This window comes from Prorops nasuta, unplaced genomic scaffold (assembly GCF_024137725.1).
Source record: "Prorops nasuta isolate Cenicafe-Biocafe unplaced genomic scaffold, Cenicafe_Pnas_1.2 PNAS00007, whole genome shotgun sequence".
Lineage (NCBI taxonomy): Eukaryota > Metazoa > Arthropoda > Insecta > Hymenoptera > Bethylidae > Prorops > Prorops nasuta.
In genome coordinates this window covers 2250300-2380994 of record NW_027116804.1, presented here as the reverse complement: position 1 = coordinate 2380994, position 130695 = coordinate 2250300, and the positions used below count along the sequence as shown (strand labels likewise).

Here is a 130695-nt window from a genome sequence, read left to right as displayed (position 1 = left end):
TCGGTATTCGGAGGGTTGTCGACGGCGGCTAGTCGCACCCCGGCTTATTCCCGGCGAATCTCTACTAATTTCGCGGGGTTGTGGCATCTCCGGTGCCCTTTCGACCGGTGCAGACCCTTGCGCTCCTGCCGACTGATACGCAATTACTAACTGCACGATGCTAGCTAGTAATTCGGGCGGAACCGCTCCTAATGCGGAGTTTCCCGCTCCTATCGGCGCATTTCTTTCCCTCGAATACTCCGGGTTCGCTGGGGTTTGGTCAGGTGGTCCCGAAGACCGCTCATCAAGGTCACGCCTCCGGGAGCCCGACCTGTCTGAATCTGATTCAAACGTAACCCCTCGCTTCGGTTTCGGCGTTAGTTTGCGATTCTTGTCAATACATGTCAAATTTGAGTCGCTACTCTCTTCTGACATGTTTATCTGTCGCGACGTTTCCCCTCCACGCGGGGTCTCAAATAACTCGCGAAGCGCATCTCCCGATTGCCGACTTAATTTCGGGTTCGTTTTCGGTGTCGCTAATTCGTCATCGTTGGTTTTTATCACCGAAGGTGTCGGAAGCGGCTGAGGTGGGACGGCGGGGTGGAATGGTTCCAATTCATCCACTCGCGGATTCCACTGAGCTGCTTCCGGTCCGAAACTCTCACGTAACCTATGACGCACAAATCGATCGCGTAGTTGATCTTCCGAACTATCGCGTGTGTTTAGCAGCGTTGCCAAGTGTAGTGTAATTACACTACGTAGTGTCCATATCCTATAGCGTAGTGTCCTTTCGGACACTACGCTATAAGATGTGTAGCCTTTGGGATACTACGCTATAAGATATGTAGCATTTGAGATACTACGCTATAGGATGTGCAGTATTTCGGATACTACGCTATAAGATGTGTAGTACGACACTATAATTTCTGTTAGTATATTAGTTTTCTATAGTGTAGTAATAGTCTTACGAACAATACTTCGTAATACTTCTATCTTCCTCGTGTATTTTGACAGTTTATCTAGAATTGTTTGTTATTATTGAACTTTGTAAAGAATATTGAAGTGAAAATTGTTCTGATAATGCATTTATATGCATATATAATTACCTAGTAAATTGAAAATTAAATAAATTTTTAAATATCGTGTTGGTCATTATTAAATAAATAATTTTATTCTTTTATTTTATCCCGAGGATGAATGATCCCTTATAATAATGTTGTAAAAAGTTTATCCTTTTTATAATTTTTAAGAATTTTAAAAAGTATGAAAATTTATTACTCTTGTATAATAAATAGTTGTTTTTCTTGTTTATATGAATTTTATTGAAATTAAATGTCTTTATTTATGTGAAAATGATCGTTGTGGAGATTATAAATTTATGTAAATGTCAACTGAGTTCTTTTTCCTGTAAATTATTATTAAGGGGTGATACTCCTGTAAAACGTTGTTTTTTAAAGAATTTTTATTACAAGAAGAGTAAAATATTTATTGATTCGCCGTAAAGTGCATGTTAATTAATATTAAAGTTAAACGTTGCTGATTCACCCAATGCTGATGCCAATGAATAATCCATCGTTATGGATATTTACAACTCCGCATAAAGAAATTCTATAAGTAATTTGTAAAAACAAACCTAAGTTCAGCATAGAATTAGTGGGCTCCGGAACGATTTATTTACATAATAATTGTTTGTTAACAGCTACTGATTTTATGTTGGAAACAGTACAAACATATAAAATAAGCAAGTGAAGGAATTATATTCCAAGCCATAAATTTTCTCTTAATACAATTGACCCCAAAAACAGCATAAATGCAGCGGACACCAACAAGATACCTCGATTCCACACTATACTAAGTAAACTCAACGAACAGATAATACCCTCAGCGCCCAGCTCAAGGACCTCGAGAAGGACCTAGATAAAAAGGTCAAGGGAGAGGTCACTACCTGTTTCCTATCAATTTATTTTATACTATTCAACATTGTAAAATAACTCTACGAGGACAGAATAAATTTAGTTGTACCAATGTGATTGAATTTGCTTATCGCAGTGTAAACCCATAACAATATAGTGAAATTTAACAAAAAAAAAGCCTAAAAATTAAAATTTGAGGTTGTTTTGAACAGAAATGTCGTTTTTTTTATAAACAAAAGGAGAAAAAATTTATTTATAATGGTTTTTTTAATGAAGTTTGAGATATACTTTGCTTATTGCTGAGGCCAATAAGTTAAAAAATGTATTTGCAAAATTTCCAGTAAATTAGACAAATAATTTTTTATTTGCATTTCACGACGCGAAAAATTAAACGTTTTGAGAAAAACGCGTTTAAAGTTTTTGGACTTAAAAGTTCTGTTTACTAACACTTTTATGAATTTCATCCTTATCAAAGTTTAATCTGTTTGCCGTACATGTACATATATGTATTGAATAATATTCAAATAGCAAATTATGTATAAAGCTTATTAGGCCAAACAAGGCATAAGACAAAACTGCGAACTCGTTTTCTTATTTCATCTCATATATGCGTTTTGAGAGTATAGCTTCGATAGATTTGTAAAGATTCTTAAATTATTTTTTTTCACTTGAAACTTGGGGAATATATTCTTCACATGTTAAAGAATCTTTTTACAATAAAAAATTGTTAACAAACAATTTGTAAATTACTCTTCCACCTTAATAATTGTCATACTTCTTTAAATAAAGTATCTATATATACAGGAATAACGAAAAGTGTGGAATGTTACATGCTGCCTCACTCTCCAGTATCACCATATATGAGCTAGACGAAATAAAAAATAAAGCAATGATATTTGAATATCAGGTAGACATTGAACTTAACTTATTGATATAACTATATTAAAACATAGATTTTAAATAGAATATACATTGGAGTAAACATTCCTATCCTGGGTGCAAAGAGAGCATCCCTATACCTTCTCTACCTGAATTATCGCTTATAGAGCAATAAACCAAGAACTATCTATGCAATTTACCCTTTTCAGACATCTTTTTTTACATACGAGGAAATCCATCTGCGGTGCAAATAAGCCACCCGGGAGTTTCTCTTTTTTTATGACTATCTACGAAAACCCATCCTGCGATGCAAACATCCTGCTATCGCCAACTTTGTTTTTGGGAAAAATCTTCCTGTGACGTAAAAGAAGTACTTCCCGTCCAGAAAAAATATCCTTAGCCTTCCCTACTCGGTGTACCAAAAATTTCCTCAGCAAAGGAACAACATTCGCTAAACTGAAGATCTGATTGGTCCACAGGGTGGACGATGGACCCCTTCATTTTCTTCTCAAGGAGGGATAATTCATTAAAAGCCCTCGTTAGCCATTAGGCAATGTCTTTTTGTCTGTTTCGTCTTTGATCTTGTTTTTTAAGTTTTTGCTCTAAGCATATCAGCGAAAATCGATAATTATTTTAAATTAATTTCTTCATTTACTGATTTCTTTGGTGAAGTTTAGTGTAATTGTGTGAAAACATTTCTAAAAATAGTAAAAGTGATAAATAAAGCAAAATATAAGCTTTAAATTAAACTACATCATTCAACTACCATCTTCATTCCAATTACGTTTAGTGACACAGACGGTATCTCGAATATACAAATCATCAATAATAAAAATCTCTTTGTAATCCAAAGAAATACGGTTTATGGTTTAATCCCCAGATTAAAACGAGCTGTAGCGGTAAAGCAAAGTATCGTAAAACCGTCCTTTGTTCGAATTAAATAAGTGTTCGATTAGTGGATTATCAATAACATCTGTGAAATACATTTGAAGCATATATCAGTAAAATAGGGGTAAGTTTGTTACATAAAATCTCTCTTCGTCGCTTCTACTAACATTCTTTAATTTTTAAATTTGTAACAATTTCGTTGATATTTCTTTAAAGTATTTTGATAATGGAAGCTGAGCAAGAATTTTCAGTAAATGCCCTGTCTGAAAGCAGGGGTCAAACGTATTGAAAGATTTGGGAAACGGATCCTGCTTTGAAAGATTGGCTTCAGCCTCACGCTTCCAACAAGAAAGCATTATGCTCTATGTGCGAATCTTCCATTTCGGCGCACTATCATACATTACGAAAACACACTCGAAGTAAGAAACATTTGGCTTTGATGAGGCGTACAAGTAGCACAAATAGTTTGGACACCGTGGAAACTGCTTTAGAAATTCAAAAAAAAGTAACAAGAATTGAATTAATTTTGACAGGATTCTTTGCAGAACATAACATAGCGTATCGTATAGTAGATAATCTAATACCTCTATTAAAACATTGTTTTCAGGATGTAGATGTTTGCAAAATGTTACGTTTGGGAAGAACAAAATTAACCGCGATGACAGGTGTAATAGCATCTTCGTATAATAATAAATTATGTATTACTTTACAAAAACGCAAATTCAGTATAATGACAGACGAAAGTACAGACGTCTCCAATGTTAAAGTAATTTGCATTATTGTTAGATTTTTCGATGCAGAAATACAACGTATTCGTTGCGCCTTATGGGATTTAATTGAAATTTATAGAGATGAAGATAGCAATGAAACAGCAGAAAATTTATATAACAATATTATTAATTCATTCACTGTTTGCAACATTCCTTTAGAAAATATAACCGGATTTGGTTGAGATGGATGCAATAGTATGATGGGTTCACATAATTCAGTAGCGTCTAGATTTAGAAATGATTGTCCTAATATTACTATTTTGAAGTGCATATGTCATACTGCACATTGATGTGCGAATTATGCTTGTAAAACATTACCACGTGAATGTGAAGATTTAGGGCGCAATATTTATAATTTTTTTAAACTTAGTAGTAAGCGGCAACACCAATTTAAGGAATTTCACATTTTGTTGGATGCTGAAGTGCATAAAATGTTATATAGTGCTCAAACGCGATGGCTTTCATTAAAAGCAGTTGTAGATCGAATTTTAGAGCAATGGGAGCCTCTTCAAATGTATTTCACACAGTTGTGGGAAGAACAGCATTTACCAGCAGCAGAGATAATTTACTCATCCATAACTCATCCATTCGTGAAATGTTATTATTTGTTCTTAAAATGGGTATTACCAAAATTTACAAAATTTAATTGATTATTTCAGTCTGAAAAAGTTATTATTCCATTACTTTACAATCAAGCAGCAGCATTATTTAAAGATATTCTAATTTGTTATATGGACAATAGCTATGTTCTCAGCACGAATGTGAAGGACATAGATCCTGATAACGAGCTTCATTTTCTACCAATAAATGAAATTTATTTAGGTTTAAAGGTAAATACCGAATTGCAGAAACCCGAGATAATACAACAAGCGGAACATGTACAGAATTTTCGTCTGAATACGTTTAATTTTTTAAAAGAAGCAAGCAAAGAGTTATAAAAACGTTTTGATTTTAATGATTTACGTTTGAGAGATTTGGAATGTTTTATTCCTCACAAATCTATTGATCCCCAATTTCATGTAACGGTACCAACATTAACTTCTATTTTTGAAATGTTTCCTCGTAATTTAGATTCTTCCTGTTTCACCAGGCAATCAGTAGATGATGAATGGCGTCTACTACCTTTCGCACAGCTACCACTCGACATTACAAATGAAAAGTTAATAGATGTTTTTTGGGTTAAATTATTAAATTATGATGATATTATGGACCTACAAAAGTACACGAATTTATCTCAATTTGTTTTAAACTTGCTTTGCTTACCTCATTCAAACGCTGAGTGCGAACGACTTTTTAGTAAAGTTAATTTAACGAAAACGAAAAACAGGAACAAAATGAAGACAACTACATTAAAAAATAATTTGACTGCGTGGGAATGTGTTAAGAATAGTGGTACTTGTAAATTATTTGAACCATCCGCAGATATGATAGATCATTGCAATCAAAGCATGTACATTTTAATACATCAAATACAGATAATGAAAATGAAGGTGTTTCCGATGAAGATTCAGAATACTTTATGCTGATATAACGCCCGTTTCTCAAAATTGCGTAATTTACTGATATTTCAATTATTATCTTAAATTTAAAAAGAATATATAAATTTGTAACTTAATCTATAGTTTTTATTTGAATCTTCGATATTTGAAAATTCTTTAAATTTGTAAAAAAGTTATATGCTTTTAAATAAATAATGTTTATTCTTACAATGTTTTTCTTCATCTCATTTTCATTGCATAAAAATAATATTTTATTTATAAATATATAAAAACAAATAGCTAGATTTCATACAAAAATTATTAATATTATGAAGCACTGTTGAAAATTTAATCAAGATCGGTTGAATAATTTTTAAATGAGAGCTTATGTTACTTCCTAAACTTTGAAAAACTATACATCATATTATTATTTTATTGAGTTTCTGTTATATGCATCATCATATTAATGACGAAAATAGCAGCTAATACAGCCAACGAAGCTAGCCAAGACGCCAAAGACCGATCCTGTTAAAATGGAATTTCAGCTTATCAAAGTCTTAACAAAGATAAATTTTTCTCGATTGAAACTTCCATAAAAGACATTACTCTTCATCCTAAGTAATTAATAATATGATTTTATGTGTACTCAGTTAATTGGCATACGATTTTCGGCACAAATCATCAGTTTTGCAGGTACGGTAATCGAAATCTTTTAATTTGCAAGTGACTTTTCATGATTGGTCAACGTCCTTCCAAATTGACCAATCATATTTAGTCATTCATTCTCGAACGCATCTTAGGTATACTTCCAGTTGAAACTACAGTTTGTAGTCTAGACACTTGCTATACCACGTAGAGTAGTATATTTTGTTCTGGTCACTTACTATGCAGCGTAGTGTAATTCAAAATGGCGGACTTGGCAACGCTGGTGTTTAGCTCCGCGTCTTTCAAAGCAATGATTAATTTACTACGCGGCATATTTTTCGCGTACCGTCGTAATTCGTTCCGTTCCGTTAATATTTCCCGATCGCGTACTGACATTCCACTCGATTTGTCGGAATCCGACATAATTTTCAATTTCCGATACTAATCGCTTAAACAACACAAAAAAAAATTCCTAATCCCGCAAAAAAAATTCTATTCTCGGTAGGGGTGCGAGAAAAAAAAATTTTTCCGCCACTCGACCTACCAGAACAGCAAAAAAAAAATTTTCTCAATCCCCAAAAAAAAATTCCTAAAAAAAACTATTCTCAAATCCAAAAAAAAATTAGCACTCTACCCCGCGTACGAGACCTCACTCCGTCGGGCCCCACGTTGGGCGCCAAATTGTGACGCTACTGGCTATCCTCGGGGATAGTATAGAAGGGGAGGGAGGAGTGATCCCTCACCGATCGCGTTCGCGTCCCAATAGGCGACTTCCTACTAGACCCGGGCGCCTTCGATGTATTTCTGATAATACCCGAATATTTATTTATGCAGAGGGGGTTCTAACCCTCGTACGCGACTATCGGGGATGGGGTGCTAATACAATAAACGCTAGTTTCAGTTAGACTCTCTTTATTACGATATCAATGATCAATACAATATCCGGTTCGTGTTACCCGGTATTGGGGAAGTTACCTTAGGTCCTACGTGTGGGCGCGGCCTAAGGGGTGCGGACGCGGCTGAAGTCCCGATGACGTACTAGCTAGCCTCGCGCTCGAGCCACTAGTTGGCGTTCGCGGCGGCCCCACCGAGTCGCGCGGTCCTCGCGCGCCACCGGCGGATCCCTAGACTAACTACTCCTCAGCGCTACGCGGATAAGTCCCCCTTTCCGCGCGTGCGCGTCCCGCGACGGTTACCCGCACTCGCTCCGTTCCCGCGTACTTAAACACAACAACGACCCGGAGTGTTTACTTCTATAAGCCTAAGGTCGCGAGTCCTCACGATCACTACAATAAGCCCGCGGCCTTGAACCGACTGAAGGGAACGTCCCTGTCAACGGTCGAACTCACAACGGTCACGGTAATCGCGAACAATCTGGATAATTCGCGATTCTCTACACTATGACACGCGTTATCGGTCCGACGGAATGACCACTCCGCTAAGTTGCCCGCTTACCCGTGACAGGTGAGCAGGGCCAGCGGTTCCCTATAAAACCGTTCGGTGCTACGAGCCCTGAAGCCCTAGCACACCCCGGGACGTCACAGGACTTTCTTACAAAACGAATAATCACCCTAAATTCGGCTTACTATGGCTGGCTTTCTTCGCTCTCTCTCTCGCTCTCTCTCTCGCTCTCTCTCGCCTCAGTCTCTCCTTCTCTCTCTCTTTCGCTCTCGCCCTTAATTCTGGCCCTTGGGGCAGTAGGTTTCCTCTGGCCGGTATGGGTTCGTGGCGGTGGCAGTCGCTGCACTTTCCGTGCCTCCCAAATTTCCGTCCTGTAGCGGCTGTCACTCCTGGGCTCGTACCGGCTAGGGGAACTTCTCTCGGCTCGATCTGTCACTTATGACTTCTAAACTACGTGTGTCGGGGCAGTCCGCGGGAGCAGGTCAGGCCCTGCGCCTGTCCCGCCGCTGCCCCGCTACACCCATCGCGCGGCACTAGGGAGCCGACAAGTTATCGATCCTAGATCAATACTTATCGGTTGATGACTCCCTAGTTCGTACGCGACCCGCCTATCTAGCGCTTGAGATTAGCAAAGCGCTAGATGGCAGCTATAGTAACGTTGCGAGAACGCAACGTTACAACACTTATTAGCATAGTCCGCATATACCTCAACTAACTTCCTTTTCTTAGCTGCAATGTTATTCAGAATAATTAATGTATTTTAATTGTTTTTGCATTCACTTTATCTAAAGCTAATATTTTTAAATACTAATTTACTTGGTGGGTTTTTAGTTTTATTTTCCTCCTCATCACTCTCAACATTAGTTCCAGCAATTGCTAGAGGACTCATAAAAGGTTTATTGCCCAATATTTCGTGCATCTTCTGAAAATTGAATATAACGAATTTGTAACAAATGATTACGTCGGTCTTATGTACGAAGAAGGTATAATTACGTAAAGAGTTATGAATTCATTTACATCATAATATTCCCATTTTGGTGCTGGATTATTACCCGATTTACTATTATGATCAGTCACTTTTTTATATTGCCTTTTTAATGCTTGGAATTTCACAGAACATTTATACCCTGGCACTAAAAAATTGCGATATTTCATTTTTGCAGATACCATTTCCCAAAAACGTTTGATCGGAATTTTACCGTCATTGTATATGCTTTCCAATTGGTTGAATATTTCTATTAGTTCTAATGTTTCTGCACGTGACCAAATATGTTGTTCTACAAAAATATTTAAAATTTAGATATATATATATATACATACTTAATATCTTGTTATTTAAGTTTAGTAACTATTTCAAAATTGCTTTATCATACTTGTCGAAGCATCTATTACATTATCAATTGGTAAAACATCATCCATTGGTGTTGGGTCATCAACGTCTTCTTCATTACTGTTGTCATAGGAAACTAAAAACGATTTCATAATAATATATATAAGGGTCAGTAAATAAACTTTTATACTAAATTTCCTTACCGTTGAAAGAAGTGCTTTCACTTGCAGGTAATGTTTGATTTTCTTCTGAAAATCAATATACATACTTAAACATAAAATATTTCACAGTTTTTTAATCAATACATACTAGTTGTTTCTTCTGCTTGACTATCTTTTTTAGCCTGCTTTAGCAAAAGATATGCATAATTTGTATCTGTAAAAGGAAAGTAAATTTTATAATATATCAAACAAACTAAACATGAAAAATCAAATAATTAGTGCAAACATCATAATTAAAAAAAAAAAATATTCGAAGAAAGAAATGTACATACCGTTCCTCGCCTTATCAGCATCTTTACTTGTAACAATTATGTTATACGATTTGTTAGTTTCTGAATCCACTAACTGCAAACTTTCATATATAATTTGATCCATCATATTTTGTTTTTTTTATATATTAGAAAATATACTTGACAATTTGTGTGATAACCTATAATCCCAATTGCAATTTCACACCTCGTCAGTGGTTTCATTCCAACCTCGATTCACTTTTTCAAATTTGAACGTAGTTACGTCATTTACTAGCTTTACACTACCTCTTTAGCTGTAGTAGCGAAAGTAGGAAGTGACGTAAAAATATATGACGAAATATGACGTCATAAGCATTTCAAAATTCTGAGAAATCTTACTGCGGCGAATAACCGAACGCCTTTCTTGTACTGCCAGTACTGCCAGTACATTCCCGAACGCAGCCATAGTGGGTTGTGCAGGGGCGTAGTTAGCCCGTTGGAATGTGTCCCGGTGCCCTCCGTAATCCCATAGGCTTGCGCTATGGCTGGACGGGCCGTGAACATTGCCTCCGTGGTGGTCCGCCCCTGGCAAAACTCTATGCTTTGGCAATTGATACCGCATGTTCCCGCACTCCTCACCACCACCTGTGTGTGGGTGGTGAGGAAGAAATGTATGCCCCTCAGCAGGCAGATCTGCGAGGCTCGGACTTCCGTAAGGAACCCTCCCCTCTCTCCACGACCTAGCATACTGAGCGACCCTGGCTACCGCTAGTCGCTACCGTCCATATGCATGGCCGCAGGGCCGTATGAGATGCAAAAAGAATGGGGTCGAAGGACCCAACTGATAACGTAGGGTTGTTGGCCACCCAACTGACCAACTGGCGCCCTGATACCGATAGAAAAGGACGGGCGAAGGTAATGGGAAAACCCGTAGTGTGAGTGGCCCCTCACACTGACGGGAATACCGTTACAATTTCTTCAATGTAAATGATATTTTAAACTGAAGGATATTGAGATATATTATTATCAATGTGTAACGATTATAAAAATATTTCTCTAATAATAATTAGATAAGTGTGCGCGCTTAGGATATTATTCTATACATGTTAAAATTTAAAAGAAATAACTCTTCTTAGTCTGATTAATAAACGAGTGAATTTTATTAATTAAAATTATGTTATATTTACAAGAAAAGTTACATAAGTGGAAACCAGTATATTCTTATATTTAAATGAGTTTCTTCTATAATGCCAATAACTTATTGGTTTAAAAAATTAAAAGTAAATTAACATATGTATATATATATGTGCATTACAGAATATCACATAATAATCCAGACTTTTAATGTTAATTGCACCAAACGCTGTAAGCGACAATAATTTTTCATACTGACGTTTGACAGTGACAGGTGCACAGTATTTTAAAATCCCCGCTGTAATCGCAGTCTTCAATGGTGTCGCCTGAGAAAATCTTCTTTAGAGAGTATCCATTGGCGTAGAACTGACCTAAACAAGGACGGACGAATGATTCTTACCGAGCGAGAGAGATAGCTATAGGCAATGGCACAGAGAAATAAGCCTCGGGACGCCTGGCTTGCCCTGCTATGCCGTATAAAGCTCTCTCTCTCGCACTCACGCATTTAGAGCGAGATAAACTAACTACTATAGTTATCGCGTTCCATTCCCCTATCTCCGCCTAGCAGAATAGAGTATACAGTGAAGGATCCTAAAATGCGGTTCCTAAACGCATCAAGGGACGCCATTTCTGCCGGTCATTGACAGTAATCGCGCCATTTGACAGCTACGGACAAACTCCCTAGAAATCCCTTCGCCCCTCAGATTCCTACTTCCCCTCGCCTGACGCAAGATTTTTGCACCCAACACGGTAGTACCGACCGAAAGTACTACACTTGGCAACCTTGCTCAAGTCGCTCAACTAGCAGTTCATGGCGTTCATGCGTTGGAAGTGAAACAAAAAAGATTTTCTCAAATGTTAGTACAATCTAGGGAAATTCTAGCGCTGCCAAAGCGCTTTCAATGGTACATAGCATTCAGCAGAGGTAGCAGCTCAGTAACGTTACCAGATTTCTTTTTAAACTTCTACTTCTATTGGATAAAATTATAGGATTTAAGAGTAATAGCCAATAACATACACCGCTCCCTCAACATTTGTCTCTGCTGAATGCTACAAACTAATGCGCGCTTTGATTAATTAGGAACTATTTTCTAAGGGTGACTGTAACGTGAAGAACCAAGCATACCATTTGAAAGAGCAAAATCTGAAAACAGCAGATTTAGGTTGGCAACGTTGAAAAAAAATGACGTCATTACGTAGATCAGACTGAGTCAAGAAATTGTGAAATGGTAGTACATCCACGTGGTTTTGACAGCTGTCAACTGGTGCAACTTGTGCTGTCAGAGTGATTTTGCGTGAATATATACGAGTGCAAAAATTACGGCTGGTAGTGAATGGATATTGGAATATATGATACATTCGAAGAACCTTCATTTACCTCGAATACAAGTGGACCAGCACTTGGATTTGGGCTATTTATACGAGAGTAAATTACTACAAAAGGAACAAGGACACACAAGTATTACAGATGCTTAGCTCGAGGACGTAAGGCCACCAAGAAATGGGAAAATGGAGAAGATACAAAGTCAAATGCCGGTAGGTTAATGAGATGATTCATGTTTTTTCCAAAATATTTATTGTAATTGAAGAATTCAGATTAGTAAATGGTAAATTTGATTTTAGGTTCACTTGCAGTGCCATCGGTTAGAAGTCTTACAGAAAACAGTGATGCCTGTCCTTTGACAGAAAAACGTGTGGTACTAGTGGAAGCTGTCACATGGTGGACACGTGGGCGAGTCGTCGCGGTGATGTTTCCCTCGCAGCAGATACATAAGTCCTCGCCTTGCAAGCTTCTACTGTCGTAAACGCATTACTTTCATATTTACATATTTACAGGGTTTATTTATGTACATTTAGACGAAATCTCTGAAAGAGGTATAATTTTAATTTCAGCGTTCACAACGAAATATTTTAAAAATTATTTAGTATTATTCACGTGCACGATTTACCTCTCTTCCCTATCCATAAGTTCCTACCGCTTACTGTTCAGCAATCCTGCGTAATAAATTGGAAATTAAATATTGCTTCGTAGGTGTTATTGGCATGTGAGTGCATAATTACATTAGCAATTACCTTGAAAAATAGTTTTCAAGTAAAAACTGGCGATCATTGTCTGTTGGAGGGGAAAAGACCTCAGGAATATTTAAATAATTTTGCATGCCAGGTTTTTTATGCAATTGGTCCCGTCGAATGATGTTATGAAGAATGGCTGTTGCCATTATCATATTCATTGTTCGCTCTGGTTTTCTGAAGCGAGACCCAATTGTGAGCACTGGGAATATTTTCCCCCAGACTCCAAAGCACCTTTCAACCTAATTAATAAAATAAAAAGATTTAAATAAAATTGAAATTGATTTATTACTTAATTATACCTACCATGCACCTTGTTCTTATGTGAGACTCATTATATAAAACTTCCTGAGGGGTTTGCGGGTTGGCCAGCGGGGTTATTAGGTATCTTTGATTTCTGTAACCGCGGTCGCCCAAAATAATACCATTTTCGAATTCAAAGTTGTCGAACCGAAATTTTAATCGACTATTTTCGAAAATGGTATTATCATGGGCAGACCCCGGCCATCGAACAACGATATCTAGAAATTGCAGTCGACTGTTCACCAGGCACTGGACATTCAGACTGAAAAACCCTTTCCTATTTCTAAACAGTTCAGCGTCTTCACCTCCTAAGTACAAATTGAAATATTAAATTAAAATTATGAAACATTAAAAATTACATTTTTTTAAAATAAATATTAAAAGATTTACCATATGATTTCACCCGAACGTGTATGCAATCTATTGCGCCTATGACACGTATCATTCCCGACAGATGAAAATTGTCGTTCATGGTACGCATCATTTCTCCTTTCGTTTGGGGCAATTTAATATAATGTGGTCGCAGTTCGGAAATGGCAGCTGATACCTCGTGTACGATCTTTTGGGCACTCTTTTCACAAATTCCATTAAAATCTGCTACCACAAGTAGAAAGCAGCCAGTGGCATAAAACCGCAGCGCAACTAACAATCTTATAGTTGGTGAAATGGTTTTATTCCTAAAAAACAATTTTTGTAATTAAATGATGAGTGTCTTCCACACACGTGTGCACCCCTTTCAAAATATAAAATTTCCTATAATAATAAAATAATTTACCACTGTCTCATATGCAACTTTGGCTCAATTCGGTTAAGCACTTCTATAAATTGAATTTTATTCAATTTAAAGCGGCGACGAAAATTTTCTTCATTTAAAATTTCAAAATAATTTTGTCTCGTCAAATACGTGTGCCTTCTGCGTTGTCGTGGAGGATTTTCTTCAATTTCTTCTTCAAATTCAGCCCTATCAATTTCCATTTCTTGCTCCATGTCGAGGCAATCGTAATTAAAAAATGATAGTGTCAATTATAGACCGATCTTCGCAATTGTTTATAAAAAACAAAGGACGGAAGATATCATGCCAGATTGCTTTCGTATTCGCTATATGCACACCAATACAGTTGCATTACGTTAAGAATGTAGTAGTGATGCCATGCATAATATCCTGCCAACTATCGGCAAATTTCTTGACTTTTGCCGGCATTGTGTAGGATTGCACACCAACAAATACAACATTATAAGTTCAATGCTCTATTGTTTTTTCTGGGAAACAGCTGTACTCGGTCAGTTCTCTGTGAAAAACGACGATTATTACAGCATATTACCAGTGCATAAATTATAAAAAAGGTACGTTACACATTTTTAAACGAATAAATAGAAATATTTATTATAAGAATTTCATTTTTGATAGATGGACAAGGAACATCGTTTAAAATTGCTGGATATAATCAAAAAATATTTTGATATCGTCGAAAACAAAAAAACGGATGGTACTACCAAAGGCGAGAAGGAAAAGGCGTGGAAGGAAATAAAGAAAGAGATGATAGCGGCAACCAACGGCGATTGGACAAATATGTGTCCAAAAACAACGTGGACTAATATAAAGCTTCAAGCCCGAAAGTACCGAGCGAAAATGACAAAGGAGCTTTATAAAACAGGTATAATATATATTATTAATGAATGACATTCATTTTTCTATTAAAAATATAATTTATTTTATTTCAGGCGGTGGGAGATCTATGGCTCCGGTCCGGGACGAGTTTTTGGACATGGTTGTTTCCTTAATAGGAAAATCGGCTGTTGGAATAAATTATCCTGGAGACTCAGATAATTTACCACCAACAATCTGTGCTTTACGGCCTTCCACAAATTCTTCTCTGCAGCCTTTCACCAGCTCATCCTCCTTCCCATGCAAAATTCGAACAATTGATGATCTCATTCAATCTGATGAATCCGACGACATTGACGATCCAGCGCCAATTTTTAAAGTAAATTATTTTTTAATTTAACATATTTATCTCTTATAACGTTTTAATTTACATTCTCTTTAGTCTTTAATAACTGAAAGAGATATTGTTTCTTGGGGTAACGACGGAGGACCCAGTAACCTGAGAAAACCCATGAGTGAACCCCTAAGAAAGATCCTTACAAATAACGCAGCCGGAAAATCAAAAAATTCCAATAATTCTGATGTTGCCGAGAAATATAGGGAATTATTGGATGAGAAAATCAAAGCGCAAATTGCTAAACGCAAATATTATGAGAGCCTTACAGAGCTGGCTGACGAGAAGATCAAGCGGCTTAGGGAAGAGAGGTAAATCGTGCACGTGAATAATACTAAATAATTTTTAAAATATTTCGTTGTGAACGCTGAAATTAAAATTATTCCTCTTTCAGAGATTTCGTCTAAATGTACATAAATAAACCCTGTAAATATGTAAATATGAAAGTAATGCGTTTACGACAGTAGAAGCTTGCAAGGCGAGGACTTATGTATCTGCTGCGAGGGAAACATCACCGCGACGACTCGCCCACGTGTCCACCATGTGACAGCTTCCACTAGTACCACACGTTTTTCTGTCAAAGGACAGGCATCACTGTTTTCTGTAAGACTTCTAACCGATGGCACTGCGAGTGAACCTAAAATCAAATTTACCATTTACCAATCTGAATTCTTCAATTACAATAAATATTTTGGAAAAAACATGAATCATCTCATTAACCTACCGGCATTTGACTTTGTATCTTCTCCATTTTCCCATTTCTTGGTGGCCTTACGTCCTCGAGCTAAGCATCTGTAATACTTGTGTGTCCTTGTTCCTTTTGTAGTAATTTACTCTCGTATAAATAGCCCAAATCCAAGTGCTGGTCCACTTGTATTCGAGGTAAATGAAGGTTCTTCGAATGTATCATATATTCCAATATCCATTCACTACCAGCCGTAATTTTTGCACTCGTATATATTCACGCAAAATCACTCTGACAGCACAAGTTGCACCAGTTGACAGCTGTCAAAACCACGTGGATGTACTACCATTTCACAATTTCTTGACTCAGTCTGATCTACGTAATGACGTCATTTTTTTTCAACGTTGCCAACCTAAATCTGCTGTTTTCAGATTTTGCTCTTTCAAATGGTATGCTTGGTTTTTCACGTTACAGTCACCCTAAGCGCTTCAAGCACTTGATGCGTAACCTGGAACCAAGGTTGCCAAGTGTAGTACTTTCGGTACTACCGTAGTACCCAAAAGCGACATATCCTATAGCGTAGTACTATTTTGGGTACTACGCTATAGTCGCTGCTGATACTACTGGTCGGCGGAAATACGTCAGAGGGTAGAGACTGTAGAGGGACCGCAATATAGATATTTCTAATTACTAATTTCAAAATACATAATGCATGGTCCGTGAGCCAAGACAAATGTTAGTATTATTGTATCGTACATACAATATACATACCGCAAGTTATAAAGTAATATAAAGAAATAAAGTGACAGTTTTAATCTTACTGACAGCTGATATACTGATGGTATAAGTGAATAAATAAAGTGACGAAATTTGTAAAATGTACAAAAAAATAATTTTTAAAAGTATATAAAGGACTGAACATTTTAGATAAGTATAACAATAAAGTTTATAATATAAAATGTAAGATATAAATATTTTGTGGTACTTTGTGGGATTTTATTTCAGATTAAATTATAGTAATGTGTTTACTATGTCACTGTGCTGAGGATGGAGCTGTGCGGATTTTCAAAATTAAAATAAAGGAATAGACTAAACATAATGTGGTTATTGTGTCATCGTTGAGATTCAAACTATGTTAATTGAGACGGATAATAAAATAAATGAGTGAAAAAACTGGGTAAATACAATAATAAATAAAGAAGCTGACAAATTAGATATATAATATAAATGTAAGATATTTTATAGTACTTTCTGGGATTTTATTTCAGATTAAATTATAGTAATGTGTTTACTATGTCACTACTGAGGATGGAGCTATGTGGATTGAACATTAAAATGAAAGGAATAGATTCACCATATTATGGTTACTGTGTCATCGCTGAGGATCAAACTGTGTTAATTGAGATGAATATTAAAATAAACAAGTCAACACATTGGGTAAATACGATACAAATAAAGAAGCTGACAGATTACATTTGTAATTTCAAATGTAAGATTTTATATAGTACTTTTTGGGATTTTGTTTCAGATTAAATTATTGTAAAGTGTTTACTATGTCAATGCTGAGAATGGAGCTATGTGGATTGAACATTAAAACAAAAAGAATAGATTCACCATAATGTTATTTCTGTGTCATCGCTGATGAGGATCAAACTGTGTTAATTGAGACAGATATTAAAATAAATGAGTCAGCAATTTAGGTAAATGCAATAATAAATAAAGAAAATGACAGAATAGATATATAATATAAAATGTAAGATGTTTTATAGTACTTTGTGGGATTTTGTTTCAGATTAAATTATAGTAATGTACGTGTGTTTACTGTATCACTGCTGAGGATGAAGCTATGTGGATCGAACATTAAAAAAAAAGAATAGATTCACCATAATGTGGTTACTGTGTCATCGCTGAGGATCAAACTGTGATAATTGAGATGAATATTAAAATAAAGAAGCTGACAGATTAGATATATAATATAACATGTTAGATATTTTACAGTACTTTGTGGGATTTTATTTAAAGTTAATATATGTAAAATAAAATTTTTGTTTTCTTTTTACAATTGTATCTATATTAATTACTATATGTTGCAATCTCTTAAAATTAAGCCTCTGCTTTTATTATCAAACTAATAGTTCCACACGGCAGTGATGCCAGAATCAAGCTTTTAGCAACAAAAATGAAGATAAGCGCTAGCCAGCAGCAGTATAGAAAATTTAAAGGGAAGCGGTACAAACACAACTATGCCTGGAGAGCATAGGTGTGATTTGGACTTCAGGCAACATTGGCGTCAGAAGAAGAGCGACTACCGGTAACCGTGACATTTTTACGTGTCATCCGAGTGAAGTGGTGCTGCGTTTACCTAAAAACTCAAAACAAATAAAAATGCTTTTCCTAAATTGATTTTTAATATCGATAAAATGGTCAAATGTAGCCATTAATTAATTAGATTTGGTAATAAATACAGAAAATGCGTTTTATTATAACAAATGAGTTGAGGTAAAATAAACTCAATGTTTTTATATTAATCTGTTAACAAATGCATTTTTTTATTTATTATTGAGTCCAATAAATTAATGGTTATTAAAAAAAAAATTACTTGTATTGAAAAAAAAATGAAAAAATTTTAAACTTCACCAAGACTCGAACACGAGCCCACCGAATGACAAACGGCAACCTTACCGCCTGCGCTACAGCGCTCACCTGATGTACCAAGAGCAAAACAGCCTTTTAAAGACTGACTACAATTCTTTCACTAACTCGTCATAAACGATCAAAAATTAGCTGCAATAATAAATACATTTATCTCCACAGCATTATTGCACTAAATTTATTATGTTTTTAATTTGAAGCATACATTTTACATGAAGATACGATACTTTAAGGGTGTTCATGCAATACTCTAAATACAAAACTATTCATATGCTGGTTTATCATAGTTATTCGACTACATATAACAAATATTATAATATTAATTAATTTATGATAGTTGAGCATATGAATAGTTTTGTATATAGAGTACTGAATGGTTACCCTTAAATTATCATATCTTCATGCAAAATGTATGCTTCAAATTAAAAACAATAAATTTAGTACAATAATGCTATGTAGATAAATGTATTTATTATTACAGCTAATTCTTGATCGTTTATGACGAGTTAGTGAAAGAATTGTAGTCAGTCTTTAAAAGGCTGTTTTGCTCTTGGTACATCAGGTGAGCGCTGTAGCGCAGGCGGTAAGGTTGCCGTTTGTCATGCGGTGGCCTCGGGTTCGAGTCTTGGTGAAGTTTAAAATATTTTCATTTTTTTTTTCATTACAAGGAATTTTTTTTTTAATAACCATTAATTTATTGGACTCAATAATAAATAAAAAAATGCATTTGTTAACAGATTAATATAAAAACATTGAGTTTATTTTACCTCAACTCATTTGTTATAATAAAACGCATTTTTTGTATTTATTACCAAATCTAATTAATTAATGGCTACATTTGACCATTTTATCAAAATTAAAAATCAATTTAGGAAAAGCATTTTTATTTTATTTATTCACTTATACCATAAGTACATCAGCTGTCAGATAGATCAAAGCTGTCACTACTCCTTATTTCTTTATTACACTTTATTTTTCCGTATACTAACATTTGTCTTCGTTCACGCCGTTCACGGTGACAGGCTGTGAATATACTATATATAATTTTTGATATATTACGTTCTGCATTTAAGATGGCTACTGATGTATTTCCGCTGGCAGTATACTTTGTGCAGTCTGCATTCCTTATATCAAAATTCACTTACTATAGAGCGTAGTACTATTCAAGATGGCGGACTTGGCAACCTTGCCTGGAACGCACCCTGAATAATTGCTCACTGTAGCAAAGTTCATAAAGATAGAAGAAGAAGAAGAAGCACTGACCTGTGAGAAAATTGTTTCTTTTATTTAAAATGTCTAAGGATTTACTACATATTGAAGGAATTACCAAGAAAATTCAAAAAGAAATTTTAACGCCGTATAAGATTGCTGTAGTACTTTTAATAAAAGAATATTGTCATGAAACAAGCAAAACAGTTGTTGAAAAGCGAGATTTTTGCCTGGCTTCTCTAAAACTAATTCAGGTAAGATATATCTTGCATTAGATTAAATTTCAAATTGTATATTATTTATGATAACTTTTTCAGTCCCCTGACATGGAGCTAAATGGTTTGCTAAATGTATTATATTCTCATGAATTTGTTTTGCATAGATATGCGCATCAGTTAGAACTAGAATTAAATGAAATATGTGCTAAAGGTGTAGAAGAATTTCTAGATTTATTCGACGGTTTAGGCTGGCTAATGAAACCTAGCTTAGATCATTCTCTCAGTGCACCTATTCTTAATAAAACTTCTGTACTTGGCTTGTATGTTAGAAGAATCATAATTTTTTTTGAGAAGCTTGTTTTTGATCAAGTGGTTATACTGTATAGTGCTCTTCAGAAATATGTTGATAAAAATTATAGTGCACCTGAAACATCTAAAAATTTGATCAAAGTAAAAAAGCCAGATAATTACAGTTACAAGTAAGTATTATATCAGAAGTTCCTATGATAAAGAATTAAATAAAAATTTAACTGTCAGGTCTATCAGTATTTGGGGTGGAAGACAAGCAGAGCTACTTATTGCACAACAAGCACATGCATTACAAACAGATGAGCATAAGGCCATGTCACCTGTTAAATTGCAGACTTTAATCCATGGTTTCATAAGTAGTAGCCCATACTATGCAGAAGCAGTAAGTATAAATAAGAATACTAAATATAGAAGTTAATATATTTTCAGTGATAAAGTTTGTTTTAGCATTATTTAAGCTATCTGAACTGTTTAAGAGTGAATGAGTATTGTGGTGCTCTTGACAGTTTATATCACTGTTTTGATACATTAATACCTTTAGAAAATCGGAATGGATCAGAGGACAGAACAAGAACCTTTAGATATGCAGCTTTAAATCTTGCAGTTCTTCATGCACAATTCAATCATAAGTGTGTTTTTAATAAAAACTTAATTAAAGCAGAAGGTGACAGTGAAAATTGAATCGTTTTAGGGTAGTAGCTATGGCAGCTTTAAAAGAAGCAATTATGATGGCCCAGGAAGCTGGAGATAATGTTTGTCTGCAGCTCGCCCATGCTTGGATGTTTTACTTGACAAATAAACAAAAGTAAGCAAGATAACCTAATTATTTTATCTGGCTTCTCTAATTAAAGCTATTATATATTAGAGGACCATTAATAGAAAGATCAGTAGGAAAGTCAAGTGTACTAGGTATAACTCATACAACTGGATTAGCCCTTATAGCATTTGCTCATCATTGTGCCTTGGAAGGAAAAAGTCCTTCAACAGTATTCGAAGTAAATAATACTGACCAAAGTTAAGGAATTTAACTAGTTAGTAAATTAATAATAATTATTGCAGGCACTATTGAAATCTGATGTTTTAAATTGTGAGCATTCTATGATTGATTTAGTATCAATGACATATGCAGAAAAATCTGCATTATGGGCATATTACGGTAAAACTGAATTATCATCCATCAGTGCTCAGTTATTACTTCTCTACAATACAGGAGACAAGAAACAGCACATGTTTAATGGTCCATCTACATGTCAAGCACTTATAAATATCGCTGATATATTGGTCGATTTTGGTGAATATGATTTGGTTGATGTAGTGTTAGGACATGCTAAGGAGAGATTTCCAAATGAGCCATGCAATAAGGTTAGATATTCTATTAATATTTGTTAATAGAAACTCTCCTACTTAATTGTAGCTACATGTACTTTCTAGATCTGGATGCTTAGTGAACAACTATACATTTTTAATCAAATGATGATGCATGAAGATTGGAGTCAAGCCGAAGCAATAGCACTCAATATTTCCAGTCTAGATCCACTTGAGTGTAAATTCAGGTTCAAAAGAACATGAATTTATATGTACTGTATTTCATATTTTTTAGAAATAACATAATATTAATTGTAGGCAGGCAGAAGTTTTGTTGGATAAAGGAGACTATTTAAAAAGCCAAAAATTAGTGAATGATTTTGAAAAAACTATAAATTTAACTCCACGAAATAGAGTACGAGCTATGATCCTTTCCAGTGAAATAATGTATATGTCATTATTACCTGAAAAAGGTGTGATAGGAAATAATTGTATTATTCTCCTAAATTCAGCTTTAGAATTGGCTTCAAGATTTTACTTATCATATTATTCAGCACTAATAAAAATGCATCTGGCAAATGTTCAGGTAGAGTAATTAATTAATTATCTTCTTTTAAAATATTAATATTAGAAGAATACTATATATTTGTTTTTAGTTAATAATGGGCTTACCCGTATTAGCTATGAACTTAATTGAAGAATCTATTGTACATATATTGGCTCACGGCGGATGTTACGATCAAGGGAGAGCACTTGTATTATATGCCAAATGCCTAGTTGTCACAGCACCTAAAGATAATTGTGAAGAACGAAAGGATATTATTTTAGATGCAATTAAAGCACTAAAAAAAGCTAAATCTCACTTTGTTAAAATTGAAGCTTATGGGAAACTGAGAAGCATTTTATGTTTAGAAGCTGTGTTTTATAATGAAATAGATTTTAAGACTGAAAGAAATCAATGTGCTTTTGAATTTCGTCAAATTGATGAACAATTTACTACAAAACTATGTAGCTTATCATTATGTTAAATAAAAATTGCATTTCAAACTTTTTACGACAATATGCAAAACAATTGATAATTATAAGTCAATTTAATATTTTTTGACAGACATGGATCCGCGTAACTTAAAATTAAATTGGTGGGAAGAAGAACACGTAAAATATGCGTATGTACACAATAAATAATTTTAAACAAAAATCAATAACATATTTATATATTTAGCATTAGCTATTTACCCGTTCGTTCGAAATTGTTAAGACTTTTGGGGAACAATATTATTTGTCTGACATGTTGGGAATACATGAGAACGCTTGCCTTCAATTTAGATTTGGATTACGGAAGTCAGCAGCTTATTAAGATTGAAGAAAAAAAAGCATGATTAATTTTTAAGTTAAAACAGAAAGTAATTAAATGAATATTTCTCCTAAACAATTAATATATTTCAGAAAATGGAGCTTATGAGGCTTAGATATTTATTAGGTCATTTAATGTCAGCTCAAGATGCTCCTTCTGAATTACGTGACTATCCTCTTATACAACTTTCTCTTTATTGCGATGCAATTATGAAAGATAAGGAAAGGAAAAGAAAATTTAGTACAAAGCAAAATTCATTTATTAAAAACTTGTATAATTTACTACATGCTTCTGAAGAAGACAAAGAAGAAGACCAAATTGAGGAAGAAGATATTTTAATGAAAAAAGTGACTGTTGAAGGCAAAGATAAACTGGTAGTTCTGCTATTTTGATTGAATGGAATTTAGAGTAAAATATTTTGTTTTAATTACATATAAATTTTATAACAAAACCCTTAGGTACCTATAACACCAGAGGAGTTTGACGAAATAAAACGAAAGTTAGACTTTGCAAAAGATATTGATGCTGGTTACATGTTAAATGAAGAAGATTTTAAAAATGCAATCAGAAGAGAAAAAACAAAATTAATGATTTGATCGAAGAACTTTATAATGAATATAATCTTTTATGGACTATTTAAAAGTAACACTTAATTTTATAAATTATTGTGGTACATATTCATTCGGAAACTTAATAATTCTTGGGAATTGCTCAATCTCATTTTTGTAAATATGATCCAATCTTAGTGGAACATGTCTGAGCTGTCTAATTTGGTTGCTAACATTTTTCATAAGATCCTTAGGCACTTTTTCATCTGGAAATATGTGAAGTCTCTCCATTGTATGCCGCCTTTGTAAATTTCCTTTCATTGAAGAATATGTTGCTCTATTAAAAATCTGTTATAATTTAAATTATAAATTAAATCAAAATACATTAATATTTTTTAATAAACCTGATATAAAACTTTGTTTTACCATTGTTGGATCTATATTATGTAATTCAAACGCAAGTGTCCATGAAGCACCACCATGATAAGTTGTGTGATGAAAGTAAACTCGTTTTCTCCATTCATCACCCCGTAATGCTATCTGTTTACTATTAATAACAATTACATGATCTCCACAATCATCTACAAAAATTAAAGGTTAATTTAAAGAAAATTATATGTAGAATATTCTTCATACTTACTCATGGGGTGATAAATTGGTTTATACAATCCCATCAGATACTTTGTTATTAATTGAGCACTTAGATATGGATCTTGCCAAGTAGCATCATATAAATGCCACATACGAGCAAACGTACCCCATTGCTGCAAAAACATTAGTAATCATATTTCAATCCCTTTCATTCTTCATTTTTTTTAAAACTAATTAGTAAAATTTCTAACCTGGGATCTCCGAGCAATGGACATGTTGAAAGATACTCATACAAATTATCTTGTAATATTTATACAATGTATATGTACAATTCAGAAAATATTTATTCATAAGTTTCCAACAAATGAGTTAATTTAACGAAAGGCCTCAAAGGTAGTAGAAGCAGAGATGAAACGGGAGATTGCTCATGCGAATTGCGAGGTCCCGAGGCAATCCCTACCGGTAGGCGGCGCTGGTGTTGGCAAACGCGTGTCTCCAAGACAAATGTTAGTATTTATTGTATCGTACATACATACCACAAGTTATAAAGTAATATAAAGAAATAAAGTGACAGTTTTAATCTTACTGACAGCTGATATACTGATGGTATAAGTGAATAAATAAAGTGACGAAATTTGTAAAATGTACATAAAAATAATTTTTAAAAGTATATAAAGGACTGAACATTTTAGATAAGTATAACAATAAATTTTATAATATAAAATGTAAGATATAAATATTTTGTGGTACTTTGTGGGATTTTATTTCAGATTAAATTATAGTAATGTGTTTACTATGTCACTGTGCTGAGGATGGAGCTATGCTGATTTTCAAAATTAAAATAAAGGAATAGACTAAACATAATGTGGTTATTGTGTCATCGTTGAGATTCAAACTATGTTAATTGAGACGGATAATAAAATAAACGAGTGAAAAAACTGGGTAAATACAATAATAAATAAAGAAGCTGACAAATTAGATATATAATATAAAATGTAAGATATTTTATAGTACTTTCTGGGATTTTATTTCAGATTAAATTATAGTAATGTGTTTACTATGTCACTACTGAGGATGGAGCTATGTGGATTGAACATTAAAATGAAAGGAATAGATTCACCATATTATGGTTACTGTGTCATCGCTGAGGATCAAACTGTGTTAATTGAGATGAATATTAAAATAAACAAGTCAACACATTGGGTAAATACGATACAAATAAAGAAGCTGACAGATTACATTTGTAATTTCAAATGTAAGATTTTATATAGTACTTTTTGGGATTTTGTTTCAGATTAAATTATTGTAAAGTGTTTACTATGTCAATGCTGAGAATGGAGCTATGTGGATTGAACATTAAAATAAAAGGAATAGATTCACCATAATGTTGTTTCTGTGTCATCGCTGATGAGGATCAAACTGTGTTAATTGAGACAGACATTAAAATAAATGAGTCAGCAATTTGGGTAAATACAATAATAAATAAAGAAAATGACAGAATAGATATATAATATAAAATGTAAGATGTTTTATAGTACTTTGTGGGATTTTGTTTCAGATTAAATTATAGTAATGTACGTGTGTTTACTGTATCACTGCTGAGGATGAAGCTATGTGGATCGAACATTAAAAAAAAAGAATAGATTCACCATAATGTGGTTACTGTGTCATCGCTGAGGATCAAACTGTGATAATTGAGATGAATATTAAAATATAGAAGCTGACAGATTAGATATATAATATAACATGTAAGATATTTTACAGTACTTTGTGGGATTTTATTTAAAGTTAATATATGTAAAATAAAATTTTTGTTTTCTTTTTACAATTGTATCTATATTAATTACTATATGTTGCAATCTCTTAAAATTAAGCCTCTGCTTTTATTAGCAAACTATAGTTCCACACGGCAGTGATGCCAGTGTTGCGTCCTAAAATCCGCAATTAAGAAGATACTCTATATGAGACCTGTGGTGTCGTCTGTCGCCGCTCCCGCTTCCTAGAGTCGTTATTATATATTCGTATATATTGTGGATTTATTCCTACGGCTCTAGGTAAGCGTGGGGTGTGTGCAGATGACCCACACCGTCATTACACACAGTTGTAGTAACGGCCCGACGTCTCATAAACACTAAGTACTAGAGTACGATTTATCTCGTAAACAAAGCACGAGATAAATCTATATAAAAGAACTATTGACGTCAGGAGGCAAGGGAGAAGTTCTCCCTACCATCGAGAAATTAAGCCAGGGTGATCGACACACCTGCGAATTTTAGACACTCTATATATAACTTCCGTCCGGATAGTCGCGTACCGATTAAATTCTGATTATCAAGGGATAAGACCCACATCTGATTTCTGTTCCTTTTTCCCCTTCGAATTTTGTTAAGTAAACGCTCTGCCCCCGAAAGTCGCCTGTGCGCTGGGTGTCGTGTGCGCGCGAAAGTGCATCTTCCAAGGAGACGAGAGAACGGGAGTTAAGGTGCTGACGACCTGCGTTAAGTCGAATCGCGAGATAAATCAGAGGTGCAAGTCGCGTAAGGCGCTATCTCGATATTCTCAAGTAAGTCAGGTTCCCTTATACTGTGGTGTCCGAAGAGGGTCTCTCCCTGATAAATCTGATAGATCTTTTAAATAAATAAATAATTTGAATAATAAATAATTATATAAAGTTATCGATACATGCACGGATATGATAAATCTCTTGAATAAATAGAATAAATAAACAGATAGTAAAATATAGCTTGATTAATAAATAAATCTATTTACAAAGATAAAGACATGCGCGGATAGAAAATGAATAAATAAGCGATTGAATAAATAAATAAAAAGATCAATAAATAGTTAATTAAATAGATAAAAGGACAATAAATAGAATTATAAACATATATATATATATATAGTATAATAAATAATAAAGAGATAAGAAAGAGAGAAAACGACATTTGATTATAGTTTCACGCGTACATGCCTAAATGTGTGAAAAGTACAACATGAGTAATAATGCTCTGAATGATTAGAGAAAGTGATATTTAAGTTAAATGAAAATCTCATGGAATGAATAAATGTATAAATGTAAATAATTGATGAATGAAATAGAATAGGGAGAGATTTTTTATATGTATTAGATTATAAGCTATTACTAAAATTGAACGCTTCGCTCACGATATTGGACAAGCGTGTCGCATACGTGTGTATAAGAAGGACGAATCCCTCGCTTGCGATGTTCAACGGGCATTGTATAAATATATACGTGTCTCTTAATCCCGCTACTATTTAGCCGCAGATACATCTAAATGCCGATAAAGATAAATCATGCGAATCTTTATTAAATCACTTGTGATTGTGGATTAATTCCTAATAATGATTCATATTTGTTTTTCATCGGGAGTTAACGTTAAAACTTTATTGGTTTAAATACAGAAAGGTTCCATCGTACCCTAATGCGAATAAACGTGATAACTTCATACACTACATATTCCAGTTAATTTCAGATATTAAAGTCAGCTCAGTGCAGAATCAATAGCAGAAGGTTCCCATGCGTTCAAGTTAGATTTGAGTACAAATATTTCTTGGCGCTTTAAATATAAAGCACGGTGCGTATGCATTGCATTGTGCCATGTCTTTGGATTGTTGCGTGCGCGCCATAACGTACTCAACACTTATTAACTCTATATATTGGCCATCCCTGAATTGTAAAATTTTGTAAAATGAATCAATTGAACTCCAGCACGCAACAACCGAAGTGGTGTCAGAAGTGGGATTGCTTCTATTGTCACTTAGATAATAGAGGTTTTATGTTGATTGATTCATCGACTTTAGTATGGTACATACTAGATTGTCCGAAAACTTTTGTAGAAGTGAGTCGACTACCTATATGACTAGTGAATATGGCCGAAATCTAGTAATATATTGCTATAATGTCGTAAGGCATTTATTGTAGTATTCATTTAGATATCAAGAATCAAGATGAGAAAAAGATAATTGAATAATCTTCAAGATAACGTCAATTTAAAGAAGCAGAAGAAAAAACTGCAAAATAAATGTAATTAAGAAAAACTATGGATCTTAGATAAGTAAAAACGTTTGAATAATTTAAAGTATTTATATATTGAATTTACTAGTGTTACTTTGTGGAAATATATTTTGTACAAATATGATTTAGGTGTTTGTGGCTTTCGCAAAGGATTAAAGAAATGCAGCATAAATGTTTATCAGAATAATAATGAGAGACGAGACAAAAATGACTGATAAGTGTAATTAAAATATTCATGCGTACTTTATTGACATATATGTCATCTGGTATAACTTTTACTGCTACGATGTTCATATTAATTATGATTTTATGATGAGAAACGCATGGGTCAAAGAAGGCAATACTTCTTACAAGGTAAATGTAAACAATTTGCAAATGTATTATACTTTCAATTTCAAATATAAAACTGTGTCTTAACTGTTTAGTTGATTAATTATTTAGATATTACTTTTATCGCTGGAATGATATCTTGCTCATATCTACGATGAGCAGAAATAAGAAGATATGAAGGACTTTCGACTAATCCCATCCATGTAAATTGCTTCCTTTGGCACAGAGTTTATGGTTAGTAATCGCAAGGTATATGTAATTTTTATTACAGTGTTTATTAATTCAAAGTTACTTTTAATTTGCTTAGCTTAATGAGTTTATATATTAAATATGGTCTGCTTTGGTTTTTCAGATATTACTGAGCGACTGAAGTGGAACTTTTATCAAATAACCTATTCAAGGATTATAATAAATATATAGAGTATGGATATATATATAATTATTAATAATCATACGCTGCAAGATTTGTACAGATGACAAGTGTCTTTATAACAGTGATTTTGCAATACTTAATTAGAACAAGTTCAAGCAGAGTTAAATTATACAAGTTAATATTGAAATTTTATCATTTTCACTATTATTAAATATATTTAATAGATATACAATATGCAGGGCGTACCACTTAAATGCCCCAGAGCATGGATACAAAAAGCGTGTATTGCGGCGTTAATTATAAGAGATATTCAATTTTTTCATATGACCCTTTTGGAAGCAAATAACAAAAGGTTTCGAAAAAGTCCTGTGCAAACATTGAATATCTCTTATAGTTGAAGAGGTACGCGTCTTTTTGTATCTATGTTCTGGAGCATTTTAAGTGGTACGCCCTGCATATTGTATATCTATTAAATATATTTAATAATAGTGAAAATGATAAAATTTCAATATTAACTTGTATAATTTAACTTTGCTTGAACTTGTTCTAATTAAGTATTGCAAAATCACTGTTATAAAGACACTTGTCATCTGTACAAATCTTGCAGCGTATGATTATTAATAATTATATATATATCCATACTCTATATATTTATTATAATCCTTGAATAGGTTATTTGATAAAAGTTCCACTTCAGTCGCTCAGTAATATCTGAAAAACCAAAGCAGACCATATTTAATATATAAACTCATTAAGCTAAGCAAATTAAAAGTAACTTTGAATTAATAAACACTGTAATAAAAATTACATATACCTTGCGATTACTAACCATAAACTCTGTGCCAAAGGAAGCAATTTACATGGATGGGATTAGTCGAAAGTCCTTCATATCTTCTTATTTCTGCTCATCGTAGATATGAGCAAGATATCATTCCAGCGATAAAAGTAATATCTAAATAATTAATCAACTAAACAGTTAAGACACAGTTTTATATTTGAAATTGAAAGTATAATACATTTGCAAATTGTTTACATTTACCTTGTAAGAAGTATTGCCTTCTTTGACCCATGCGTTTCTCATCATAAAATCATAATTAATATGAACATTGTAGCAGTAAAAGTTATACCAGATGACATATATGTCAATAAAGTACGCATGAATATTTTAATTACACTTATCAGTCATTTTTGTCTCGTCTCTCATTATTATTCTGATAAACATTTATGCTGCATTTCTTTAATCCTTTGCGAAAGCCACAAACACCTAAATCATATTTGTACAAAATATATTTCCACAAAGTAACACTAGTAAATTCAATATATAAATACTTTAAATTATTCAAACGTTTTTACTTATCTAAGATCCATAGTTTTTCTTAATTACATTTATTTTGCAGTTTTTTCTTCTGCTTCTTTAAATTGACGTTATCTTGAAGATTATTCAATTATCTTTTTCTCATCTTGATATCTAAATGAATACTACAATAAATGCCTTACGACATTATAGCAATATATTACTAGATTTCGGCCATATTCACTAGTCATATAGGTAGTCGACTCACTTCTACAAAAGTTTTCGGACAATCTAGTATGTACCGTTTTTGGGTACTACGGTAGTACACAGTGGGAAATTGAATCGTGTGTGGTTCGGCTAGTTTCACTCTGTAATTTAACATGGAAAATGATATACTACACTATAGTTAAAAGCACACACGATTCAATTTCCCACTGTGTACCGAAAGTACTACACTTGGCAACCTTGCCCCTACTGCGCAGTAGCGTTGGCAGCAGTTGGCAGTGCTAAATGGCAACGCTGAACAGCATTACAGCCAGTGATGCCAGAAATGACTATTTTTGCCAAAAAAACAGTTGAACAGGGAGGGCATGCACACAACGATAAATACCCCTATGCGTGTGATTAGCCACTTTTATGCCGATTCGGGCAACTTCGGCTTTAGAGAAGGACAGCGACATTTACTACGTCACTTTACATACACTAGTCTACAGCATATGCGTGTGAGCTGCTTGCGTCATCGAATACCGGGAGACTAACACATGTGTATGATCCATCCGTGAGAGCTCTCCCAAAGTATAGCAAGTGTCAAATTCTCGTGTTTATAACCTATATTAACCTGTTCGAATGTTTTATGTGAGTAAAGTGTAGTGAAGTGAAATGTCAAGTGTGGATAATAAAGAAGATTGTGGGGAATCTTCACCGAGTATGACATTCACAGGTAAATTATGAATTATTCTGTAAAGTTTTTGATGTTTGTTTCAACGTTTTCGTTTTTGTAGGTTATTTTAATGGAAGGGTTTTGGTGGGTAGGTGCGGAATAGCCGTAAATCCTGTTGAGTGTCGAGTTTGGATTTAATATTCCAAATAACTTGACCTCTCCAGGTCGGCAGCAAGTCCCACACTACCCGTGCAAAGGATCCTGGTATCGTTTGCGCGGATGAACATGAGTTTTCCCTGCCATTCTAATTAAAATAAAATAAAAAAAAAATCTTATAACTGGAATAAAGCTTATGGATACTGAACACCAATTAAAGTGGACGTTCATAAGGACTCGACCAAAAGAAGAGATGGTTCAACTGGCAACAAGGATTCTTCGAAGGATGAATTGCTGAATGGTGGATTCTTCCAATTTGCTGTCAAAGTGTCCAGAGCATTATTCTGCAAACAATGTACAATACTCATTGATTTGCCATCGGCCTGGAAATAGAGATAATGGAGAGAGGTTGCCTTGTTATAATCCATTAATCCAAGGATATGGAAACATTCTTATGGTATTGATGGATTTAACAATATAAGCATCAGTGACAACAGTAGATGGAAAAATCATTTTAAGGTAATCCAGTCATACGTTTGTACATCCAATCTTATTTCAACAGGAACACGCGCTGAATCTACTCCAATTGTGGCATCTGGTAGTATGATTCCAATAATGATTGGTAGTTTGCTGACTAAATCATTTTCCTTGCATTCAGGCCACCAGATGCATCGTTTGGAAGAGTTTCAATGTGTACCTGATAAAGTAAGTTTGCCTTTAAAAAAGTGTCATTTGGATCCATTGAAAATGATTTTCCAATATTTGCAAATTTAAGTAGTTGTTAGTAAAATCCATAAATACCATAGAAAATGTTTTCAGATCCTTGCACTAATGAATTGCAACTAATTTTCTTATATGCATTTTCTCCATTTCCAGGTCGTTGATTTATCCGAGAGCATTGGCAATTGGTTGCAGAATAATGCTCTGGACACTTTGACAGCAAATTGGAAGAATCCACCATTCAGCAATTCATCCTTCGAAGAATCCTTGTTGCCAGTTGAACCATCTCTTCTTTTGGTCGAGTCCTTATGAACGTCCACTTTAATTGGTGTTCAGTATCCATAAGCTTTATTCCAGTTATAAGATTTTTTTTTATTTTATTTTAATTAGAATGGCAGGGAAAACTCATGTTCATCCGCGCAAACGATACCAGGATCCTTTGCACGGGTAGTGTGGGACTTGCTGCCGACCTGGAGAGGTCAAGTTATTTGGAATATTAAATCCAAACTCGACACTCAACAGGATTTACGGCTATTCCGCACCTACCCACCAAAACCCTTCCATTAAAATAACCTACAAAAACGAAAACGTTGAAACAAACATCAAAAACTTTACAGAATAATTCATAATTTACCTGTGAATGTCATACTCGGTGAAGATTCCCCACAATCTTCTTTATTATCCACACTTGACATTTCACTTCACTACACTTTACTCACATAAAACATTCGAACAGGTTAATATAGGTTATAAACACGAGAATTTGACACTTGCTATACTTTGGGAGAGCTCTCACGGATGGATCATACACATGTGTTAGTCTCCCGGTATTCGATGACGCAAGCAGCTCACACGCATATGCTGTAGACTAGTGTATGTAGAGTGACGTAGTAAATGTCGCTGTCCTTCTCTAAAGCCGAAGTTGCCCGAATCGGCATAAAAGTGAGCTCCATGAAGTTAGCCCCTTGAGTTTATATTTATTTAATTCTGTTGATACAAATCATTTGACAATCGTTTGACGGTCATTGACAGTTCATTTTCAGCGTTTGACGGTAATTATTTAAAGAGATATAATCAATACAAATTTAAGCACAAAGTTAGCCCCCAAAATTTAAATTTCTTTATTAAAATCTAAAGAACGATTAATATATCGATAGATAATCGTTTGACGGTTACAAATAATGAGATTGGAATTTTTGACGGAGTTAGGTTTTACAAAATAATAGGTTTTAATATTTTATGTCTAATGCGCATTAAGTTTGCGTTGCGTTCGTGAACATATAAATTGAACGCTACTGCGCACCTTATTAATGCCGCTCTAAGGGTTATGTTCATCCTAAGACTGTGAAAATGTCATTGGTTGCATTCAGTAGAGACAACAGTTGCGGAATTGTTGAGTAATTCTTTTTAAACTCCTACTTCTATTGGATAAAATTATAGGATCAAGAGTAATAGCCAATAATATACACCGCTCCCTCAACATTTGTCTCTACTGAATGCAACCATTGGGTGCATTCAGAAGCACAATCGCTCAGTGAGCGCTCACTAAGCAATCGCATCTGATTGGCCGTAAGTTTGGTTTTCTTTGGGTTTTGCCAATCAAATGAAAATGCTCAATGAGCGCTCACTGAGCGATTAAAATGTATATAACGAATAAGCAAATAAAATATTCTATGTTACGAAAATATATAATGTTTTAATGTTTTTTTTTGGCTATATAATGATCGAAAAAAAGCGAATTAAGTCGGCGTTTGGGATTTAAGTGGTTGATACATTGCCGGCGCTCAGGCTTTAAATGTCTCTTAGGTTGCCGGCCGTCAATGTGTTAAGTTCTCTTTTTAGTCATTTTAATATAACGTTACACAATTTCAATTCTCATAACAGTACTTTGAAAAATGATACCATTAATTTAAATCTATTAACAAAATGATAACGTGATGTTATTTTATGAAAAGTTATCATATACAAGATTTCATAATATTAAAACTTATAAAAATGATTACCTTCATAAAGTTTTCACTTGTTGTATAAGTGTACGTTAATCTTACTTTATCATTTTTCAATGTATTATTTTTCTAGACAGTGCTGACCAGGCACCCATAATAATAAGAAAAATCTTCAATGCTCCAATCAAAACAATATTGACTGTTAAGAGTTACAAATTCTTAGTAGTACAGCTGTTAGTCTAAAGTAACCAGAACTAATATGCGAGACGTGGATCATTCGCTGGTATAGGATAAGGTAAAAACAGATTAATTTTTTCATAAGTAAATTTATAATAGGTATACAAACGTTAATTTTTTATATAAACAGCTACATGAGGCTCGATTTCTGTTTGATTAGAACATACATTTATTTCTGTTTTCAGATCATCATAATGCTCCCATTTGCCATTTGCTCGTAAACAGAAACTGCTAAAATGTCCAGGAAAATAGGAAATAACGCCAATCAACCTAATGTGAAAAACTTATAATTATATCTAATGTCAATATAATTAAACAATTTTATAGTAATTTATACAATTTCATACCTGTAATTATAGACATTGTTTTCATCGTTTACTTTAAATGCCATTAATGTTGGCAGCTGTTTTAATTTACACTTTAAGCCTCTTTCTGTTTTAAGATCAGTACGAATATCAAGCTCAATAAATAAATGTATATACAGTTTTTTTTCTAATGTAACTTTTCCTCCACATTTACATTTAATATTATATGTATGAGATCGATATTGGAGCGACTTTTCTAAAGAAGAAAAACCTTCCTTGCCTATTATTTTGTGATTCACTGTTAATAATGGAAAAGCTTGTTCACTCTTACCGCAAACATGACAGTTTCGTATAGTATAATAAGTAGGTTCCTGATTATTTAATAATTTACTTATCAAGTTACATACGTTATCCCATGCATCAATTGTATAGTCTAAATTACGAACTTTAGTTTTTAACTCTATCTTAGGTTTATAAATTTCTTTTAGTAAAATAACTCTAGAATTAATAATATCTTTAGTACAACATGTGTTAAGCAATCGATAAACGAACTGTAATGTTGCATTTGAAGACAGATTTATGTGAGTAGCATACTGTACATTTTCAATTGCTCCACACATTAAAATATGAATTATTGAGTCGAAAGCGCAAGTTGATCTGATAAAGTATGCATTACCTTTAAGTATTACTGGCTTATTGCATAAACTTCCATTTGGTAAAAGAAATACTTTTTTCCGCTTATTTGTTAGTATAAAATTATTTACTTGTTTAATCTCTGGTACAGATTGAAAATATTTACTAGGATTTTTTTTTTCTACTTTCGAAAAAGTATTGTTTTTAATTGATTTTTTTTCTATCAAAGTATCATGATCTTTTGATTCATTACAATAAGAGTGTTCTAACAAAGAATCATTGCTTATAAATAGTTGATTATTATTATTAATATCATTTTCACTATCGCTTGAATAAATTATCAATTGTTTTTCTTCACCCTTATTTCTCCAATTTTCAAATGATTTTAAATCAGAATCATCAAAAAAATTATCATTAGCATTGAGTGTATTTTCTTGAGAGTCATTTATTGTCGATACTTCCACATAAGATGAAGTTAGTACTTCATTACATACATTTTCTATTGGTATTCTAGCATCTTTATTGCTCTTATTAGTACAGACCGAAATAAATTCTTCAGTACCTTCATTTCTTCTTTTCAGTTTAGCAACAAAGAGTAAAGCTTCTCCTGTTATATCCCGTAGATGCTCAATTAAAAAAGCATCGGCTCGATATATCTTTTTTTTTAAAATTATAGTTTTTAGTTGATTAAAATATGCTTCTACATAACTAGAAGAAGCATGTGTATTTTTATAAGGTATACAAACTGAAGTCCATAATGGAAATTCTTTCACTAATCTTAAAAGAGATATAGCAAAATTGGGCAAATAAAAAACATTCAAGTTTTTACCTTCGCATGAAACATTTTTGGCTTTTAACATTAATTCTTCTGCAAACTGCTGAATATCATTGAAATTATTTTTTTCATCACAATTTAAAATGTATACATCTTTTTCTGTTTCATCTTCTGATCTGGCATAATCATATAAAGTATCTTCGAGAAATTCAGAAATTACTATTTTATTGCTAATCAGGGATTCCAAAGACTCTTTTGCTTCTTGTATATTTTTAACAAAGGCAGATTCAATTATGCTATCTATATACTGATTTTGTGACAAAATAAGAATGAGGGATAATATTTTCTCAAAACTTTCAAAGGATGTACTGTCAATTAATAATGAAATACATCTAAGATAGAATTCCTTAATAGCTACATGGTTTAAATGTTTAAAAACCTTCCACTTAGCTACAAGATGCATTAAATGAGCTACATCTACTCTAATGAAAGTTCTTACTGGCTTGTTTTTTAATCCAGACTTTAGCTCTAAAAAACAATCATTAATGTACCATTTTAACGATGTATAATTAAAAGCTAAGCATAATGCTGATAATAAAGCTCTGGAGTAATCAGACACAGCTTCAATTGGTGGTTTGGCTCCCTGTCTTAACCAGTGATTAAGCCACATATAAATGAATTCAGTATCGTTTCGTTCTGTTATCATTTGAATAACAGGAAGTGTTGTATGCTCAAAATTTACAACTATTTGATATAAAAAAATATGTTTACTTTTTCTATTATTTGGTCTTTTTAGTTTACGAATTAAACTGCCAGTGGCATCAACACCTATACTGCTTATACTGTCTTTAATTTTGCAATACTGTTTGTATGCATAAAGCTGAGCAGGAGTATTATAAAATACATAAAAAGGCATTGAACCTATATCCTTAATCATCCCAATAAATTCTGGTTTTGTAGACAAATTTTCTATGGTCCTTATTATATCATGACCATCATGTAAACCTATGCCAAGCTCTTCATAAATATGTTCTTTTTTAGCTTGACGTAAAACAGGTAAATTAGGTAGAAAGTTTGGTTCACCATCACCGATATTCATATTTTCTCTAGCTATACGTTTCCTCCAACGAGATGGATTTTCTGTCATTAATTCTTTTTTCACTGTTTTGCGTCTTTCACCATTCAAAGGACGTTTAACTATGTCGTGTTTCTTTAATCTCGTATCACGTGTTTTCACTTGAATCTTTATTTCATTGTTATTGCTAGGTTCGTTTTCCATGTAACCAAAGAAAGAATTACCACAACTACGCAATTTACATTTGCCAAAAATTTGTAGGTAATATCTGGCTGATGTTCCTGTAGATATCTTTGAGCGCTTAAATATAAAAGCACATGGAATTTTAGTCACTTTAGCAAATTTGATTGCTATTATATTAGTCCAAATGGTAGGTTTGAGAAATTTTTCGTAATCTGAAAGTATCAGGGATCTTTGCATTCAATTATATAAATTTTATGGCAGGTTAATCAAGGAATATGTAAAGTGTACATAACAGATAAAATGGTCAATTGTTATCTCTCCTACATTTATATATTCAATATATTAAGATTCGATATCATAACAATATTATTGTAAGCTATACTTATTATTTAATAACTAAACCTTCGTAATATTATATATTGAAATGCTTATATATTTAATAATTAACCATAAATAATGTAAAGGAGACATAACATTAAACCATTTTACTTGCTATTTCACTTTTAAATCATTCTCCTATATAATGTTAATAAATAAAAATATACAGAATATTTCTATAACAAAAATATAAATTACCTTAAAAATATACATACCATTTGGCCTTATTTTGTTCCATTCATCCTGAGTAAAAATTATGGTAAATATTTGAGTATTTTCATCATCTGAATTACCTGTATCATGTAGACTGTTTGAAGATGAGCTCGATGAATTATTACTTACAACGCAGCTTAATGTATTTATTTGTTTATGTTTATCATTTGAATATAATCCTAGTTCTTCTCTGGCCATTGTCAAAATGTTTCGTCTATTTTGTCGTACATTTGTATATACAACGTCAAATGACCATTTGCGATCTAATTCATTACTTAAAGTTTTCCATATACTTGAACTATATGGAGGCAATTCATTTTTAAAATGAATTATGTATTTTTTTAAAACAGCGACAGCCTCATCCACCGTAACGAATGCTTTACGCGGCATTTTTTTAACCTAAGGAAATAAGAAAACACATGCATATTATTTATAAATAGCCTCTTCTTATTATAGACCATGATTATCTAATCAATAATTAATTTCATACGTACATTGTAAGTTGAAAGAATCACAGAAGATGAAAATACAGTGCAGACTAATATAGTTTTTATGGGCATACAGAAGAAACACAATCAAAATTTAAGAACCCCTACCTAGGCTACTTATACAATCTAACGGCCGTATGCATAGTCGTTCCTTAAGGACGTCCTTAGATTAAGGACTCCTTACTCCCTAGACAAGGAATGAGCCAATCACAATGGAAATAGCGACGGCCATATTAAAATCTCTCATTGTGATTGGTTGGTTGTTAATGCTGCAGTCTGCTCACTACTACTTTAATATACTTTATTGTACATATATATATAATTTTTTACTTCCTTATCTTAAGGAAGGTCTCGAGCTTCCTTAAGGGCCAGTCTTAGGCCGGGATTCATAAACAGAACTTGAGTTCAAGCTCACCTTGAAACCTATAAGGTGTGTTACGTAGACTATAGATTTTACCCGTCTTAAGCTTGAACTTGAGCTTAAGTTTCATTTATGAATCCCGGGGTTACAGTGCTGGGATTCTGTAACTTCCTAGCGACGAATGTCGGTATCGCTAACTACCGACAGTTATCGCTTGCGCTAACGAATGAGCGTTTGTGCTTCTGAATCTGAATGCACCCAATGGTTGCATTCAGTAGAGACAAATGTTGAGGGAGCGGTGTATATTATTGGCTATTACTCTTGATCCTATAATTTTATCCAATAGAAGTAGGAGTTTAAAAAGAATTACTCAACAATTCCGCAACTGTTGTCTCTACTGAATGCAACCAATGACATTTTCACAGTCTTAGGACGAACATAACCCTTAGAGCGGCATTAATAAGGTGCGCAGTAGCGTTCAATTTATATGTTCACGAACGCAACGCAAACTTAATGCGCATTAGACATAAAATATTAAAACCTATTATTTTGTAAAACCTAACTCCGTCAAACATTCCAATCTCATTATTTGTAACCGTCAAACGATTATCTATCGGTATATTAATCGTTCTTTAGATTTTAATAAAGAAATTTAAATTTTGGGGGCTAACTTTGTGCTTAAATTTGTATTGATTATATCTCTTTAAATAATTACCGTCAAACGCTGAAAATGAACTGTCAATGACCGTCAAACGATTGTCAAATGATTTGTATCAACAGAATTAAATAAATATAAACTCAAGGGGCTAACTTCATGGAGCTATAAAAGTGGCTAATCACACGCATAGGGGTATTTATCGTTGTGTGCATGCCCTCCCTGTTCAACTGTTTTTTTGGCAAAAATAGTCATTTCTGGCATCACTGATTACAGCCTAGCATAATTCAAAATGGCGGAGTTGGCAACGCTGACAATGACAGTATGTTGCACTTGTGTTGCACTCATATCAAAAATAAATAGATGTATATTTAATTGTAAAAAATACTATTATTTTTATACAGAAATTGTGATCAATTTCGTCGATAAAGCCTAAAAGGTATTATCTTTTTGTATAAGATTTATAAATTATTTTTCTATTCAGTATGTTTCTAACCTATATAGTTTTATTGATTATACCTTTGCTATATTAATATATATATATATATATATATATATATGTATTAATCTGTTTGATTCCAATAAAACTGATTTCTTCCTATTCAAAATAATAATAATTTTCTTAAAGTAACCTATATTTTCTATATGTTCAGATAATATAAATACTGATATCTATTTGTATATACATCTATATCAAGTCTTTATGTATTTATGAAATTCTTCACATTATGTGTGTCTAGAGCAGTACATTCTTCTTTTAGAATAAAAAATGTCTACCTCGTTGTCAAATGAAGTGCAATTGCGATATATGGTAGAATGGTTTCAAGAGTGGTCAGAAATGCAAAGAGGGGATTTTTTGGATATTTTGGTAGAACGGTATAGTTTTCCAGGTCTTGCAAATGGAATAGTATCAGGAATGGAAAATTTAGCCTGTAAAGAGCAGTCTAACAGACCACCCACACTTTTTCAGTGCCGTGTGAAACTTTTCCAAGAATGGAGCCACAATTGGTCTCAGCAAGAAAAAGACTTTTTATTACATTCTATAAAGAATATAGATCCAGAATTTGGAGTAAAATATGAACAAAGACTATCAGCACTATTAGAAGAAGAAAAAGTATCATGAATGCTAAAAACTACATGAAAGTCATTATTAATAAACTAATTTACTTTATATATATATATATTACTATTCGATATTTTCAATGTTCTGTAAATCAAATGTTCCTGAAAAAAAATATTTCACAGAAATGATTATTCATTTTCAATGGAGTCTGAAGTGATATTTAAGTTATCACTGTTAATTTTAATTTAATTCTGTTCCTAATTGGTTTTTACCTTAATTATATATAATTGTCTTTTGATCTCTGTGAAAGGTTAAAAGATTGAAAACTATTTTAGAACATTAAAATATTGAAAATTAAAATTACTTTTTTCCAAAACATCAACTATTACAATAATTATAAAAAAATTGTAACTATGTTTTCATTGATATTTTGAGAAAACGATCGTTTACATGAAAAGAAATACTAAATGGATCTTGAATATAAACTAATTTTAATTTATTTAGTATTTAGTATGTAATGTATCCCGACAATTATCATTCCACTTTTTGGTTCTATTTTCACAAATATTTCATTAATATCAGTCTTGTAATGCAGCATTAAGTATAATAATTGCAATATATGTACATCATACAAATAAATTTAATAAAATATTTTATTTTTGCTACATTAAATCACATATCTACAATAGATTGTAATTTTATTTAGATATTTAAAAGCTTTACTGTCGTTGAAATATAGAGCATACTGATTTTATGTTATGTGGAAAACCAAGAGAGTGCAGTGAATGTATTAATTTTTTGACGATTGCTCTAACCATTTGGTACATATAGTTTTTATAGCATTCTGACCTAGCCTATCAGACTCCTTCAGAATCTTTCGAATATCATGGGCTCTTGAATGTTTCACAGCAAGAAGATATGCAGCTTTTAGCTGCTTACTTTCTATATATGCACTTATCTAAAATTGGAATAATCATTTGAATATATTACAATACTCTTAAATAAATTATTCACTTACTTTTAATTCTATGTCTATGATTAATCTGACAAGAATATCTATGTTGTCTTTTGAATTGCTGCACGATTCTTGTAAACGTTGGAGTATCAGTTTCACACAGTGAATTAAAACATGATCTGATATTACATGAGAGTTAGGTGCTCCAGAACTGCGACAGCACTTTATTAATTGCTCTATCTCTGTAATATTATTTTTTAAAGCTAGAATATGTCCAGCTAAAGAGTAAACTTTCTGCACTCGTAGATTATAATCTTGAAATAGATAATTGGTTTATTTTCCACCTTCTTTTCACAATTGTATTACGCTAAAAAAATATATTACTTACCTTGCATTATTCTAAATGCTATTCCAAAGCCTTCTTCGACGTTGCGACCACATAAAATGGCTAAAACAGCAAGATGCGTTTTTTCCCTTTGATTTCCAAATAAGCTAGGCATAACTGAATCAACATTGCCGTCGTAATCCATCGAAGGGAATAAATTGAGTAATTGTTTTGGATCCCTGCCCTCTATTTCGGCATTCATTAAAAATTTAGCAACTTCCATTTGCCTGCATATCGTATTGATATGCTTATCGATCTCTGATGGTTCCATCTCCATTTTAAACGAAACTTGACTCCCGGAAGTAGAAACTACGCTTTTTCTCCTTTTTCTGCTCAAGTGTTCAATGTGTAGCTCCGACTCCAGATGCTTCTGTGCATTTATCAAAAAGTCTGCTCTAGAACACAAATCTGCATAAGAGTTTGCATTATTAATGTAAAAACGAATACATGTCATGGCTGCCCTTATATAATCTTGCATAAAGATTTGCAGTTGATATAGGCAATGAAAGTATTCCTTCTTCTCTAAATTATGACAAATGTACACCAAATACTTCTTCCATGCAATTAAACTTGGGTATTTGATTTTCATGATGTCATTTAATTTTTCCACTTTTCCATGCTTTAAACAATTCATATAAACACTATTGAAAAATATCTCAGGCTCAACATCGTTATCTAAAACATAAGTTAAGCACTTTTCGAATTCGTTGTGTTTCACGAAAAATTCCAAGACCGAGTTATAACTTCCAAACATTAATAAATAATATAGACTTTCTTGATAATAAATATTATTCCCTGATCCATTCGAACTCCTCACGAGCTCATTTATACTCAGGTTTTCAAGAATCTGCAAAATTTCAGTTAACAGAGGTGGATCTTTTACAGGACGATTTCTCAGAAGATCAGTCTTTTTCTGACTCGACATATCAACAGTTTGCTCTAATGCTTTCTTTGGTGAATTGGGTTCTTTGTTGCTTTCTTTGACACCAGATTCTTTAGGATAAGAGAGAATTACCCAGTCATCGGCACAATCGTATAGGACTTTATCAAGGCAAAACATAAATTTATTCCTAGCATGTTCCAAGTATCCAGCTTTTAAACAAGCATTGCCCCAAGCAGCCCAAACACCTTCTTGAGTGTCCAGACCAGATTTCGTGCTAACATTCAAAGCCAAAGACCATTGCTCTTTTTCAGTGAGAAGATCCCTTAATTTTCTCAGAACACGATCCTTCAAGTCGTTCTTTGGTATCAGAGTTAAACAATCGGAATGGACGAGGGTCATTATAAGATCTACTTGCGAAAGAAAACGATCGCAATGAGCGAGACCACTATTTAAACCTAATTTTGCACATTTTACTTTTGCTGCCACCAGTAAGGATCTAATCATCTTAATTATTAGTGCATGATCTATTTCTGGATTTATTACACCGTTATTTGGCTCCAAAAGAATTTTCATCTCGTCGCATCGGTCGTGCAGGAAACTGCAAGGAAAAACCATTAATAATTGTTATTACAAAAGAAGCTTTGCTGGAACGAAAATTATCACCTGGTATAAGCCTGGTGATCGGAGTGTAGATTCAAAATAGCCAAGCACAAGGATATGCTTGGCGCATATTCAAAAGAAAATTCATCACGAATTGTACGATTATGCGTTTGATCGTTTGTAAGCTTCCAATACTCAAAGTAATCGCTGGTCTGCGTCGTAGAAGTCTCTTGGCGTGATTGCGTTTGTCTTTTACAATCATCGCATACGCGTACAAGAACTGAGTCAGGGTAAGCAGATACTTGCATCCTGTGTTGTGAGCAAACTGCGCAAACTACGCGGCCACATCTTCGACAATGATGCCTTCTATTGAACATTGAAAATATCACCACGTTGCAGCAAGGACACTGGCGAACCTGCAAGAAATATTACATAATGATATTGTCCATCTGTATATACAAAAAAGGCATTATTAATTTGAAAAGTACTCTGTCATTGGGAATCCATTCATCTCGTGTGGGTGCTATTGCAGGCATTACAAATTCTCTGCCCTCATCCTCCAAAAATGATGGATGAGAGTCCCTTGAAATATTTTCGGAATCATCGCGTTTGACGGATACACGAAAATCTAAAGCTTTTTTAGCATAGAATCTAATTATTTTATCAAAACTCTCAATTAAGATATTCGTTTGCTGCAGTTTCTCACTATTGGTAGCTAAAATTTTTTGAATGCATTCAAACTTGCAATTCATCAACAGTTGTTCCAGCATCAGTAAAGGGAATTTTATCAAATGGATATACAAGCCTCTTTCTTTGTTCTCCAAGTGTCGCAGTATATCTATTCCTATTAAGGTTCTTCGATATTTCAAAGTGTGCACAGCTTTACCATGCTCCAATAAAAAATTGGTTACAAATTGCAAAGCATCGACGCACTCGATCTCATTTAAAATAGCTTTACAGAGTTTTATTGACTGATTTACAGGAAGTACTTGCAAAAGCTTTAACGATTCTTTGAAATCTTTGGATTTATTGTTTTTCAGTAGGCCAGTTAACAAATCTTGGGTATGGAGCGATTGCATTTCTAATGAAAATGTTTGACATTCGAGCCACTCCAAACATAATTTATATTGGTCAGCATTGATTAACGTTTTAATTACTTTAAGTGGCTCGCTGCTATCTGTGCAATATATAACGTCGTACCAAGTAGTGTCAACTTTGTTCGTATAATAAGGAAGTATTTTACGAAAAATGGTTATCTTGTGCAAAATCTCGCACATGCGAAGTTTGCAGTGAGCTGGAAGTTGATTGCTATTTTCGTGATGCAGCACATGCTGAAGAATATTTTCAGAGATATCCACTGGCCAATTATTAATATTATACAAGATAGTCCGTGCCAAAGTATGAATATTTTTAATTCCAAAAATATATTTCAAGATTAAAGCGGAAGGTTGATTTGGCTCGTCGGAAATCAAATGGACCAAGACTTGATCTCCGAGACACTGAATCTCGATATTTTTCAAAATAGCGTTATCTGACACTGCTTGTAATATTTCAAGGCAATAATGCCATTTCTTCTCTTTCACCAAATCGTTTAAATGATTCCATAGTTTGTCAATCTGCCCATTTTCTTGAGTCGCAGTGAGAGTTTTGTTATTGTTATAAAATATCTCAAGGGTTTCTATCCATTTTGAATTTAAAAGATTTTTGATGCAAGTGACACGTTCCAAATCATTGCAATTGTTATCCAATATTGTTGGATTTTCATTGTAAAATTTTTGTATTAAATAAGAAAATATCCAGCAGTGTCGTTCTAAATATTGCAATAAGTTTGGTCCTATTTCCTTAGGCTGAACAATTTGGAGTTGCTTTTCTAGCGTTGGTGTTACTTGCAAGTGTTTCACAATTTTGTTATTATACTTTAATTTTATCTCATACGAATATGTTGGAGACACATATTTTACAGCCTTCAAATGATCCTTTAAATAATCACTAATGGAAAATGCATTTTTGTCATTGGAATAAAATTCCTGATAATCTTTTACTACTGTGGGAAAATATATTATACCATCATCCACATTATTCGATAAATAATAATCCAGATAACTAGTCACAGATTTATTTAAATCATCATTCAATGTTTTAGGGTCATAAATAGAAATTACAGGCGTTTCACGAAATTCATTGATCATAGAAAATACGACTCTAGAATCGTGTATAAGATCTAAATCTTGCCAAGCTGGCTCATTTAACTCTTCAAATAGAGAAAACCATTTCGATTCCCAGGAAAGATCCCCCAGTAGTTTTCTTCTTAAAGAACTGAGTGTTACTAAACCCAAATCACCGACTACGTAACCGACCGTCATTGAGGAAATGGTATGCCTTAAATCATTCATTTCTTCAACATATACCCAAACAGCTAAAATGGTGTGTAAAAACATAACATTCCAAAGATTTAAGAAAAATGTTAGAGTCTCGTCCCCAACGGATAAAACGCTTAGATCTAAACTTGTTAAATGATAAGTTTTTTCTAATATTATCCGAACTTCCGTATTTTTCGCTATTTCTTTTACAAACGCAGTATTTAAAAGGGATCTTCCAGAGCTTGCGTGAGACAAAACTTGTAAAAGGTCTCTTAATATTTCCGCAATACACTGATTTGGCTCTGAACTAATATTTGCATTACTTGCTACAATATCAACATTATTTGTTTTATTAAGAATGACACAGGCTTCAATTTTATCATTGATAATTTTTCTACTGTCATGTGGACACTCGATATTCATGCAAACTGTTCTCAATACGCTGTAAGCCAAATTTATACCCAATTTCGCAGCTATATCTTCAAGTTCCTCAGGCTGAATGTGTAATTCAAATATTTGATATCCAAAATATATATGGAGAGGTACTTTTAGTAAAGAACACACTGTCGTATTTTTACCTGTAGTTGTTGGAACAATATCGTGCAACAATTGTAACTGAGTGATGATACTGTGCAAATAAAACTCTTCATAGCTTACGAATTTACTCATTTTTATTAATGATGCCAGCCCTAAACTGTATCCGTCAGATTCATCGTTAAACGACTTCTTTTCGCTGTATTTAAATTCTTTCAAACTGCTTAACATATCTGACCAAAAAACATTTTTTTCTTTAAACTCTTTCGGCTGTAATGGGGTTCTAGCATCACATAATATTCTAGCCATAGTTTCTTCTTTATTTTCGTGTAACAATAAATAGATTTTCGAGAAAAAATTGTCATGCTCGGTATCGTTAAAATGTTCGCATGACTTCAAGTAGTTCATAGCAACATCGCACAAATTACTGGAGGTCTCATAAGCTTGGCTTACAGTCATTGCCAAATCTAGTGCGCTTAGAGTCAAGAGTCCATTGTTATCTGTATTTAAGCCCAGAGATCGTAGTTGTGCTTCCTGAGTGGCAAGGAATGTTTCTAATTTACCCGTTTGTTTAATGGTTTGAAACCCTTCTTGTGCCACTAGCCTTATATTCTAAATCATAAAGATAGTTTATTAAATAACTTTATATTAAGTTTTAATAAAATTGTAAATCACACTAAAACTAGTAGCCGGAGCTAGCAGCCGCGCGCTCAAATTCAGAGCCGAATCAATGATGTGGCCTGGGTTCTTGCGGTACCGAAAACCGGCGAATTTGGTTTCGAAACGAAACCAAGATTTTCTAACAATCATTTTTTTGAAAAATAAGTATTAAACACTTTTGGTTTCCCTCGCCCCCTCCCCCTAGAAAAATCTTGATTAAGCATTTATTGGGGAAATCGTTAGATTTTTAACATTAACCTGCAGCTGAGAGGGAAAACCTATTAATTTTGTATTGAAACTTTTGATATATCTTTTCATAGGTCTTAATTTACAAAAAAAAAATATTTAAATTTTTCTAGGAGGTGGTACCAAAATTTCAATGTTTCTTTTTTAAATCAAGACCTTTGAAAAGATATATCTAAAGTTTCAATACAAAATTGATGGGCTTTCTCTCTTAGCTGCTAGTTAATATTAAAAATCGAATGTTTCCCTAATAAAAACTTAATAACAAATTTTCTAGGATAAGGAACCAAAATTTCAATATTTATTTCTCCAAACAATGATTGTTAGAAAACCCCTGTTTCGTTTCAAAACCAAATTTGCCGGTTTCAGTACCGAAAGAACCCAGGCTCCACCATCGATTCGGCCCTGGGTACCGATTCTTGAAACCATGACCCTAGATTTCGTATGCTTAACTCTACAGTTTCAAGAATCGGGCCCCTGATTATGAGTGTGAGGCTTCTAGTTCTGGCTACTAGTTTCAGTGTAATAAATCATAAAAATGAATTACCTCCAGCGTGGAATTAAAGGGCTTTTTAGAGTTTTTTACATTTTCTGAATTTAGAGGATTCCTTTTGATACTTCTACGATATATCTGTAATGCTTCAGATAGCTGCACTTCTTTAGCCAATTGCATACTTATTGCATCTGATCTCTGCAAAACAAAAAGTAAATATTCAATGGCTTTGTATTTTGTATTGGTTTTGTTAGCTGTAACCATCTTTACTGCAGCCTTCTCACAATATGCAGTTAAGTAAATTGATTCTAATTATGGAAAAACAAAATAATGTATGATAAGAATCTTTTAAGTAGGTAAATTTCCAAAATGACAATATATTTGAAATTATCTCTGATGATGATAATGTGGACAATGATGATAACGAAAATGAGATCATTCGGATGGAGGATTTAAAAGATTTGTCTATTTTTGTACAAAATGAAATAAAATACCAGCCACTGCATTCATATGTAAAAAGTTATAATCGACAAGCACAAGAGCACATCAATGAACCTCCTGTTGCTTACACACCTTTACCAGCTTTAAAAGAAAAGTTCCATTTTGAGGAAGATGTAAAACCTTATTTTACTGGATTTAAAAGAGACTTGGAAAAAGTACCTTGAATATGGTTCAAAGCTTATATCATATATATTATTAACTAATATTATCCTTAAAAATAATATTTTGAAATGTTATTAGTTTTTTAAGAAAAAGAAGAGAGGAGCTGCTAATAAAAACAAAAAAATCAGTAAATCGAAACGAGAAGACGACAAAGAGCCTTTTGTCACAAAGTCACCTACTAATTCAGACTTTTTTCAATTGATGAGACATGGAGACAGGCAAATTGACACAACTATAATATATATTAGCACTGAGATATCTGAAGAAAAAACAACATTTGTGATTGAGCAAAATACCATGAACGAATTTTATGATTATGAAGCTTTAAAAGCAGAATATGAGGAGCAGATTAAAAAAATAGTACAGCATAACAATACATTCAATTATACTGATAAAGATAAGCCAGAAGAGTCTCCAAAAGATGCTATTGCAAAATTAATCAACTTTACCAAACCCAAAAATTGCACGAAAGAGGAAATGACCCAGATTGGACTCCAAGCAATGCAGTGCTTAGTACAGGGTTATCAACATGTAAAAGATAAGACTACACTAAACAGAATGCTTTCTAGAACATGGGTAGTGCTACGAGTTTGGATATATATTTATTTGTCAATTGCCATACCCTGTTGGTGCCAGAAAGGTTTATCTGCTTATATATTTTAGGATTATAAGAAGATTACGTGAATATATATATATATTTTATTTTATTTACAGGGTGGTGCTGTTGCTGTTTTCGGTGTGATATATGCTTTCCCAAAAAAAGAATCAACTTTGCGAAAAAATATTATACTAGCAATACTCCTGGCACATTAATTAAACAAAAAATTAATCAATTACCACAAAAAGTTAACTATAAGCCTACAGAATTCGAATATAAGGCTTATGAAAACTTAGAGACTGCTATAAGGAATCTATAATTAAGAGAATTCAATTAAATAACATACCTCTATTATTTCTCGAGCTTGCTTATAGTCACTTTTCCACAAACATTGTAAAACCAGATTCTCACCAGTTGCCAACATATAATTAATAAGGCACTCCTTTTCATTTATTAACTTTGAAACTCCTCCTACAGGGGATGAAGGATTTTTTACACGTTTTTTACGCTTGCCATAATTAACTACCATATCTTTTTCAGAATTATTTTCAGATTCTGTTTCTGTTTCTCTCAAGGCATTAATAATTTCTCGATAAAAAAACGAGTTATCCATAGACCGAGGAGAAAGCACAGATTTCTCGTGAACAAAAAATTGTGATTTCTCCTGTTCTGCATCACAAATGTTATCAGGAATACCAATTTTTGCAACAAAATTTACATTTGTAAATAATTCTAATCTTTTTTTAGCATCTCTTAATACTTCTTTAAGAAACAAAATACTTTCTTTAATTTCATTTGATTCACAACAATTAGTTTCCAAATTTTCATTTTCAGCTATTAGCAAAGACGTATATAAATAATACAGTGTTTCCCTTATAGCATATTTATTACAAACAAAGCCTGTACTTGATTTTCCTCTAGGCTTTTTTTCCAATTTCATCTTTTCCTTACAAATTGTTAATTCTGGATACTCTTCCTCTTCGGATATACTACCTGCATTGGTAAAGTCTTCATGTTGAATAAATAATAAAGAGAAGATATTTTTTATTGTGTCTAATCTCAAATTTAGAGGAAATAGTTTATTTAAAATAGACAGCATTTCGGAATAGAAGTTAGTAATAACTTTATGCTCAATATTATAAGAAACAGATAATTGAATTCCTTTTAAAGCACACAATATACAATAATATGCCTGAAAAATTAATTTAGAGTCTCTAAATTCTTCCAATAAATTAACTATTATATTGTAATCTTGATTATGCAGATTAATCGTCATACTCAACACCATTAATGGAGTAGAATGTTGTAGAGCAGATAAGATAGAGCTAACAGACATTTTTGAGCTACTGTTGGTATCCATATTTCTATTAGTATCTTCTTCCAAATGATTTGTTCTAACCCAGTCAATAATTTTAATATAATTAATCAAAAGATTTTTTAATCTTCTCAATACAGTATCTTTGCTCCCATTTATATTCTGCAATAAAAATTGAAGACACTGACAAATGGAGAAATCAGATAGAGATGTATTTGAATTATTTTCTTGGTTAGAACACTGATTAAAAACTTGAAGCAACAAAACTGGCCAAAAATACTTTAATGTAGAACACATCATTATATGCAACACTTTTTCATATTCCACATTTCTTGTAAATGTACTGCATAGGTCCTATAAAAATATTTATCCTTATTTTACTATGCATTACCAATTGCATTACTATAAGTGATTAATATCTACATACCAAGATATCTATTATCCAGTGAGATTTTTGTGTAATCATTCTTGTTATTAATTCCTTTCCACACAAAGAAAATTTATTCTCTTCAAATTTAAATAATACTTTGCTGATTTGATCAGCTTTTTGTAGAGTATTAGTGGATGTGTTTCTAATAATTAGATTATCCAAAAATTTATACCATTTATGCAAAAATTCCAAACTTTTTCTAGAATATAATGCTAATTCAATATCTTCATGATTATATGTGTTTGCTAATATAGGAAATAACCAATTAAAAAATCTAATTTCTTCTGTATCCGCAATATCCATTTTTGATAAAATGCTTAAAGTAACTCCTAAGTAATTTGTATTAAATCGCTCTAATAATTGTTCATATTTTACTAGATATTCTTGCAATATACAAAAATATATATTTGGTAATTTACAATTTATTTTATTTAAAGAATGAAGTCTGTTTATAATCCAACAAATTAATGCTGGATCTGTTTGTAAATTATTATGTAGAAGCATAAAAGTTGGTTGTGATATAGCATCATAACGATATTCTTTAAGGGCATTCGAATATAAATTAATTAACTCCTAAAAATCAATTATATTAAGCAATCAATTATATTTAGAAGAATTAAAATACCAAAGATGTGAATTACCTGTTTATCTTCATTCAAATCATATATTTCCAGCAATTGTATTGCATTTGTAAATAAAATATGATCTAGCATAGTATTAACATTATTGGTCATCTCTTGAAATTCTTTAGGAAATATGTTTGAGAATAATTGATAAGCAAGAAATGTATGCGGATTCTCATTTTTCACATCACTGCTAGAGCATTGGTTGATGATGTGGTCAATGGGTATTTATAATGATAAAGAATGATATTTAGATTGGTATAATTACTTACATTGTTGACTTTATTTTTGTTTCCAGTTCACTAAAATTCTTTTTTATTTCTTTGTTAAAGGAGGTTGCTTTATTAAAATTTCGATAAATAATTAAAGCTGTATACCATAACCTTGAAGAAATATATTTTTCCAAATCCAAAACATTATCCATCTGTTGTGACATTTTTCGAGCACTACTTAATAAACCATAAACAACCACTTGTTCTCCTGTTGTAAATATCTGAGTTTAAATTAGTCACTTTTATCTACTATTAGCGATCTCTCTATTATTGTATTTACATACTTTTATAAAACTACAGGAGTTGAGTTCGGAATTAAACTCTTTTCACTCCGACGGAGCTTTCCCTAGAATTCCCTATTCACTCCGTCTAGTAATTCTGTGTCCGGGAGCAAGTTAGAGAGTGAATAGGGAATATGGAAGAGCTGTGATGTGATAGCAGAGATGAAACGGGAGATTGCTCATGCGAGGTCCCGAGGCAATCCCTACCGGTAGGCGGCGCTGGTGTTGGCAAACGCGTGTCTCAGGTCCATCTAACCCCTAACGCCATCTATCGGAAGAGACCACGAAGCACGAGCGTTAAGCTTAGAATAGGGTAAAACATATATGCATTGTTGCCAGAAAGCGGAATAAAGAGAGAGCGGAGATATTTTCTCGGACCTCTCTGTCTTTCTCGCTGTTAGCTTCTAGCAGAAGAGTCGAGGCAAAATCTTTCCGTTTCGCTTTGCCGAAAATCTACCAATATTCGATGTCATTTATATTTGCAGGCCAATGCCTTTATACATGATTTTTTCAGCATATTTATTTATCAGCATTGACTTATTTAAATCAATAATAAATTAAGGAAATGCGTATTTGATATATAATAATTATTTTAACTATAATTTCATCGTTATATTTCGCCTATTTCCGTAAAATCTGCATTTCTTTAGTTTATTATTGATTATTGTAAGTCAATGGCAATTTAAAAAAATTTAATCTTAAAAAAAAAAGAAAAGTACCGATCAGGAATCGAACCCGGACCCACGAATCGCCACGCGATTACCTTACCTCTTAGACCACGAGGCTTCTTCAGTGCACCGTAAACAGATAGTCTTTTTAAGGGCTTGAAATCTTCTATTGAACCATATAAATAAACGAAGAACCGACATCTTTATTCATTATTATTCTATCATAATGGTACACAAATTAAAGAATAATTATATAATGTAGATTTTCAAAAGCTTTTCCAATAACCAAGAACGGAAACTGCGAGCGTTGATTATTTATCTTCGTTCTTGGCTATTGGAAAAGCTTTTGAAAACTATTCAAAATATAATTATTCCTTAATTTGTGTACCATTATGACAGAATAATAATGAATAAAGCTGTCGGTTGCTCGTTTATTTATATGGTTTAAAAGAAGATTTCAAGCCCTTAAAAAGACTATCTGTTTACGGTGCACTGAAGAAGCCTCGTGGTCTAGGCGGTAAGGTAATAGCGTGGCGATTTGTGGGTCCGGGTTCGATTCCTGAACGGTACTTTTCTTTTTTTTTTTAAGATTAAATTTTTTTTAATGGCCATTGACTTACAATAATCAATAATAAACTAAAGAAATTCAGATTTTACGGAAATAAGCGAAATATAACGATGAAATTATAGTTAAAATAATTATTATATATCAAATACGCATTTCCTTAATTTATTATTGATTTAAATAAATCAATGCTGATAAATAAATATGCTGAAAAAATCATGTATAAAGGCATTGGCCTGCAAATATAAATGACATCGAATATTGGTAGATTTTCGGCAAAGCGAAACGGAAAGATTTTGCCTCGACTCTTCTGCTAGAAGCTAACAGCGAGAAAGACAGAGAGGTCCGAGAAAATATCTCCGCTCTCTCTTTATTCCGCTTTCTGGCAACAATGCATATATGTTTTACCCTATTCTAAGCTTAACGCTCGTGCTTCGTGGTCTCTTCCGATAGATGGCGTTAGGGGTTAGATGGACCTGAGACACGCGTTTGCCAACACCAGCGCCGCCTACCGGTAGGGATTGCCTCGGGACCTCGCATGAGCAATCTCCCGTTTCATCTCTGGTGATAGCTAATTGCTATTCTATCCCCACTTCTAAAAGGAAAATAGGAGTAAGGATAAATAAGAAATATTGGCACTAATTGGGAGCTCCGTCTGACTAGTTTAAGCGGGAAAGAAGCAAAATTGACAAATGTTGTTTTCATTATTTTGGAATTAAATTTCAAACGTTTGTTTATATAAATCTAAGGGCCTGATAAAGTAAGTGAAATAAAATTTAAAATAATACAATATCGTGTATAGTTAAAAAATTAATCTTTTATTTCTTTTTAACAATTGTTATGAATAATGAATATAGTTCGTGTAGACTCTACCAATTTTAATTTAATTTATTTTGATAACTGTCTTCTTTCAATTAATTGCAATAATTTAGTAGTACAGCAAAAATGAAAAATTCCAGTAGCAACTTTATCTCTCCATATATTTTTAATATAATTTTATAAACTACTCACTACTTTTTTCTTGCAGTAGGACATCCATTTTTATTTTATCAAAATAAATTAAATTAAAATTGGTAGAGTCTACACGAACTAAATTCATTATTCATAACAACTGTTAAAAAGAAATAAAAGATTAATTTTTTAACTATACACGATATTGTATTATTTTAAATTTTATTTCACTTACTTTATCAGGCCCTTAGATTTATATAAACAAACGTTTGAAATTTAATTCCAAAATAATGAAAACAACATTTGTCAATTTTGCTTCTTTCCCGCTTAAACTAGTCAGACGGAGCTCCCAATTAGTGCCAATATTTCTTATTTATCCTTACTCCTATTTTCCTTTTAGAAGTGGGGATAGAATAGCAATTAGCTATCACAGCTCTTCCATATTCCCTATTCACTCTCTGGATGTTTACGTTCAGTGATCTGATCCGGGTTAGGGTTTACTACAGTCGCAGTAATACAACTTTCGAAAAAAACCCTAGATTAACCCGGATTAGGTGAGGAGGCTTCCGCGTGTGGATCTGATCGGGTCTGGGTTAAAGGGGTTAAGGTAGGACGTATTCCGACGTGATTGAAGTGTCAAAAACGGACAAGTGACCAATAGCAATAGGTTTTACCAACAAGTTAAAGGATTTCCATTTATTTGAACACTGCTTGCCATTAACTAAATATCCTTTTTTACCTAATTCTGCAGCAATTACCTCCCATAATTTTTTTTGACCAATATTTTTATTTTGTATTATATTTTTATTTTTCCTTATATGTTCCAACAACAATTTTGTGCTTCCAATTGTCCAGGAATATTTATTCAGATCTGTCAAAAAAAAGAAAGTATTAATTAAAATATTTCCTTTTAATAAAGTCTAATGAAATTAAGATTTAATAATTAATGCAAATACACTTTTTCACTCCAATGTTTTGGGTTGTGCAGGAATTTAAAGTATAATTAATAAAACTGAATACTTTACTATTTTAGTATTCTGTACTACATTTAAACTTTACATACCTACATATCTATTGTGAGCGTAGTACTGATCCATCTTTATTTCTGAAAAAATTTAGTAATTAATTGCAAATATACAGAAAATTTATTGCCATTTAAATACAATAAAAATAAGATTAAGGTTATCATTTTAAATATAATTTAATTCTTCTTAATTTTTTATTTTTACCTGATGAAATTAAAAAACTACGTGATAAAATGTTAATAATAAAAGTTTATAACTAAGTTTACCTTTATTTGCTTATTGAAATTTTACCAATGCTGTTTTGAATTTCGATCACGTCTGAGTACGTCCTACCTTAATTCCCTTTAACCCGGATCCGATCAGATCCACTCGCGGAAGCCTCCTCACTAGACTCGGATCCATCTAGAGTTTTTTCAAAAGTTGCAGCTCTGAAACTGGGTCTAACCCTAACCCGCATCAGATCAGTGAACGTAAGCATCCTCTAACTTGCTCCCGGACACAGAATTACTAGACGGAGTGAATAGGGAATTCTAGGGAAAGCTCCGTTGGAGTGAAAAGAGTTTAATTCCGAACTCAACTCCTGGAGGTTCTCTAACGGCGGCATATAGGAGATTCGTGTTAGTTGACTATAGCGCTCAGGATGATGGCTTCTGAGAACGCTGATTGGTCAATATTATGTAGTGCCAACATGAAATGGTCCGTTACCAATAGATGAATAAGAAAAATGAGACCCATCTGCCATTTTGGAGTGGAGAAGTTTTTACATGCTAGTTGTAGCAGAAAGAGGTGTGAAATGGAAAAATGTCAAATAGTGAAATTACTAAAGTAAAAATGGAAAATAATGAATGGAAAGTAAGAATATTCGAACTTTCCATTCATTATTTTCCATTTTTACTTTAGTAATCTCACTATTTGACATTTTTCCATTTCACACCTCTTTCTGCTACAACTAGCATTAAAAACTTCTCCACTCCAAAATGGCGGATGGGTCTCATTTTTCTTATTCATCTATTGGTAACGGACCATTTCATGTTGGCACTACATGATATTGACCAATCAGCGCTCTCAGATACCATCATCCTGAGCGCTATAGTCAACTAACACGAATCTCCTATACAGGGTGTAACGAAACGACCGCCTTTTCTCGTAACTGGAGGTTCGGGGTGACCATCCAAATGCACGTGTAAAATTTGGTTCGAATCGTTCAAGGGGTTTAAAAGTTATTTCCATTTAAAACTCACCCTTTTTCGGTCCTTTTCGAACGACTTTAACTGTGCATAATAAAGTGGAGAAAGTGAAAAAACAATTGACGAACACGTCACTAGAATGTAAAAATTATCGATCGCGCGCGATAATACATTTGCTATTTATTTCATTAATTTGGCTATTAGATTAATTTTAAAAATAGCAAAATCCTTTTCATTACAATTCCAAATCAATTCAATACAAGTATCATTGACTGAATTGATGGAAAGAGGGAGAAGATAGAATGAAAAGGAAAGTATCAAAAGCTAAGATGTCACGCGACTGCACTGATAATTTAATAGGAAACACATCAAGGCATTTTCTTTCTTCAAACGAAGGTAAAAAGAATTATTTAAAATCAATTCATTGATGATAGAAAAAATTAAACTTACCCATTATTGTTCTCCAAGTTCCTTTACACCGAAGTTTTTGAAAAAGCTTCAAACTGGCTCCTCGATGATTTCCAGAATGCACACTTTCATTGATTTTGCATTTAAGAACTCGCGAATTTAAGCAAATTAGGTGTTAACCTACGTTTCTTCAAAACACCGGTTAATTTGACACTTTTTGAACTGTTTGAAGTAGGCTGAAAAGAGAGACACAGAGAGATAGAATAATCAATAATTCGTTTCGACCACTCTTAATCACCCTACTTCAAACAGTTCAAAAGTGTCAAATTCTCCAGTGTTTTGAAGAAACGTAGGTTAATACCTAATTTGTTTAAATTCACAAGTGTTTAAATGCAAAATCAGTGATAGTGTGCTTTCTGGAAATCATCGAGGAGCCAGTTTGAAGCTTTTTCAAAAACTTCGATTTAAAGGAACTTGCAGAACATTTAATGGGTGAGTTTAGTTTTCTCCTTCATCAATGTATTGATTTTGAATCATTCCCTTTAGCTTCGTTAGTAGAAAGAGAATGCCCTCATGCATTATCTATTAAGTTATCATTGCGCTCGCGCGATATCTTAGCTTTTGATACTTTCCTTTACATTGCGTCAACTCGCTCTTTCCATCAAATCAGTCAATGATGCTTGTACTGAATTGAATTGGAATTGTAATGTAAAGGATTTTGTTATTTTTAAAATTAATCTAATAGCCAGATTAAAGAAATAAATAGCAAAAGTATTACCACACGCGATCGATAATTTTTACATTCTAGCTGGGTGCTCATCAATTGTTTTTCACTTTCTCCACTTTCCATTATGCAGTTAAAGTCGTTCGAAAAGGACTGAAAAAGGGTGATTTTTAAATAGAAATAACTTTTAAACCTCTTGAACGATTCGAACGAAATTTTACACGTGCACTCAGTTTGTCACCCCGAACCTCCAATTACGAGAAAAGGCGGTCGTTTCGTTACACCCTGTATGCCGCCGTTAGAAAAACGCCCTGTATATACAGCTTACTCTTTACAATTTTACAAAGTATATTAACTTTGGCAGAAATAATATCATTGCACTGACTTCAAACTTGATACGATCATTTTTTTGCAGTGGACACATTCCTATAGAGCACTAAGCAGAACTTGACTGCCAGTTTGCAACACCTTGCGATACCTATAAAACACAGACTATTACACTTTCTCAATGGAAATCTGAAGAAGTAATAGCATAAAGTTAAATATAATCTGCATCTTTTCATAGAACTGATAGAAATGTATATTGATAATAAGCTGTCACATATGTCCTTGATTTGGTAATAAAATGGTTTGACAAAAATTTTGTACCTTTTTCTTTTTACAAGACGATATATTTCTGGAACATAAAATAGTCTTCTAAAAAGTTTTTGAACTCCTCAAGTCACCTCAAATAAATTTATCCTCGTCAATCGATAGGTGAACAAAGTTCCATGGTACAGCTTCATTAAAGATTACAAGCATTAAATGAAAATGATCCATATCAGCACTCATAAATATTTATTTGGTCGGTACGCATATCACAGAAAACTATTTTCGCAGAAAAACGCTAATTTCAGATCGGGTAAATTGAATCGCAGAAATAGTCGTAACGCCATGCCGGTATTTTGCGTACTCAAGATTGAAGAAAGCTTAAATGGAGTATAAAAATATTTAACAGGAGGAGAAGAGGTAAATGGCACAAAAATAAGTTGTAACGTTTTCCAACATATATTTTGCTACTTATAGATTGTTCCATCTTTACGTGCAAGATTTTCCAGCAACATGAAATATAGGACTGTAATCTAGCTGAAACAATGTTCAAAGATGTCCCAGCTTCATTGGATAAAAACAGTTATAAGAGCTCCTTTGTGTGTTTTTTTTTATAAACTAATTTTAAGAATAAGAAACACTGTCTTTATGTATAATTGAAAGAAGCATTTGAACTTAAGCGAGTAAAACTTAAAATTAGATGAGATACTCTTAGCAGAGTGAGTTTTCTTTCACCCTCCTCCATTTTTCTAACATCTTTAAAATGAACCAGGACACATTTTTAAATTGCCGAGGGCCATCATTCCGCAAAATTAACTAATTTTTTAAATAATGCGAGCGAATTAATCTTCCTGATTTCTGAAAGCTTGTTGGATTTCTTCGTGACGTTGATAGAAGTCTGATCAAACCTTTGCTTCAACGTCTTTTACAGGCTCCTAAGAGAGATAGATCGTTAGATATGAATACGATAGGCAGTAATGTGAAAATAGTTGTAATAAATTTATCTTAAACTTCATAGAGCTAAGTTGATAGAGAATGTTTACCATGCCATCCCAAATAACGTTCCACGTAATTTTATTATTGTCTGACTGAGCTGTCGAATGTACGGCTTGCCTAGCCATATCGTAAAAAGCGATCATATTTCGCAACATCCCCACGGTTTTGTAAAATGGAGAGAGACGATCATATATCGTGTAGCTAGAGAGAAAAAAGAAAATGGAATTACAGAGATAAACATTCATAATTTGCACGTTATTCACTCGAATCGTCGCAATTACCTGCTTTGTTACAAAAAGTCGTCTTTTAATAGCTTAGCAACTTTCAGGGTTATTTTGTCTCTTTAAGCTACAGAAGCTTTCCCAACCAATTGCACGATTTTAGTCAAATCTTATTCTCCCTGAAGAATCTCATAAACTTTTCTTGTCAGTAGGACAAATTCAGAGAAATTCTTGTCGTAGAAATTGTTCAAGGCTCTTAAATATTTACTGCAGAAGATAGCATCCCCTGCTTTGCCAATATGATCTTGTGAATAATTTCAATCAAATCAACACCATTGATGTAGCTGCAACTTTTAACATTTTATAAGTTGAATTCCCAAGATGTGTAGTATTGGACAAGCAAGGCACACATTAACACCCTTTGGGATATAAATGGAGGTAATGAGCTCATTGATGTCTCTGAGTGGATGCTGAATACCATTAAAAAGTTGCCAAGAATTTCAGGCTGCAATTCAACAGACAAGGGTTTTCCTGTTCTGAGTAGTAGATCTCGTACAGTCACATCACTGATTTCCTTGTAAATCTATAATAAGTAAATAAGTATTTACATAGGTTATGAGTTTTTAAAAGAGACTATAACTCATAATAACCAGAATATAGTATTTCCAAAATGGTAGCTGTATCACCTAATTAAACAATTCCTCCTATTAATTCATGATAACCTACTCGTATACTAGCTCGTACAAAGCTGAACCAGACATCTTTTCTACTTGTAATGGATTCTTCTACCACGATGGGCTGATCGTGATAGTTATCTTCCTATGACCTTCGGCCGTCCTTACATTCGGTACTTTCAGGGCGCCAGTTGGTCGTGTGGGTGACCAACAACCCAGCGTTAACCTAGGGGTCTTACCCCGCCATACCAATCGTATGCATTTTCCAATGGGCTATTTGGTAGTGCATAGAGGACGGTACGGAAGCCTGGTTTGCTCAGTGTGCTAGGTCGTGGAGAGAGGGGAGGGTCCCTTACAGTTAGCCCGAACCTCGCGACAATAGACACACTCTCCCACCCACCCACTCACACATGTGAGGGGAGGTGAGGAGACGAGAACATTATCGAGATCTTTTCTCATAGGGGACTGTCAGGGTGGTGCATCCCCGCAATGCCCAAGTCCGCGGTGCCATGCGCGTTGCCATGGACTTAGCGGCGGCACCCGGCATGCAGCAGAAACCCACCATACCTGCACAGGTCCCTTATGCATCGATAGCATACAGTGTGTTCGTTGCGTAGGGAGCAAGCTCACCTCACGCACACGGACACACTCATCGGTGAGCCGGTGTGGTGTACGTCCGCCTTGCGCGACGTCCCAGGCCCGACTCACTCTCTTATTTCCCCCTCCTCAGGGGACTAAAGAATTCGCCTTTCGCAGGAGTCCCTGTGCCCACTTCTCCTCGTCTCAAGCCACCAAGTTATTTGGCACAGCCCTGCCTTGCTCGCTTGGTCGGCTTGGACTTTTAAGTGGAGCGCCGGTCTTTTCATCCGGTCTTCTGACGGTCTACAGGGATGTTCCTAGACGGTACTTCCTGTCCACTCGGAAACCTATGCACCGAGTCTGTAATGTAGGGTTTGAAATAACCACTACTAGTCGTTAGCTTCTCTTTAATTTCTTTATTAAATCCGGTATCTTGATACGTAACGAGAGAACCTCGTTACATACCCCCTTCCGTAACGGAGGTTTCGACCCGAAACCGATACTTTCGAGCCTAGTTCGCTCTATCCTTGTTAAGGGTCTACTTTTGGCGGTATTTCTGGCTTGTAAGGCTTGATATATGTCAACTGTTGATATTTTTCCAACCATTTTGCCTGCCAGATCTGACAGTTCAACCACTGTCTGCGATAACTTTTTAGTAATCATGAACGGTCCGGTGAATGGTTTATTCAACGCGGCCGATATATGCTTTGCTGCATTCGATAGCTGTCGGTTTCGAATTAGAACTAATTCGCCAACCTCGTATTGCTTTTCACGACGGCGTAAGTTGTAAGGCTTAGCCTGTCGTTCGTGAGCTTCGTCGAGAGCATGCTTGAAAACCAACCTTGAGGTTTCTAAGCGTTTCATTCTCGCTAGCCACTGTTCGGTAGGCTGCGGAATGATATCGGTATCGCCTACTAATTCACGCTTCATCGACCTTGCTGCTTCTGGTTCTCTCCCAAAATTCGCAAAAGCCGGTGTAGCTTGCAATGAATTATGGTGGGCCGTATTGAATGCAAATTGGAACGCGCTCAAGTGACGATCCCATTCTCGATGATCAGAATCGAGAAAGGCCCGTATCATCATTTTCAGGCTTCTATTAACCCTTTCTGTTGGGTTTGCCTGAGGATGGTAAGGAGGTGTTGTCGTTTGCCTCATACCCGTTAGTTGTAACAAAGCGTTTATATCTTTGTTAACAAACTCAGTACCGTTGTCGGTCACTAAGGGTGAGATTCACCAAGTCCGGCTTGGGGCTAGCCGGGCTAAACTCATACAGCTCATGTAACGGTAACTATACTACTTTAGCCCGAAAGTATACCATATTAGCCCGGCTAGCCTTCAAGCAGGACTTGGTGAATCTCACCCTAACGGCCGTATTCATAGTCGGTCCTTAACGGCCGTATTCATAGTCGGTCCTTAAGGAGCTCCTTAGGGTGCGTTCCAAGTCCTGCTTACAGCGCTGAAAGCGATTAAGAAATCGTTTCGATTCAACTGAAGCGCGCTTTGAAAGCGCTTTAACAGCGCTTAGATTTCCCTAGATTATATTAACATTTTAATTTCCTTGGCTCTCTTTGATCGCTTCAATAGCTAAAACTGGATTTAAGTATAGTTGCGTCAGAAAAAGACATGTCTTCTGCAATTGAAAAGCAACTCAAGCATTTTGTTTTCTTCAGAATTCTATTAACCTTTTCTCTACTTCTGCTGTCATTCAACGCAGCAATTACTTTAACTTCGATCTCAGGTAGTTAATGCGGAATGCGTTCTGTTATTGCTGATACATTTTTTCACTTTTTTTGATAGCGGTTAATAATAGAACACGGCCATTTACTAAATTGATTATTTATTACGTTTAATTGTTTAAAAATTGTGATATTATTGTACTTATTATATCCTATATTACAAATGGAAATGTATAATATGCATGACGAAGAGGAGGACATATACGATGATGCACCTATTTTAGATTATTTAATTAATAAAGAGAATGTAGATAATGATATCAACAAGAACAATGTTGGTAAGTTACAATAAATAATTTTTGACATATACATATATATAAAAATTTTAAACATGGAACTTTAAAATTATATTTTATAAGATTTGAATTTGGATTTTTAACATTTTTTTCAGATAAAATAAAAGCCTTTATATGGCCAGATAAAGCGGTATTATTATTATTAGAGCTGTATAGAGAGAGAGAAGAAGAATTTGAACATGGTTTCAAGCGAAATAACAAAATTTGGGCCGAAATAGCAGGTCAAATAAGAGAAATAGATAAAAAATATTGCGTAACTGGTTCACAATGTTCATCAAAACTAGCTGGCCTGAAGCGTACATACAAAAATATTGTAGATTCTAACAAGAAAAGTGGTAATGGAAATACATCATGGACATTTTATCCTGTAAGTATTTTTCTTGTATATGTATATAAGTATATTAGGTTATGTCTTTTTCATACTGTACATAAAAGAAAATAATTTTAAGAAGTAATTATAACAATTTCTATCAGGTCATGGATTCCATATTTGGGACAAAGGCAGCCACTAAACCTGTTGCAGTCGCTTCAAGCGAGGGACCTATCAACTTAGTTGAACCTACTAATGATAAAGATGAATTTGGAAGTTTGGCATCATCTTCAAAAAGTAAGTTCTTGCATATAAATTTTAAACAGTTAATTATCTATTACATTTATCTATTTAAGTATATTGACATTATTGGTTCCAGCTATAAAGAAAAAGAAAAAACCTCTATCAAATACATTGGAACATTTGGTTCAAATAATGGAAGAAGAAAAAAAAGAAAAAGAAAGAGAAAAATTACTAAAAGAAAAAAGACATGAAGAAAGAAGACAAGATCGAGAAAAGAAGCATAAAGAGCAACTACAGATGCAAAACTCTTTAATATCTATATTACAGCAATTTTTAAATAAGCAGTAAGCATTTGTGATACTTATACTTATATCTGTGATTATAATTTTGTTTTTTACAATTTATGCCTAGGAATGTAGTTTATTAGTGAGATGTATTATGCAATGGGTGAAAATAAGTTTTGAGTTTATTTAAGTTATAAGTGAAACTTGTTTAAAATTACAAACGTTTTATTTAATAATTAATGTAAAAATGGCGTTAAAATATTACCAAAGATAATTGTTTTATTTTCATTGAGATAAAGAAACATGTGAAATAAATTATAGACTAGTTTAACTATTAAAAATAAAATTTATTATAAATAAACTAGTAATATAATTTGAGCAAGTATAAGGTAATCTAAATTATGTAACTCTCATTGGCAACAAATCCATAATTCTGAATCTTTTCGCAATTCCTAAGTTGCTATTATTATTACTATTGTTATTTTGTATGTACGGTTCAGGTTCATCATCATTACTTTCGTCATTAAAGAACACTTCATCATTTTGTAATACACAAATATTGTGTAAAACACAACAGGCTACTATAAATTCTGGAACCTTTTCAAGCGATGTTAAAGGTAAGCAATCCAAAAGAATTCGGAAACGTATTTTCAATTGTCCTATGGCACGTTCTATTGTCATTCTTGTGGAGGAAAGGCAATAATTAAAATTGACTTGCCGGTTGGACAAATGACCATTATCTCGAAATGGAACTATTAGATGAGGGTGGATTGGATATGCTGCGTCTCCAATAAGATGACAGTCATTAGGGAAGTAATCAGGCATATTAAGAAAATTTTGAACAGGGGAGTTCCTTAGAACTCTAGCGTCATGTACGGATCCCACTTGGCCTGCGTAACAATGCGTGAACATGCCCTTCGAATCACATACCACCTGTAAAATAATAGACGCAAATCCTTTTCTATTTATATAGGAAGCTGTATCCTGTTGCGGCGCTCGTATGCGTATATGGGACCCATCGATGGCGCCAATAACGTTGGGGAAATTGGATATATTGTAAAAGCCATTTACAACATCTATCGCATTTTCTTTAGGCCATTTAATAAATCTAGGAGCTAGGCAATGAAGAGCATATGACACGCGTCGTATGGCTCTAAAAGCTGTTGCTCTACCAACTCCAAATTTTACACTTACTGATCTGTAATGATTAGAAACTATTAATATAATTTTTTTTATAAAATCTTTTTAACTTTTTTATCTTTTATGGTAAAAGAGATAAAGTTAGTTGACTGTAGGATACTTATATCTCAGTTTAAACAGAAAAAGTTATAATTTAATTTTTACATACCTATAGGAATCAGGAGAAGCCATAAACCAGAGAGCAATAAGTAATTGCTTTTTAGCATCAATGGGCTTTTTACCACCTATTGTTGAAGTTTTAGTTAAAGATGGTCCAATAATTGATAATAACATTTCAAAGGTGGATGGATAGATTCTACAATTTTAAAATATATCATTATGAAAGAAAGGTGCAAAGAAAACCAGATATATTAACTATATACATTAAATTAAAAGGTATAATATATATAAATTTTTATATATATTAAAAATTTAAATATCTTCATTAGTTTGATATTTGCAAATATCAATTGAAAACATTCCTAACAAATAAAGAAATTAATATAACTTTTAATGTAAAAATGTTACATAAATGGAAAATGAAAATATGAAGTCCAAACCCTTTCTTACTACCATTTTTACCTAAAATGTTGCTTAAATGTTTCAGCATTATAACGAGGAATAACGCGTTCCACATAGTCCGTTATTTTCTCGACTTTTTGGAGTCCATCGCGAGACTTATGCAATGATAAAAGAGTCAAGAATATTCTTCGGTTTGCATGCGAATTATCCCTTTCATCATCTTCACTACAATCACTACAGGAGGATTCGAGTTCACTTTCACTGGAATTATTTAAAATTATTTAGGAGGATAAAATAGTTGAGGCTACAATTTTTGTAGACTGCAATTGATCAACAGCCTCCATATTTTTTCGATAAAATTTATTTATACAGGGTTTTTCTCTAACAGCGGAACATAGGATATTTCGTGTTATTTGACTATAGTAAATTTTACTGTAGTCAAATTACTGTTTTCCATTTAATTTAAATATTAAACGTAGTAACCAAGATTAATTGAGTAAAATGACATTTATAATGGATAATAAAAGCAATTAAACTAAAATAACCATTAAATTGTAACTATGTACGCTTTTTTATTAATTATAATAATGTATAGTAAGTGCTTCATTGCTATAGTTAAATAACACAATCCTATGTTCCGCTGTTAGAGAAAAACCCTGTATATACAGGGTGTTTTTCTAAGTAGCTCAAACTATATTAAAATATCATCCGAATCAATTATGCGCTCAAAGCTTTATCAGCGCGCATTAGTCATACGGAACGATTTCGAAGCGGAATGCTTCAGTAAAGCACTTTTAACGCTTTAAGCACGTCTCGGAACGCGGCCTTAGATTAAGGACTCCTTATCTAGGGAATTTTAACTGTAGCAAAATGGAGTTAGTCCTTAGCTGTCAAATGGCGCGGTTAACCTTAATTTTTAATTGTAAACAAGAATAATATTTTCGGAAAACGATTGCGGAAAAGAAGAAAGGATTTTAGTAAATAACAGAGAAGAAAAAACATCAGATGAGTATTAATTAATAACAAAACATGAAAATTATTGTAAATTTTTAAGGAAATATACTTTTTGATTATTTTATTTTTGTTACAGATGAAATCCTGTTTCTGATGAGTTTCAATGAAGGAAAAAAGTACTTATAGATCAATAAATGAAAAAGCATTAAATTATAAAGCATTTCTGTGTAGCCCAGTCATTTCAATAATTTAGACATAATGTTATAACAGTGAATGTGTAAGCGATTGGTGTATATACAATCAAGTTTTATTGTGTAAATTGGTAATGATGTACGATAATGTTTTGATTGCTACTTTTATAAATTAGAACTAGTTCAATTAACCTATCATTTATATTTCTTTCCTTAATCCAAATTCTATATACACATAGTACGTAATTACATATTCTCATATTAGTCAGATATTCTTTAATTTACTAATAAAATTACCATAATTTTATATTTGTAGAGCATAACTGTTTGTTGCAATGATTTTTATTATTCGATCAATGTAAGACAAATTGCAAAGGGTTTCTGCAAATGGCTAATTGATCCACCACATCTTTCCACACATCTTGTATGACATCTATTTTCCTTGTTAATCCCTTTTTCAAGTTTTCAACATATACCAATATTTTTGTGCTATTTTTAAATACACTTGGATATGGCTATTCTATTAACTAACTGATTTTATAAATATTAAGATGATTGGTAAACCATTGTTCTGTTAAATTTGAAAAATGGACACTTGAATATTGTGCTTATAATGTTTGGTACCTCTTCCATAGGATATCTTCTCTTTACATTTGAGAGGATGTTGTTCTCCAATACATTTAAATGTACTGCTGAATGCTTCTTGTTTTTAGCTTCAAATAATTATCCAACTTCACATTTGGATATCCATCCTCAATATATGATACATATTTTGTTACTTCTATTTGTATGTGAAATTCATTTGTTCTAAAATCTTAATTTATCTTTTTACTAGATATATATTATATCATTTTCAAAGAATTGATATGTCTTTCTATCAATCCTAACAACATCATAATAGATGTAATGAAATAAGTATTCTATATTCAAAATGGATATCTATGCGTGTAGTGGGAAAACTATTTGAAGCTAAAAACAAGATGAACTCAGCAGTATACAAATACCTTTTAAAGAACTTTATTTTCACAAGTATTATGAGAACATATCTCGCAGAAAAGATGACAAATTTTAATAGTATCATTCAAATGTCCATTTTACAAATTAAAGAAGATAATGGTTTAACAATCATTTCAACTATTACAAAAATAATTGCAGATCAGCAGTATTATCAGATCTGTGTGTATGTATAAATGATTAGAAAATTAATGTTATATGTTATAGACTAGAAGAAAATAGTGCAACAGAGCCAAATAAATGTCACACAAGATGTGGAAGGATGTGGTGGATCAATAAAACATTAGCAGAAACCCAATGCAACTTGTCTTACATTGATCGAATAATAAAAATCATTGCAAGAAACAGTTATGCCCTACAAATATAAAATTGTAGTAATTTTGTTAGTAATTTAAAGAATATATGACTAATATGAGAATATGCAATTACGTACTATGTGTATATAGAATTTGGAATAAGGGAAGAAATATAAATATTAGGTTACTTGAACTAGTTTTAATTTATAAAAGTAGCAATCAAAACATTAACGTACATCATTACTAATTTACAATAAAACTTGGTTGTATATACACCAATCGCTTACACATTCACTGTTATAACATTATGTCTAAATTATTGAAATGACTGGACTACACAGAAATTCTTTATAATTTAATGCTTTTTCATTTATTGGTCTATAAGTACTTTTTTCCTTAATTGAAACTCATCAGGAACAGAATTTCACCCGTAACAAAAATAAAATAATCAAAAAGTATATTTCCTTAAAAATTTACAATAATTTTTATGTTTTGATATTAATTAATACTCATTTGATATATTTTTCTTTCTCCGTTATTTACTAAAATCCTTTCTTCTTTTCCGCAATCGTTTTCCGAAAATATTATTCTTGTTTACGATTCGAAAATAAAGGTTAACCGCACCATTTGACAGCTGTCAGTGGCTGTCAGCTATGACACACACTGTATAACACATGGAGGTACGAAGTACACTGACATTCATCGAATCTGCTCGTGAAGAATGGCCTACTAGATTTGTAACTAGCTGGACAGCTTCAGGTCTCTAGTTCTCACCAAAGCGTAAAACGTCACGGTGACGTCAGATGACGTCACGATGACGTATTGGAGTCGTGGTGGGGAGAATAAGGAGAATCTGGTAAATTGCATATACTCGAGTGTAGCGGTTGATCGTCTTACTTTTGTCAAAAGTATATCATCTCGGGATAAAATGGTATAGTAAGAATTTTCTTCTTTCTCTGTCTAATAGCATAAGAGTGAGAGAGAAAGACATATGATACCCCATGTGCCCATTGATTCTGCTCGAGCACGTTTTTGGTATAGTGATAGGAATTTTGGTATACTGATAGAAGCGGTAATAATATAGTAATCAAACGACAGATCAATAAAAAGAAGAGGGCATATTCCAATGAGTGAAGTGTCAAAATGTGCAACTTAACCTCTGTAATTTGTATTAATTTATTAAAATAACTTGTAAGTGATGAACTTTTAATAAAATCATATTAAGTGTTATAAATTTGTATAAAAAATATGTATTTTAGTTTTAACCTATTATTGTGTAACATATGGTGTATAAAAATAACTGAAAATATATATTTTAAATTAAATTTATGTTGTTGATATTTTGTCAAGAATAACACATCATTAACTTTTATATTAATAATAAGGAGCTATATTCTTGAGTCGTAAAGTCCATTGGAGCTTGCAAGTCAACTATGGATCCCAAGCTTACAGCAATAAGATTCTACGAATAAAGAAGATGCAATTCATTATTAAAATAGATAATCGTTAACTCAGATTTTTTTGCAGAAACCTAATATCAATAGTGACAAGCTTTCGTATCTATTTCCAATTGGTGATGCTGGAAGAGAACCTCTGAGAGCTCCTGACAGCTCAACTGCCACAGGTCCAAGAAACAGCTATTTACGTAAATCTGTCCAGTGTCATGCAATACATTATCCAGAAGCCATTCTGCTATTATCCAGCTAATGTTTCTACGCAATATAATTAATTACTTATTAATTTTCAAATATACTAAATATGTAAAGAAGAAAAAGCCAATATATTAAAATCCATTTACTTACACTACATCTCATTACGTAACCATGAGTGAATATTGTTGAATGGTGACAGAACAGTTTATAGTTGCAGAATCAGAATACATTCCTGTTGTGGGTAATGTTGCTGGGTCCTTTTGTTCTTTCGCAGTATCCAAAAGCAGCAAATTTGCAATGATTTTACAATTATAGCCTATATTCGAAGAAAACTTTAATACTTAAACTTAAATTGAAGAATATTCAAATGATTAATAGTAACTCCTTACGGATTAAGATATCTTGCATTATTTTCAATTTCTGCTACCAGTGCGTATAGGCAAATTCAGTGGTAAATTGTTATTCTCATCACTTAGAGCTTGTTAATCCTGTAAGTTACGTAGCACTTTAAAGTGGGCAAACAAATCCTTACGCTGCATTATATTAGTCTTCTCTTCCTTCGCTAACTTTTGAAAATTCATATATTACTGTTATCCACGAGTATATTTACCCAGTGGCTGAAAAATATTAGAAAGAGTATGAAAATTCATTCTTAAAAGTAAGCATAAATTATTTCCATATTCATAAAGTTATACATACCTATTCTATTATTTAGCTGGATGTTAGCTGCCACGAAGACATCCATATGTAATGTGCCTGCCCTCCTTCCTTTTTAATCCAGTGTATTATCCTAATAGTTTGCTGCAGGACAGTCTTAAGTCAGAAATAGATTGAAGTGTGATAATTCGGTTCTACTTTCTCTTTACCCTGGCCTACCATGAGGAGATACTCTTTTTTATCTTGATTTTTCATAACGTAAATGATAAATAATTATTCCTGAAATAAAAACGTGCACACACACATATATATATATATATATATATATATTATTGTCTTTTCAGATTATATACTCTATTTTTTATCTTATATAATTTATTTTTTTTTTCTTTTTTTCAGTACTCCGAAAATTGATTTACGTTAAATAATATTGGTGGCCCTGAAAAGGGCCGATTTTTGGATCCGACACGTGGCAGAGCACATTCCTTTTTTATACCATGCAATCCGATCCATCTAAAAAAATACCCATTCGAAACCAACAACAGTAAAGCTCATTCAATAATCCGTCCAGTAGCCATTCCGCTCGATCACTTGATTAAGTCGATTAGGTATCGAGTTAGTCAAGTTAGCTAAGAACTCTGGGTCAGACCTAAGGCCTTCCCAGATATTCTTCGCTTGATCGAGAATCGCTGCCCTCGTCCTCGCGCCTGGCTCTATCCATCGTCTGGACATCAATGCCCAGACGTTCTCAATTAAATTGAGATCCGGTGATCGAGCGGGCCAATCCACCACTTCCAACTCCGGGTGTCGCGCAAACCACGCTCGCGTTTCGCGTGAGGTATGGATCGCTGAATTGTCCTGCACAAATCGGATCACCGGTACTTCATCCGCGGGATATACATTACGCACGCTTGGGAGAAAAATTTCTTCCAAGATGCGAATGTATTCCCGGGAATTCATACGTGGAGAAATCTCCACAAGATCACCGATATGTTCACCGGAAATCCAGCCCCATACGCCACACGATACGCGTCCAGACCGATGAGTCTGGAAGACGTGGTTTGGCTGCAACCGGGTATCGTTCGGGCGCCACACGTGCAAGGCCTGAGCCTGAGAGGGCAACGATATGAAAACCTTTTCATCGGTCCATATCGTAGCCTTCCAATCTGCACGGCTCCGCGAAAGATTCGCGAGGGCATAGCCAACTCTCTGCTCACGGTGAGCAGGAGTTAATGGGATTTTACGCGCTGGACGACGGCAGTGAATACCTGCAGAGTGTAAACGCCGCAGGCCGGTGGTCACTGAAGCTGGATAATCTATCTCCTCCACTATGTCGCTGACACTAGCGAAGGGATCTTCTTCGATCCTGCTCAGCAGCTGCTGGTCATCGATCTCCGAAGTCCTTTTCTGCCCTCTGTTCTCCGCTCTCCGGTCACGCAGTGCGTGGTCTCCGCCTTCGCGGTACCGACGTATCCAGCGCCTGACGGTGGTCTCGTGTGCCCCGCAGAGTACAGCGATCTCACTCGCGCTTTTCCCGCACTCAAAATAGCCAATGGCTCTTCCTCTGGTAGCCTCACTATGCTGTGACATCGTCGACGTATCCAATAGATATGAATGTTATAACAAATTAACGTTATTATCGATACTTCTAATTCAATAATCGAGGCATTATTCACTTTTATCTATAATAACGTTAATTTGTTATAACATTCATATCTATTGGATACGTCGACGATGTCACAGCATAGTGAGGCTACCAGAGGAAGAGCCATTGGCTATTTTGAGTGCGGGAAAAGCGCGAGTGAGATCGCTGTACTCTGCGGGGCACACGAGACCACCGTCAGGCGCTGGATACGTCGGTACCGCGAAGGCGGAGACCACGCACTGCGTGACCGGAGAGCGGAGAACAGAGGGCAGAAAAGGACTTCGGAGATCGATGACCAGCAGCTGCTGAGCAGGATCGAAGAAGATCCCTTCGCTAGTGTCAGCGACATAGTGGAGGAGATAGATTATCCAGCTTCAGTGACCACCGGCCTGCGGCGTTTACACTCTGCAGGTATTCACTGCCGTCGTCCAGCGCGTAAAATCCCATTAACTCCTGCTCACCGTGAGCAGAGAGTTGGCTATGCCCTCGCGAATCTTTCGCGGAGCCGTGCAGATTGGAAGGCTACGATATGGACCGATGAAAAGGTTTTCATATCGTTGCCCTCTCAGGCTCAGGCCTTGCACGTGTGGCGCCCGAACGATACCCGGTTGCAGCCAAACCACGTCTTCCAGACTCATCGGTCTGGACGCGTATCGTGTGGCGTATGGGGCTGGATTTCCGGTGAACATATCGGTGATCTTGTGGAGATTTCTCCACGTATGAATTCCCGGGAATACATTCGCATCTTGGAAGAAATTTTTCTCCCAAGCGTGCGTAATGTATATCCCGCGGATGAAGTACCGGTGATCCGATTTGTGCAGGACAATTCAGCGATCCATACCTCACGCGAAACGCGAGCGTGGTTTGCGCGACACCCGGAGTTGGAAGTGGTGGATTGGCCCGCTCGATCACCGGATCTCAATTTAATTGAGAACGTCTGGGCATTGATGTCCAGACGATGGATAGAGCCAGGCGCGAGGACGAGGGCAGCGATTCTCGATCAAGCGAAGAATATCTGGGAAGGCCTTAGGTCTGACCCAGAGTTCTTAGCTAACTTGACTAACTCGATACCTAATCGACTTAATCAAGTGATCGAGCGGAATGGCTACTGGACGGATTATTGAATGAGCTTTACTGTTGTTGGTTTCGAATGGGTATTTTTTTAGATGGATCGGATTGCATGGTATAAAAAAGGAATGTGCTCTGCCACGTGTCGGATCCAAAAATCGGCCCTTTTCAGGGCCACCAATATTATTTAACGTAAATCAATTTTCGGAGTACTGAAAAAAAGAAAAAAAAAATAAATTATATAAGATAAAAAATAGAGTATATAATCTGAAAAGACAATAATATATATATATATATATATATATATGTGTGTGTGCACGTTTTTATTTCAGGAATAATTATTTATCATTTACGTTATGAAAAATCAAGATAAAAAAGAGTATCTCCTCATGGTAGGCCAGGGTAAAGAGAAAGTAGAACCGAATTATCACACTTCAATCTATTTCTGACTTAAGACTGTCCTGCAGCAAACTATTAGGATAATACACTGGATTAAAAAGGAAGGAGGGCAGGCACATTACATATGGATGTCTTCGTGGCAGCTAACATCCAGCTAAATAATAGAATAGGTATGTATAACTTTATGAATATGGAAATAATTTATGCTTACTTTTAAGAATGAATTTTCATACTCTTTCTAATATTTTTCAGCCACTGGGTAAATATACTCGTGGATAACAGTAATATATGAATTTTCAAAAGTTAGCGAAGGAAGAGAAGACTAATATAATGCAGCGTAAGGATTTGTTTGCCCACTTTAAAGTGCTACGTAACTTACAGGATTAACAAGCTCTAAGTGATGAGAATAACAATTTACCACTGAATTTGCCTATACGCACTGGTAGCAGAAATTGAAAATAATGCAAGATATCTTAATCCGTAAGGAGTTACTATTAATCATTTGAATATTCTTCAATTTAAGTTTAAGTATTAAAGTTTTCTTCGAATATAGGCTATAATTGTAAAATCATTGCAAATTTGCTGCTTTTGGATACTGCGAAAGAACAAAAGGACCCAGCAACATTACCCACAACAGGAATGTATTCTGATTCTGCAACTATAAACTGTTCTGTCACCATTCAACAATATTCACTCATGGTTACGTAATGAGATGTAGTGTAAGTAAATGGATTTTAATATATTGGCTTTTTCTTCTTTACATATTTAGTATATTTGAAAATTAATAAGTAATTAATTATATTGCGTAGAAACATTAGCTGGATAATAGCAGAATGGCTTCTGGATAATGTATTGCATGACACTGGACAGATTTACGTAAATAGCTGTTTCTTGGACCTGTGGCAGTTGAGCTGTCAGGAGCTCTCAGAGGTTCTCTTCCAGCATCACCAATTGGAAATAGATACGAAAGCTTGTCACTATTGATATTAGGTTTCTGCAAAAAAATCTGAGTTAACGATTATCTATTTTAATAATGAATTGCATCTTCTTTATTCGTAGAATCTTATTGCTGTAAGCTTGGGATCCATAGTTGACTTGCAAGCTCCAATGGACTTTACGACTCAAGAATATAGCTCCTTATTATTAATATAAAAGTTAATGATGTGTTATTCTTGACAAAATATCAACAACATAAATTTAATTTAAAATATATATTTTCAGTTATTTTTATACACCATATGTTACACAATAATAGGTTAAAACTAAAATACATATTTTTTATACAAATTTATAACACTTAATATGATTTTATTAAAAGTTCATCACTTACAAGTTATTTTAATAAATTAATACAAATTACAGAGGTTAAGTTGCACATTTTGACACTTCACTCATTGGAATATGCCCTCTTCTTTTTATTGATCTGTCGTTTGATTACTATATTATTACCGCTTCTATCAGTATACCAAAATTCCTATCACTATACCAAAAACGTGCTCGAGCAGAATCAATGGGCACATGGGGTATCATATGTCTTTCTCTCTCACTCTTATGCTATTAGACAGAGAAAGAAGAAAATTCTTACTATACCATTTTATCCCGAGATGATATACTTTTGACAAAAGTAAGACGATCAACCGCTACACTCGAGTATATGCAATTTACCAGATTCTCCTTATTCTCCCCACCACGACTCCAATACGTCATCGTGACGTCATCTGACGTCACCGTGACGTTTTACGCTTTGGTGAGAACTAGAGACCTGAAGCTGTCCAGCTAGTTACAAATCTAGTAGGCCATTCTTCACGAGCAGATTCGATGAATGTCAGTGTACCTGGAGGGAGCATATGGCTTGTTTCGTCCTATAAATGTGAAGCAATGTGGTGGGGGAAAATGGCTGGCCGCCATCTATGATTGTTGATACATATAGCAGAGATGAAACGGGAGATTGCTCATGCGAGGTCCCGAACCCGAGGCAATCCCTACCGGTAGGCGGCGCTGGTGTTGGCAAACGCGTGTCTCAGGTCCATCTAACCCCTAACGCCATCTATCGGAAGAGACCACGAAGCACGAGCGTTAAGCTTAGAATAGGGTAAAACATATATGCATTGTTGCCAGAAAGCGGAATAAAGAGAGAGCGGAGATATTTTCTCGGACCTCTCTGTCTTTCTCGCTGTTAGCTTCTAGCAGAAGAGTCGAGGCAAAATCTTTCCGTTTCGCTTTGCCGAAAATCTACCAATATTCGATGTCATTTATATTTGCAGGCCAATGCCTTTATACATGATTTTTTCAGCATATTTATTTATCAGCATTGATTTATTTAAATCAATAATAAATTAAGGAAATGCGTATTTGATATATAATAATTATTTTAACTATAATTTCATCGTTATATTTCGCTTATTTCCGTAAAATCTGAATTTCTTTAGTTTATTATTGATTATTGTAAGTCAATGGCCATTAAAAAAAATTTAATCTTAAAAAAAAAAAGAAAAGTACCGTTCAGGAATCGAACCCGGACCCACAAATCGCCACGCTATTACCTTACCGCCTAGACCACGAGGCTTCTTCAGTGCACCGTAAACAGATAGTCTTTTTAAGGGCTTGAAATCTTCTTTTAAACCATATAAATAAACGAGCAACCGACAGCTTTATTCATTATTATTCTGTCATAATGGTACACAAATTAAGGAATAATTATATTTTGAATAGTTTTCAAAAGCTTTTCCAATAGCCAAGAACGAAGATAAATAATCAACGCTCGCAGTTTCCGTTCTTGGTTATTGGAAAAGCTTTTGAAAATCTACATTATATAATTATTCTTTAATTTGTGTACCATTATGATAGAATAATAATGAATAAAGATGTCGGTTCTTCGTTTATTTATATGGTTCAATAGAAGATTTCAAGCCCTTAAAAAGACTATCTGTTTACGGTGCACTGAAGAAGCCTCGTGGTCTAAGAGGTAAGGTAATCGCGTGGCGATTCGTGGGTCCGGGTTCGATTCCTGATCGGTACTTTTCTTTTTTTTTAAGATTAAATTTTTTTAAATTGCCATTGACTTACAATAATCAATAATAAACTAAAGAAATGCAGATTTTACGGAAATAGGCGAAATATAACGATGAAATTATAGTTAAAATAATTATTATATATCAAATACGCATTTCCTTAATTTATTATTGATTTAAATAAGTCAATGCTGATAAATAAATATGCTGAAAAAATCATGTACAAAGGCATTGGCCTGCAAATATAAATGACATCGAATATTGGTAGATTTTCGGCAAAGCGAAACGGAAAGATTTTGCCTCGACTCTTCTGCTAGAAGCTAACAGCGAGAAAGACAGAGAGGTCCGAGAAAATATCTCCGCTCTCTCTTTATTCTGCTTTCTGGCAACAATGCATATATGTTTTACCCTATTCTAAGCTTAACGCTCGTGCTTCGTGGTCTCTTCCGATAGATGGCGTTAGGGGTTAGATGGACCTGAGACACGCGTTTGCCAACACCAGCGCCGCCTACCGGTAGGGATTGCCTCGGGACCTCGCATGAGCAATCTCCCGTTTCATCTCTGCATATAGCACATAATAACATATATATATGTTATATTTTGGACTCCACAATCCCGTGACTGAAGACAAAATTAATATCACGGAACTTTGTGGTTCATGGTCCGGTACGTTTCTGGTAATCCATTGTTCATTACGTGCTTTATTACTTTGCTACTCTCAAACTGCTAAATCCTACAATTTTTAAGAAATATGGTTGAGCCAGCAGGTAAAAGCAGAGATGAAACGGGAGATTGCTCATGCGAGGTCCCGAGGCAATCCCTACCGGTAGGCGGCGCTGGTGTTGGCAAACGCGTGTCTCAGGTCCATCTAACCCCTAACGTCATCTATCGGAAGAGACCACGAAGCACGAGCGTTAAGCTTAGAATAGGGTAAAACATATATGCATTGTTGCCAGAAAGCGGAATAAAGAGAGAGCGGAGATATTTTCTCGGACCTCTCTGTCTTTCTCGCTGTTAGCTTCTAGCAGAAGAGTCGAGGCAAAATCTTTCCGTTTCGCTTTGCCGAAAATCTACCAATATTCGATGTCATTTATATTTGCAGGCCAATGCCTTTATACATGATTTTTTCAGCATATTTATTTATCAGCATTGACTTATTTAAATCAATAATAAATTAAGGAAATGCGTATTTGATATATAATAATTATTTTAACTATAATTTCATCGTTATATTTCGCTTATTTCCGTAAAATCTGCATTTCTTTAGTTTATTATTGATTATTGTAAGTCAATGGCAATTTAAAAAAATTTAATCTTAAAAAAAAAAGAAAAGTACCGATCAGGAATCGAACCCGGACCCACGAATCGCCACGCGATTACCTTACCGCCTAGACCACGAGGCTTCTTCAGTGCACCGTAAACAGATAGTCTTTTTAAGGGCTTGAAATCTTCTATTGAACCATATAAATAAACGAAGAACCGACATCTTTATTCATTATTATTCTATAATAATGGTACACAAATTAAAGAATAATTATATAATGTAGATTTTCAAAAGCTTTTCCAATAACCAAGAACGGAAACTGCGAGCGTTGATTATTTATCTTCGTTCTTGGCTATTGGAAAAGCTTTTGAAAACTATTCAAAATATAATTATTCCTTAATTTGTGTACCATTATGACAGAATAATAATGAATAAAGCTGTCGGTTGCTCGTTTATTTATATGGTTTAAAAGAAGATTTCAAGCCCTTAAAAAGACTATCTGTTTACGGTGCGCTGAAGAAGCTTCGTGGTCTAGGCGGTAAGGTAATCGCGTGGCGATTCGTGGGTCCGGGTTCGATTCCTGATCGGTACTTTTCTTTTTTTTTTAAGATTAAATTTTTTTAAATTGCCATTGACTTACAATAATCAATAATAAACTAAAGAAATGCAGATTTTACGGAAATAAGCGAAATATAACGATGAAATTATAGTTAAAATAATTATTATATATCAAATACGCATTTCCTTAATTTATTATTGATTTAAATAAGTCAGTGCTGATAAATAAATATGCTGAAAAAATCATGTATAAAGGCATTGGCCTGCAAATATAAATGACATCGAATATTGGTAGATTTTCGGCAAAGCGAAACGGAAAGATTTTGCCTCGACTCTTCTGCTAGAAGCTAACAGCGAGAAAGACAGAGAGGTCCGAGAAAATATCTCCGCTCTCTCTTTATTCCGCTTTCTGGCAACAATGCATATATGTTTTACCCTATTCTAAGCTTAACGCTCGTGCTTCGTGGTCTCTTCCGATAGATGGCGTTAGGGGTTAGATGGACCTGAGACACGCGTTTGCCAACACCAGCGCCGCCTACCGGTAGGGATTGCCTCGGGACCTCGCATGAGGAATCTCCCGTTTCATCTCTGGTAAAAGTAAGTGAAGTATATTTTTCCATTTTTATTTTTAAAGATTAAATATGAAATACTGTACATTGTTACATTTGAATGTTTTAAATTGCAGATGGCGTCAAAGATGATAATGAGGAAATAAAAGAAGCTCTCAAACTATTGGAAGCATATGTAAATAAAAATGATAATAATGAAAATACAAGTATTATAAAGGAGAGAATAAAAAGCTTAAATGACAAAATGAATCAAAGGGAAAATGTAAAAAAAAATATGGAGCATAATATAGAAAATGTAGGACAAAATGCAGAAAACACAGAGCAAAATGTACAAAATATAGATAAAGATGTACAAAATATAGATAAAAATGTACAAAATATAGATAAAGATGTACAAAATATAGACAAAAATGTACAAAATATAGATAAAAATGTACAAAATCACATAAAAAAGAACTGTCCGCAGAACAGTCAGGAGAATAGAGGTATTTGTTTTAATTCATTTTTTACTGAATGTAATAAGCACTATTAAAAAAATATTTCAATTAGTTGTAGCTAACAGAAGAAGAGGAATGGGACGGGGAAGAGCTAGAGCTTATTGGAAAAACCGCAGAGGGAAAAGCTTGGTGCATCAAACATACCAAACATTCTATATATAAATTGAATTACATACATTTTTATATTACGTTTTTGTGTTTGTAAGTATTAGTCTCTAAATCAATTGTTATAGTATTTCAATAAATTAAAAAATTAATAATATTTTAATTAATGTTTCATTTTAGGTTAAATGTATTTTATGATATTGATGAAGAATTTTAGAAAGCAGTTATTCGCAAGAAGAAAAATAAAGTTATTTATGTTACAAGCAGCTATTCGCAAGAAGAAACAAAGTTATTTACGTTACAAGCAGCTATTCACAAGAAAAATAATGTTATTTATGTTACAAGCAGCTATTCGCAAGAAGAGACATAAAGTTATTTATGTTACAAGCAGCTATTCGCAAGAAGAAAAATAAAGTTATTTATGTTACAAGCAGCTATTCGCAAGAAGAGACATAAAGTTATTTATGTTACAAGCAGCTATTCGCAAGAAGAAAAATAAAGTTATTTATGTTACAAGCAGCTATTCGCAAGAAGAAACAAAGTTATTTACGTTACAAGCAGCTATTCACAAGAAAAATAATGTTATTTATGTTACAAGCAGCTATTCGCAAGAAGAGACATAAAGTTATTTATGTTACAAGCAGCTATTCGCAAGAAGAAAAATAAAGTTATTTATGTTACAAGCTGCTAGTAAAAAGAAATTCATACGTGTATAGTAAAAGATGTACGTTGTTTTAATTTAATTTCAAATGACTGATTAGTTCTTACTCATATATTTTTAAAGTAATACTGCGTTGAGGCATTATCATAAATGTAATATTTAAATAAATATTCAGACTTTTTTATTATTAACAATGACTTATTCTATCATTCATTAACACCTTGATTACAATTATAAGGCATTATAGCATATTAGTACATCAATTATTGTCATTCACATTTGACTGCTTTGACTTGTTTACTTATTAGTTCTTCATATTTAACGTAATTAAATAATTTATATAGTTATTGTTTAGCGTTTAGGTTTCAAACTTCATGCATAATAAAAGGTTTACAAAGCAAAAAACTGATTAATATGCGATATTAATGTGCATTTTATTTTTATTCTATTTATTACATCAAATGACAAGTAGAAATTCACTACACTTTTTTCCCTTAAATTACAAAAGCTTAAGTGGATACATATAGATATTTTATGTACATGTAAGCATGAATCTTTTAAGATAGCTTTATACCACGAGAGTTCTTCCGTCATAAAATGTGATGAAATTAAAATGTGATAATAAAAATTGTGATAATTAAAACTATAAAATAAATAATCCTTAATTGTAATTTAAACAAATCCCTTTTCTTTATTAAAATTTTACCTCGATGACAATAATTGCGATAATATAAAGTAATTATAAAATATAACAATCGTTTGTACTGTTTGATGAGCACAGTGGATACTTACTTAAATATACATAAAAATTGAAAACTTTGATTTCCCAAAGTATCGTTCCGTTTTTCTCCCGCGGTTTAGTTCTGTCTATTTCGAAGATATTTTAACAAATACGATGTCGCTGATGTCGCACGTTAATGAATGGTTTTGTCTTCGGTCACGGGATTGTTGAGTCCACAATGGAATGGTTTGGTTTGGTTCACGGGATTGTGGAATCTAGAATATAACATATATATATGATATATATACGTTATTATGTGCTATATATATCAACAATCATAGATGGCGGCCAGCCATTTTCCCCCACCACATTGCTTCACTCCCGCGGGCATATGCTGCTCGCTTGGTATAACAGTAATATACTATAGCAAATTATGCCTATATACCAATGCAGCCAACCAAACGGCATAAAAAATTGTAAGTAAAGGAATCACATCCTCGGCTCAGACCTTCCTTAAAATAAGGAAGCAAAAAATTATATCTATATCTAATTAAAGTATACTAAAGTAGTATTGAGCCGACTGTAGCATAAAACAATCAACCAATCACAATGAAAGAGTCATCGCTATTCCCATTGTGATTGGTTCATTCCTTGCCTAGTGAATAAGGCGTCCTTAATCTAAGGAGCTCAAGGACCGACTATGAATACGGCCGTAAGACTTTCGGTGTACCCCATCTGTGTATCACCAAGTTTTCGACAGCTTCTGCAATTTTCTTGCCGGTAGCTTTTCGAAGTGGAGCGATCTCGATCCATTTCGTGTAAAGGTCTTGAATGACCAATACGTACGAGAACCCTTGATTACTTGGCGTCAGTGCACCCATAATATCTGTCGATATTACAGTCCACGGCTGTTCAACAATTCGGCGACCCATGAAGCCGACGGGAGCTTGTTGTTCTACTTTGCAGCGTTGGCATTCGTTGCAATGGCTGACGTATGACGTCACATCTTTGAACATACCTGGCCAAAAATAATTTATCGCAAGGCGTCGATAAGTACGATCGATACCTTGGTGGCCGGCTTGCGGTAATTTATGGCACTCTTCGAGCACCTTTTGCTTGTATTCTCTTGGTATTACCAATTTCCAAGCATCGAGATCCTCTAATTCACCGTTAGCTAGATTAGAGCGTCGTTGATGATACATCAACTCACCGTCTAGTTTCCAATCTGGGAACTTTTCTGGTGACTTTTCGATATCTTTTACGCGCTTCAGATACCAAGCATCTTTGGTATCGGCGTAAGTTGTCGGTATTAGTGCATTCAAACTTTCCGGTGCTCGTGACAGAGCATCTGGAACATGATTTAATGCTCCTTTTCGGTTACGATTGTAAAATCGTATTCCATTAAGGCGAGAGCCGATCGAGCGAGTCGTCCGGATGGATCTTTTAAATTGTGTAACCATCGGAGACTGCTGTGGTCGGTAATAACAGTGAAACGGTAGCCTTCAAGATAGCATCTAAACTTCTTGATGGACCATACCACTGCCAAGCATTCTTGTTCGGTTACGGTATATTTTCTTTCAGGTTCGGTAAGCGCTCTACTTGCGTAGGCAATTACCCTTTCCTGACCTTCGATAACTTGTGTCAAAACAGCTCCTAGGCCAACGTTGCTGGCGTCGGTTTGTAATGAAAACGGTATGGAAAAATCTGGGCATGCGAGCGTTGGTGCGCTCGTTAAACATCCTTTCAGTGCGTCAATTGCTGACTGCTGATTGGTTGTCCATTCCCACGCTTGATTTTTCTTCGTTAGCTTTGTTAATGGCTCAGCAATAGTCGCAAATTAGGGTATGAATCTCCTGTACCAGGAAGCTATACCCAAGAATCTACGAATTTGCTTGAGATTTTTCGGTATCGGGAAGGCAATCACCGCTTCAGTTTTAGCTGGATCTACCCGAAGTTCTTGGATGTCGACAATAAACCCGAGATATTTCACTTCTGTTCTACAGAAATGGCTTTTCTCTTTGTTTATTGTTAAGTTTGCTCGCCTTAACTTCTCGATAACTCTCTCTAACCACAATAAGTGCTCATCGAATGTTTTGGTGACAACTATAATGTCATCCAAATAGACGAACACATGAGGATAGAATTCGGGACCAAGTAATTTGTCCAGAGCACGCTGGAAAATTGCGGGAGCGTTAGTTAATCCATACGGCATACTTTTGAATTGAAACAAACCTCTGCCTGGAACGATGAAAGCCGTGATACCACGAGATTTCTCCGCTAACGGTACTTGCCAATACGCTTGACTTAAATCGAGCGTCGTTAGATAATTGGCTTGTCGTAACTCGTCAAGAATACCCGCTATATTTGGTAATGGGTAGGCATCTTTTTTCGTTACTGCGTTAACACGCCGTTGGTCTACGCAAAACCGAAGTTTGCCATTGGCTTTCTTTGCTATGACCACCGGGCTTGCCCAATCGCTTTGCGATGGTACGAGGATGCCATTGGTTAGCATTTCATCAACCTCTTGCCACATAGCCAAGGTTGCCAAGTGTAGTACTTTCGGTACTACCGTAGTACCCAAAAGCGACATATCCTATAGCGTAGTACTATTTTGGGTACTACGCTATAGTCGCTGCTGATACTACTGGTCGGCGGAAATACGTCAGAGGGTAGAGACTGTAGAGGGACCGCAATATAGTGTTACGCGGCAAAATTCGCCGATGACGCTCCTTGGGCACTCGTGGCTCTCTCTCTGCCGCGTAAAGCAAAATAAGTGTACAAAATATAGCAACTCTGCTAACAATATCTTTGGGGAGTAATTACGTACTCCATAATTAACGCTAATACTACTCGAAAAGTAATACGAAAAACTATATACACGAAAACATAAGAGTTGGGCGCCAGGTCCGCTTGGACCAGTTTCGATACCGCAAAAATTCAAAACTCTAAATTACTCCTACTAAAATTCCCCAAGTGCTAGGCTAGCTCGGTCCCGATCTGGATGATGGAGAGGGGCAGGGTTAGGAGAAATGTAATAAGGTTATAGGCTTGAAATATCTTATAGACACCAAATAAGTGACAAAATGATACACGATAAAATAAGATAAGAACAACAGGCATTTATTCATCGACAAAGTGGAACATTATTACCATTTTCTATACCGAACCCTATTATAGGTCGGTAAAAGTTATCCAACTCGGAACGGTCTACTTTGCCTTCCGGCTAATCTCGCATATAATAGTGAAATAAAATAAAGTCTAATTATGAAAGCGGAGAAACGCACACGTTAGTACAATAAATCGATACGAACCTTAACACTAATAAATTTATTTACAACTTAAGAGCGCGGAGCATAAATTCCTCAATGTTACTACCCATCGTTTTACAAACCAAACTCAGCAATTGACTGATGGCTCTATGAAGTAGGAAGATTAGAACATTTTCCTAGTCTTGACCCCCAATAACCTGTCGGTACGATCCTCCCATTCTGTTCGTTATATTGGGTCGCAGGGTCGATCTCCCGTACAAGGATGATAGACCATTAACAAGAATTGCAATCGAGGGCAGATATTCAAATTATAAATTGTGGGCCTTGCCGCCGAGACGACTATATACCCCGGGCTGGTCGGAGAACGACTCCAAGAATATAGAAAAAGGTGATAGAATCGCAATTACATCAAATAATTAAAGTACCGCCAAAAGAAAGTTACAATGAAAGAGGAGCACATGAATCATATACAGCAATCGTATAATTCGGGTTAGGGCCGCTACTACTACACTTACGACACATTCTAGAATTTACACCTGAGAAGTTAAGCTTTCTCAAACGTTAGGAAACGGAGAAACTACCCCAAGAAATACGTTAATCGGGAGTGAGAGAATGATGTCCACTGACACTCAATTCTGGGATCATCAATCTACTCTACCGATGAGACGCGGGCAATTACCTCCCGGAAAACTCTAAAGAACTCTCGAAAAATTAATTATATCGAGCCGTCACCAGGCCGGCCTCGATGCGCGACTCCGCCAAAACAATATTTAATGCTCAATAAAGAATAAGAGTTCCCAATTAACTCACTCTATATCAACCCCAAATAAACCCCAAACTAATACCGAATCCGGCCCTTAACCCTTCTCATACGATCCCGTAGCGGCAGGGCGTACACTAAACAACTGAATCACATTTATAGGAATGAAACATATTAAAACAGAATTTGATAAGGCTCTGGCTTGGTCGATCCGAGTGGAAAGCACTCACCCCCTGATGACTTCCTTTCCCAATTCTCCCGTTCTCGATGTCTCGCCCTCGTCAGTTCCTCTCTCGCTCCCTCGTATCAAGACCTCTTCCCACCAAATCGGCCCTCTTCAAGTCTTCAGCAACACGAACCGTCGTCCTGGAGACTCCAGAGCCACACCAGAAGTGTCCGACAGAGACGGTATCCTCGGTAATCGGCGATCATCCCCACTTCTTCGGCATCGATTTCGGGAATAGATCAGACCACCGGAGAACCACGATGATTATCGATGTCAAACGTCTACGTAGCTGGTATATCGTCATGCCATTTCTTCGTCGTTAGGCCACATATCGTCCTAAACGACTCTCAATATTTTTGCACTGGCCATGGCGATAGCGGCAGGTATGACCCAACGTTGTTAGCGAACTAGGGATGGGTAGGAGTTGTACTAAAACACGAGCAACCGATAGATCCAGTCTTTCCTCTTCCGTTACTGTCTTTGATCCGTCCGATGGCTCCATGACTTCCTACAGGCTAGATTGTCGGAACTCTCCTCCTGGCTTCGTATTTGGGTCCCGATGATGGGGAAGACTCCCAATAGGGTCCGAGCAGGCGAGAGGAGGCGCAGCCTATCCTTGATGGAGGGTGGACCAGAGGAATTTTCAAGGTGTTTGAGCCTTGAATGAGGGAGGGTGAGGCCCTCACTCCGATCGACACGCAAGCAGCGATATTTTCCGACATAACGGGGCTAGCGTACCCAAAAGAATCCGGATAAAGTGAAACATTTTCATTGATCGATAGCGGCATGTACTTGGGTCTAAGTTAATTGATATTACTCCAAACCTGTGGTTATTGGCGGGATCCTGGTGTGCTCTTGGAGTCCCCTCTGACCTGGATGCTAGATCTTATTAACGAGCATATGATAGACAAAAGCCAAGAGGAGGTTAGTGGTAAATAATAAAGTAGTTATCGTCGGGCATGAGAGAGAGAAACCATACCCGAGAGATCAAGCGGTAGGCTTTTACATGTTTTGTGACGCCACCAAAGCGACTTAGAGTTGGCCACGTCACAATAGATATTTCTAATTACTAATTTCAAAATACATAATGCATGGTCCGTGATCCAAGACAAATGTTAGTATATACATACCACAAGTTATAAAGTAATATAAAGAAATAAAGTGGCAGTTTTAATCTTACTGACAGCTGATATACTGATGGTATAAGTGAATAAATAAAGTGACGAAATTTGTAAAATGTACATAAAAATAATTTTTAAAAATATATAAAGGACTGAACATTTTAGATAAGTATAACAATAAATTTTATAATATAAAATGTAAGATATAAATATTTTGTGGTACTTTGTGGGATTTTATTTCAGATTAAATTATAGTAATGTGTTTACTATGTCACTGTGCTGAGGATGGAGCTATGCGGATTTTCAAAATTAAAATAAAGGAATAGACTAAACATAATGTGGTTATTGTGTCATCGTTGAGATTCAAACTATGTTAATTGAGACGGATAATAAAATAAACGAGTGAAAAAACTGGGTAAATACAATAATAAATAAAGAAGCTGACAAATTAGATATATAATATAAAATGTAAAATATTTTATAGTACTTTCTGGGATTTTATTTCAGATTAAATTATAGTAATGTGTTTACTATGTCACTACTGAGGATGGAGCTATGTGGATTGATCATTAAAATGAAAGGAATAGATTCACCATATTATGGTTACTGTGTCATCGCTGAGGATCAAACTGTGTTAATTGAGATGAATATTAAAATAAACAAGTCAACACATTGGGTAAATACGATACAAATAAAGAAGCTGACAGATTACATTTGTAATTTCAAATGTAAGATTTTATATAGTACTTTTTGGGATTTTGTTTCAGATTAAATTATTGTAAAGTGTTTACTATGTCAATGCTGAGAATGGAGCTATGTGGATTGAACATTAAAACAAAAGGAATAGATTCACCATAATGTTGTTTCTGTGTCATCGCTGATGAGGATCAAACTGTGTTAATTGAGACAGACATTAAAATAAATGAGTCAGCAATTTGGGTAAATACAATAATAAATAAAGAAAATGACAGAATACATATATAATATAAAATGTAAGATGTTTTATAGTACTTTGTGGGATTTTGTTTCAGATTAAATTATAGTAATGTACGTATGTTTACTGTATCACTGCTGAGGATGAAGCTATGTGGATCGAACATTAAAAAAAAAGAATAGATTCACCATAGTGTGGTTGCTGTGTCATCGCTGAGGATCAAACTGTGATAATTGAGATGAATATTAAAATAAAGAAGCTGACAGATTAGATATATAATATAACATGTTAGATATTTTACAGTACTTTGTGGGATTTTATTTAAAGTTAATATATGTAAAATAAAATTTTTGTTTTCTTTTTACAATTGTATCTATATTAATTACTATATGTTGCAATCTCTTAAAATTAAGCCTCTGCTTTTATTAGCAAACTAATAGTTCCACACGGCAGTGATGCCAGAATCAAGCTTTTAGCAACAAAAATGAAGATAAGCGCTAGCCAGCAGCAGTATAGAAAATTTAAAGGGAAGCGGCACAAACACAACTATGCCTGGAGAGCATAGGTGTGATTTGGACTTCAGGCAACATTGGCGTCAGAAGAAGAGCGACTACCGCTAACCGTGACATTTTTACGTGTCATCCGAGTGAAGTGGTGCTGCGTTTACCTAAAAACTCAAAGCAAATAAAAATGCTTTTCCTAAATTGATTTTTAATATTGATAAAATGGTCAAATGTAGCCATTAATTAATTAGATTTGGTAATAAATACAAAAAATGCGTTTTATTATAACAAATGAGTTGAGGTAAAATAAACTCAATGTTTTTATATTAATCTGTTAATAAATGCATTTTTTTATTTATTATGGAGTCCAATAAATTAATGGTTATTAAAAAAAAAATTCCTTGTAATGAAAAAAAAATGAAAAAATTTTAAACTTCACCAAGACTCGAACACGAGCCCACCGCATGACAAACGGCAAACTTACCGCCTGTGCTACAGCGCTCACTTGATGTACCAAGAGCAAAACAGCCTTTTAAAGACTGACTACAATTCTTTCACTAACTCGTCATAAACGATCAAGAATTAGCTGCAATAATAAATACATTTATCTCCACAGCATTATTGCACTAAATTTATTATGTTTTTAATTTGAAGCATACATTTTACATGAAGATACGATACTTTAAGGGTGTTCATGCAATACTCTAAATACAAAACTATTCATATGCTCGTTTATCATAGTTATTCGACTACATATAACAAATATTATAATATTACTTAATTAATTTATGATAGTTAAGCATATGAATAGTTTTGTATATAGAGTACTGAATGGTTACCCTTAAATTATCATATCTTCATGCAAAATGTATGCTTCAAATTAAAAACAATAAATTTAGTACAATAATGCTATGTAGATAAATGTATTTATTATTACAGCTAATTCTTGATCGTTTATGACGAGTTAGTGAAAGAATTGTAGTCAGTCTTTAAAAGGCTGTTTTGCTCTTGGTACATCAGGTGAGCGCTGTAGCGCAGGCGGTAAGGTTGCCGTTTGTCATGCGGTGGGCTCGTGTTCGAGTCTTGGTGAAGTTTAAAATTTTTTCATTTTTTTTTTCATTACAAGGAATTTTTTTTTTAATAACCATTAATTTATTGGACTCAATAATAAATAAAAAAATGCATTTGTTAACAGATTAATATAAAAACATTGAGTTTATTTTACCTCAACTCATTTGTTATAATAAAACGCATTTTTTGTATTTATTACCAAATCTAATTAATTAATGGCTACATTTGACCATTTTATCAAAATTAAAAATCAATTTAGGAAAAGCATTTTTATTTTATTTATTCACTTATACCATAAGTACATCAGCTGTCAGATAGATCAAAGCTGTCACTACTCCTTATTTCTTTATTACACTTTATTTTTCCGTTATACTAACATTTGTCTTCGTTCACGCCGTTCACGGTGACAGGCTGTGAATATACTATATATAATTTTTGATATATTACGTTCTGCATTTAAGATGGCTACTGATGTATTTCCGCTGGCAGTATACTTTGTGCAGTCTGCATTCCTTATATCAAAATTCACTTACTATAGAGCGTAGTACTATTCAAGATGGCGGACTTGGCAACCTTGCACATAGCTTGGCGGATTTTCTCCGTGCATCTATGAGCTCGCTGTCTGATTGGCTCGTGATCTTGCACGTCAATTATGACTGCCGGTAATTTGGAGATTCCCGGTTTTCCAGAAATGGGGGGTAGTTTGATTTCTAGAAAATCGTGTAACCTCTGAGCGTTATCTGTATCGGGAACTGTTAAGCCGTTACATATGACTACACAATTTAGTCTTTCGGCATTCGAGAACATAAATTTATTCTGTGGTTTTTCCTTATACGCCCATTCTCCTGCTGAGAAGTCGACAATCACGCAAGCGTGACTAAGGAAATCCAGTCCCAGAATAAAATTGCTAGACAAGGATGGCATCCATAATGTGTGCACTATAGTTGTCTTCCCCTCCAACAGGATCGGTATCTTAGCGGATTCATTAACTTTGCAAACGCAATTGATTCCAACGGTAACTTTCAAGGTTTCTATTTTTCTGAACTTTATACCAATTGAATTAAATAAATCTATGGCTTTTTGTCCTGCGAACGTGCGTGATGCACCAGAATCTACTAATGCACGCAGTTCGTTCCCTTGAATGGTGACCGTCGTGTAAAATGCTAATTTCTCGGCACTATTACCACATGCGGTAATTATTACATCGGCTAAATCACCAGTCGATAACTTGTCTTCGATCGATAAATCTTCGAAGATTTCGGTATTGACAACCAGAGCGGCTGGACGCTCCGCATTGTTATTATTTACATTCTCTAACCTGGGCATTTCCGATGGGTTTGAGAACGTGCGGTAACTGTAATCATGCTCGCTACTCGAACATCCTTGTTCCGAAATTGGATTTTCGTGATTACTCGGTATCTTTTTGTCTCGCTCCATTTGCGAGATTTGCGATATCTTTTCATCAGACGCCTGGAGCTGCGTAGAATTCTGGGTAGAATTTACGAGTTCCTCTTGCCGTTTTTTGACGAGCAGTTAGGACATTCCACCAGGGAAACGTCTTTTTGCCCGCATCGATAGCAGAACATCTTTCTGGCCTCTTTACACATACTCCAGCCGTGTCCCGATTTACCGCAATTAAAACAGGTCATATTCGAGCCAGGTTGTTTCTGTTTAGAGCCGCGCTGACCTTGATGTTTATTATTAGCTTTCTCCTTAGGTTTCGATTTGGAATTATTATTCCTTCCTCGATTACCGGATGATTTGAAAGCTTGTAGATGCTCTTCGGTATCTTTTGAATCTTCTGGTGTAGATTCATCGGTACCTGAGTCGGAACTTTCGTCCACTTCAAGAGCACGCACTGCGTGTCTCCTAGACTCCCGTATCTTTCCACAATTCCCTTTATATGCCAGTTCGGGAACGAAAGTTTCCTCTGGCATAGCAGGTGGGCGATATCCTAATGACGGCCGATATGCGGCTTCGAAGTTGAGTGCTAAACGCTCAAATTCTCGATACGTCATCCCAGTATGTATAGCGATACCTCGTCTATACGCCGGTAGCATGTTCTTGTGCGCGATAGAAATTCGGCTCCAGTCCGATCTATCTCTGCCTATTTTGCGAATATACGATTGTATAATTTGCAAATAGGCTCGCACAGGCTCGTTAACTCCCTGAGTTCTTGTAAGAAGCTCAGTTTCCAACTCCTCCTCCCAGGTTTGTGATCTGAAATATGACCGTAAACCGGACTTAATTTCAGACTAGGTTGAGAATTTGTTATCCTCAACCCACATCCTCGCCACACCAGTTAAGATGTGGGGAAAGACGTCAACCAGGTCGGAATCTCTAATCCTAAGCAGATTCAAAACGGCGTCGGTCCTGGCAATGAAGCTCTCAACCGTTTCCGTTGAATCGCCCGCAAAGGTTAGATTCGATTTCTGGAGTGACTCGAGAACTCGCCAACGGGGCATGGTGTCTTCCCCTCGGCCGATATCTTTTCCGGGTGTCTTGCGAGTGGCCTTCGTTACGTAGGCTCCTCGATACACCGCAGCGGTACTTAATCCCGAAGCTTCGTCAGAAGCTAGTTGAGATTCGATATCTTCGTCTGGCCTGGTCAGTGTCAGCAAAGGCTAGCCCTGATTGGCCGGTCGCGGTTGGTTCGTCGTGTTTTTAGGCGGACGGCCTCTGGGACGCTTAGCGGGAACAGCCTGCGCTGTTCCTCCGGTAACTTTTCCTTGAGCTGATTGCTCGAAGGATCTCAATATTTGCGAGATGAGATCTTGGAAAGAATTTTCCAATTTCTCCATTCTCGCATCGAGATTCGATATCTTGCTTGCCAGGTCACCCTGGACAGCATCGTTATCTGTCGGGTCATCGAAATCCTCCGATGTATTTCCCGACCCGGTACTCCCTCTCCTCTCCGCATTCTCTGCCATCGCACTTACTCAAGGCTCGTTCAGTGTTAAGGCGTCTATGAATGTCGGAGGTTGTCGCTGGAGTGAGCCAGGTTTGTTCCGCTGGCTCCGATAACCCGCTCACGGTAGGTTGCCCCACCCGTGGCTTGGGTGCGCGCGCAATAGTCGAGGACGGTGGCGCCCTCACTTGAACTATTCGCTTGTCACCCGTGCTGCCCTCTTTGATTGATCTATCCTTCGATAATCCATCACCAGCGATCCAGTTCCAACAGTCACCACCAGATGGCAGTGCTTGCATAGATCTAGTCGCCGATAATCAATGATCAATGGTCTAGTTCCTTCAATCACCGCTAGATGGCAACACTCGTATCGATTATCGATCGGTGGCTCTATCGGTGACTGTTAGGTGGCAGCACCGTTAACATTTTTGGCAGAGAGTCTGTTTACAGCCTCAATCTGCCCATCCATTTCCTCGCGAAAATTGTTTTTGTTTATTTTGGGAAGGAAGGAAAATGAGGAAAGGAAATTTGGATAGGTGGGAAATCTGAGGATTTGCGGTATCCTAAACGATATCATAAACGGTAACATGTGCGGTATATTAAACGATAGCTTAAGGAGGAGCTTCTTTAAGGTTCCACGAGCTGTGAAACCCTATCGAGGCTTACCTCCTTTTTCGCCGCCTTCTTCTTTGAAGACTTGGATGGCCCCGCTTTCGGCTGTGAAGCCTTCCGCGATGCCACCTTCGCCTTCTCCGAAGGCCGTGGTTTAGGCCTGGACGCCTTCCGCATTTGCTTCAGGACGTCCCACGGTACGTTCGTACCGGCCTTCGCCACGTACGGTCCGCGTGTCTGCCACGTCGGACTGCAGGCGATGCAGGTCCGCAAGGTTTTACCCTTGCGACCACACCCTTTGCAGAAATCTTCCACAACGGGTGTGGGACACTGGCTAAACCTGTGTCCCCTGCCTTTGCAGTTCCAGCAATACCAATTGCTGGGACCGCCGATACCGCTGGCCGCCGGTTTGGGCCTCACGCTGGAATCCAGCTTTGGCCTCTTCGCCGGCGGGACCTCTGCCTCCTTCGGCGGCAGGGGTTTCTTGGCCTTTGCGGCCTTGCCTGACACCACACTTGCGTATGATGCAGGTTTCGGATGCGGCCTTGAAACCTCTGTCTCCGGACGAGGTCGCTTCCCCTTGCCACGTCCCTTGCGGGGCGGAGCTTGGGGGGCTTCCCCGTCGCAGGACGCGAGGCCCCCTCGACCGCTTTCACCACACGGTGAAAGAGGTCAAGGTCCCGGAGGAAAAACGCCACCAGGTCCTTCTCCGTGTAAGACACGGAAGGCTCTGGCAGCGGCTTTTCCTCGGAGGTACGAGACGCTGTGCTCATTCCTCGAAACTGCTGGGAGAGCTCAGTCACCTTTGCAGGTGTCCTGGGGCTCTCCCTACGCAATTTCGGGGAAGAGTTGAGCAACTCTTCCTCGAGTTCGAGATCGAGCGAGCCGAGGCTCGCTCCGGTAATCTCTGATGGTGAACCGAAGTCCACCACCAGGAGGTCGAGGGGATCGAGATCCCCTTCGACAAATGAGATCGGTGACCCACAAGGGGACACCGATCCCACGGTGAGTGGCCTTACCACTGAAAGTGGTAACGTCACCGGGACCCGCGGAGCAGGAGGGAGCGGCTTGGCCGCAGGATGCAGCAAAGCTGCAAGAAGCAGCGAAGCTGCGGGGGGCAGCTGGGCTGCAGGAGGCGGCTGGGCCGCGGAGGCGACGGCTTCGCCGTCGGCGACGGTTAGGGGGGCTTGTGAGGCCATGGAGTTGAGGAGGTCTGGTCTGGTCCAAGGAAGGATTAGATATGAGCTCCTGCCGGTTCGCTCACCGCTCGCTAGGCGATATCCGATGTTGCCGAATTTCTAATTAACTGGATTAATCCGGTTAATTGAGTTGACAACATCGCGGTACTAGGCTGATAGTTCAGCCGCGGCGCGAGGACCGACGATTATTGTCAGCCGGCTCAGCCTTGGCTAGCGCTTGTCTGTGTTTACAAACACGCGCTAGGCAGAATCCTGCCTGTACTAAGAGCCTTTACGATAGCATTGCTATTTAACACGGCGAGTATAATATTAAATTATATTCTCGACCGTGATTCTCATTTACCATGATTTTCGTTATCTTGCACTGATTGCTCGAGTTCCATGGGGCTGCATGAACCCGATTGAGCAATTTACTACCTATGAGTAAATTCTCTTGACTATCACGTGCACTATGTTTTTCAGTATTTTACTGACGATATTTATGCTTGGACACATGGTTTATTTAGATTATTAAAATCCACAATAATTTAATTTACATAAACCCACGTTGGGCGCCATTTGTAATGGATTCTTCTACCACGATGGGCTGATCGTGATAGTTATCTTCCTATTACCTTCGGCCGTCCTTATATTCGGTACTTTCAGGGCGCCAGTTGGTCGTGTGGGTGATCAACAACCAAGCGTTAACATAGGGGTCTTACCCCGCCATTCCAATCGTATGCATTTTCCAATGGGCTGATTGGTAGTGCATAGAGGACGGTACGGAAGCCTGGTTTGCTCAGTGTGCTAGGTCGTGGAGAGAGGGGAGGGTCCCTTACAGGTAGCCCGAACCTCGCGACAATAGACACACTCTCCCACCCACCCACTCACACATGTGAGGGGAGGTGAGGAGACGAGAACATTATCAAGATCTTTTCTCATAGGGGACTGTCAGGGTGGTGCATCCCCGCAATGTCCAAGTCCGCGGTGCCATGCGCGTTGCCATGGACTTAGCGGCGGCACCCGGCATGCAGCAGAAACCCACCATACCTGCACAGGACCCTTATGCATCGATAGCATACAGTGTGTTCGTTGCGTAGGGAGCAAGCTCACCTCACGCAAACGGACACACTCATCGGTGAGCCGGTGTGGTGTACGTCCGCCTTGCGCGACGTCCCAGGCCCGACTCACTCTCTTTTTTCCCCCTCCTCAGGGGACTAGAGAATTCGCCTTTTCGCAGGAGTCCCTGTGCCCACTTCTCCTCGTCTCAAGCCGCCAAGTTACTTGGCACAGCCCTGCCTTGCTCGCTTGGTCGGCTTTGACTTTTAAGTGGAGCGCCGGTCTTTTCATCCGGTCTTCTGATGGTCCACAGGGATGTTCCTAGACGGTACTTCCTGTCCACTCGGAAACCTATGCACCGAGTCGGTAATGTAGGGTTTGAAATAACCACTACTAATCGTTAGCTTCTCTTTAATTTCTTTATTAAATCCGGTATCTTGATACGTAACGAGAGAACCTCGTTACTTACTATATCAACTAAAATCAAAAAAATGAAATATTACTATAATGGTTGTCAGAAATAATGCTCTAAAATTTAGATTTGGCAACACTGTTTGTAAGCGCGACTCTTAGTAGTAAGAGAAGCTTGTAATGGTTTTACTGGCTCAAGTCAGTCTGTATTAAACCACATTAAATACAACATATAGAAATATCAAATACGGAAAAGTCTTTCAATGGTAAATTTTAAGAAATTATTGTATTAATAAATATATAAAAATAATTAACTAACCGGCTGCAGAAACTTCATAGGCATATCCAAACTTTTCTTCTCTCTCCCCATTTTTAATTTTTGGTAAACCACAGCTTGTCATTGTTAAATATTAAGTAGAAGTAAACATAAGACATATAAGTGTAAGTCTTTATGAAAGTGATATTAAACAGTATTGGGAAAACCATATAGTACCTTTAGTCCTGTTGATACATAACTTTTAATAATAGCTTTAATTCAGTTTACTCATAAGTATTCATAAAAGCTTGCCATAATGCATCTTCGGTATTGAATAAACGACAATGTAAAAATAACAAAGCTCCTTTGCATAACTAATATTTATGCGTACCATTGTGTCTTCAATCACTCTCCTTATATTAGAATTCAGGAAGCAATCTGCAACATATATAATACAAAGAATCAATCTCTTTTAAAGTAAAATAATTATATACTTTTATATGACATACACAATACTTATCTGATATTTGTTCCTGATAACTTGCGTATAATTACATTACACATTATTACTTCTGTAGTTTATTCGTAATACTAATTTCTTTGCCGGCAATAACCTTTCAGGTAAATGTCAAAACTTCCGAAAATAAATATAATAATTTTCCTCATTCTTCTGTGTTAACTTTAATTACACTTTTCAACGCTAGGGTGTGCCTTATTCGAATAACAAGTCATTTTCACATTTATTGTAGATGGTCATGCGCCACCGCCATTTTGGCCTAGAATTTTTTCGGGCAAAATAGCCACTACCAGAGATGAAACGGGAGATTGCCATGCCGTGTCCCGAAGCAATCCTTGCCGGTAGGCGGCGCTTCGATCCCATCGTTTAGCTTCCAGATGATTATGCCCTCGCGCCATCTATCGAAACTGATGCGAAACAACACGGTAGAGCTTCGAATAGGGTAAAACAGATCTACATTAGATAATTTTATAATTTAAGAAAATATTTTTATTTTAGCGTAGAAAGATACACGAAAATAGCATTAATTTGTTAACAAACGAAATTAATAAAATTATTATACATATACCCTACATTATTATTACAATATCCTTCTTAAATTTAAATATATGACTTCCAGATGATTTGTTTGATATACATATATATACGATGGGATCGAAGCGCCGCCTACCGGCAAGGATTGCCTCGGGACTAGTCGGGACACGGCAATCGGCATGAGCAATCTCCCGTTTCATCTCTGCCACTACCCCCCTACCTTCTCCTCTTGACTGGCGGCTTCACACTCATAGGGGCTTACGGCTTTGTGTGTTTGCCCTCCCTGTTCAACGTTCAACTGTTGTCATGGCATCACTGGTCCGACCCTATTCAATTTCACAAGATGGCGGACTTGGCAACCCTGTGTTTGCTGTACATGTTATTTTGTACCATTGAAGTAGTTTCCAGTTTAAATAAAACAGAAAGTATAAGTTGTAACACCGATAATTTTAAAACCTTGAAATTGGATGAAGATTTATACAACATAAATGGTGGAGGGTCAATAAAATGCTTAAGAATATTTAAATATTTAAATGCATACAAATAATTAATGAATAGATAAATATCTTGTTTCAGTCAATACGAAGAATATGCTGATAACTCTGTTCTTAATGAACAAGAAAGTTTTCAAGCAATTGTCGAAGATTTTGTGGATGAAAATAATCGACCGCACTTAAAACGAGAAGGTGATAAATTGAAACGGATAATTACTAACTTAACATTTTTTTTAATTTACCATTCACAACAAAAAATTTTAATTTGATTATATATTAATCCTATCTTTTACGAATGCGTAAAATACTTAAATAGTGTAAAGTTAGAATGGCAATGTATATTAACACAAGGTAGTATATCTCCATTCAAATATACTTAAATAACAAAACAAGTAACAAGCAGCTCTAGATTCTTTTCCCTATTAAAGAGAAAGAAGTCAAGATCAGTGCTTTCTTTAAGTCTGATGCTTAGAAACAAACTGCACATTTCAAAATGAGATCTTAAGTGGTTTTTCAGTCTATTAGGTGTTTCACTTAATTCATGTTAGAGCATTGACATAAAAATCAAAGATGTTATTAACTATAAAAGTTAATTATCTTTACATAAAACATTTTTGGATCTGAATTGAAATTATTGTGTAAAGTATTATGAAAAGAATCAGTATCTTTTATATTTACGAAGATGAATTTTTAGTCACTTCTGCGATGCAAATGAAGCACTATATATAATTATAAATACCTGAAACTATTGTTTTATGAAGTTTTATAATTCTTAGAATGTAACTTATAAAATACAAATTATATTTTACTGAGTACAGTGAAATTAAACTTTAGATAAATCAAACAAGCACTGATTGATATCTTCACATAGGGTTAGTTCAATTCTTGATACATTTGTACTCTGGAAATACTAATAATTTAATTATATTTATGTTAACTCAGATTTTTATTAAACAAATATTTGCTAAAAGATCCAATTGTTTTTATGATATGGTAGGAATAAGTTTTGGAAATGAATAAATTATTTCATAGGAAGAATTACAAGTAGAAGCCCTAAAATCTGGGATGAGTGGGGAGCATGGTCTACTTGCAGCATAACTTGCGGTATAGGAAAATTAAGAAGATGGAGACATTGTATAGGTGGGAGTTGCTCTTGGGGAGAAAAAGAAGCGCAGTTAAAAACTTGTACTTTTGCAGCTTGTTAGTTTTATTCAAAAGACGTGCTTTAATAAATTAATAAATATATTTGGCCAATCCATGCCTTTTTATATTAATTTTTTTTTCACAAATGTTACTTTTTTTCTGTAACTTAGAATATCTACAGAAAATCTGGGACCAATGGGGCAGGTGGTCCTGCTGTAATGTTTCTTGTGGCCGAGGAAAGAAAATAAGGTGGCGCCATTGTATAGCTGGTGGCTGTCATTCAGGTGAAAAAGAAGCTCAATTAAAGTCTTGTAGCTTGTAAACTTGCTAATTTCAAATTCAAATTGTTATAAAAAGTATATTTACCAGAATATTCCAATAAAACAATATTTTGTTTAGTAGAAATCTCATTATATATCACTTAAAAATAATTCTTAAATAACTCCCAAGGAGCTATGTATAAGAGCTATTCATAAAGAATTCATCAGAATCATAAACTCGTGGTATTTCATAGTTTGATATACTGTTTGCTGATACAGGCTCTTGACTTTTTTTCTGAAATAAAATAACACAAAACAAGTGTAAAATTTTCAAAGTCATTAATGATATATTTTGCGATTTAATACTTACGAAGAAGGATAATGGATTTAGCAATGTAAAGAAGCTATCAGAGGTTTTCATACTGGCCTCAGCTCTATCTAAAGCTAGCTCAAAAGCAGTTAAATTGCAATTTATTGTTTCTGTAATAAACATTAGTTTATCTATTGCTTTATAAGTTCTTGATAGTTCTGCTTGAGCAGCTAATAATTTTTTGTAATATTCTTCTGTAAATTCTTCCGCTTCAATCTATTAAGGTAGATAAAAATGACAACTGAAAATTGATTAAGTAATAATTAACTAATTACCATTCTAAGAATTGAATCAAACTCTTCCATTCTTGTTATCATCTCTTCAATAATAATTCTAGCACTGGTCATCTATGAACAATATTATTAGAAAGATATGTGATAAAATAAACTAAGTAGAATAATGAATGGAATGTTTTAAACGCTTACTTTATTAAACATATCAACTTTTAAATAATTTTGATAATAGTTTGCCAACTCATCAATCATATCTGGCTTTTGTACTGCCATTTTGTTGAATTATTTTTGAATGATTATTAAAAATTGTGAATAATTGTTAGACTTAAAGAAACAAATGGGAATTAAAAATTTAAACAAGAAAATTTAATCCTGCACACTCCACACAGGAGTACAGTTTCGGCCATTAATCTTGCGCCTGGCGAGTGGAAGTAGGAATTAGAGGGGTGAAGGGATATCTAGGGAGTTTGTCCGTAGCTGTCAAATGGCGCGCGATTAACCCTCAATTTTGGATCGTAAATAAAAGCAATATTTTCGGAAAACGATTTCGGAAAAGAAGGAAGGATTTTAATACATAACAGAGAAGAAAAAATATATCAGATGAGTATAAATTAATAATACAAAATGAAAATTATTGTGAATTTATAGAGAAATATACTTTGTGGTTATTTTATTTCTGTTACAGGCTAAATCCTATTCTTCATGAATTTAAAGCGCAGGAAAGAAATACTTAAAGAACAATGAATGAAAAGGACTAATTTATAAAGCATTTCTGTGTGGCCCAATAGTTTCAATAATTGTGACATAATGTTATAATAGTGAATGTGTAAGAAAGATTGCTGCGTATAGGTACCGTGCACATCAACACATTGATAGAGAAGTGTCAATGTGTAACCAGAGATGAAACGGGAGCAGCGTTGCCAAGTCCGCCATGTTGGAAGATACTACGCTGTATAGTTTGTTGGCGAGAATTGAATATACCACGCAAAATGTATAGTAAGTGTGATTCACAGAGAAGAAACGAAGTATAGTGTTTTAGGTATAATAAGCTCTCAGTGCTTTCGGATTCGGACGTGTCCTCAAGCCCTCTGTAGCCAACATTACGGAACAAAAAACGAAGGAGAAGGGTCCAGCGCTATTTTTCAACCGATTTCAATGTTTTTGGGCTTGTTGGAATCGTTAGGACTCGCACCGTGTCATAAATAAAGCCGTATTTTCCAAAAAACGTAAAAAAATAAAATTGTTTAAAAATTTGCATTAATAATATTTAAACGCAAAACAAATCGAAAAATCGGGCTTCTTTATGACGAGGTGCCAGACCTAACGATTCCAACAAGCCCAAAAACATTGAAATCGGTTGAGAAATAGAGCCGTACCATTGTCCCGCGTTTTTGAGGTGGACGAAAACCAAAAATTTTTAGGAAGAAAGCTAGGCTTCCTCCCCTCTCGCGGCTCACGCTAACGTGTTCCCCCACTCCAGCATCGAAACTTACTGCAAAGCTTTCCTCATATTTACGCTATTCCCCTATCTGTAGCTATACACATATAAATACTGCTAAAATAATGTTGAGAACATTTCATTTCGCCGATATAATGAAATTGCTAAAAATGCAATTATCATTTTGAAATAAAATTGTAGAAAAGGAGATTTCGTAATGCTTGAAATATAAGGCATACGGCGAAACGCGGGACAATGGTACAGGCGTATTTCTCAATAGAATTTGATGAGACTAGTCATAACTAAAGCCATTCTTCATGTAGATTGTCCTAAAGAGCTCGCATTTTCGATAAAGCTTATAGTTTTCCAGTTATGAGCGATTGAGGATGGACGTGCGCAACAGCTGATCTAAGCGGGAGAGGAAATATGTATTTGTGCGCCGTGCAACTTCAATCGTTCATAGCTGAAAAACTATAAGCTTTACCGAAAATGCGAGCTCTTTAGGACAATCTACATGAAGAATGGCTTTAATTATTACTAGTTTCATCAAATTATGTTGAAAAATACGACTTTACCATTGTCCCGCGTTTCGCCGTATGCCCTATATTTCAAGCATTACGAAATCTCCTTTTCTACAATTTTATTTCAAAATGATAATTGCATTTTTAGCAATTTCATTATATCGGCAAGATGAAATGTTCTCAACATTATTTTAGCAGTATTTATATATGTATAGCTACAGATAGGAGAATAGCGTAAATATGAGAGGAAAGCTTCGCAGTAAGGTTCGATGCTAGAGTGGGGGAACACGTTAGCGTGATCCGCGAGAGGGGAGGAATCCTAGCTTTCTTTCTTAAAATTTTTGCTTTTCGTCCACCTCAGAAACGCGGGACAATGGTACGGCTCTATTTCTCAACCGATTTCAATGTTTTTGGGCTCGTTGGAATCGTTAGGTTTGGCACCTCGTCATAAAGAAGCCCGATTTTTCAATTTGTTTTGCGTTTAAATATTATTAATGCAAATTTTTAAACAATTTTATTTTTTTACGTTTTTTGGAAAATACGGCTTTATTTATGACACGGTGCGAGTCCTAACAATTCCAACAAGCCAAAAAACATTGAAATCGGTCGAAAAATACCGCTGGACAATTCTCTCTCGTTTTTCGTTCCGTAATGTTGGCTACAGAGGGCTTGAGGGATCCCGTTAATCTTGCGTCGCGGCGTTGTGTAGTTAGAATCAGAGGGGCGAGGGGATTTCTAGGGAGTTTGTACGTAGCTGTTAAATGGCGCGATTAACCCTCAATTTTATATCATCAACAAAAATAATATTTTCAGAAAACGATTGTGGAAAAGAAGGAAGGATTTTAATAAATAACAGAGAAGACAAAATATATCAGATGAGTATAAATTAATAAAAAAAATGAAAATTATTGTGAATTTTTAAGAAAATATACTTTGTGGTTATTTTATTTTTGGTACAGTTGAAATCCGGTTATGATGACTTTCAATTAAGGAAAAAAGTAATTATAGACTAATAAATGAAAAAGTATTAAAACATGAAGCACTTCTCTGTATGGCCCAGTCATTTCAATAATTGTGACTTAATGTTATAATAGTGAATGTGTAAGCGATTAGTGCATATACAACAAACTCTTATTGTAAATTGTAATGGATTCTTCTACCACGATGGGCTGATCGTGATAGCTATCTTCCTATTACCTTCGGCCGTCCTTACATTCGGTACTTTCAGGGCGCCAGTTGGTCGTGTGGGTGACCAACAACCCATCGTTAACATAGGGGTCTTACCCCGCCATTCCAATCGTATGCATTTCCCAATGGGCTGATTGGTAGTGCATAGAGGACGGTACGGAAGCCTGGTTTGCTCAGTGTGCTAGGTCGTGGAGAGAGGGGAGGGTTCCTTACAGGTAGCCCGAGCCTCGCGACAATAGACACACTCTCCCACCCACCCACTCATACATATGAGGGGAGGTGAGGAGACGAGAACATTATCGTGATCTTTTCCCATAAGGGGCTGTCAGGGTGGTGCATCCCCGCAATGCCCAAGTCCGCGGTGCCATGCGCGTAGCCATGGACTTAGCGGCGGCACCCGGCATGCAGCAGAAACCTACCATACCTGCACAGGCCCCTTATGCATCGATAGCATACAGTGTGTTCGTTGCGTAGGGAGCAAGCTCACCTCACGCACACGGACACACCCATCGGTGAGCCGGTGTGGTGTACGTCCGCCTTGCGCGACGTCCCAGGCCCGACTCACTCTCTTATTTCCCCCTCCTCAGGGGACTAGAGAATTCGCCTTTCGCAGGAGTCCCTGTGCCCACTTCTCCTCGTCTCAAGCCACCAAGTTACTTGGCACAGCCCTGCCTTGCTCGCTTGGTCGGCTTGGACTTTTAAGTGGAGCGCCGGTCTTTTCATCCGGTCTTCTGACGGTCCACAGGGATGTTCCTAGACGGTACTTCCTGTCCACTCGGAAACCTATGCACCGAGTCGGTAATGTAGGGTTTGAAATAACCACTACTAATCGTTAGCTTTTCTTTAGTTTCTTTATTAAATCCGGTATCTTGATACGTAACGAGAGAACCTCGTTACAAAATTTAATAATCTTGTATGACAATGTTTTAATTGCTATTATTTTAAATTAAAGCTAGTTTAATTAACATATTTTTATTTCATCCCTTTCTCAAAATTCTAAACACACATGATAATTACCTATTCTTGTAGTAGTCATATATTCGTTAAATTACATACAAAATTACAACTGTTTTATATTTATAAAGCATAGCTGTTTGTTGCAATGATTTTTATTATTCAAAGTGAGACAAATCGCATTTTGTTTAGGCAAATGTCTTATTTATCCGCCACATCCTTCCATATCTTATGTAACATTTATTTGCCTTGTTAGTTCTTTCTTTTAGTTTTCAAAATATACGATTAATTTTTTGCTATTTTTATATACACTCAGATATAGCTATTCTATTGACTAATTAATCTTATAAATGTCAAGATGATTGGTAAACCATTGTTCTATTAAAGTTGAAGAATGGACACTTGAATTATTTTACTTATAATGTTTGGCATCTCTTCCATAGGATATCTTCTCTTTAAATTTGAGAGGATGTTGTTCTCCAATACATTTAAGGATACTGCTGAATTTATCTTGCTTTTAGCTTCAAATAATTCACATTTGGATATCATTCCTCAATATATAATACATATTTTGTTAGACCTATTTGTTTGTGAAATTTATCTGTTCTAAAACCTTAATTAATCCAGTTACTAGATATATAATATATCATTTTCAAAGAATTGATATCTTTCTATCAATCTTAACAATATCATAATAGATGTAATGAAATATGTATTCTATATTCAAAATAGATATCCATGCGTGTAGTTGGAAAACTATTTAAAGCTGAAAACAAGATGAACTCAGCAGTATACATATACCTTTTAAAGAACTTTATCTTCACAAATATTATCAGAACATATCTCGCAGAAAAGTTGCCAAATTTTAATAGCATCATTCAAATGTCCATTGTACAAATTAAACAAGATAATGGTTTAACAATCATTTCAACAATTACAAAAATAATTGCAGATCAGCAGTATTATTAGATCTGTGTGTATGTATAAATGATTAGAAAATTAATGTTATATGATATAGACTGGAAGAAAATAGTGCAACGGAGCCAAATAAATGTCGCATAAGATATGGAAGGATGTGGCGGATAAATAAGACATTTGCCTAAACAAAATGCGATTTGTCTCACATTGAATAATAAAAATCATTGCAACAAACAGCTATGCTTTACAAATATAAAACAGTTGTAATTTTGTATGTAATTTAACGAATATATGACTACTACAAGAATAGGTAATTACCATGTGTTTAGAATTTTGAGAAAGGGATGAAATAAAAATATGTTAATTAAACTAGCTTTAATTTAAAATAATAGCAATTAAAACATTGTCATACAAGATTATTAAATTTACAATAAGAGTTTGTTGTATATGCACTAATCGCTTACACATTCACTATTATAACATTAAGTCACAATTATTGAAATGACTGGGCCTTACAGAGAAGTGCTTCATATTTTAATACTTTTTCATTTATTAGTCTATAATTACTTTTTTCCTTAATTGAAAGTCATCATAACCGGATTTCAACTGTAACAAAAATAAAATAACCACAAAGTATATTTTCTTAAAATTCACAATAATTTTCATTTTTTTTATTAATTTATACTCATCTGATATATTTTGTCTTCTCTGTTATTTATTAAAATCCTTCCTTCTTTTCCACAATCGTTTTCCGAAAATATTATTTTTGTTGATGATATAAAATTGAGGGTTAATCGCGCCATTTGACAGCTACGGACAAACTCCCTAAAAATCTCCTCGCCCCTCTGATTCTAACTTCCCCTCGTCAAGACTCAAGATTAATGGCCAAAACGTAGTACACAGTGGGAAATTGAATCGTGTGTGCTTTTAACTATAGTGTAGTATATCATTTTCCATGTTAAATTACAGAGTGAAACTAGCCGAACCACACACGATTCAATTTCCCACTGTGTATCCCGCTAGGACAGAAACTGTAGCGTAGGATCCCGCAGTGAACAGAAACTATAGCGTAGGATCCCGCAGGGAACAGAAACTGTAGCGTAGTATCCTAAGGATACTACACTATAGGAAAATTATACTACGGTAGTATAATTATACTACACTTGGCAACGCTGCTTTAGACTCACTCGATGTGGATACGGATCTTGGCAGGCAAATGAAAAAGCTGTTGACAGATGATTATATATATCGATTTGGAAAAATAGAAAGCATGCCAACCATAACTATGTCAACCATATTGGATCCTCGATTCAAACGCTTGTATTTCTCCGATAAACTTGCTTGCTCAAGCGCTGTCAATAAAATAACTAAGTTACTTAATAGCGTTATTCTAGAATCGTCAAAAGCAAGCTGTGAAAACAATCCTAACAATCAAAATCAAAGTAAGTCTACTGATATTGAAGCAAATTTCTGGAGTCATCATGAGAAGCTAGTTCTAGAGAGCCACGCAAATAAAATACAAAGTCAGAGTCAAAGTGAAATGCCGGAGAATTTTAGGTATTATTTAAATCAACCAGTTATAGGAAGAAATGAGGATCCTATAATGTTCTGGACTCGAAGCTCAGATTTGGAATTATCAAAGATTGCAATTCGATATTTAACGGTGATAAGTACTTCGGTGCCTTCAGAACGACTCTTTTCACGAGCTGCGTTGATTTTAACGGAAAAAAGAAGTCGGTTGACATCGGAGCACTTTCAGAATCTCCTTTTTTTATCGACCCTATCATCTGACGATTGGCGCTTTGATTAATTAATTATATTTGTAAAAGTTGTATTTTTTTATTAACTTGTAATTGTAGTATTATGGTTTTGTAAAAGGGCTGTGCCTGTACAAAGTACAAATTACAATAAATAAATATAATCTAAAGACTAATGAATAATTAATACTCTATTATTCTAATACTTAAATAATAATGTTACATAAAAAATATCGATTGTAAAAAATGTTAGCAATATCTATAATATTGATATCTTTTATGTAATATATTATATGTATCAATAACTTAGATATCAATTATTATCGATACTAGATATCGATATTTCAGGACTTATTGAACATCACTAGGTCGACCTGAATGAGGCACTCACCAATCCGCAAACTCTCGTCTATTCGGTAGTCTATAAGTCTTCCTCTCGGATACAGGAAGCGGCAGGGAAACAACAGTCAGTTGGTCGTCAAAAAGCCTCAGAAGAACGGTAGTGTGTTCGGTCCAGGATGCTCCAGAGTTCACGTCAGACTCCCATCAGCATTAGATTTCGACTCTTAATGCTCCAAGAACTAGAATATGAGTCTCTCCTCCCGTAAGGACTAAGATACGAGTCCTCTCTGAGCTAGGTCTCGACTCAAAGTCAGAATACGAAGTTACTGCTCCAAGAGCTATATTCCGAATGACTCTTCTCACAGGTAAATTACGAGTGTTACTCTCGTAAGCGGTAGACAAGGAGTAAGTGATCCTCTCGTAAGCGATACCCAAAGAGTGACGATAGCAGGACAGTACTTTCGGTAATTTTCGATTATCCCCACCTACTGATTAAAAAGTTCGGATATCGATCGTACTTCCGAATAATTACGAGGATCCACGATATTCTGTGATCCTGGTCGATAGCTCGTTTTCTCTTCTTTCTGTCGCCAGGAGTAAGACTTGTCCTGAACGACTCTAAATATTGTCGGTAGGCATAGCGGTAGCGTGAGGTATAGGCTGTCGCCGTTCGTGAACCAGTGATGGATAAAAACCGTAGGAGAATATGAGCAAGTGATGATAGCCCATTCTGATGTAATTATTCCTCGAATTTGGAGGACTCCACGATAGTTCCATTATTGCTCCAATGTAGTTCTTCCTGCATCCTGACCTCGGTAGATCTTCTCAAGTCTAGGTGTTGTCCTTTTACTGGCCGAAATCCCTCGTTGGTCGATAGCAAGAAGACGAAAATGCGGTATTCCCTCCGATGATTTTTCCGATGACGTAGTCTTCCTCTAGGTTGGTGATGGAGGAGAAGGAGGAGAGGCAAGGCCCCCACCCAGATCGACACGCCGTACAGAGAGTTTAATTTACAGAGCAAACACTTTACAAAAATGAGCTACAAAGCGTAGTCTAATATAAAATAAAATAACATATGTCGTCATCGACATAAAACGGAAATGAATGAGAAAATGAGATTTCTAACCTTTGTTTGTGGTGGAATTCCAAGGTTATTCTGGAGCTTCCTTTGACCTTGAGCTGTAAAATCTTACTCTAACATGCTCATAAAATTGTAAGTGACAGAGGGCCAAAATATCACAATTATCGGATATTAATGTGATTGACGGTATTAACTCGGAATGTTATATCCGAGGGTGTGCGATAGTTCTTTCTAATTATGTTTTGTGACGACACCAAAACGCATAGAATTGGCCACGTCACAATTGAAAGGTTTTGGATTAAACAAACAAATAGTGAAATACTTAGCGTTTTCAATCAAGATGTGAGTCCCAATAACAGTCAAGAACGTTATCATAGGTCTCTAAATATTTTAGTGAAGCATAAGCCAACATTTTACAAATTAATATGTAAATATTCTTTCTCTTTCCCTTTCTCTTTTCTTTCTATTTCTTTACATTCTATAAATTAATAGAAAAGCAAAGTATTATTATTAATGCTTCCTGATTTTCAACTATATCAATCAATATTAAATCTAGTGTAATATATTATAAAACCATTATTTTTTTTTATTTAATATTCCATAACTATTTCAATAACTGCAGTAAAACTGAAAGATTTGATGATCAAAACCTTCATTGAGATTTCTCAATTAAATAATAATTTAAACATATCAGCCAGCAATAGAACAAGAAATGAAATAAATTATGCGAACTGGTTAAATAGGGGTTGGAAGAAATTGATGCAATCAACGGATGAAGAAAATACAAAAATAAAACACTTTTTAGTTATATCTGCTTTTAAAAAAAAATCTATGATAAACAAGATTAGAAATATTTTAAGAAACACAGGTAAAATTTATTAAAATGGAAATTTAAATTCTGTAAATGACTTACATTCCTTATTTCTGATGCTAAACCATATTGATTAATGTATTATTCCACAGATGATACTATACCCTGCAAGAAAGCAGAATTAAGTATAGCAGATAGTGATAAATTATTATATATTAAAAGTAAGTTTCAACATAAAAGTTTATCTCTTAGAACAAAAATGAAACTGGGTATGAAGTTCAGAAGAAATATGATTGTCTTATGTACTTTCTACATGCATGGAAATGTAATCCACATACTTTAACATTATTATTGATTTCAGTCCACCAGGTGCCGCAAGAACATGACCAATAGAAATATCAACATTAAACCGTAAGCATGCGTCTGTTGTATGTAAATTTTAATGACATTTCATCTAAGCTTTTACAAAAAATATGTTATTTAGTCTTTTAATATTTTATATATATATTTTATATTCGTTTAAATATCTACATATATTTTATTACACATTCATTTTTACTAAACTGACTAAAAAAATTAAAATGTTTATTACAATAATAGAATACTGTATCAAACTATTACCTGTAAGAATTATAACTGCTTTAAAAGTTGCATAAATAGAAACAGGAACTGTCTATTATCTCTCCCTTTAAAAAGATTCTTCATTGATATTCTCTGCAAATGTTTTCCTATTGTGATAAGTTTCAATAACCTAGAAAAGTAAAATATATTAGATCCTTAAACCTGTTGCGAGGACCACTCGAGAGAGTTGTGACCAATTGACACTCTTTCAATAAAGCTTTTACAGCAATATATTGTCTATGACTTTTGTTTTAACAAGCTAAAACAAAAGCGATAAACCATATACTATTCTAGGAAATTTTACTGAAAGTGTGTCAATTTGTCACAAATAACTCACCTAGGCAGTCCCCAGTGGCTAAAAAAGCTTTTGTTAAAATAATTCCTTTTTAACAGTAGCGTTAATAAATTAAATAATAGTGGAATCACTATTAGTCTTTAATTAAAAATCAGGATGTTCCTTTAAGCTTACAGTGCACCAGTAACCAAGAAGAATTCATAATGAGTAGCTCTCAATGTGAAAACAGGACATTCTGAGTAAATTCCAGTTGATCTACATACATTCTCATGCTGTAAATAGTAGCACATAAAAGATGTTTAATTGTCTAACATCTTTTTTTTTGTATTCCTCTGCCTTTTATCCTGTAACACATCATAAATAACGCAAAGTATCTGATCTTTATTTAGGATAAACTTGAAATCTTAATCATTAGCAAGTTATTTATCTGACAATTAAACTCCTTCCTTTTATTGCTGACGCAGAGTGAACTCTTTAAATCAAATTTTAAGAAATTATTTTTTTGACATATTAATTATCTGTCACAATTAATGATATTAGAGTACATTTGGTACAGACTGTACTATAAATCACGTGACATACTTCTAAGGGGATTGAATCATGATTATGGTAGATTGTATACGCACTATGCAAGAACGTTCCTGTCGCCGCCATTTTATCCCCACCGAAAAGTAGGACACTTGACCTACACAGTGGGAAATTGAATCGTGTGTGCTTCCAAACTATAGTGTTGTATATCATTTTGCACGTTAAAATACATAGTGAAGCTAGCCGAAGCACACACGATTCAATTTCCCACTGTGTACTACCGTATGTATGTACACTGGGCCAAATTGATTCGTGGTCCATTTGGCTAACTTCAGTCCGTACTCCTCTGGCCTCACTGCGCTATAGCAAAAAGATTAAAAGTTGGTAATACACACAGACTGTAGCAAACAGTCTACCCAACTGAAATGAAAATTTGACTATAGTGTCGAACAGTGCCATAGTTGAAGCCGAGTCAAGCAATTATGAAATGGTAGTACACAGTGGGAAATTGAATCGTGTGTGCTTTTAACTATAGTGTAGTATATCATTTTCCATGTTAAATTACAGAGTGAAACTAGCCGAACCACACACGATTCAATTTCCCACTGTGTATAATAGTTTGACAGAAAATATAACCTGTGCATTATTTACTAAAGCGGTTGAGGATAATCTTGATTAATTATAAAATAAAATAATTGTTATATGTAAATAAACAAAATTCGTTTTTATTTATTTAATAAAATATTGCCATTTATAATGTTTCAGATTTTTCTCCTTCAAATTTCAACCCTGATTTTTCAGGTGACAGCTACCCTAAAATGTCAAAAATGTCAAATTAGTGAAGGTTAAGTCCTTTACATTCAGTTTCTGCGATGTTTTTAAATGCATAAGTTTGAAATATTATTAATTCTGGTTCGTCGTTTGTTAAATATATTATAATGTTCATAAATTTGAGTACAAGATTTGGAATAATTAAAGTAAGAGGTTTATTTTGTGGCAACAATAAAAAGGAAATCATCAGATAAGTATTTCCAGTTATAATAGGGAAGTGAGAATAATTATCTTTGTTAAATTGTTCTTAAAATTTCTGTTACAGATAGCATTTATAAGAGGATGAATTATTTATGCGGTTTGGTCAACTGGAGAATGAGTATGTCTACGCTAATGTCAAAGGGAACAATATATTATATATCAATGCGTAGAACTACAAAACGTATTTTATATCACAATAGCTTTCATGTACAGATTAATTCAAATAGCACTAACATTTAATTTAATATTTAATTATCTAGGAATTATGTATATTTAAATAATTTTACACATACTTTATAACTGGCATGTCTGGATGATTGAAACGATTATCACCTAATCTCCAGATGTCTATTTTTTCATCTGCTGTAACTAGAAATAATTTTTCATTTGTGCATGATATTTTCTGTAAAGTCTTGTAAGTTATTAAATTAAAAAATATTATATATAAATAAAATTCTTCTCTTATTACGATACTCTTCTCTATATTTGATTTTTTTACAACCACAATAATTAAAACCTTGTCTCTAGCTATACATATCATCAGTAATAAAATGTTTTAATTTTATGTACTTAAAAAAAATTATTAAAGGTTGAAAAGGAATTTCTTTCATTCAATAGGGAATTCTTTTGTTTTTGTCTTAGCAACTCTAAAACCTTCATTTGTTTTGTTTAATAAACAGTGGCTCAATATATTGTGCAATTTTTATCATGAATAGCAGTGAAAAAGATTTCTTTTTGAAAGGGAAAATAATAGCCCTTAAAGAGCAATGTCTTAGTAACAGGAAAATATCGCAAAAATTAAATATTAATATAAAAACTGTAAATAAGTGGATAAATAGATTTGAAGAAAGTGGCCTTGATGGGTTAATAGACAAAAGAAAAATGAATTCAGGAGTTGCTAAAACGACAGCTGAAGAGAATAGGAGAATGGCTGAAATTATGGATCAAAATCCTTTTCAGCCTTGCCACAGTTTGTTACAAGTGAATCCTAATATCACTGTGCAAACTGTGCGTAATATTCTTCACAGGCAGGGAATTCATTGTCATCGACCCTGTAGGAAGATTAAATATACGGATGAGCATCGTGAGAGAAGAGTTGGTTTTGCCCTTCAACATTTAAGTGTACCTAATGATTATTGGGACAATGTCATCTAGACAGATGAAAAAGTATTTGTGTCTACGGCAGATGGAAGGATGCATGTTTGGAGACCAGACGATCAAAGGATGAATGAAAAATATACTTTACCCCGTGATAGAAGTTGCAGAATATCTCTGGCATACTGGGGGTGGATGTCTAAGTATGGAGTTGGAGAACTCCATGAGATTGACACAAAAATGAACTCAAACATATATACAGATGTATTGGAAAATGTAATGCTTCCAACGGTTAGAGCAATTTATCCTGTGGATGAAATGCCCATTATAAAGTATGTGCAAGACAACTCGAGTATGCATAAATCATACCATACCAGAGACTGGTTTAATAGGCGTTAAGACATTGAACTAATTGACTGGCCATCCAAGTCGCCAGATATCAACGTAATTGAAAATATATGGGGCATCATCACCAAGCGTTGGAGACCAGAGGCAGAGAGAACCAAGGAAGCATTAAGAAGACATGTTACAAGGGAGTAGGAAGAATTGAGAAGAGAACCGGAAATATGTGAGAATCTGGTGAACTCTGTTCCTCGCAGATTAAACCAGATTATAAATAACAATGGCCATGCCATTGACTTTTAACAATTCTTTCTCATTAAACTCACTATTTCCTGATCTCTCCTCAGCTCCTGTGCTCTTGTAATAATGTCTCTTAATGTTTTTGTTATTTTCTTTATCTCTAATCTTTAGCGTTTGATCGATCATTCCCATATATTTTTAATAATATTATGATTGTCACTTTTATTGTCTTGCTTATACATACTACGTAATAGGCAACTTTTCTGCAGAATAGATTCTTTTTCCATGAACATTACATTTATTCAAACATCTGTATATAATTTTGATTTATTTTAGTGTCAATACAAAGATTAGATATCCAGTCCTTATATGGTATAGATACCTAGCAGCTATAATTATGTGGATAAATGTATATATATAATTCAAACCTTTTTGTCTAGCATCCAAAAATACATTTTTGCCGTAGACAATTACTTTTCATTGGTCCAGATGAAATGTCTTCCAAAATATTTTGTTACACCTAAATGTTGAAAAGTCAATCAATTTTTTTCTCAAAAATGTTCATCCGTATATTTAATTTTTTGAAACAATTAAACAACACAGGTAATATTTATATGAATTAAATAATTTCTTTATTAATTAAAAACAAATTTATGAACATTATAATATATTTAACAAATGACGAACCAGAATTAATAATATTTCAAACTTATGCATTTAAAAACATCGCAGAAACTGAATGTAAAGGACTTAACCTTTACTAATTTGACATTTTTGACATTTTAGGGTAGCTGTCACCTGAAAAATCAGGGTTGAAATTTGTAGGAGAAAAATCTGAAACATTATAAATGGCAATATTTTATTAAATAAATAAAAACGAATATTGTTTATTTACATATAACAATTATTTTATTTTATAATTAATCAAGATTATCTTCAACCGCTTTAGTAAATAATGCACAGGTTATATTTTCTGACAAACTATTGTACTACCATTTCATAATTGCTTGACTCGGCTTCAACTATGGCACTGTTCGACACTATAGTCAAATTTTCATTTCAGGATGTTTACGTTCAGTGATCTGATCCGGGTTAGGGTTTACTACAGTCGCAGTAATACAACTTTCGAAAAAAACCGTAGATTAACCCGGATTTGGTGAGGAGGCTTCCGCGTGTGGATCTGATCGGGCCTGGGTTAAAGGGGTTAAGGTAGGACGTATTCCGACGTGATTGAAGTGTCAAAAACGGACAAGTGACCAATAGCAATAGGTTTTACCAACAAGTTAAAGGATTTCCATTTATTTGAATACTGCTTGCCATTAACTAAATATCCTTTTTTACCTAATTCTGCAGCAATTACCTCCCATAATTTTTTTTGACCAATATTTTTATTTTTCCTTATATGTTCCAACAACAATTTTGTGCTTCCAATTGTCCAGGAATATTTATTCAGATCTGTCAAAAAAAAGAAAGTATTAATTAAAATATTTCCTTTTAATAAAGTCTAATGAAATTAAGATTTAATAATTAATGCAAATACACTTTTTTCACTCCAATGTTTTAGGTTGTGCAGGAAATTAAAGTATAATTAATAAAACTGAATACTTTACTATTTTAGTATTCTGTACTACATTTAAACTTTACATACCTACATATCTATTGTGAGCGTAGTATTGATCCATCTTTATTTCTGAAAAAATTTAGTAATTAATTGCAAATATACAGAAAATTTATTGCCATTTAAATACAATAAAAATAAGATTAAGGTTATCATTTTAAATATAATTTAATTCTTATTAATTTTTTATTTTTACCTGATGAAATTAAAAAACTACGTGATAAAATGTTAATAATAAAAGTTTATAACTAAGTTTACCTTTATTTGCTTATTGAAATTTTACCAATGCTGTTTTGAATTTCGATCACGTCTGAGTACGTCCTACCTTAATCCCCTTTAACCCGGATCCGATCAGATCCACTCGCGGAAGCCTCCTCACTAGACTCGGATCCATCTAGAGTTTTTTCGAAAGTTGCAGCTCTGAAACTGGGTCTAACCCTAACCCGCATCAGATCACTGAACGTAAGCATCCTCAGTTGGGTAGACTTTTTGCTACAGTCTGTGTGTATTACCAACTTTTAATCTTTTTGCTATAGCGCAGTATAGGCCAGAGGAGTACGGACTGAAGTTAGCCAAATGGACCACGAATCAATTTGGCACGGTACGAACGGTCCTAGAGGGCGCCTCGGACGCTTGTATGAAACGTTTCGGACCAATTGGGAGTTTTAAGGCGTCATACTGGTGGAACGAATCGGTTGCTTCGGCGAAAAGAGATGCGAACAAGTGGCATAGGCAACTAGTGCGCGCAAAGGGCGCAACTACACGAGAAATACTGGCGGCAGAGTACTCGGAAGTCCGGCGGGAGTTGCGTAGGGCCATTGTAGAAACCAAGGACACTGCGTGGAACTCTTTTTTGGAAACTTTGAACGAGGATCCGTGGGGAAGGCCATATAGGTGCTTCGTTAGTAAGTTTAGGCGAACCGGGTATGCGATGGTGCCCTTTCAAATGATGCCAACCATAGTTGCGGAGCTTTTCCCGCAAACATCGCGTCCCAGTGCACCGACTCCAAGGGCTCTGTCAACGGTAGCGCCACCTGTGGCCACTTATAATGAAGTTTTGCTCGCAGCGGATAGAATGAAGATGGCGTCCGCTCCGGGAGGGGACAACATCTTGCCGGGGGTGGTAAAGATCGCGTTTTCGGCGAAGTATTCGCTCTTCCTCGATCTCTTTAATAGGCTGTTGCGTGAACGAATTTTTCCCGAGCAGTGGAAACTACAGCAGTTGGTACTCTTGCCTAAGGCTGACCCTGGTAAATTTCGGCCTATCTGCCTATTGCCAACCTTGGGCAAACTGTTCGAGCAGGTTATTAAGGCGAGACTCGAGCAGGTTTATGCGGAAGGCCTATCTAGATGTCAGTTCGGCTTCAGACAAAGGAGATCCACGGTCGATGCGCTTCAGCGGGTCACCAATTTGATGTTGGCAAACTACGAGGCGGCGGCAGCTATAGCGGAGAGTGATATGGTCTCAGTGTCGACAAATAGTGAACAGCCGGGGCGGGTATGCGTAACTGACGTCAGTGTGCTCGTCACACTTGACATTAAAAACGCCTTTAACTCCATAGAGCACGGAGTCATTCTGCGACAGCTGCAAAACAATGTGAATGTGCCTACATACCTGGTGGAACTGGTGGAAAGCTATCTTAAGAACAGGCTACTCAGGTTTGCCAACCCCGCGAACGAAACGGAAGTGTTCGAAACTCGGGTGACGTGTGGCGTCCCACAAGGTTCGGTCTTGGGCCCGCTGCTCTGGAACATCGCCTTTGATCCAGTTTTCGGCCTTGACCTTCCACAGGGATGTTTTTTAACGGGCTTTGCCGACGATTTGGCGTTAGTGGCTAAAGCTAGGGGGGTGGCGAGTCTTAACGTCGCTGTACATGAGGCGCTCACAACCATCCATGGCTGGCTTCAGGAGGTCGGCCTAACGTTGGCGGTCCATAAGTGCGAGGCACTCCCTTTCACGCGGTATAAGGCAGAAAGATTGGCGGGAGTAAGTGTACAAATTGCTGGGGAGGCGGTCCCCTTAGTCATTACAGCGAAATACCTTGGGGTGATACTAGATAGGAAGCTAAGCTTCGGCCCCCATGTGGACTACGTAGCGGAAAGAACAAGGAGAGCGGCAAACTACCTGTCAGCACTGATGCCACGCCTGAGGGGACCTTCGCAACGGGTGAAATCACTATACGTGGGTGTTATCGAGTCCATAATCCTCTATGCGGCTCCGGTATGGATTTCGGCATTGGACAAAAGGAGAAATGTGGATAAACTTGTGTCGGCAATGCGGGTCCCGCTCATACGCGCTTGTGGGGCGCATAAAACAGTGTCCACGGACGCTTTATGTGTAATAAACCGGCGCATTCCGATTGAGCTGTTGGCAAAAGAGAGGACAGCGGTCTATGGCCGATACTGCGAGCACAGGGCTACCAACGAATTGGACAAAATGGCAGAAGTGAAGCTGGAGCTGCGCATGCGCACATTAGAAGAGTGGCAGCAACAGTGGGACGCGTCTCTGAAGGCGAGATGGACGTATGAGTTTCTGCCATCTGTGGCACTATGGTGCAATAACACTCGTGCCTCCGTCGACAGAGGTGTCGTGCAAATGTTAACCGGGCACGGTAATTTCCAAGCGTATCGACGGCGAATTAGAAAGGTGGAAACTGACACATGCGTGTGGTGTGTCAGAGGGTGCAGCGACAGCCCTGAGCACACTTTAATGGAGTGCGTAGCATGGGGAAGGGAGCGGGCAACCCTCCTTAGGGACTGCAGGTTCGAATGGACGCTGGACTTGTCCAAATTTATGGAGATGGCGGAGGACAAGGACAAATGGAAGGCCTTCGTTGTGTTTTGTGGCAGGATCATCCGGGCCAAGGACCAGCGAGGCAGCCAGGAGGAGACCCATGGTGGGGAGAGCGATTTGGCACCCCCGCTAGAGGAGTGAAGTGGGAGAGGCGACACCCATTGCACTTGTCCCGAAGGATTTTACATTAAGTTACCAGGACAAGGGTGTACGCCACTGTTGGGGTTTTAGTGGGTAGTCCCAGAAATGGGGAGTCCCACATACCCCGCCTAGATGAGGCGGGTATGCGTAAACGCATTTCCCCAGCAGAATAAAGAAGAAAAAAAAAAAAAAAAAAATCAATTTGGCACAGTGTACGATAGAATAAATAATAACATTTGTCTTGGCTCACGGACCATCCATTATGTATTTTGAAATTAGTAATTAGAAATATCTATATTGCGGTCCCTCTACAGTCTCTACCCTCTGACGTATTTCCGCCGACCAGTAGTACTATCAGCAGCGACTATAGCGTAGTACCCAAAATAGTACTACGCTATAAGATATGTCGGGGTACTACGGTAGTACCGAAAGTACTACACTTGGCAACCTTGGGTCCATCTAACCCCTAACGCCATCTATCGGAAGAGACCACGAAGCACGAGCGTTAAGATTAGAATAGGGTAAAACAGATGCCAGAAAGCGTACTAAAGAGAGAACGGAGATATTTTCTCGGACCTCTCTGTCTTTCTCGCTGTTAGCATCTAGCAGAAGAGTCGAGGCAAAATCTTTCCGTTTCGCTTTGCCAAAGATCTACCAATATTCGATGTCATTTACATTTGCAGCCCAATGCCTTTATACATGATTTTTTCAGCATATTTATTTATGAGCATTACTTATTTAAATCAATAATAAATTAAGGAAATGCGTATTTGATATATAATAATTATTTTAACTATAATTTCATCGTTATATTTCGCTTATTTCCGTAAAATCTGCATTTCTTTAGTTTATTATTGATTATTGTAAGTCAATGGCCATTAAAAAAAATTTAATCTTAAAAAAAAAGTACCGATCAGGAATCGAACCCGGACCCACGAATCGCCACGCGATTACTTTACTGCCTAGACCACGAGGCTTCTTCAGTGCACCCTAAACAGATAGTCTTCTTAAGGGCTTGAAATCTTCTTTTAAACCATATAAATAAACGAGCAACCGACAGCTTTATTCATTATTATTCTGTCATAATGGTACACAAATTAAGGAATAATTATATTTTGAATAGTTTTCAAAAGCTTTTCCAATAGCCAAGAACGGAAACTGCGAGCGTTGATTATTTATCTTCGTTCTTGGCTATTGGAAAAGCTTTTGAAAACTATTCATTATATAATTATTCTTTAATTTGTGTACCATTATGATAGAATAATAATGAGTAAAGCTGTCGGTTGCTCGTTTATTTATATGGTTTAAAAGAAGATTTCAAGCCCTTAAGAAGACTATCTGTTTACGGTGCACTGAAGAAGCCTCGTGGTCTAGGCGGTAAGGTAACCGCGTGGCAATTGGTGGGCCCGGGTTCGATTCCTGCTCGGTTCTTTTCTTTTTTTCTTAATGGCCATTGACTTACTATAATCAATAATAAATTAAAGAAATGCAGATTTTACGGAAATAAGCGAAATATAGCGATGAAATTGTAATTAAAAGAATTATTATATATCAAATACGCATTTCCTTAATTGATTATTGATTTAAATAAGTCAATGCTTATAAATAAATATTCTGAAAAAATCAGTTATAAAGGCATTGGGATGCAAATGTAAATGACATTGAATATTGGTAGATTTTCGGCGAAGCGAAGCGGAAAGATTTTGCCTCGACTCTTCTGCTAGACGCTAACAGCGAGAAAGACAGAGAGGTCCGAGAAAGTATCTCCGCTCTCTTTTAGTCCGCTTTCTGGCAACAATGCATATCTGTTTTACCCTATTCTAAGCTTAACGCTCGTGCTTCGTGGTCTCTTCCGATAGATGGCGTTAGGGGTTAGATGGACCTGAGACGCGTTGCCAACACTGGTCAAAACCAGCGCCGCCTACCGGTAGAGATTGCCTCGGGACCTCGCATGAGCAATCTCCCGTTTCATCTCTGGTTTAAGGGGGTCCCTCCGTGTGACATGTCAAAAAAATCGATTTTTTTTTTATTACATAAATGTATTCCTAAATATGGGTAGATTATGCTGGTAAAATATTTTTCTAATATTCCAAGTCGTTGAAAAGTTATAGCGGTTATAAGCGAGAAGTGTAATAGGAGCTCGGAGCGCGGCTTGGGTGTCGGCGCGGGGGGGGGGGGGGGATTCCGGGTTTATTTTGACACTTCTTGTTTATATCTGAGACTTTTCAAAACGACTGTTGAGTGAGATTTAGAAGTTAAGCTTACTTGCTTAGTTTGAAAATTATATATTTTTGCGATGTGTGACAGGAAAGGAAGCAGAACCACTAATATTCATCCGGGTCGGGCTAAAAAACGAAAGTTTATTACGAATCGTTATACACTGGAAGCTGATAAAGAATATGCATCAACTTCAGCTAAGAAACTTAAAAGCAACATGAACATGAACGTACCACTTGCTTCTTGTTTTGCATACTGTATTTTGGAGTTTTCTTCTGTGTTTTTTGCCATCTCTGCAAATGTCATTTGCAAGATATGCAAAAGTGAAGTGTCTTTCACGCAATCCAACTTGCGAGGCTTAGGTTTTAAAATTATACACTCGTGCAAATGTCAAAGACAACAGTTTATCGACTCGTGCCTATTGATTCAGAATGCATACGAAATTAATCGCCGTTTTGTGTTTGTGATGCGCTTATTAGGTATTGGTCAAGAAGGAATTAAACTTTTTTGCAGTCTTATGGACATATGTGGTGGTGTTGGTAGTTCTACATATTATGCACTCTTGGAAAATATTTATATAGCTGCATCTGCAGTTTATGATGCTGCGTTGAAATTTGCTGTAACGCAAGAGCAAAATGCAAATGAAAAAGCTGGAAAAGCACCGGATGAACTAACTGTTTCAGGCGATGGTACTTGGAAGAAGCGAGGCTTCTCTTCTTTATTTGGTGTCTCTACGTTGATAGGAAAATATACAGGAAAAGTTTTAGATACAATGGTGATGAGCAGTTTTTGCGGTGGATGTAATTACTGGAAAAAAAAGAAAACTACTGATCCAATGGCATACGATTTATGGTACGAAGAACACCAAGATCAATGTGACGTGAATCATTCTGGCAGCTCCGGTAAAATGGAAATAAATGCCATCACGGAAATATTTTCACGATCTCTAAATAAATATGGTGTTAAATATGTAACGTATATAGGGGACGGAGAGAGTAAAACATTCAATGGAATAGTAAATGCTGCACCATATGGAGAAAGCACAGTAGTTAAAAAAGAATGCGTTGGACACGTAGAAAAAAGAATGGGAACGCGTCTCCGTAATGCAAAAAAGTTTAACAAAGGAATCGGTGGAAAAGGCACAGGCAAACTGACTGACAAGATCATCAATGATATGACAAAATACTACGGACTAGCAATTCGTAGACATTCAAATTGTGTTGAAGAAATGCAGAAAGCAGTTTGGGCTACTTTCTATCATAAATGTTCATCAGATCAAAATCCTCAGCATCAAAATTGTCCTAAAGGTAATGGCAGTTGGTGTAAATATCGCCAGGCTGAAGCCAAGGGCGAACTTAGCCAATTTCGTCACGATAAACCACCTTTAGCGCCACAAGTCCAAGCAGTTGTAAAGCCTGTGTACGAAGATTTGTTAAGAACAGATTTGTTAACCCGATGTGTAGGAGCAGAGACGCAAAATAATAATGAATCTCTGAATTCATTGATCTGGACTATTGCTCCAAAGCATCTTCATTCTGGTCCCAAAATCATTGAAATTGCAACATTTTTGGTAGCAATTATTTTTAATGAAGGATCTGAAGGAATCACAAAAATATTGTCAACATTGGGCTGCTCAATTGGCCGCATTGTGAATGCTTACGTTCAACATCGAGACGAAGCACGTATGGCTCGGTCCGAACGGCGCTTGAGTAATGTAGCTAAAGAAGCAAGAATCGCAGCAAGAATGGAACAGGCAGCCTTAAAGGAATTTCAAGAACTTGAGGAAGGAGTTTTATATGGACCAGGAATTGCAGATTAATGGTCAGTAACGATTATTCATAGTCTGAAAGGTATTCAAACTTTTAAACGCGTTTTTCTCGAAACTATATTTTTCAATCTGGTCTCCATAATATCTTGAAAACGGGTTGACCAATTGCTTTGAAATTTTAACTGTAGCTTCATCACATCTATAGTTTCCGTATGAACTAAAATCAATAACAAATTCCAAGCCGTTTTTTTTTAAATAAAAATTAATAAAAAAAAATCGAAAAATTTATTTTTTTTTTTCAAAAGCATGACACTTTTTCAATTTTTAATATTTTTGATCGATTGTAGTTCATACGATAGCGGCAATTCTACTGATTATAACGCCGTTTTTTTTTTCATTTTAGACAAGCCGATCAGCCGCAATCGTGGAGATCATCCTGCTCCGTTTTTTCTACATGGGTTCATTTGAACTGATGCCACGTATTTATTATTGAAGTTTTTGCTTCAAAAAAAAAATTTACATACCCCTCAAATAGTAATAAATTTGATATAAAAACTTAGAGTGTATATCTTTTCACAATTTTATTATATTCGATCCCAAAAAAAAGCCAAAATATTGACCGTCACACGGAGGGACACCCTTAAGGGGAATCTGTATATCGACATTACAGAGCGAAATCTTGCGCCAAACGAAACGGTCTCATTTCTTAACCGATTTTAACGTTAATACACCTTTTTGGAAAAACGCCAAAAGATTATCTAGCGATCTTCGTTGGCCGATTTTTTAAATTTCACTTTTTTTTATTTTTTTTTTAGTTTTTAATTTTTTGAAAAATCGGCCAACAAAGATCGCTAGATAATCTTCGGGCGTTTTCAAAAAGGTGCATAAACGTGAAAATCGGTTAAGAAATGAAGCTGTTTGGTTTGGGGCAAGATTTGACTAATTTGTTGAAATATACGCAGAGCCGATAATAACAAAGGGAACGCTGGAACCAGCTTGCCCCCCCCCCCCCCCCATTTGAGCAACGAGGTGTGAGGCAAGTTAGGTTCCAGCGTTCTCTTTGTTATTGTCGGCTCTGCGTATATTTCAACAAAATAGTCAAATCTTGCGCCAAACGAAACGGTCTCATTTCTTAACCGATTTTAACGTTTATACACCTTTTTGGAAACGCCAGAAGATTATCTAGCGATCTTCGTCGGCCGATTTTTCCAAAAATGAAAAACTAAAAAAAAATTTAAAAAAAGTGAAATTTAAAAAATCGGCCAACGAAGATCGCTAAATAATCTTTTGGCGTTTCCAAAAAGGTTCATAAACGTTACAATCGGTTAAGAAATGAGGCCGTTTCGTTTGGCGCAAGATTTCGCTCTGTAATGTCGATATACAGATTCCCCTTAACTATATACGTATAAATAAATTACACTTAAAAACTGCGAAAATTGACAGATAGTTTGCGCTGATAGTATGCATATACACCAATACACATTCTCATCTCACTGTCATTGTGTTGATGTGCACGGTCCCTATACAAAGAAATTTTATTATAAAATAATAATGATGTTTAATAATGTTTTGATTCCTATTATTATAAATTAAAGTTAGTTCAATAAAAATATTATTTTAATTTCTTCCTTAACCATACACAATTTCTATACGTACATAGTAATTACATATTCTTGCAGAACCTATCTTTAAGCTAGTCTAACTAAATTGCAACTATTTTAAATCTACAGCTCATAATTATTTACTTCAATGATTTTTATTTTTCAAAGTGAGACAAATTGCGTACAGTTTCTGCAAATTTCTTATTAGTCTGTCACATTCTTCGACATATTACCTTTTATGATATTTATATGACTCCTTTGCACTATTTTCTTCTAGTCTATAACATATAACAATAATTTTATTATCAATTTTAAATACATGCAGATAAGATGATTATGTTGATATGTCATTAATTTTATAAATATTGGAATGATTGTTAAACCATTGTCTTATTAAATTTGGAAAATTGGCATTTGCATGATGCAATTTAAATTGGGCCTCTCTTCTGTGAGATATGTTTTCATAATAGTTGGATAGATAAAGTTCCATAAAAGTTATATGTGTATAATACTGAGTTCATCTTATTTTTTAGCTTCAAGTAGTTTTCCAGCTTGTGTTTGAATATACATTTTGAATATAGAATACTCATCTTATTTCCTTACTCTTATTATAATGTTGTCAGGATTGATAGAAAGATATTTCAATCATCTGAAAATGATAGGATATACATATGACGACTGGATAAATTAAAGTTTTAGGACAGATAAGTCTCATGAACAAATGGGAATAATAAAATAAGTATTGCATATTGGGAATGGATATCCAAATATGTAGCTGGAAAATATAATTTGAAGCTAAAAACAAGATGAACTCAGCAGTATACATAAACATATTGGTCAACAATATCCTCTCAAATGGAAGGAAAAGATATCATGTGGATGAGGTGCCAAACATATTTAAATACAATAAGTCCAGTGTCCATTCTTCAAATTTAATACAGCAATAGTTTACCCATTATCCTAATTATTATAGAAATAAATAGACAGCAGAATAAGCATATCTGAGCATATTTGAAAATATTTAGAGAATTATTGGTATATGTGTTCAAAACTAGAAGAAGAAGGAATAATAAAGGGAAATAAATGTCATACGAGATGTGGAAGCATGTGAAGTACGGATGAATAAGAAATTAGCAGAAACTTTATACAAATAATCTCACATTGAATAATAAAAATCATTGAAGTAAATAGTTATGAGCTGTGGATTTAAAATAGTTGCAATTTGGTTAGAATAGCTTAAAGATAGGTTCTACAAGAATATATAATTACTATGTACGTATAGAATTTGTGTGTGGTTAAGGAAGAAATTAAAATAATAAATTTTATTTGAACTAGCTTTAATTTATAATAATAGGAATCAAAACATTATCCTACATTATTATTATTTTGTAATAAAATTTCTTTGTATACACAGCATTCGCTTATACATTCACTATTACAACATTATGTCACAATTATTGAAATGGCTAGGCCACACAGAAACGCTTCATAAATTAGTCCTTTTTCATTCATTGTTGCTTAAGTATTTCTTTCCTGCGATTTAAACTCATGAAGAATAGGATTTAGCCTGTAACAGAAATAAAATAACCACAAAGTATATATTTTCTTATAATTTCACAATAATTTTCATTTTTTGTTATTAATTTATACTCATCTGATATATTTTGTCTTCTGTGTTATGTATTAAAATCCTTCCTTCTTTTCCGCAATCGTTTTCCGAAAATATTACTTTTGTTTACGATCCAAAATTGAGGGTTAATCGCGCCATTTGACAGCTACGGACAAACTCCCTAGATATCCCTTCACCCCTCTAATTCCTACTTCCCCTCGCCTGGCGGAAGATTAATGGCCGAAACGTAGTAGGACACTTAGGACTGCTCAGGACCAGGGGCTGGACACTCAAGCCTCGAAGGCTCGAATTATTTGTACCGAAGGCAATTCTTAGCCAACTAAAAAAAGTTAAAATTGAGGAAAATACAGTATTTAAGTTTGTAGCAGTGCTTGATGCGTTGGGTGAAAAATGGTCACGTTAGGTTAGTAAGGACGATATCTTGTTACTTGACTATAGCATAATTCACTATAGGAATATTACCAAATTTCGTTTAATTCAGTTGTATTAAACGTAATGAATAAAATTATTTGAGACAAAATGGTATCTATAATGAACAGTAAAAAATATAATTAAAGTAACAAAATAATTAAAAATCCAATGCTTTTAGTTTGATGCGATAATATGGTGAAAGGAGCCAGCTTTAATGAAAACTGAATACCAAAATATTATAAGAACCGAAAATCGTTTAAATGAATTGCAACTAACTATTCTACATATCATAAATTTATTTAAATGTTTACAATAAAAGAATATTTAAAATATTTTAAAGGTTGTCCTTTAATTTTAATACTCCGAATAAACGTTCTAATTGAAACATGGGGCATTCCTCATCAAATCACGGAGCTAAAAAACAAACTACTTTTTATTTTCTTGAAAATTGTTTACTGAGTAGGACTTTTTGATATAAACTTCCGTGTAAATTTGTAGAATTTTTCATTAATTCTAAAAAAACTTTTGAATTGTTGAAAATTCAACGCTTTAACGATTCCGAGGTTTTAAATGTTTATATTTAAAAGAAGAAGTAAGATATTTCAATGTTCGGCATGCCAATTTCCTCATCTTGAATTTAATTTTATTGTAAAAAATATGAAATAATAATTTCCCTATTATCTATTTATTTTGCATCGAATCAAAGTAAAATTTTTAGTTTTTCAAAGTGAACATCATTTTTCATTTTTTTTTAAATTCTCAGATAAAAAACAAATTTTAAGGCCAATATAATCATGGAACAATCTTCGGTTCTTTTATTTACGTCAAAATAAGAAGAAAATATTTTTTTTATAGGGTGATGATTTGTAATTAAAAGATATATGATACTTTCTTCTTCATTTTAAGCATAACAAAAGAACCGAAAATTGTTCCATAGTCGCATTGGTATTAAGAATCGTGTTTCTATCATAGCAATTTTGATTGATATATCTAAGTATGTAAAACAGACATCGCTATGAACACAATATTTTTTTAAACGTTTAATCTAGTACTATTTGTAAAAATATAGAGTTGCGCAGCATAATTAATGCTGGTAACATTGTAGATTAATCAACATACCCAAACACATTTTTTTTACATCTGAAAATTTTAATATCTTGAAAAGTGCAGATGATGTAATAATTTTAGAACCAAATTTGGATTCAGCGAGAAAATTTATATAAAATTACACTTCGAAGTCTTAAACAACTTTTAAAACCCCTAATTTTATTGTCCTGTGTAATTATATGTATTTTATTACCCATCTATAATTTAAAAAAATAGAGACTGTTCAATAGCAAAGAAGGCTATTCTTGAGGGGCAACTCCGCATGAAGGAACTGCTTAGTATTTAAATAAATAAAATGTATACAAATTAAGAAAAAAAGTCTGAAAGCACAAAAAACTCTTTTTACTGTTTTATACACCTTTTACACTAATCACGATTACAAATGATATACGATCGTGCAATGAATTAAGCCGTATGCCGGTTACAATGTTTGTTACGTACTTTCGCATTCAATTGGCGAATCATTCCACATTTCGTACATATTATCGTTTAGCACGAGTCACGTCATTTTTCCAAACAACCGAGCTGTCGAACCATTCGTATTCGTTTAGAATCGGGCCTTATGTCTTTTGCGAGCAGCCAGGTTGTGCGGAATCATTCGTATTCGTTTAAGACCAGGCCTTATAACTTTACAAAAAACCGCGCTGCGGTATGATCAAAAGTTTAAAGCTTCAAGGGGAACCGAGCTCGCTTATTACTTCGATATTTCAATTATCGGTAGGTAATTCGTCTTTTTAATCAGGTTAAGGTGCTCGGGGACGTCTTGATTGAAGGGCTATTACCAAGAAGATATCTGCTTTCGGCATATGTTTCAGGGAATTGACTCTTGTAGTGTAACAAAAACCAAACTTGCCAATGATTTATAATCGATTACTACGCCACTAATATCGATTACCTGAAGAAAAGCCGGGATTCGATCTGTTACCATGTAAAGATCGAACAGAAACTTTATCGCACTTTGAAAAAATTCACTGAGCAATTTTACTCTAGAAAGAAGTAGATATTCTTAAAATTTTAGAAGATTCCTTGGAATAATTGTAATAGCGCGCCTAAGTCAAATTTCAAATATGTCTCCGTTTTACTCTTAAAGTTTTGTCAAAATAATCTTTTATATACAATTCTAAGAACGTTTGTTTCTTTCTAACAAAAAATCAATCAGTGAATTCTGCCAAAGTGCAATATAGGCTCCTTTTTTTGTAATTACTGATAGGAGTAAAAAATAATTATTTATATTCAACTTTTTTTTTAAATCGGAAAAATATGCCTTTACGTACTTTAAATAGATTAAAAGCAGAGGTAATTTGGTTCATATGAAAATTTATATTCCTCCATTTATAGGAAATTTGTTGGAATTACATTTTTGCCACTCGATGCATCCTTTCAATCATTAGTATATTATACAGGGTGTATCAGTAATGATGCATTTAATTTTAACAACGTATTCTTGGGACTAAACTAACACGAAAAGTCCTATACTATAAGGTCTGGAAAAGCATCATTGCTGAGATAAATCAATTTTAAACCCATAAATCAGGGATTTGATTCAACGGAAAAATTACTTTCATTTCACTTTCGTTGACAGTTCCCCTTTAAAAAACAAAAGAAGTTTGTACTTCTCTGCCGATCCGTATACACACACGCACGCAACTACGCCGATTATTAATATTACCTCCTAATGTCCTACATTTCTGATCCTGTTGTTGATGAAATTCATTTTCTGCCTATTTTTAAAAGGATCCTCGACAGCATCCATTTCAAAATTGAAAAGTCTAAAGAATAATACGGCGTTATTTGTAGATTAATTTCAAGGCGTTTTATCTTTGCGGTGACACGACATATGAACTGTTCTAAGGTAGTCAAGAAATAAGTATTATATTAAAAAAGCTATTATAAGAAATTTTATTTTTTTCTGTTTTTAAAAATCTTACTGTTTTATCAGATAGAGCAGTTTGCTGTGTGCATCATTGGAAGATCAAAATGACTCGTTAATAGATTTTCAAGTAAGGCCATAGTCTTCTCTGGAAATTTCAATCTAAATGGAGAGGTTGAGGGATCCCTTTAAGAATAAATAAGCCTTTTTTCATTTTCTGAAGGGACAAGCCAAAAAATTAAAAATAATTTTTTGTTAATGCTGTAGATTATTATTCAGTCTTTGCACGCTCTTAGGTATGAAAATATTTCAAAGATAAATAATAACGGCAACATGGGAAGATGAACACATGTTTTTCGATCTTTATATTGTACTACTTATCCTATTATTTTTCGCATCCACAATTAAAACATATAATTTAAAATGTAGATATACAAATATAAGTACAATAATAATTTGAAAATATATATTCTCCCTCATTACTAGTAAATATATGTACCGCAGTTGCGCGCGCATATGGGACGCTGCCATATTTACTAACTTTCACGTTTATCGTGTAACAATAAAACTTTGATTTAAATTTTCTCCGCAACGGTACGTGTCTTATTTTCCATTTTTTTTAAGAGCTGTTAACAAATAAACTGCATAAAGCATTTATTTTTTTTTAAATTTAAAGAATCGTTTTTCTAATATTAATAAAAATGTTGTGTTATTAGAAGACTCTCCTATATGTTCCACAGTAAAAGTGATAACTTTGATGTTGAATTTCTCAAGTTAGAAACGTGTCATCAATCTCAGATTTGACAATCGTGTCAATATCGTTATATTTAACCCATTTCAATTAAAATTTAAACAATTTTATGAAAATTAATTTGGGATAAACATCCTTAACGAGATCCCTCAAGCCCTCTGTAGCCAACATTACGGAACGAAAAACGAGAGAGAATTGTCTAGCGCTATTTTTCGACCGATTTCAATGTTTTTTGGCTTGTTGGAATCGTTAGGACTCGCACCGTATCATAAATAAAGCCGTATTTTCCAAAAAAACGTAAAAAAAAATAAAATTGTTTAAAAATTTGCATTAATAATATTTAAACGCAAAACAAATTGAAAAATCGGGCTTCTTTATGACGAGATGCCAGACCTAACGATTCCAACAAGCCCAAAAACATTGAAATCGGTTAAGAAATAGAGCCGTACCATTGTCCCGCGTTTCTGAGGTGGACGAAAAGCAAAAATTTTTAGGAAGGAAGCTAGGCTTCCTCCCCTCTCGCGGCTCACGCTAACGTGTTCCCCCACTCTAGCATCGAACCTTACTGCGAAGCTTTCCTCTCATATTTACGCTATACTCCTATCTGTAGCTATACATATATAAATACGGCTAAAATAATGTTGAGACCATTTCATTTCGCCGATATAATGAAATTGCTAAAAAAGCAATTATCATTTTGAAATAAAATTGTAGAAAAGGAGATTTCGTAATGCTTGAAATATAGGGCATACGGCGAAACGCGGGACAATGGTACAGTCGTATTTTTCAACAGAATTTGATGAGACTAGTAATAATTAACGGGATCCCTCAAGCCCTCTGTAGCCAACATTACGGAACGAAAAACGAGGGAGAATTGTCCAGCGTTATTTTTCGACCGATTTTAATGATTTTGGGCTTGTTGGAACCGTTAGGACTCGCACCTTGTCATAAAAAAGCCTTATTTTCCAAAAAATGAAAAAAAAAATCAAATTGTTTAAAAATTCGCATTAATAATATTTAATCGCAAAACAAATCGAAAAATCAAGCTTCTTTATGACGAGGTGCCAGACCTAACGATTCCAACAAGCCCAAAAACATTGAAATCGGTTGAGAAATAGAGCCGTACCATTTTCCCGCGTTTCTGAGGTGGACGAAAAGCAAAAACTTTTAGGAAGGGAGCTAGGCTTCCTCCCCTCTCGCGGCTCACGCTAACATGTTCCCCCACTCCAGTATCGAAACATACTGCGAAGCTTTCGTCTCATATTTACGCTATTCCCCTATCTGTAGCTATACATATATAAATACGGCTAAAATAATGTTGATAACATTTCATTTCGCCGATATAATGAAATTGCTAAAAATGCAATTTCATTTTAAAATAAAATTGTAGAAAAGGAGATTTCGTAATGTTTGAAATATAGGGCATACGGCGAAACGCGGGACAATGGTACAGTCGTATTTTTCAACAGAATTTGATGAGACTAGCCATAATTAAAGCCATTCTTCATGTAGATTGTCCTAAAGGGCTCGCATTTTCGATAAAGCTTATAGTTTTTCAGCTATGAACGTTTGAAGTTGCACAGCGCACAAATACATATTTCTTCTCTCGCGTAGATCAGCTGTTGTGCACGTCCATCTTCAATCGTTCATAACTGGAAAACTGCAAGCTTTATCGAAAATGCGAGCTCTTTAGGACAATCTACATGAAGAATGGCTTTAATTATGACTAGTCTCATCAAATTCTGTTGAAAAATACGACTGTACCATTGTCCCGCGTTTCGCCGTAATTTCAGGTCTTCAAGCGTCACTGACTCATTTATTCTGCTATTTATTTCGGAACAAATAAAAGTACGATTGCACATTGGAAAATTGCATTAGAAGCTTTCGATAATGTACATGCTGCTATGAGTATTTCTTAATCTTATGAAGCTTGTCGTAGAAGGTGCAATGCAATAAATTTAGAAGGGCAATTTCGCGATTGAAAATAAGATCCACGTACATACATGGTAAACGCTATGTGGGTTTGTTTACAGTACACTCCACGAGTCACTAAGGCTGGGGCCACACTATGCGTTTTAATCGGACCGGTAAAAACGATTGCGTTTTCACCGGAAAGCATTCATAAGTAACATTGCCCCTGTTAAGCAGGGTGCGGCGAGTACGGCACGACCGGATCAGTGTGGCCCTTCTCATTCAAAACTATGCGCTTTCGCATTACATCCGTTTATCGGTCCGTTTAAAACGCATAGTGTGGCCCCAGCCTAACACAGTCGCACCCGTATGTATGTAGGCCTACTATGCTGGTGTACAATGACCGGCAGAAATGGCGTCCCTTGATGCGTTTAGGAACCGCATTTTAGAATCCTTCACTGTATACTCTATTCTGCTAGGCGGAGATAGGGGAATGGAACGCGATAACTATAGTAGTTAGTTTATCTCGCTCTAAATGCGTGAGTGCGAGAGAGAGAGCTTTATACGGCATAGCAGGGCAAGCCAGGCGTCCCGAGGCTTATTTCTATCTGTGCCATTGCCTATGGCTATCTCTCTCGCTCGGTAAGAATCATTCGTCCGTCCTTGTTTAGGTCAGTTCTACGCCAATGGATACTCTCTAAAGAAGATTTTCTCAGGCGACACCATTGAAGACTGCGATTACAGCGGGGATTTTAAAATACTGTGCACCTGTCACTGTCAAACGTCAGTATGAAAGATTATTGTCGCTTACAGCGTTTGGTGCAATTAACATTATAAGTCTGGATTATTATGTGATATTCTGTAGTGCACATATATATATACATATGTTAATTTACTTTTAATTTTTTAAACCAATAAGTTATTGGCATTATAGAAGCCGTGTCTGACTAACTGCCCTTTTCAGGGCAAAATAAACTTTTCAAAATATGTTTGGAAGCAGTAGCAATGCTTCCAAATAATTAACAAAAAGAAAAGATAGTAATGCTTTTAAAACGAAAAAAAAAAATATCTCCCGCGGGATTCGAACCACTGACAAAAGCGCTCTAACTAATATTCGAGGCAAGCGACCTAGCCACTGAGCCACGAACTCTTCATGACCATTGATCAAGATTTCTTCAATGTAAATGATATTTTAAACTGAAGGATATTGAGATATATTATTATTAATGTGTAACGATTATAAAAATATTTCTCTAATAATAATTAGTTAAGTGTGCGCGTTTAGGATATTATTCTATACATGTGTTGTGGTTCTATCGCTGATTCACGACAAACTCGAAATTCTTTTGTATAATAAAGTTTATTGACGTTTGATTTACAATGTTTCTTCTTTATACAAATTGATAACCAGAGCTATGAGCTAGATAATTATAGTTTTAAGAGACAAAGGATTGCCTGGATAAGTTTAAGAGATAAGAGGACTGAAGGTCCTAGGAGACTCGACTTGTTCCTTCTAGCTTTTGACTCGAACTGATTTTTGGGGCTGCACGTTTGGGGCTCCTACCCTCAAAGTGCAGCGTCAAACATTACCTTATACATATGGTAACATTTGCGGGTCCCAATGGTCAAATGCGTCATTGTTCTAGAACATTCGACTGCCGTCGAAGTGCATTTTGCCACGTGTCGGGACTTAGCCTTGGCGACTGTGTGAACGAGCTGCGTCTGGCGCTTCGTATTACATTTAGGAATTTGTCGCTTTTAGGAGTATCTCTCCTTTACAATGAGGCTATTGATATTTTAATATAATCATGATAGATTTAGAGTTATTAATTATATCTTTAAATGATAATAATATTAATAATATTAATTATATAATGCTTATTGTAGCAATGAGTTATGTATGTTTATTCTATGTACATAACACCCCT

The 130695-nt window shown here is 35.0% G+C and overlaps 7 protein-coding genes and 2 long non-coding RNA genes across 12 annotated transcripts; 4 read left to right on the top strand and 5 right to left on the bottom strand.

Annotated features, from left to right (window-relative positions):
- Positions 1–13095: 13095 nt before the first annotated feature.
- Positions 13096–14228, bottom strand: LOC136774842 (putative nuclease HARBI1). Its single transcript, XM_066729325.1, has 4 exons — positions 14017–14228; positions 13632–13918; positions 13252–13549; positions 13096–13180 (listed from the first exon to the last, which is right to left on the bottom strand). The coding sequence occupies exons 1-4, from the start codon at positions 14226–14228 to the stop codon at positions 13096–13098; spliced, it is 882 nt and encodes a 293-aa protein (XP_066585422.1).
- A 5533-nt stretch (positions 14229–19761) lies between these two features.
- On the top strand, positions 19762–23192 carry ida (anaphase promoting complex subunit 5 ida). The gene is made up of 10 exons (XM_066729221.1): positions 19762–20041; positions 20105–20484; positions 20543–20696; positions 20762–20943; positions 21006–21119; positions 21180–21309; positions 21374–21676; positions 21746–21867; positions 21938–22205; positions 22276–23192. The coding sequence occupies exons 1-10, from the start codon at positions 19871–19873 to the stop codon at positions 22645–22647; spliced, it is 2196 nt and encodes a 731-aa protein (XP_066585318.1). The 5' UTR covers positions 19762–19870; the 3' UTR covers positions 22648–23192.
- A 169-nt stretch (positions 23193–23361) lies between these two features.
- On the bottom strand, positions 23362–24566 carry mRpL13 (mitochondrial ribosomal protein L13). The gene is made up of 4 exons (XM_066729222.1): positions 24364–24566; positions 24162–24285; positions 23948–24102; positions 23362–23869 (listed from the first exon to the last, which is right to left on the bottom strand). The coding sequence occupies exons 1-4, from the start codon at positions 24385–24387 to the stop codon at positions 23636–23638; spliced, it is 537 nt and encodes a 178-aa protein (XP_066585319.1). The 5' UTR covers positions 24388–24566; the 3' UTR covers positions 23362–23635.
- A 251-nt stretch (positions 24567–24817) lies between these two features.
- LOC136775162 (uncharacterized) lies at positions 24818–25830 on the top strand. The gene is made up of 4 exons (XR_010822909.1): positions 24818–25054; positions 25147–25315; positions 25407–25578; positions 25671–25830. It is a non-coding gene; the product is annotated as an uncharacterized lncRNA (long non-coding RNA).
- A 14440-nt stretch (positions 25831–40270) lies between these two features.
- Sptz (Spastizin) lies at positions 40271–51599 on the bottom strand. Of its 4 annotated transcripts, XM_066729298.1 has the most exons (11): positions 51228–51599; positions 50974–51148; positions 50330–50905; positions 49873–50256; positions 48934–49779; positions 47381–47524; positions 43525–46542; positions 43100–43452; positions 41557–43034; positions 41232–41482; positions 40271–41171 (listed from the first exon to the last, which is right to left on the bottom strand). In XM_066729298.1, the coding sequence occupies exons 1-11, from the start codon at positions 51389–51391 to the stop codon at positions 41004–41006; spliced, it is 7557 nt and encodes a 2518-aa protein (XP_066585395.1). In that variant the 5' UTR covers positions 51392–51599; the 3' UTR covers positions 40271–41003. The 4 variants fall into 4 exon arrangements, with proteins under 4 accessions (XP_066585395.1, XP_066585393.1, XP_066585394.1 ...); XM_066729296.1 differs by having other exon boundaries at positions 48934–50256; XM_066729297.1 differs by having other exon boundaries at positions 48934–50256; positions 50974–51145.
- LOC136775149 (uncharacterized) lies at positions 47770–48920 on the top strand. Its single transcript, XM_066729649.1, has 3 exons — positions 47770–47982; positions 48068–48629; positions 48704–48920. The coding sequence occupies exons 1-3, from the start codon at positions 47770–47772 to the stop codon at positions 48904–48906; spliced, it is 978 nt and encodes a 325-aa protein (XP_066585746.1). The 3' UTR covers positions 48907–48920.
- An 11763-nt stretch (positions 51600–63362) lies between the features above and the next one.
- LOC136774841 (putative nuclease HARBI1) lies at positions 63363–64920 on the bottom strand. Its single transcript, XM_066729324.1, has 3 exons — positions 64725–64920; positions 64312–64458; positions 63363–64161 (listed from the first exon to the last, which is right to left on the bottom strand). The coding sequence occupies exons 2-3, from the start codon at positions 64434–64436 to the stop codon at positions 63363–63365; spliced, it is 924 nt and encodes a 307-aa protein (XP_066585421.1). The 5' UTR covers positions 64437–64458; positions 64725–64920.
- A 13434-nt stretch (positions 64921–78354) lies between these two features.
- On the top strand, positions 78355–79192 carry LOC136775094 (uncharacterized). Its single transcript, XR_010822878.1, has 3 exons — positions 78355–78427; positions 78492–78640; positions 78725–79192. It is a non-coding gene; the product is annotated as an uncharacterized lncRNA (long non-coding RNA).
- A 17770-nt stretch (positions 79193–96962) lies between these two features.
- Blos4 (biogenesis of lysosome-related organelles complex 1 subunit 4) lies at positions 96963–98641 on the bottom strand. The gene is made up of 5 exons (XM_066729277.1): positions 97978–98641; positions 97828–97899; positions 97553–97768; positions 97289–97477; positions 96963–97195 (listed from the first exon to the last, which is right to left on the bottom strand). Exons 1-4 carry the CDS (start codon positions 98056–98058, stop codon positions 97376–97378), a joined length of 471 nt encoding a protein of 156 aa, XP_066585374.1. The 5' UTR covers positions 98059–98641; the 3' UTR covers positions 96963–97195; positions 97289–97375.
- Positions 98642–130695: the final 32054 nt, after the last annotated feature.

Coding starts and splice junctions, on each gene's coding strand:
- mRpL13 (XM_066729222.1), bottom strand. CDS start 24,387: ATGTCCATTGCTCGGAGATCCCAG. Junction 24,286..24,363: donor CCATTGCTCGGAGATCCCAG/GTTAGAAATTTT, acceptor ATGTTTTTGCAG/CAATGGGGTACGTTTGCTCG. Junction 23,870..23,947: donor ATAATATAGATCCAACAATG/GTAAAACAAAGT, acceptor AAATTATAACAG/ATTTTTAATAGAGCAACATA.
- LOC136775149 (XM_066729649.1), top strand. CDS start 47,770: ATGGAGGATTTAAAAGATTTGTCTATTTTTGTACAAAATGAAATAAAA. Junction 47,983..48,067: donor TTAAAAGAGACTTGGAAAAA/GTACCTTGAATA, acceptor AAATGTTATTAG/TTTTTTAAGAAAAAGAAGAG. Junction 48,630..48,703: donor ACCCTGTTGGTGCCAGAAAG/GTTTATCTGCTT, acceptor TTTTATTTACAG/GGTGGTGCTGTTGCTGTTTT.
- ida (XM_066729221.1), top strand. CDS start 19,871: ATGTCTAAGGATTTACTACATATTGAAGGAATTACCAAGAAAATTCAA. Junction 20,485..20,542: donor CCAGATAATTACAGTTACAA/GTAAGTATTATA, acceptor TTTAACTGTCAG/GTCTATCAGTATTTGGGGTG. Junction 21,310..21,373: donor GTCCTTCAACAGTATTCGAA/GTAAATAATACT, acceptor TAATTATTGCAG/GCACTATTGAAATCTGATGT.
- Sptz (XM_066729296.1), bottom strand. CDS start 51,391: ATGTCACAACAGATGGATAATGTTTTGGATTTGGAAAAATATATTTCT. Junction 41,483..41,556: donor AGCATTTAGAATAATGCAAG/GTAAGTAATATA, acceptor ATCTATTTCAAG/ATTATAATCTACGAGTGCAG. Junction 41,172..41,231: donor TCATAGACATAGAATTAAAA/GTAAGTGAATAA, acceptor TTCCAATTTTAG/ATAAGTGCATATATAGAAAG.
- Blos4 (XM_066729277.1), bottom strand. CDS start 98,058: ATGGCAGTACAAAAGCCAGATATGATTGATGAGTTGGCAAACTATTAT. Junction 97,900..97,977: donor AAGTTGATATGTTTAATAAA/GTAAGCGTTTAA, acceptor TATTGTTCATAG/ATGACCAGTGCTAGAATTAT. Junction 97,769..97,827: donor TTGATTCAATTCTTAGAATG/GTAATTAGTTAA, acceptor CTACCTTAATAG/ATTGAAGCGGAAGAATTTAC.
- LOC136774841 (XM_066729324.1), bottom strand. CDS start 64,436: ATGTTATTATCAATTATTGGACCATCTTTAACTAAAACTTCAACAATA. Junction 64,162..64,311: donor GCTTCTCCTGATTCCTATAG/GTATGTAAAAAT, acceptor TAATCATTACAG/ATCAGTAAGTGTAAAATTTG.
- LOC136774842 (XM_066729325.1), bottom strand. CDS start 14,228: ATGGAGCAAGAAATGGAAATTGATAGGGCTGAATTTGAAGAAGAAATT. Junction 13,550..13,631: donor CGTTCGGGTGAAATCATATG/GTAAATCTTTTA, acceptor ATTTGTACTTAG/GAGGTGAAGACGCTGAACTG. Junction 13,181..13,251: donor GAGTCTCACATAAGAACAAG/GTGCATGGTAGG, acceptor TTTATTAATTAG/GTTGAAAGGTGCTTTGGAGT.